Genomic DNA, 144,179 nt, shown 5'->3' on the forward strand with positions numbered 1-144,179 from the left:
AGGCTCTGGAGACATCTGCTATTGCCCTGGGGGTATTTGGCAAGCTCTTGTGTCTCTTCCTTGTGTCTCTTCCTCTTGTGAGAGAGGAAGGTGGGGAGGGAAGGAGAGGCACTCTTCAGGTGACTGCCTGAACGTAGCAAGTTTTGTGTAATACATGATAAAGGACAGTCAGGGTATGCTTTAAAGCTTATTATAGTGACTCAATTTAGGGAAGTTGCCTTAGCACCAAGAGAGGCAGTGTGCGTGGTGGCCTGGTCCCCGGGGTTCTTGGGTGCACGAGCAGCCATGCATGTTCTTTTGCCAAAGATGCATCTCCTCAAAACGGGAAAAAGCGGCATCTGTTCAGTCAGGAAGAGCTGTGCTGCCGCAGGTTTCGTCCAGAAATGATCTTCAGGAGCCTCCTGTTTTTTTCCCAAAGCACTTGGGTCAGTGGTGATTACTTATCTGGGCAGAGCAGGGCGGTGATCCAGGCTGCAGCAGTGCATGAGAACAGGTTTCCTGTCGGCAAACCCCAGCACATCTATCAGCAGGTCCGTCAGCCCGTGGGGACAGGGAGCCGGGAACTGGGCCCGTTTCATGTGGAGCGGCTATTGTGAGGCTCCATCCGGGGCACGGTGTGCCAAGTGGGCTCTGGGATACTGACCTGATTGGCAACAGCCTGCCCTTGGCCTGGATTTGTGACTCAGGATTGCGGGTGGTGCAAAACCTTAACAAGGGTTTTGCTCACCAAGATAGAGGAAGAAAGGAAACCAAGGGGACTTGCTAAACTGCCAGAAAATAAATATTAAAACCAGTCAGGAGCTGGTGCTGGAGCAGTCAGCCTGCCGGCTGCTACGGGCAACTCGTGCTGCCCTCTCCTGGCACGGTCCTGGCGGGCTGAACGGGCTGCAGCTGCTCTGCTCGCCGCAAGAGAGGCCAGCACTGGGGCTGTCACTGCAGTGCATGGCATGGCATTGCTGCGCTGTGCATTGCTGTGCATTGCTGTGCGGTGCTGTGCAGTGCAGTGCAGTGCAGTGCTGTGCTGCGCTGCTGCGCTGTGCATTGCTGTGCGGTGCTGTGCAGTGCAGTGCAGTGCAGTGCTGTGCTGCGCTGTGCTGCGCTGTGCATTGCTGTGCAGTGCTGTGCGGTGCTGTGCAGTGCTGTGCGGTGCTGTGCAGTGCTGTGCAGTGCTGCGCTGTGCATTGCTGTGCTGTGCTGTGCATTGCTGTGCAGTGCTGTGCAGTGCTGTGCTGTGCAGTGCTGTGCGGTGCTGCGCAGTGCAATGCATTGCTGTGCAGTGCAGTGTGGCGTGCAGTGCAGTGCAGTGCTGCCGAGAGCAGCGGATCTGCAGTGCTCTGTGCCCCCAGGTGCTGCCCAGGCTGCCCCACCATGACAGCGCTCCTCGCTGGTCCCAGCATGGGTCTGCTCAGCTGCATCCTAGCAATGAGTGCCCAGGCACTCACAGTCCTACGGGACATTCTCTGAGGAGCTTTATTCGGGATTCTGGTGCCCAGAACTGCTGCATGACACTGCAGTTGGACAAGAGGCTGTGCCAGCAGCAGCAGAGGACCAGCTGAGAGCTGCTGGAGCTATGTGGCTCCTGCAGAGCTGTCCTCTCACTGAAACCTGTTGCTGGCCCCTGACCAGCTTAGTGCCCAGGCTGGCCGTGTGACTCAGGAGTCATCACAAAAGGAAAGCCAGGGCAACGCCTAGTACACTACTGCACAGCACACTTCCATTTCCAGGAGAGAGCCTGGAGTCAGATTACTCATTGGGAAAGTCTGCATCTCCCAGCTGGGTCACTAGTGCTCAGCCTCCTTGGCTGATCCAGGAATTTCCTAGCTATTTTGTAGGAGTGGGAGGAATATTTTGGCTCTGCTAGTAATTTTGTGCAGATGGAGTCTGCTGGGAAGTCAGAAAGGCACTGGATCACTTGGCCATAAATAGCACAAATGACTGGAAAACACATGTAAGATGACTTTGTAGAGAGGTTGAGTGTTACTGTGATTATCAGTGGTCAGAACAAAGCAGAGATCCCCCAGCTCACTACAACCACACTGCCCAGCCCTGGGCAGGGCCCTTTGCACCTCTCAGAGGTGCTGTGCTGCAGCCCAGTGCCAATCCTGGCTGGACAGACCTAGCTACTTCAAAGACAGAACATGGTTAGCACACCTCCTGCTCCTGTGCTCCAGACTCTGCTGGCCTCTGCCACGGGGATGGAGAACTGCTTCCTTCCAGGAACTGAGCTGTTTCTGGAGCTCTGAGGGTACAGTGCCCAAGTACATGTTTTCTGTCTTGCTCTGGCAGCAGGGAGCAGCCTGTAAAGGACAAACTGCTGCCTCCTCTTCTGCACACACTTTGTCCTCCTTTTGGAGCCCAACTGCACTAATGCTCATCAGCTGTGAGCACAGAGGAGTAGGACACACAAAAATGCTATGCCTCTTGAAAAGGTGAAGGGCCTTATGTGAAACAGTGAACAACTGTGCAGTAAACCAACATTTTGGAAAAGGAATCTCTGCATCTAACACCACCCAGCATTAACTCATGCATGACATGCCTGGAATGGCTCTTTTGTGGCAATAATAATTTTTGGTGACATATAATGGACCCCCCTTTCCCCACCCCACTGCCCCCTCAGCTTTACAGGAATCTGAGTCTGTCTATTCCAATGAGGACTTCAGCCAGGAAGGGGGAGCAGTCTTTCCCCAGCTGTCCACCTTAAAACCTTTTGTGAAGGTGACCAGCCTTTGAAGACCCAACTCTGCTTTTTCAGTACTGTGATACGTTAGAACTTTTTAATACTGACATATAAATCTGTGAGGATCCTCCACCCATGAGAAACAAAAGAACTAAACCCAGATGAGACCGAGAGCAGTACCAGACATAGGCAAGTCAGGGATGCCTTTCATGGAAATGAGACTGTGTGGGTAGAGAGCATTGTTTCTGTTTCCAGGAGGAATTACAAAGGCAGGACTGAAGACCATTCACCTGCTGCTAAACGTGGCCACAGGTGCAATGAGATAGCCTTTTATCCAGTGTGTGAAGCAGTGGCCCAGACTCTTCTTGGTTACTGCTTGGTCAGCCTTACAAGACACTGACTCCAGCACAAAAGGAAAATATGGAATTTTGGTTTGTTTTTTTCTGCATATTATGTACTACAGAAACGCAACATTCAGGCTCAGTCAAGTAACAAAGAGGAAGCCATTCAAAACTGACCATCAAAATAAATTGTAGAAAGCAGATTTTATATGACAATACACATGCAGCTTGCAAAAGAATAAAGACAGTGAACAGGTATTAAAACACATTTCCATACAGAGACAGCTTATGCAGCAATTTACAAGTTTAACCTCTGGCCGGAGTATGCAAGCCCTTTAAAGCTGGCATTCAAATTACCACTAGCTTAATCGGCCATACTTAGTTTAAGTACATAGCAAAATTTAACTTAATGTTTACATTCACTAGCCATCCAATCCAGCATCAAGGCACTTTCCTTGTTGGTACATCTCTTCCTGTGTCCCACACCTCCACGCACCTAGATGCATATATTGGCACAGCAAACTGGGTGACCAGTAACTTCTTATCCCCAAATAAAAGCAATTGGTTACTAGACAATCCCTGGCTGTATCAAAGTGTCAGGCTAGATGTGACACTGTAAACAAAACTGGTGTGTGTTAAAAAAAACACGGCAAGTTGACTGGATCCATTAACAAATGTGCTTTGATGATGAAAAGTGATAGGTGTTAACAGTTTCACGCTGCAGAGAATGCCACGCCCGTGATCCCCAGAGAAGAACAGCTGACACTTCAGTCTGAGCAGGAGGATGTGGATGTGGAGCTTTCCAGCCATCAGTCAACAGTTGTGCCATAAGTGTTTTTCATCTATTGTTACAGAAGTGTGCTTCTGCAGAGTAGCAATGACATTATTGCATATATCCCCTTCAGGTTGTCTTTGCAAATAAATACAAGTACTGGCTAAGGCTGCATTCTGGGAGGTTCTTGCTGCCCACCCTCTCTCTGCACTACAGTTGAGAGGCAGGGAAGCAGACAATTGCTGAAATATGGCCCTTCATTATTATCTTTAGGGTTTTTTAAATCAAATCTTGTGGCCTTAGAAACGCATCCTTCTGCATTAACTCAGCACTGCTTTTATTTTCAAGAATGGCTCAGATTGCACAAGTCCTACAACAATGAAAACAAATTCACATAATTTTTACTTTTTTCTTTTTTTTGTTTGTTTTACTGATGCTTTCACTTTGAAGGAAGAGAAATGGAAATTCATGAATCCAATACAAGATACTTAATTTCAACCTCCTCCAGATTTTTGCACTTCTACCTCCACTTTACTGCAGTTTTCTGGGTCAAAAGCAAAGCTGAAGACTCGGGTTGGCTGCAACTCCCTAACAGCTGTTTCATGACAGAAGACTCAACATTTTTATATAAACTTCTCCTGTATAATATTACAAGCAGCTCCTGGAATTTAAAATGGCTATACGTATCCATCCTTGCAGGCAGACAAGAGGTTATGGGGATTAAGGAACTCTTACAGTCTCTGTCAAGAGAACTTTTTAACCCAGTTAAAGGAATGCACTCAAATAACATTTAATCTCAGCTACAACCACTGTCTAATGGGAAAAATAAACTAGTGTATTTAGTCCCATTTAATGCACATAAATTACAATGCAAAATGTCTATGTCCTGGAGTGGGGCAGACTATTAACAATCTGACAGCCTCTGGAGTTTCAGATCCCACTGAGAAGTCAACTCCATTGCAGCATACTCTGATGTGGACCTTGGGTATCTGAGACCTGTCTCTAATTAAACTATTACTTAATGTAAATCAGCGGTGGTGACCCCACCTACCAGGCATACTGATGTATGCTTTAACCACCTGACAAAGCTCATGATTTACAAAGCTGAAGCTCCCACCCAGGTTATGGGACTTCTCCAGAGCCCAAGAATGGGACTCAGCCCTAACATGCAAACTGCCTCATCCTCCCAGGGCCAAGGTTTTTTCCAGCTTTTTCTACCCTTCTGTACCAGACAAGCACATACTTGTCATAAACTCTCCAGAACAAAGTTTAAAAATATTTTTCCTCTGCTGTGCTTGTACTGTCATGTTCAGGCGTAACAGGCAGCTTAATTTTCTATAACAGCACGTATGAAGCAATCCCAAGATTTTCACTACAGTAGGAGAGGATATTCCTAGACTATCTGCCCTTAAAGTGAGCCAATACACTCCAGAAAACAATACCAATCATCTCCTGGTCTAACAGAACCACCATAATAGAACTACAAAGGTTATATATTCACTTCCCTTGTGAACAGAAGAGCATCAACCAGCCTGCATTTAAGAGGTTTTTCAAATATGATAATATATTTCTACTAGCCTCCCTTCCCCACCACCAAATTAACAGTCCTTACAACTCATCTTCCACCTGTACCTGAAAAATTCCAGTCCAGGAAATCAAGATGGACATGAAAGTGTCTATATGAAATGTGACTTTAATAATGCCTTTATTTTGTGATGTGCACCAGCAGCCATTGGTGAAGGGGGGAGAAAACTTTTTCTTGAGTTACTATGTTAGGGCCAAGCTCAGAAAATTTCAGTGGATTGCTATAATTACACTGCAGATACTCCTAATAACCTGTATGCAACTGTTTGATGCACTTAGATTTTTACAGTCCAAAGTACAAAATCTTGTTAAACCCTGAACACTGCACAATGTATTTGGCACATAGGTTAATGAACTAGCTGTATACCTGTTATTTATATGTATTGTGGCTTCTGCAAGCTGCTCACCCACTAGGAGCTCCTGCTTAGTCTTTAGTATTTTAGCCCTAGATAAATGCTCTTGTCTCAAAAGAGAGCATGTCACTGCCAGCCAGCCAGAACTTTCCGAGGACCCACTCAATTCTTTGTGTTTAGTACCACTGGCCCATAAACAACAATGAAAGATGTCAGAAATGACAGGCCAGAACTCTTGTTAGCACAGATTTGAAAAATCAGAATCTCTTGCTGCTGTTAAGCAGTAGTTTAGTTTTGAGTGGTCCACAATTAACACCAACTGAGAAGAAAATTCTTTCCCTTTACAGAAAGGCAAGTAGCAACTTAAGGACTACCTGACATTCTCCCTCAAATAACATATGTTATCAAAAGTTAGTGTTACTGAGTCACAAAAACTTATTTTAAAAAATCATCAACACATTTTTGAAAACATCCAGACCTTTGCAGCACTGTTTAGACTACTGTCCTAGGGTGACTCTATGATGCTTGTATCCCCAGTTGTCTGTTCTGTTTATGCTGGGTACTAGGTTCTGCACCTTTAGGACTGGCTCTGAGAGCTGAGGGGGGAGAAGAAGCAGAGTTTGTTCTCAGGGACTGCCCCTGCTCCCTGCATCCTCCTCACAGACTGCGCTGTCTGCAGCACGGGCAGTGCAGGAAGCTCTCCTTGGCTTTCAGCTCGTTGTTAGCTGGCTGAGTGAGGCAGAGAAATCCTGGACTCTGGCTTTTTTTTTTCTTGGAGCTGTTTGGCCCTGCTGTGGACTGAAAACCCAGAAAAACATCGGGAGCTCACACCTGTGGCCTGCTGGGAACCAGGACACGGCCTTGTACAGCATAGGAGGGACTGATAAGAGATGAGCAAGCCAAGGTACACACATGACAAGGACTTTCTGAATTTGCCATCTCTCAGAACACTGAGAGGTTTTAGTGTTTAATACTTTTCATTTTTTTTAATGCTTGTGAATATTTTTGCCTGTTAAATAAACAAGTTTTTTTTTCCACTTTTCTCCAAGGAACTCTTTTCCCAAATCAGTAGGGAGAGAGGCCACTTGAATTTGCTTTCTAGAGGAATCCCACTGGAAGTTTCCTCCCAAATTTGCCCTAAACCAGACAATTACTTAGCCAGGAAGTGGCCTATAATACTTCAGAGGTGGAGGATGGATTGAATGCATGTGGCTGCTGGGCAGTTCTAAGAGGCATGCACACTGCTCGACAGACTCTCCCTTTTACTTGTGGTTTCTACAGTCACTTTGAAATTTGCATAGAGAAGATAACTCATCCCCCATTAAAGGAACTGCCATTTTTTCAAAGAGTAAGGTGTTCCAAAAAAGGAATGCTCCTTCAACCTCTGAAAAATGAAAGATGATCTCCCTGCTGTCTCATGGCAGCAGTTTTCATTACACCTTTGCCCTCTGGGAGGGAGTTTAAAGGTGCTGAGGTGCAGTGGGGTGAAAAGGAAGAGGACTGGTCTGAAGAAAGGTGTAATTATAGTAAGCTGCAATGTAGCCTTTTAATTAAAGACAAAAGTGCCTAGATACAGAAAAATACTGTCAGGATATAGGAACTGTGGAATACTGAAATGTTATTAAAGACTCTGCATTCTTTATCTGTTTTAAATATTCCAAACTTCAAGAGATTATCTCACAAATTTACTCTTGCACTTAATTTCTTCATAACAAAAGCATAAGACACATGTGGACATTTACATGTATACCCATCCTTCCATGCAAGCTGACAGACTAGGGAAGATGAAATGATACTGACACAGGCCTTTCAAGGGCTTTTAGCAAGTGCTCTGCAGAACAGCAGTACCAGAGGTCACAGCACAAAAGGTTTCAGGTGGTCTTAAATACATCGTTATTTTGCTGAAGGAGAAATAAAACACTTGTTTTAGTCTCACCAAACAGCATTTAGTGTTTTGAAATACATTTTTGTTAGTGTCAGATTAGAAAGCTGACTAGCCTATATTAGATCAGAATTAATAAAAAAAAAACATCTTTAAGCGTGCCATAAAATTACTGGTTATCACTGGAGAAGGGATTTATTGTCCTGTAATTTAATTTTCGTTTAAACACTGGCAGAGGAAGTTCCCAAGAAATGTAGCTTCCTCAAAAAAATATAAACTGCGAGCAGGGAAAGAATGAGACATTAAGAAAAACTAAGGAATTTTAACAGCCACTTAAGTGTGTTTTGTGGCTCACGATTACTACCAGCAAAGTTCAAATTTAGAGTATAGGTTTTGGTTGAGCACCAATGACTTCAATGCTTTGGCTGCTTTCAGTTTCAAGGATGTCCTGCAGTATTAGCAGTGAAGTTACAGCACACTACCAGCTGCAGTCTGTCAGGAAGAAGGTCATATTTCCCTTCTCCTGAGCACTCAGCAAAATGGTAAAAGCTTACAGCTTGTTACTTGAGCTGTACACAACAAAGGTGCATCTATTAAACAAAGGCATATATGATCACAGAAGTTTTATATCATCAAACAGTGATTGGGGTACAAAGCCTTTAAATAACTGCTGATCTGTAGTGTCATCTGATTTCCAAACTTTTGAATATGAGACTGAATTGCTGTGCGTCAAGTTGCAAGGCACATTTAGGCCAAATTATTCTATAGTTCATGTGCACACATATCTAAATGTAGGTAAAGTATCAGTTACTATAGTAGCATTCGGATTCAACTGATCTTGGTGTTTTCCTATTTGTACAACATAGCAAGTTCTATTTAATTTTTATGGGTTTTAAACAGGGATGAACATGATTTGCAGGTCTGGTAAGCTGAAAATTGAGGCACTGGGCCAAGTCAAAATTCAGTAAGTCAATTAAGTTACTGAAAAGTGTATCACACAAGTATTCTGCCATGTTAGAATACTGAGCTTCAGCCTTACTTTTGCACAAAGCTGCACTGTGCAACTAGAGCTGGCTTTTTAGGCTCATACACTGCCACACACTGAAGTGTTTCTTCAGAGAGGTCTGTTGGCTGATGTGGATATTTAAAACTTGACCTTTTAAATCGTGTGAAATTCTGTTATGAAGAGATACAAAACGCCCAATGTAGCACAAAGGCTTGTTCAGCTATCCAGATGTAAGGTTTTATGTAGTGCATAAAAGTATATCTCCAGTAGGTCTGGACTGGAAATTTTCCACAAAAACAGTCCTTACTGTATTTTGTCAAATTACTCTTTGCTTAATTTCAGTTTCTCTATTTGCAGTAAGATAAAAATACCTAGCTTACTTTATCAGAAACACAGGGGAAGATGTGAACAGGCACTAATGAAGGCCTAAACAGAGCCAGTCTTTTCTCTCACTGAGGCATATAGCCCCCTTGTCTCACAGTCTGTGGGAGGTAACTTTTTGGCATTTCATCAACTGAAAGTGGATTTTCTTCCACCGTTTCAGGTCTCACAGTTTGTCCTTCAGTACATGTCTGTAAAACATTTGATACAGCAGCTTCCTGGGTATTTTTTTCCATCCCAAGGCCCAATGGCTGTGAACTCTGACCTGAGATCTGCAGTTGAACAAATCCAACAAGATCTCCCTCATTAGCGTGAGTAATCTGCTTTGTTCTTTCAAAGCATGGCCTGTCTGTGTTGGTTTCATCCTGACCACCATTCTGTCTGAAATACTGCTGCCTCTGTGCTGTACTGTCAGCTCCTCCAGCATGATCCTCTGATCTCTCTTCTGAATCTAGCAGGGGCTGGGTTGACTCAGACCTTGAGAAGACTTGCACAGGTGTCTGGTCTCTGTAGCCATTAAGCACCACAGTTGAATACTGTACAGTGCTTGAAGTGTTCTGTGTTGTTTCACCTTCATCGCTGTCAGACACGCTCTGCCTAGGAGAAGACATGCACGAGGATCCTCCAATACCACTGCTGTGTCCTTCTGAAGTACTTTTTTCTTTTTTAAGCAAGTCAAAGGGTTTTAGATCTTGTTCTGAAAAAGACTTCTTGTCATCAGCTTCTATTTCTACAACGCTTACATCTGTAAAGCTGCCTTCTGGGTACATCTGATCTTTGGAACTGAAGTTATGCTGAAAGAAAGAGATGTATGTTGCCTAAGAGGAAGTTTATGTTACAAATCAGAAGCCTCAATAAATATGTGAATTTTTGTTCATAATGTCTTTGAATTTCTTAATGTAAGTTTTCTCTTCACTAAGTCTGGCAATATCTCCAAAGCATGTGTTAAAAAATGAAGGATACAGCTTTGTTTCCAATACAGTCTTAATTATGCAGCTATTCTAAAATGATAGTGGATATGTGAGCAAGTCTTTGCTCTCATTTTAATTATTCTTAAGAACTGTAAAGATAGAAGCATTTGCTGTGCAGCACAGGAACATTCTATACTGAGAACCATACATTACTTCAAATAATGTACTCAACATTGGAATATTTCTTCAAAGAAATTAGCCACAGTTTGTTGAACAGTTTGCCTGGTCATTCATCTCACATGTGGCATAAATTTTGCTGCCATCTTCTCATTCATGAGGAACTGTTTATAGTCTTCTCTCTCATTTATGACTGATCTGTGCAAACAAGCTACTTCAGGGTTTTAAGAATGGGAACCATGAATTGTTTACTTAATGCTGATTTCCCATGAATGAGCAAAGAAATGAGTACTTGACCATTCCAGCTAGTAAACTGAAACTAACTCACAACTTTAAAGCCCATGCAAGAGTGTGAATTTTTGCTGAGAGCCATGTAAATCTAATGCTGAATCTACAGACACAATGAAGTTTTCTAACCCTATTGTATCACAATGTCAGTGAAACTTAACATTCAGGTTTTTCCTTGAAATCCATGTCTGCTAGAAGATAGAAGACTCCCACTGGTTATTTTATCTGAAATCTTGCAGACTGGAAGATGCAGGATGCAGAAAGGTAAGTATTACCTTAGCTGGAACTTGAGGAGACCACTGAGCAATGTTACTCTTGGAGGGATCAGGTACGATAGGCCAGATATGTTTTTTAATTCTGTAAAGGATTAAAAATGGAATAAAGTCACAAGATGCACTCCCCAAATTCCCTGTTCATAGCAAGTACAGCAGAACCCAGAACACCACTCCCTTACCTAGAAATTTTGTATGCCAAATAAGAATGTTGTCTGGGTTACTTTTCGTCTTTGTATGAGGCTGTACTACTTAGCAAAACACATTGAACTTAACCCCTCCACACATTAGATGAAGCTATCAATGCAACACAAAACAACAAATGGTAACAGCAAGAGATTTTCAAATTTATAGCACTCTAGAATGTACAGAGCTATTACTTAGGTAGTTTATGATGCATGCCAGTATGAAAATACAATCCTGCTTCTTTTTAATATAACTATGAATACCAAAGGTCAAAACCTAAGCTAACTTCACAAATAAAAATGAATAAAAAAATTGGAAGAAAAACTTGCTTTGTAACTTTTAAGAATTTAATGTTACTTAAAACCAGAAGCTTCTGTTGATACATCACCCCCAACCAAACCAGCTTTGAAACTGATGCACGTATCCTGCTCTTTATAAACAGATCCAACAACATTTCCTCTGAAGGAGAACTCCAAAGAACAATTCAAGACAGGCTTTCCAACTGACATCCATTAAGAACTGATTTTAGGAGCAGCAGGGAGGTCAAAAGAAAAGGGCATAAAATGCTGTCTTTAATAAGAAAGAAAGGATACTTGGCAGGGGACATAGGAGGGGTGTTACACCTTGCCAGGGGAAACACTGCAGCAATGACGTCTTGGTTAAAGCAACAGACAAGAGCTTTGGGGTGGGGGAGCAGGAGGAGGCAGGCTGCTTTCCAGAAGCCAGTAAACAGGCACAGAGTTACTGGAGATCATGTCTGCCTAATTTTTTTTGTCATAAAGCTTCACGTTTGTTAATGCTGTAATTAAATAGCCCAAATACAAGGAAGATATTTCCAACTCCTCACAAACTAGGGACCATAACTCCTAGTCACAGGATTACTAAAACAGTTTATCCTGATCAAAACCTAACAAAAGCATTAATATTCTTGCAGTATTGAATCATAGAACATTTAGTATGTGTGTAATTAACAGTAAAAGATTTGTATGAGAAGAGACCCTGATTTCTCATGGAAAACACAGAAGTTTTTAACACCAATCAATATATGCATGTTGTAACTTCTTTTTCTGCTCTAACTGAAGGATACTTAGCTGGGTTGGTATAAATTCTGCCATTTCTGTTATGCTCAGAAATGTAAGAGGAAAAGTACTTACAGGTCACGTTTGTTGAAGCAAAACAAAACTCCAAGGAGCACAATCAACAGGAACGCTAGACACACAGGTACAACTATGGCTTCAATTTCTCCTTTTCCTGAAGGAGGTGAAAAGAGGCAGTTATAGCCCACTTTAGCATTTAACGAACTCAGAAGCAGTACATATTTCCAAAAGGTTAGGGAGAGCCTGAAACTGAAATACCTCAGTCTTAAAGCTTCACACTCAGAAGAACCTTTTCACCATATGAAAAGTGTCTCCAGGTAAAAACATGAACAGCTTTGCCCTGACAATCTAGTGCCTTGCAAGGACAGAAAACATGAGCTGATCTAGAAGCTGTAATAGTGACAGAGCAAATAATTTTGTAGCTGGGTAAAAACATGAAAAGCTTTGCCCTGACAATCTAGTCCTTGCAAGGACAGAAAAAATGAGCTGATCTAGAAGCTGTAATAGTGACAGAGCAAATGATTTTGTAGCTTGGGCAGGTATGACAGTAACACCTTTGCCAATCCATCTGCTGCCCCAGTATTTCAGTGACCCAGCAGCTCTCATAACACAGTCATGGTCCAAAAAGTAAAGCAAACAACATCACTACTCATCCATCAGTTTATTCTGTACATGAAAATCGCCTCTGTCTGCAAACACCAAAGTTTGCATTATTGTTATGTATTCCTTCCAATGTTATACACTTTCTTAAGTAAAGCTTGGAGAATGCTTAGGGGAAGAGCAACACTATACAGAAAAAAACCCCTCCACTAAATTTAAGTACATGTCTTTCACAATTAAATTCAGTTAGTAACGTTGCTGTTACCCTTACTTATAAGAAGCACTCTAGAGCTGAACATACAACAAATTTAATTATTCAAAATGAGTCTCTGTAAAGAGCTGCAGAAAACTTTCTTAGTGATATGAAAGAACATGAAAGGGCTCTGAGAATGACATATGCTGACTGGTGCCTACATCAGCAGATTAAGATACAAGCACACATCTCTACAGCTTCTTCAGCACATCTTACCAGGATTAAAACAAAGACTCTGACTAGGGGTGGATGCCATTGGACACCAAAAGAGGCAAGAGCACTGGGTAAACTCTAATGACTCATTAAAGGTCAGGGCGAAACATTATAACCTGAAGTATACATAAAACACATCCAAAACAGCATGCTTAATACCATAAAAAGTGTAATTCATGAGATTTGCAGAGGATATCTTGTTCTCTATATAATCAGAAAAAACCTGACTAAACTACCTCTTAGTAGAACACTAGACACTGGAACACTAGACAAATCACCCAGGTATTATGAACATTGCAAGCTGACTGTAATTGAAACTTTAAAATAAAAACACCTTCCCCTTCTAACACATCTTTCACAGAGCCCTGCTGTACTGTTGCAACATTAATTCTGACTTCTACCAACTGTGCCACTCTGCCTTACCAAATTTTTGTGTAGTAAATGTGAAATCAGGACCGGTCCTGCTTCCATTATCTGTGGATGCCATCATCCGCACAGTATACAGTGTGTCACTCGTCAGAGAGGAAAGGGTGTACTCTGTCTTGGAAGGATCCACTGTCACAACTAAAGAGAAGAAGAAATTTATACTAGTTTTCTACAAACTACAAACAAACTGCGTCCCCACAAAACCAGCAACATTAAGACATCAAGACTTCAGATGTGAAAGATAGTTTTAACAGAACATGTAGCAGATGGAAAATACAACAGTCAAAGACAACAAACTTGTACAAGAAATACTGAGATTCATTTGTTTCTCTTTAGGTGTCTGAATTTAGTCTCCCTCTATATTTAATTTCCTGTGAATTTTGGTTTCCCCAGAATGCACCCACAAACTAAACCAGTAGTATAACTGAGGCTTAAAGTCTGTATTTGGCTTACTAGACATAGCCCTAATGAGGAACTGCTAGTACTGACTAGAAAAAAAAATCAAGGTAAGGAATAGTGAGACATAAGTATGCGTAAGTACCTGGCCCTTTCAATTTAAGCAAAACTAAAAATTACAGTTTTGATAGTGCCAGCTGCCTGTAGTATGCCTGCAGGTCATACATATTACTGAAAACTAAGATGCACTTCAAACAAGATGATTTACATCAGTAATATACTGATCTACAGCTTCAGAAGAATTAAAAAACTTCTCCCCACTTCCTTTTCTTAAGGTTTTATCATAGTAAAATGCAGTCAACTCCTTTTGTATCTTGAATGGTCTGTCATCATCTTGATATGCCATAATTTCATTCTGTATTTAGATAGCAATATGGGAGCACAATATTCAGAAATCAGCTTCCAGAAACTAAACTCAGTACCCTGCTGTACACAGACTGAATGCTCTGAATTCTTTACTAGGGACTTTCTGTTCTGTGTGGAGAATTATGGCTCACACACCTGCTTAACGTTCTCAGAACAGACTGTCAACTATAACTGATTCTGCGTATTTTTCAGGAACAAACATTAGGAAGGAGACAGATGAAACACTTCAATGCCCCAAAAACACTTCTGTTTTCTAGTACCTGTTTCATTTCCATCAATAGTTTTGTAAAGTATAGTGTAATTTCGGATAAATCCATTTTGTTCCTCAACTGTGAGATGGTTCCACGTCAAAACAGCTTCAGCTTTTCCTACTTTTTTTGTCTGAACAGTAGGTCCTTTTGAAGGACCTGTAATGGGAGATGAAGATTAGTTTCTGCTTGGCAACCTTGCATTCACAGAAACAACATACTAACAAGCACTGAACTGTAACAGCATAAAAACTTCAATAGAATATTTTGACTAACTCCTCTAGAAAACACTGTTTCAAATAACAAAAACTACAAAGCTGTTTTAAAAAAGAAACACTCAAACACATATGAAAATAAAAATCAGCATGTTGCGGGAAACCTTCAAATGAAGTTAAGTCTTGATTTTACACTTGAAACTTAAAATAGACCAGCATATAAATATCGCTACTATAAATAATAAATATATTATATATATACATAAATATATAACAAATATATCACTAGAATAACAAGTTCATGTCCAATTATCTGATCAAGGTTGGAAAAACAAAGAGCCAGCTATAGTCAACCATCTGTCTAGTTCCCAAACACTGTAAAAAAGCAGAATAGATGATAACAGATGGGAAACGATCAATGATGTCACCTGGCTCTCAAGTACTAAGCCATACTTCATTACACAGTCCACATTAAAGAAAAGGTTTCTTCATTTTTTATAAAAAAGGGTCAGTGTATGTGCTTCAAGGTGATAATTTTATACTTACGATCTTGCTTGAGATAAGCCTTCACAGACTGTCCACTTCCCTGACCATCAGCATACAGAGGGTACACAGTTATCAAGTAACACTTGAAAGGCTTTATACCTAATAAAAGGATTAAAAAATAAATATATACCTAATAAGAGGAATTTAAAAGGTGGTGTTTCACAGACAGTCAAATTCCTTACTATCCTTCTCATTTACTTCAGATACAGGCTTCTGAGTTTTTGCTGTTTAAATAGGACCACTGTCTAACTAGGACTTGTACCTAATGCAGCTGAGTATTTTCTAGAGCTCATTGATACACTTCTCCAAAACATTAACTAAAGGAATAAAATAATGGTTCACATTAAAATGTAAAATTTAAAAAGTAGACTTTAGAGAAACGGGGTTTTTTTAAAATTTATTTTACATAGAAAGCCTTTATTTATCTGTAGTATTAAGTCCCCAAATTATTAATTTCAGATGCTGATCATAATCTCAAAAGAACAAAGCTGATCAAGTTTCACTATTTGAACTGAGTAATCAAAGAATTTGATTTTAAAAGAATTCAGCCTTTTCACTATTTTAATGGTTTCCAAAAATGACAGTACTAAAGCCAAAATGGAGATAAACCCCTTCTTACATTACATAAATTTCAAAATTCAAGATCAGATACAGCTGTATATTTGACAACAACATTCAAATACTTCCATACACTCTGAATAAACTAATTGAAACCTTCAGCATTAAACCCCTGTTCCACCATAAAATTCTAATCACTGTGAGAATGTTTCTCATCTTCTGAACACTAAGCAGGTTTTTAGAGTGTCCTACAAACCATACACAGATTTATGAGCTACATACCTTTTAAGTCAATTCCTTGAACATCTCCTAGTGCAATCTGCCATTCTATGATGCAGTCTGAGCTGCTGGACACCAGACACCATTCGATCACATATTTAAGAACGTAACTGTTAGGAGCAGTCCACCCTACCCACAACTTGTCATCTTTAGGTAATGTTCTAAGATTCTTTACAGGAGCTGTAATGAAAGAAAAAGGTGATCAATACTGACAGTTTTTTCATGATAGGAGCAGTTCTGGTTGGTACTTTTGTGTAATGGTAGCAATTTGACAGAACCAAAGTAAATGTAGATGCTATTTTCTGAAATTTGGAGATTTACACATGGATCTTTTTATCTGAGATCCAAAAGCAGTATCAGACTATTTAAAAACTGGAAGTTAGACTCAACTTCTCTATTCTCACAGACACTATGTTTCTTTCTTCCAAAAAACCACTTTATTTCAAGAGAAAAATCAGACTTAGAATGGGAATTTACAAGTGTATCAAACAGTTACAATTAAGTACCTTACTAAGTACTTATACTTTATGTGTAGTGTGTATATATAGAAGGAAATAGCATATATAATGTCCAGCCCAGAGCTGGATAAATACATCCTGTGATGGGGCAGCAAGTGGCTCATGGGTCAGGCAGAAAGGGTTACAGTGAATGCATCAGACTGGGGAGCTGGGACCAGTTCCAGGGACTTCACTGGGGCATTCCTCAGGGCGCCGCCATCAGCCCTGTGGCCTAATAATGACTTAACTCAGGACTGGAAGGGACACTAATCAAGTTCCCAGATGACAGAAATCTGTGAGGAACTGCTGACTCCCTTGAAGGCAGGGAGGCCCTGCACAAAGACCTTGACAAAGCAGAAGGATAGGCAATCATCTACCACATGAAGTTCAACAAGGAGTGGTGCCAGATTCTGCACCTGGGATGGGGCAGCCCTGGACGTACAGACAGACTGGGGAATGAGAGGCTGGAGAGCAGTGCCATGGAAAGGGCCCTGGGCTTCTGGTCCATGGCAAGCTGAACATGAGCCAGCAGTGCCCTGGCAGCCAGGAGGGCCAAGCCTGTCCTGGGGGCATCAGGGACAGCATGGGCAGCCGGGCAAGGGAGGGGATTGTCCTGCTCTGCTCTGCACTGGGGCGGCCTCACCTCGAGTGCTGGGGGCACCTCTGGGTGCCACAGTATAATCAAGTTATTAAACTATTAGACAGCATCCAAAGGAGGGCAACAAAGATGGAGAAGGGCCTTGTGGGGAAGCCATCGGAAGAGCAGCTGAGGTCACTTGGTCTGTTCAGCCTGGAGGAGACTGAGAGGACACCTCACTGCAGTTACAACCTCCTCGTGAAGGAAAGAGAAGGGGCAGGCCCTGATCTCTTCTCTGAGTGCCCAGTGACAGCATCCAAGGGGAACAGAAGCTGTGTCAGGGGAGGTTTAGGCTGGATAAGGTTCTTCACCCAGAGGGTGGCTGGGCACTGGAACAGCTCCCCAAGGAAGTGGTCACAGCACCAAGACTGACAGAGTTCAGGTAGTGTTTGACACAGTAGGACAACATTCTTAGGTACACAGTGTGACTTTTGGGGTGACCTGTGCAGGGTCAGGAGTTGGACTTTGAGATACCTGTGCATCCCTCCCAACTTAGCTTATTCTGTAATACATATTATATGCTTATATACCATATATGTATACCTTACTAAGTACTTCCTCCTGCAATAATACTTTGTTTGAATTTATACCCTTAACTAATTAATCTAACAGCTTTAGAACCAGTGGCTCTCCCTTGGTATCTACCTGCACCTATCCATATACCTATTTTTTTGCTTCCTATCCTGGTAGTGTTTGGATTGTCTAAGAAAAGGCTGGAAAGAAGGATAAACCAGCCTGTCCTTACTATTAGTGCATAATGAATAGAACACAAAAAAGAACATGAACAGTATGGAAATAGTGGAAGCAGATGACAAGACAACCAGGTAAGACACTGAAAATGTAGGAGAATAAGACTGGGACAAACAAGGAATGAAGTGAGAAGAAGATCAGGAAATTAATTAAAGGAGAAACAACGGCAGAATGGTATATATGTAAGTATATATCAACATATATCTTAAAAATATTTATTTTTTTTAAGAAAGAGACAAAAATGCCTGCCATGCTAAGAAAAGAAACAAAATAGAGACTATAGTATACAGAAGCTCTAAGAATCAAAAACCAGCAGATCAACACACAGTTTCAAATGACACTGAGTACACAAATCCACACGTTCCCTGGCACATATACAGTATATACAGTGGCAGTTTTACAAAAGGCATGAGACCATAGATAATTCAGTAATACTTTAATTATGTGCCCATGTAAAAGGTATTATTTGACAACACTGAAGATTTCTTATAAAACAGGCCATGCACGTTTACTTGACAGAGCCATTACTAGGACACCCACCTTTTGAATTACTTGCTGGGATAAGTAAAACTGATGGAGGAGAAGCCCCAACACTGTTACGGGCAATCAGAGTCACTTCATAAGTTCCTTCCCGCAGCTGTAAGGTATGGTTGGTGCTGGTAACATTGCATTTCTTCACTGGACTGGAAAGAGATGATTTATCTCTGACAGTCAATTCATATTGCAAGATTACTCCATTGGCTTCAAATGGCTTCAGTGCCTGTCAGAAACACATCTTTGATTAAGTTGATAATGAACAAATGTGATGTAACCCTTACTGTCCTTATGGTACAATTAAAAAATATGAGAACAAGGCAAGTTCCATAGATCAAACACCTGTACATTTAAGAAAAACATAAATAACCTGAGCACATTTGCTATGATAAGGATTGTGATGCACATATTTCTATAGAACAGTCACTTTCAAAGCCTATTCTTCTTTAAATACTATTTCTTTGATCATACCTAGTGATTTAATAAAAGCTGTTCTGTAAGGATTGCAAAAGTTGATAAAACCTCCATTTTACATGACTTTACAACATAATGACATAAAAGGAATCTCACATTTGGTTGTGTTAATATGACACAGTTCATGGACCAAAAGAAAGGGGAGTGACCATAATTACATTCCCCTTCTCAGCTGGACTAATCATCTAGTTGGACACAAGAGCCTTACTGCACACAAATGCACAGTGCTGTTTGTAATAACCTTGGTCTCTGCAGAATCTCAAGGCTTAATGGATTTTGCAGCTGGGGTATCACTGTCTGGACAGTGTTGCCACGTTTTAGGTTACAGCAGAAGACACGACATGAAGCTATGCTTTGTTCGAGTGGCAGTTCCAAATCCACAGGACAACAAATGAGGAATATGAGTATATTCTGCGTATTTTAGGTCACAGATGAGTGTCAGTTAAATGACAGCCTTTACATCTGCATGTTTAATTTTTCATAAGTATTACCATAAGAATACTGAAGTCACTTTTCATATTAAAAAACCCTATACTATCCCAGTCATCTCTCAAGGCTGTTGGGTAGACTTTTCCACTTAAAACCTCCTGTTTCTAAAAGAATGCTCCATTTTTTCAATTTGCTTTACCTTCCATACTAAATGCACAGTCCAGAAAGCTGGTGAGCGAGATGTATCAATGATCCTCCATATGGGTGGTCCTTTAGATGGCACTGATGAAAAAAACAATGCTTGAGAGTAGAATAATTTTTATTTAATCTGTTTCAATTCATCCTTGGATTATCATTATATGCTTGCTTTCTTTAAAAAAATAAAAGCATATTAAAAAGAATTTCTTGCTTTCTCAATGAAAATAATGCTTGGCATATTAAGTGAAAAATTTCCTGAAGAGATGAGCAAGACACCAGTTCTGCTTTAAGTGTACAGTATCAAAAAAAGTATGGAGTCAATGGTGGGCATCTGCAAGATAAGACTAAAGGTGACAATGCTGAGTGAGGCATGATCACACCTACACTGTGCAGCCTGCATCCAGAGGCACAGCCCTGCACACCTGTACTGTGCAAACCTTGCTAGTCTGCATCCAACACTGTTCCTACCCCTCAATATCAAGTTACCTGAAAAAAGAAAAGTGCACAAGAGTTAACAAGGAGACAAATTTCTCCTGGCAGTAAGACTCTTTGATTTGAAAAGCATAACAGAACTGCAGTATTTTCATACAATACTACAGTATGTTTTGGCATCTGTACTATGAAAAGGTGGTACTCCCACAACAAATTCCACTTCAAAGTAAAATGAACCAACCAATACAATAATGCACAAAGCAATAAAAAGTGGCCAATCTTCTGTGAGGGTCTTAGTCCCAAGAGAAAGCTTATCTCAAAATGAATTACATCTTCAACCTTTTAAGACTATTTTTTCTCAGAATTCTTTCATAGCATTTAGTGTATTATGAGGTTTTGGCTCTTAACCTGAAACACCCCTCAGTACCAAATGTACAGCATGCATCTCATCTTTTATGATTTACACTGTGAGAGGAGAACTACAAATTGATGCAAAGGGAGCCCTTTTACTCATCTGAGTATCCAAATTTGATTCACATTAAAGAGAAGCAATTGCCTAATAGAGATAATGAATCTAACATGACCTGCCTGATGTTCATTTGCTACTCTAAAACTTTTGTTCTGAGGCTAAAGTAAGACATGAATACTTAATCAATATTAGCAGTATTTTTGCAAAGCCAGTTACCACAGCAGAACAGCAATGCACTCTAAACAGGCAGGCAGTCCTGAAATCATCATTGCTCAGCCTGAGATAGGAAACATAGAAAATGAAGTCATCCTATCATTAGAACTTGAAAAGCAGAGACTAGAATATTGACATTTTACAGTATCTCCCCCAGAGAAAGTAAATTTTGCATGGAACTGAAGCAATGCAATCATGGATATAAATTTCACTTATTTTAAACTACAATAATCCCTCTTATTTCTTATCTAAGATGACAAATGAACTCAGGATAAAAAAAGAAGAATTTAAAATCTGTTTTAATAATGGAACTTGTATTGGTTTAACTTGATGTGCACTGAAACGCTGCAGTGAACAGACTGCTCAGAAAAGACACACCTTGGAAGATGCTATGGGACATACAGGGTATTACAGAAGCAAGATTATAAAGGTGCAAGTAGGAAAAGCTAAAGTGTATTTAAAAACCAGAAAAATACCAATCAGCTTGACACCGAAGCTAAATAGCTATTACAAATTATTTATAGCAACTGGATATAAGAATAGATTCCCTACTGAGTTCTCTATGGGGTAGCATCAGCACAAGCCAGAAACAAAGCCAACCTTGCAGGCTACCGAAGTGGAAAATAAATGAAAATGTAATACTTTGTTGAAGTATTAAAAGATGTGTTATTTAGACGCTTTAGTGCATAAGAGGCTAGCTACACTTACCATGTGCACATTATTTTATATTATTGCTTTATTAAGTTTGTGAAGAAATCTATGCATCCTGTATGATCTTCTGTTTCTCAATCATCATAGGTGACGATTGTTCACCTATGACCTTTAGTAGCCTCTTAAACACCAAGTTGTTAATAAACTAAGGCAGTTGGTCTACTAAGAAAACCTTTTCTAAATAGGATACCTACTGTTACAGAGAATAACCTTCAGAATAAAAATCCAAGCATAAAGCCTAGATTTTTTCCAGAAGACTTTGAGAACACAGTTTTCTGTGGAGAAGGCTCTTCTCCCCTGCTGCTGTTCTAGCTGTTTTCAGGGAGTTCCTCTACACTAGCTTAACAGGAAGCTGGTCTTATGCTCCTTGGAATGCATGGGTCAAGTCAGTCAGTGCTGAAAGTAACTCAGGAGAGTTTTGTTGCTTATACAAGCAAGCAGCTCAAGGAAGGAAACACCATTTCAGCTAGCCATTGCCAAACTGCAGAGCAGTCACACTTGAGAAGTCAGTGACCTATTTTTATACACTACTTACAATCTTCAGTGGTAATCCCCGTCTTTTCTTCACTCCAGTCACTCCAGTAGCCTGCTCCATCTTCCTTCATGCAACGAATGGAAAAGACATACTCTGTGTAGGGTCTGAGACCTTGAACACTGAACGAAGTTCTTGGGGAAGCTGTATCTTCAGGAGGAACCTGCAAATGTGACAAAGATTTTAAAAGCAGTGATCAAAGTACTGTAGAGCTGAGTTCTGTGCTACTTCAGCTGTCATCCAAGGAGGCTCCCCACCACACACACACAAAACACAAACAAGCTTGCCTTCCCTCTCATTTCCAAAAACTTCAATTCTCAAACATTGCTTGGTAAAGGTTCAGTCAGAGTTGTGTGTCCTTACCAGGTATAAGAAAATACACTAGAACAGTTAGGCAGCTACCTCAGGACAATCTCATAACCTTTTTTGGAAAATTAGCTTACATCTCTCTTCTACCTTTCCACATAATTCTGCTGCTTACTGATCTGTAATACCCTGCCTCACAATTCAGAACTTTGCAAAATTATTGCTTACTAGAAGTTAAAAGTCCAGGATCATTACTTCCACTGATCCAGAATAGTACTTCTTGAGTGAAATTGAAAATAGTTTTACAGTAGTTTATAGTTTTGTTAATAAATTATTTTCATAAACTCTTATCTTAGGTGAGCAACCAAATGCCAGAAAAGTATTCTTAGTATATATGTAGGGAAGCAGGGTGGAGTAGATAATGGACACAAGTATGTAACTGACTCTTCACATTATTCCACTTGTAACTAAGGGCTTTTTATAGTGACCCCTGCAAGGAATGACTACAGATTAAACCCAAATGCGGGACACTTAAGATGTTAATCCTGAGGGTAAAGAATTATCAAAATAGTCCAATTTTAACACAGCTAAGCAAGTTCAGCTGACTTAAAAGCCACTATTTCATTTGTTTTGTGCATATATTAAAAGGCAAGACAAGTTAGAAGAACTTGTCCTACTGTCCTATCAGGACAACATATACATGATCCTGGAGTTGCAGACTAGATTGTGCAGGCCATGCTTTTTAAAACATAATTACAGGTGACCTTAATAAATAGTTTCTGCATCTAAAGCCACATTAGTTACAAGAAGTTGTGTTATGCTACCTGCTCCAAACAGAGTATTTTGGTAAAATCAAAAGCAGTCTTCCAAGAACTCAAAGAATTCAGAATACATTTGGGCCTCTGCTGGAGAATACATTTGGCCCACTACTGCTCTGAGAGAAGGCTTAAAGTAAGGAAAAACAGAGGAGCTATTAAAAATATGTTGACAGATTGATGTATAAAGAAAAAAAAACCCCACAGCTCTTAATGACAGGAACATATAGTACATTACAGGTAGGGCTTACTCCTTACACTTTTCCTGTTCTTGACTGCCTCACACTTGAGGCATGTATACAGGACAGGATTCAAGGTGTGGCTTCACTAGTCACAAATAAAGGTAGACAAATCACTGGTCCTGCTGGCCACACTACTGTTGATCCAGGCCAGGATGTCACTGGACTTCTAGGGCACCTGGGCATGACCTGGCTCATGTTCAGCTTCCATCACCAGCACTGCCAGATCCTTTTCCACTGGGCAGCTTTCCAGCCACTCTGACCCAGCCTGTGGCCCTGCCTGGACCTTTTGTAGCTGCAGGTAGACTAAGTTCTAAAAAGTTTTCCAGCATGATACAGTATTTATCCAAGTTTTGAATGACATTTAGATCACTCATTTTGCACACGTATGGGAAGATGAAAATTCATTAACATTCCACACGTTGTACAAAATAAAATTTAAAATAAACATACTGCACTGTGACAGGGAGGACAGCAGAAAAGTCCATGAAGATACGAAAAGTCACCATACTCAGACTATGCCAAAAAATACCTAGATCACAGCCTCCATGAACAGGCCAGATAAACTTCCTTGGGTGGCCATGTAAGACATAATGAAATGAAACGGAATGCTCTGAAGTGCAACAGGGGGAACTCCAGTTTGACAGATGGCTGGATTACAGCAGAATCATGGCAAAGGACATTAGCAGTATTACCTCCATCCAGTCTGTGTCACCAACAATTTTGTAGCGAATATTGAATTTCAGTGTCATCACAGCGTATGAAATCCAATTCTCCCAGCAAAGCTGCAGAACAGTAGGTAGTAGTCCTGAGGTGATTGATACATTCTGTGGAGACAGTGGCTTAACTAAAAGAGAAGAAATTAAAGTTACCTCCACAGCTGTACTTTACCATGCCTTTAGAAATCCGCATACTATATTGCAGTACTACTATTAAAGTCTTCCAGGACCTGAAATGGCTGCTACTTTACACTATCTTCTGAGTAAGACTACTCAACACAAACTTGCTATCTGAATTGTGAAGAAATCTCTCACCATCCCTACCTTTGCCCAGCACAGTTCAAGCTCTAGTCAACAACACTTACGTAGTGATAATTTTTATAGTGAAGAAACATTAACATACTAGTTAAGCAGCATACACAGAAGCAGCAGTTACTTTCCATTAAAACTTTAAGGCACATATAGTTACCAATGTCAATGGGATCGACAACCAGATGATCAGATTCAGCCTTCCCAAGTGCATTTGTTGCTTCCACCCAGATCTCCGTATTGACAAAGAACTGAGTATCAGTAATGGTGCAAGAATTGTTTACATCTTTTGGTATACAGTCAGGAAAGACCTCTTCTGGCCTAAATAAAAGAGAAAGAAAAACAAGAGTCAAAGCAGTGAGTTTGGTTTCTTTAGAGAATATTTTAAAGTAGATCAGAGTGAGCAATCAGTTTATCTTGTATGTTTCCCCTCTGCCTTAGCTTTGTAAGCAGAGGGAGGGGAAGAAAAAGTGGGAATGGCTTGTTCAGCGACAAATGCATGATTGCATTAGAACTGAAACTAAAACAACATCTCTTTACTTCCAGTCATGTATCTTCAAAAGCACAAGCTAGAGCACTGTAAACAATTTTCTATTATTTATATAAAAACCTGACTTGGCTTAAAAAAGAAAAGAAGAACAAGAACTGATACAAAATTAATCAAAAGCAGTAACTAGAACACATTAGAAAATGCAGTCAGTGCTATTCGAATATCTTTCAAGAGTACAGTTAGAGGTGTAATACATAATTTGTTCACCATCTTCTGCTACACTAACACTAGGTAGTTCTAGGGGCATCAGGAAATTTGCAAGGCATTAACATTTTCTATCTGTGCATACTTTCTACTACACCTGTTACCAAAACACTTCAGCAGAATGGGATAGCTGGAAAGCTGTCCACAATCATTCCTGTTTCCAGAGCAATGCAACAATCCTGTTCACTCAATTTTAAACTGAGAAGCCATCTAAAAATCTCCATTTTATGAGAGGCCATCTAAAGAGCTTGGAAAGTAACTTAATTTGCTTTCACAGGAGAAATACTTTGCTGAAGTTTTCATGTTAGGATTAACTCAGAATAGTGTTTGTCAACAGTTGCTGGGAACTTCAGATAATAACTTTACAAATCTCAGTCATTTTATGTTAACTTCTCTACCTAGAGTCATAGAATGATTTGGATTGAAATGGACCTTTAAAATTCACATAGTCTCATCCTCCTGCAATGAACAGAGACATCTTCTGCTTGTTTAGAATGGGATAGAACTGTCAACCCAGACAAGTGTAGGAGGTTGGGTACAGCCCCCTATTATGAGATGTACTGTACTCAAGCCACACTAATCATGTATTTGAAAAATAGAAAAATATGATATTACTGTTACTCCAAAACAAGTTCAGCAACAAAATTTCACATCTGACTTAGAGTTACTTGAATGCCAATTTCTTTAACTCTTCCCTTTCCCCTCATACCAGACAGACAGACAGCAACACTTCAGAAAACTGGACTTACTTACTGGACTCTTCCAAAGAATCAGGAATTTCAAGGACTGCTGGTTTAGCATAAAATATTCTTCAGAATTATTTAGATATTCTATAGAGTGCTACTTACCATCTGTATCTCAACCTGAATAGAAAAATATGAGATTACTGTTACTCCAAAAAGAAGTTCAGCAACAAAACTTCACATCTGACTTAGAATTACTTCTTTAACTCTTCCCTTTCCCCTCATACCAGACAGACAGCAACGTTTCAGAAAACTGGGCTTACTCACTGGACTCTTCCAAAGAATCAGAAATTTCAAGGACTGCTTGAAAGGACTAGCATAAAATATTCTTCAGAATTATATAGATATTTTACAGAGCACTACTTACCATTTGTATTTCAACCTGTACTGAGTATCCAGGAATGTATGCCTTCCAGGGTTCCAGGTACAAGTCATGACATATGTGAATCTTGATACCTGATGTACAATGCAACTTAAATTCTTGGGCTTCTCTGGAGCCACTGTACAGAAAGAGTTAGCAATAATTAATCTATACACATATTTCAATCCAGCAAGAATCCTTTTAAGTGTACCACTAGAATGATTTCCGTGAACATCAGAAGAATTTAATTAATTCTTCTCTAAAGGATGTGGCAAAAAGTGCTGAATACCATACTGCAGTCAAAGTAAAGAAGCTTAAATAGCTGTTTTGACACACAGTAGGGTGTATAAGGATTAAGCACCTGCTAGTAAGGAACAACAAAGACCTTTCACTCTGAGGCAGAACACCTTGTATTAACCATCTCTCATCTAAATATATTTTAGTTCACACAGAAGAAAAACAAATTAATAATCACTACTGAATTGGCACATAGTGACTTTGCCAGTAACCTAAACTCAATAAGCAATTTGATAGGTCTGTTCTCCCCCACCTGAGGTATGGAAGAAGCTTGAGCTGCAAACCCATACAAGAAAGCTTAGAGATCTTCATCCATGCACTGCAGTGTGTAAGGAACTTCTTCAGAATGCAGCAAAACTATTTTCTTTTCCTCTTAAACTCAAATTGTAACATATGAGTTTGTTTCTACCTCCTATATTATCACTATTTACAACAGTATAATGTACTTGGAGAATTTTATTTTCTGCTTTCAAGCAGAGTGCTTGAAATACAACAACCTTATGAACCTTATTGCTTTCTTCCTGAATAACTGTATTCTTCTCACACCTGTTGCTAGTCTCATGATTTAGTTTTCTTTAATTGTATCAAAATACAATAGCTTTAAATAAAAATGCATGTCAAGACTTGTGACATGAATTACAAATATGGAATGTCATCTGCACTGTCATTACATTCATAATCTTAGAATAATTTATCTATCCTTGCCTTTCCATGTATTCCACTTTTAAAAATACTTTTTATTTTATCTTTTCTGGTACAATATTTACGCCTCAGAAATTGAAATGGAAAACATTACTTTTCTGTGGTACCATTTTGTAAATCATGCTAGAAGCATATAATTTAAAGTTGTGAACTCAAGCAGACCTTTTGCATGCAGACCATTCACAACTGCAGTACCTTTTACCATCACTAGGAGACAACGTAATTCATCAGCCATATCATGACACAACACCTGTCCTGTTAGCAGGACACCAAGTAATTAAGAAGTTGTATTTATTCATGTGACTTTCTCAAGACAATCTTGTCTTAATGCACCTGGTCTGAACCATGCAAGTGCTATCATTCTAGAATAAATGAAGTTTCTAACTAGTTAAATGTATTTTCTTTGGTAAAGGCATCCAAATAATATGTTCCATCCTTAAGGCAACTCAGGTTAGCTTTAGTGACACAGATGGACTAAATGTTTCTCAGTCCATTAATGAAGAAAACATTATTTTCAAAATGTTAGTATGAAACCAGGACTTATCACCTAAAAGTATTTCCTCCAACTCTGATATAGAATCAGAAGAAGAAGAAGGAAAAGTTAATTTCCTACTTCCTATTTCAGTTAAATCCACATCTTTATTCTGTAATTCAAATCTGCCGTTTTTTGTTGTTCCATTTTTTTCCTATTTCAACACTGAAATATTCCAGAGTATTTTCTACTCTTTAGAAAATTTTCTTCAGTGCATATTGAGCAGCTGTGGTGGCATTTTGACAATATTTTTACTCAATTATCCAGGAACTGAGGGAATAAAAATTAAGTGCCTAAAGATATGTACACTTTATTTTTTGCATTTTCCCATTTCTCAGAAACAATTTTCTTAACACCAGAATAAAATGTAAAAAAGTGGTACTCACAGCCTACTGTAACTGTAATTCCATAAATGTTCTGTTCAATCTGCCCATCTGCTAAAATGTTGCATGTCAGAGGAGTAGCTAGTGAAGAAGTGTCATTGAATGTGACACTGGAAACTGTTCTGTTTATTTCACGATACTGTTCTTTAGGTACCAGTCTATTTTTAATCTTCCAGATAATCTGACTGGCATAGATATTGCCAAAGTCAAGACAACTCTCATTCAGAATGCATAATGCTGTGAAATTGGAACCAAGGGCCAGTACAGGTGACTCCGGGATGATGTGACCACATGACTGCACAAGTCCACCTGAAGCTAAAAGGAAAACAAATTTCACATTTATTGAGAACAACACAGCATTCCCTAACCAATATTGCTGATACATCACTAGTGCAATGTTAAAAACACTACATTTGTCTAAGCAGCAAGTTAAGTAGTTTCCTGACAATAATAAAACTGAAATGCATTAGTAGACCACCATGAAGATTTGAGGGCAGAAACCAGCATAGTGCTCTTTAGGCTTTGCCAAAGCATTTCACCAAGCTGGGAAAGCTCTATTAATAAATAGAGGCACATAAAACAGAGAGGAGAGTCAAAGGTCGCGTGTTTGTATCTTTTGAAGAAGGAAGTTGTTATACTTGAGGTTACTCTTTTGATGAAAAAGTCTTTTCTATTAAGAAAGTTACCATAGGAAAATGGGGGTAAGTTTGCACCAGTGTTGTGGTGAACTAGCGTTAGAAGACTAGGTGTGTCTATCCTAACACACCTTACTTTCTGTCCCCAGCCACAAATATCTAGATAAAAAGCAAGCAGGTGCTTCAAATATTCGATATAACTAGCTCTATATCCTCTTGTATTTGAGACACAGAACTCTTACCATCAGGAGAACAAATATTCAACACCAGACAGAAGCCACAGGCCACCCAGTTCCACCTAGAAAACATCCTGCACAGAATTTCTGAAACAAGAGAAAGATATTTATTTTTAAATTTAAACTATTACTCTCTACTTTCGATCAATGTCAAAATCAGATTTGTCTTTGCTCTAAGATAATTTCTCACATATGCACATTTCTTTTCCTGGAAGTGTTTGTATCCTCTCATGTTAGAATGGGCAAATTGTTTCATTTTCTTCACTGCTAAAACAAAATCAAATGTTTACTTAAAAACCCTAAGATTGTTTAAAGCTGCTTTAATTACAAGTTTAAGAAATGTATCAGCTTTAGGTTTCCACACTATATATGAAAACAAACTTCAATGGTAACTCCGTAGGAGGTTCCATTAGAACACAGGGTATAACAATGTGGTTCAGGTTTTAAAATATAACCCTATGAATTTGATTATGGTTTTCATACTTACCTAACTTTCAAGGGCACTGATACAAAATCTTCAGACAAGGTTCAGAACAACTCACCACAAAACCACGTGTCTCATTCACAAGAGTGACTTAAAATACACTCAGGAATTACAAAGCACAATGCTTCCATATTAAGAACTGCTGTCTACTGTAGAAAAGCACTAATTAAGTCTTCAAAACTTTACAAGGGAGCTTGCAATTCCCCAAAAGCTGGAGTACATTTTATAACATGGTATTTATTTCTGTACTGCAACAGAGCCCACTCGTTCTCAAGTTTTGACATTTCTAGAAAACCCTTTAGAGATCCTGAAGCATTCAGATAGTAGCTTTCACCCCCACTGTTAGGAAGCCACTAAATGTGTTCTGGTTTTCTCAAATTACAGTTTTAAAGCAGCCCTAAACTACCAAAAGCAAGTGATCACTCTGCTAAGCATATGAGCTATATTATTTTTAGCTACATTTAGGCATCTTTACAGGAACAGGTAGATTGGCTTAGTGAAATAAGGCATTTAGTTCACAAGCTGATTTCTAGAAGCAGACTTCATGCTATTCTTACACCTAGAAACTTAACATAGGCTCTTGAGGTTTACTAAGATTTGAGAAGAGAGAGCCTAAGTTTTATTTTCCACTAACCTGACAGAACTTCTTTGGAAACGAATATTCTGAGCTTTACCCCATAAAAGGAAACTTGCTAAAAATTTTAAGGGAATTCCACAGTATTCTCTAGAAAGGAAAATTAATAAACTCCACTTACTATTATCAGAAGAAACTGCAATTTATGACAGCAAACATCCCTTTGCTTTGATTGCATGTAATTCACTTCATAAAAGTGACAGACACAAGGTATTTCACATATCTATATATATGTAAAACTAGACACACTTAAGCATGGATCACCCGCAAGCCAGAACCTCATTTCTTACACATCAACACAACTAAGCCATTTTTTCTTTACAAATAAAGATAGCGTAATGTAAAGAAAATCTCTACTCACAGGAACAACTAAATGAAAGCAGATCTCAAACATTTATAGCAGAATCTTTGTAGGGTTTGCCAACCTAGATGTCTTTCAGTTAGAACTAAAATAAAAGCCATCAGAATCACCTAGCAGTATCTTTATTTGCGCCTATACTTGTGAGTTCATTATTCAAAGCCCAGCAAAATTTCCTATACAGAAACTTTATACTATAAACATCGCTGATTGAAAGACTTGCCAAATATATTAACAAGCATTTGTTTGTCACTGGAAGTTTGTTAGTTAATTTTTTGACTAAATAACAAGTTGTTTGTCATCAGACTGTAGCTATATGGCATTGAGAACCAAAAAGCTATTAATTTTTTCTGTGTTCTGCTTAAGTGCTCTCACTGGGCTGGATATAACAACCACTATACTGCTTTAAATGCAATGTATATTTGGATATTTATTACAAGGCTACAGTGAAATAACTATATCAATTGATTCTTGCTTATTTTTGAAGTGTCCAATATCTGAAAAATAAGGTTTCTACCCACACATAAATTTTTGAATTAAAAAAAAAAATCCAACTAGTTCAGCAAATATTTATAAATTTGCATGGTGAATACAACCAAATTCTAAAGAGTATTCTCTTTTAGTTTAAATCACCAAATAATATCAGCACATAGAGGTCTACTTTAATGACTAGACTTGTGCTAACACTTACCAGAATACTGCTTGTTAACTAAAGCCTATTGAGCTCTACTACAGATAGATCTTAGGATTGGTTATTTCGAGCAAGATTAATTTAAATTATTTAATTGGAACATTTTGAGTTGCAGAAGATCTGAAACTCATCAGAAGCCTGAGGGCAACTACAAGCTAGGTGGAAGGAAGCAGGAGCTCTGCTTCACTGCTAATTGCCAAAAGCTGCAAAACAACAGCAGAAGCACCTTTCAAACTGAAGGGGAAAGAATGAAACAGATGTTAAAAGGAAAGTTTTTAAACTGTTGTTTTATTTCTCTCCCATTTGCATCATGATTCATGCCACCTTAGAATAACGGCAGGGTCACCTAAGCTATTACAACATTATAAAGTTACTGGCTTTCTGTTGGGTCATTATTTATTAAAGTCAAACAATATTCCCACAAAACTATTTACTTATTTTCACACCAGCAGTTAAGTGTAGCTCAGGTTATTAAAAACATACTGCAAAGCAACTGAAAGAATAAATAAATAAAAAGCAATAACCAACTTAAGAAGTAAACAGTAATACATAATTATTACACATTTTTGTCCTAAAGTATTTTTTCACTGGAAATTAAAATTAATTACTATTTTTTAATATAAAAGCCACTTCTATATTCAACTGTCTTCCAGACTTGAAAAACAACATTTCAGTTGTTCCAAGCAGATTAATTCACATGTAAGAGACTGAAGTTCCTACAATCTCTACTACTTTGCCCCTTTGGAAGGTTTAGCAATTGTTTTGAGGGAGCCGATAAGCCCTCCACAAACCATACGACTCAATTCCACTGCAATCAGCTCTTAAAAGGCAAGAGAATGGGGCTTCATGCTCCATCACCTGCAAAGGAGAGTTAAGTGGAAAGCCACCCACCTCCAGTAGGAACCAAGCAGCTGAGACTACAGTGCCAAAGCCACGATTCAGCAAATATCTGCTTTAGGCTGTTCTGACGTATTTTACTTACCCCTACCCCCACCGATCAATGCGGTTTGAAGAAGACTGAAGCTACACACCTCTAAACCCACAAAGGAGCAATTACAACCCCTTCTAATGTGTGCTATTTTTAAAAACATTAGTGTCTCTGGCTTTTACAAGACTGATTCTTAATTGAAATTTAGTTCTAGGGGAAAGATCCAGAGTTACACTAGACACTTCCATCCATCCTGCCTACCTCAAAACCATAAAGGAAATGAAAAAAAAAAAAAAAAGTGGGACTTAAAACTAACAAAACAAGGAGCCATAATTCAAATTAGAATGAGGAAAATACTTCTATGCAAACTGGTGTTTTCATATCTGAGTGTGTAAAAATGATCCGGCGAAGACAGTGCAGAAACCCTGCATATAAGCTGCATCAAACCTTAAAAGATAGTGCCATCATTCAATAGTAATGCTAAACACTAACTTGTACACAACTCACAATTTTAAGTCAGACTAAGCTGTTACTCTAAACAAGAGAAAACTAATTTTTTTTCAGTCCTTATGCACAGCTTAACACAAGTTTTACATTTTACTGACTGGTAGAGTGCATATATATATATATACATACATATATATATATATACATACATATACACACACATATATATCTAAGGTGAAAGCTGAATCCAATGCTGAATGAACACTGAAACAGCTGGCCAGTTCAGATGCTTTCTATTAAAAACAAACAAAACCAAATAGCAAAACTAACTATGCAATCGTTATATGTAATTGTTGTGGATCACTAAGTGAAGAGGCAAGGGAGAATGAGAAAGAAACTGACTTCAGAAGTTTGCCAGGTTGTTCTCATGGTTTAGTGCCCAAAGACCAAAATCCATCAAAATACTCTGAATAAAACCAACAGGGTCTATTTAGAATGCTGCTGGTGACAGTCCTTAACTCATAGAAAATAAATTAACTCAAAGTGGAAAAAAAAAAAGTTAAAATGCTCTGATTGTTTCCATAAAGACAGACTGCCACGAGATATGCCATGAGATCATCCCATTTAATATCCAAATCAAATGGGACTTCTATTATTCTTCACATCCTGCAGCCATTTTGAAAAGAAAGCACTAGGGCTTTATGTGTGATCCACAAATTGATGCTTCATGCAGTGCCTATGAAAAGCTAATAACCCTAAAAATCACACCTTATGTGCGCAAAGTAGCAAGTGTTGAGTTTTAATATCAGCCTGTGACCAATAGTTTCTGAAGTAGTATCAGGCTTTCATGCAAAACATGTATCACTACTTATTCTGAGCAAGAGAGAAATCTTAAAAATTCATCTTAATTCATAAATCATGAGACCTGCCCCAAAAGGTACACAGGGATATGCCATTATATAAAGGGTTATCTCTCAATTTCAGAGAAGTCGCAATTCCTGTCCAGGTGACCTACAAATCACCATGTCAGTTTAAAAAACTATAGCTAAAATAACATGTACTTGCCAGCAAAGCCAGCTTGGAAGTCAGGAAGTATAGATAACACCACAACCACCACAGGAAGGTGTTCAGTCTATTAAGGCTCATTATCACATCAATCACAAGAGACCAAAGGTTGCGGGAAAATGGATTTACAGAAATTCCTCACAAAAAAAAGAAGACCTATGTTTACAGCTTCAAGAGGTAATCTGTCACTAGGAATCCACATAGCTCAAGCAGACAGAACCAGGGATGCTTCACAAAGCAGCTGCTCCTTGAGGTTTTATAACAAGCCAGACTGTTCTTAAAGCCATCTAAAAGCTGCAACTATCCTCAAGGAATTTTGATTACTCAAACCGTAACTGCTTTCTAATTAAGCGTATTTCATCTCTAAGCTTCCTTCCTTCCTCCAAGCTTACTTCCTTCTTGGAAATATTTATGAGACTCAAGAAACACCAGACACCTCTAAGACAAGCACTTGAAAATATGTAATGTTATATGAACACAACATTATGTAATGCTATATGTAACATTAATGTAATGTTATATGAACAGAATACTCTGAAATACATTTTTGTATTTAAAATCTCTATATACAAATGACATCTCTATTCCTTTCACCATCTAACAAAGTCATTTCTCTACTGTATACTTATTCCTCTGCCTCTAGAAGGAGGCTTACCCTTGTAGTTTTGATAGGGCCTTCAGAACAAAATATATACACAAAAAAAAGAAAATCAAAACAGGTACAAAGTTAAAAATTACTGAAATTCCTAACTAGAGGCACCAAATATTTGCTTGCAATAATTGAGTTCTTTCTGGTACCTTCTTAAAACTGTAAATCAATTTCTCTGGAACACTTCAGAATTTTCTGACAGCTAGCAAGTAGTTTTAGTTCAAAAATTATATTAATTTATACAGAGTAATGTCTTAGCACTCAGTGTTTGCATTTTGAAATCAAACCTTCCAGACGGATCACAAACAGTGCTGCTTCTCTAATCTAGACAGTTCTTGCTAATACAAGAATAACTGATTAAAAAATGGCCAGAAAGGTTATTTAATTTCACATAACTGTGTGAATGCTAATCCTCCAGACAAGCAGCATGGGAACAGTATCTCCATTTGGTGTATCACTTACAGATGTGCATATCTATCTATCTATCTTTCTCCTCCACTGAAAATATTTATCTATTGACTTTACGTGAAGCACCACATTTCCAGACATATAAACAACATCCAAACAATTACTTCGAATGCTCAACTGCTAGGAGGTTATCTCAAATTTTCATCATCCACACTTACATTCTTATTTTGCTACACCAACATATAGATAATTTGTTCAGAAGTTACATGCTTTGAACAGTATATTCTACATGCCTCTGAAAGTAACAGCATGTAGGAAGCATAAATGTTATATTTCTACAGAGAAGAGGGTGTAAGAAAAAATATCTTAACTCCCAATAATATCCAATTTCTTGGGAAGGTTGTGGATTCCCTTTCCCCCTCTGTGACAGATCACTAACGACAGAGCTATAACCCCACACAGTTCCACTACCTGGTAGTAGAACTACAACTATGTGTAGAACTATGCCTTCAGAATGCCTCAGCCGTAACAAGCAGCCACCAGCTGGCAAACCCCTAGTCAGCCTGAAACAAGCACGAAAACTGAGACTGGGAATTATTCCCCTCAATCCTGCCAAAACACTTGGCAGCCTGCTTTCCTTTGTGCCTCAGTTTCATCATCCGAGAGATGAAAACGATGCCGATTTTTTTTAGGGAAAGCGTCGGAGCCCCACGACAGGGATGACTGGCGCCCAGGACCACATGGGAAGCAACCAGACGGCCACTGTACCCGCTTCTCCCTAATCCCTCAGGGAATCCCCTCCACTACTTGGACCAGCAATAAGACAAAGTGTGCGTATCTCGCAGGGCAGCAGTTTTCTACCATCTACAGGCAACAAGAGCCGCCACTTGCGGAGACGGCGACAAAACGCAAATCTCTTCATCAAGGAAATCCGTGTCGGTGGCACAGCCGCGCTCATGCGACAAGCGACAAAGCCGAAAGACGCCGGTCCCGCGAGGGTCGCGACACCGCTGGCAGCCCGGACGGCCAGCACCAAGCCCCACCGCTCTGGGGAACAGCGCGGGCAGCCCCCAGCCGGGGCAGGGCTGCGGAGGGGCCCGCCAGGGGCTCGGCCCCGGGCTCGGCCATGCTGCGCTCTGAGCGTCACCGCCGGCGCCGGCCAGGGCAGGCTGGACACACCAGACACCGCCGCGGGGCACGGCTGGCGACCGGCCCGGGAACCGAGTGGCGCAACACTGCCGCGCACCCGCCCGCCCCGGCCCGGCCCGTCTCCCGGTCAGCCCTGAACGAACGCCCCGCTGCCCCCGCCCGGGGCGCACGGCCCGGAGGAAAAGGACGGCCCAGCACGGTCCCCGCCGGCGGACGGCCCTCAGGGAGAGGACACGGGGGAGGGGGGAGGTGGAGGGTAAGGAAAACCCCGCACACCCCGGCTCTTACCCGGCGCCGCCGCCTGCGCTCCGCGGCCCCTGCCCCTAAATAGCGGCACAGCCGCCTCGCGCCATCGCGCCGCCGTCCCGCACGCGCGGCCCCGCGCCCGGTCACGCTCCCGCCCCGCCCCAGCCCCCGCGCGCCCTTCCCTCCTCCTCCACCCACCCCGCCATTGGCCCGCGGCTCTCATGACGTCACCGCACGGGGGCGGGCCCGCAGGAAGGGGCGGGGCTTCCCGTAACGCGGCGGCCGGTGCCAGGATGCCGGGGGCGCGGGGGGCGGGAGCGAGCGGTGCCCCGGCCCCTGCTCCGGCCCCTGCCCGTGCCCCTGCCCGTGCCCCTGCCCGTGCCCCTGCCCGTGCCCCTGCCCGTGCCCCGCAGCGCGGTCCCGGCGCGGTGTGTGCCGCTGTGGGCGGCAGCCGCGGGACGCCCGGCTGAGCCCGGCCGGACCCTACCCGCGCCCTGGTCGGCCCGGCCTCTGGAAGCTTCTCCTGGCCCTCGCCCGGGCGGGCCTGCGCGGGCGGCGCGGCGGGGGTGTTGTGCTGAGCAGGCCTGAGGAGCCAGCGGCCTTCCCGGCGTTTCGCAAGACTCCCTTGGGAGTACGGGCGGCTGTAGAATGCTCTTGTCAACAGCTGCCGTGCGAGCAGAGCGCTGCGAGCCAGAGCGGTCTCGATGTTTCAGTCCCCGAAAATCGGTCAGGATTGCAGCCCCTGAGAAAGGTGTTTGTGGAAGGCTAGGTTGCTGAGGAATGGTCCTCAATATAGATCGTTGATGTGATCATGACCCACCTTATACTTGGACATTTCTTCATGCAGTAGCTCTGAAAAGTTATTTTTGTAAATCAAAATAATGTCCTCTAAGATGCTTTCTTCATTCCAGATTAATTTCTTCTCTAGTTCATGAGTAAGAAGGAACAGTGCCATGCCACAAACTTGGTGCTGAGAGTGTTAAAGAAGGCTAATGATACAAGACATCAACTGGAGTTTCTTCCTGCCAAATGCTTTAGGGTTTTGCCCCCTTAGTTCTTAAGTTATATTTGGGCTCAAGTAGGATATGAGGTATATTACACTTCTAGTTACATCTTTAGACAAGTGGGCAGATTGGCTAGATAAAAAAGACATCTAGTTTAATACCCTGTTTCAGGCACTGACATGAGCTGCTAATAAGACAAGATTCAGAACTTTGGAGAAAGACAGTGGAACATAGTTTGATTCTCACTGGATTTTGTACCAGTCTCTGATTATGCTTGGTGTACTGTCTCAGATGGCTTAATATCCGACAAAAATGTTGTTGCTAATTCTGAAAATGCTGTATTTTTTCTATGTAGCAGAGTAAAGCTGGATGGACACTTTTAAATAGTCATTTAGTTGCTCTGTTTTCCTAACAACAAAGTTGTCTGTACTTACATAATTTCTGATAGGTATTTATCTAGGCTGCAGATTAAATTTATTACTTTATGTTCCTGTTTGCAGCTGATGCTGTCTAGTAACCTTAGATACTGTAGATATTGCTGTTTTCTCCCATTGGTGGTGTCTGCACTCAGTGACTCAATCCTTCCCATTTCCTCCTACAGGACTTCTGGTGTTCAAACCTTTCCTAAGGTATCAGGACAAATGACATCTGCAGAACAGGTTTCACAGTTTTTGCAGAATGACAAAAGCATTACAGTTGGTCACTTTTGCTTTCTCACCAGATAATGGTTAGTATGTTTGTGTCTGCATTGATTCTGGGTTACAGTTTGAGGCTGTACAAGTACATTTTGATTGTATAATGGGTAAATTTCAGTGTGCATGGATATGCCTGTTTCAGCATCCTCAAAAAATGACTTTTTGTCAACAAAACTTTAAGTGGAACCTGGCTCTAACTAGAAGGACCAAAAAAATAATGTTTTTTTCTCGTTTTAGCATGTCTTTTGTCTCTTGTAGGATCACTTGAGTTCTGCTGCTAAATAGACATTCCAGGAGCAGACTCTTCACTCTCCTCCCTCCCCCAGCCAACAGAAAGCCTCTTATGACATTCTTATTCTGAAATCCTATAGCCTGAAGCGATTCCTGGTATATTGCCAGAACTTGTAGAACAACCTTCCATCTCCCTTCACAACCAGTCCTGTGACAGGCTTCACTTAATATATGACATGCATTGTAGCTCTTCAAATAAGCAAGAGATTGTGTATTTCACAGACTATCTGTGGACTCTGTAAAACTATGTACACATATCTGAAGTTGTGTCGAGAAACAAAATAATTTCTTTGCAACAGTACTTAATTTTTCTGTATTGACACAGAGTACCATTTTTCATTAACAATTTAGTTGCCAAAAATATTATTGTTTTTAGACACCAGCCACTTTCTGGTACAAGCAGGTAAAAAGTTAATAGCATTTCAATTGCCACTGCATAGAATCAGGACATTTGGGATTGCTAGTAAAGAAGAGAATTAAGCCATTCAAGCATGTTGTGAAGTGCCTTTTCTGCACATAGATGATTTCCTGGCAAGACTCTTTAGTTTGATTTACTGCTTCACAGTCTTCCCTACCATTATATGGCTTTATACTGTACTGTGTATGTAGTATAGTACTGGTGTATAGGTAATATAAACACCAGTTTATAAATTCATTTCCAAATACTGAGAGAAATTAAAAATTCTGACCACATTTTTAAAATGTTCGTGACAGCTAGCATTTTAATCTGCACATTGAATAAAGCATTACATTAAATGTTTATTTTATATATTTAATTAAATGTTTGGTCATATATTCCCTAAATATATGAGGCAGGAATAAAAGAAAGCTAGTTGTAGGAATTGGAAGGTCTTTGATATCAATTACCCTCTGGTTATGCACACTGCAATTTATATTCCAGCATAGTGCTCACATCAGGGCTATATGGGATATTTCCAAGCTCTCGTGATACACAGTTAGGATATCAGTCGGTGAAGCACGCCTTCACATCCTCTGCTTTCTCCTCCAGAAAGAAGGAGATGGCCTGGAAGTGTAGAGATGGGCACCAACACTTGAAAACGTAGCTGTTGGCAAAGGTTGATAGCTGTTCAACTGTGGGAGCAGAGACATTTTTGGAGAAGCTGTTAGAGAATGCTGAGGAACCAGATTGTACCACACTATGGATATTTTCAGCGGTTTTGTAACAAGTTGTGAAAAAATTTTCAGTCTACATGATCCACTGAATCTTAAAATAGGTGAGCCACAGACAGGAAGAATCTTTCTGGCATGTATTATTATCTTGGTATAAGGACATGGAGCATCAGGGGTGTGAAAAGATTCCTCACTCTCACTAAATATGGGGTTTTTTTGGTAATGTATGACTCTCAGAACAGGGATGTTGGGAAAGATTCTCACAGTAAGAGAGAAGCTGAACAACAACACCCTTTAATGGCAACATTCTGACCCATGCCAAGACATTTTCTGTGAATCACTCTGTAGAACTATTTGCCTGGGAGGTTCAGTAAAATATATGAGCCTCTTGCTGAAGTGATAATGTTGTCTCAGCTTGTATCACTTCTGAGCTTGAACTTAGAATCTCCGCTGTCTAATGTTCTTTAACATGAAGAAGAGACAATTTTTTCTCCCTTTGACCTGAATGGTCAGAACAGTAGCAGACTGTTGCATTGAAGCCACAGTCTTGTAGGTCAAAAAGTCATGGTGAAGTCCTCTGAAGAGGTAGGGAGGAGAGAGCAGCAAGGAAAAAAATGGCTGATGTAACTTTTGGAAATGATTTAATGACAGTTACAGCACTTCACAGCCTTTTAACTTACCAAACATGAGTAGCTCAGTGGCAGCAAAAAATGGACTTTGCAATTCACTACTTCTTCTTGAGGGAGATGGGAGCATACTAGTTTTCTTTGAGAGCAGGTAGGTGTTTGTAATTTGTGTGACAAACAAGTAAAGTTCACTGAGCCACAAGCAGTCATCATGGCAACCTTGTATGTGCAGCTGGATGCCTGACGGCATCTCTTTACAAGAGAGTGAGTGATGCATATTGCAACAGGACTGACCTCATTCCTTAGCATTGCTATGCCCAGTGAAAGGGCATAAAAACTGAGATTCTGGGCAGGACCTTGCAAAATTCAGCCAGCATCTGTAGAGCTTCATCAGGACTTCAGAAGTTCAGGAGAATCTTGTGATCAGTGGGAGAAGCTAGGAATGGTGATAGCTGACTCCTCCACATGTGATAGGAAAGCTTTGGATTGCTCATGAGGGCTTGACCTAGTTCTTTCATTCTGATTATCAAAAATAAGAGTGGTAACACCATGAAACTGCAGCCTGGCATACAGAATAGAAAACAGATTGGTTATAGCCCACTTTAAATTAATGGCACATCTAATGGAGCAGTGTGCCTCGCAATCTGCTTGTTTTTCTGCAGTGGAAATTACAGAGCTAATGACATTTGAGACCTAGACTGGAAGCTTTGACTGATGGAACATGTTGCTAGGGGGTGTTTTTTATGAAAAGATAATGGGTAGGATAATCAGAAAAAAAGTGGTCTGGTCTTCACTGGAGGAACAAAACCAAAGGTGAGATCAGAAAAGGAAAACAAATATTAAATTTCAGTGAAGATAAAAATACTGTAAAGGATTAAATTGATCAAACATGGAAAATGGTTCAGTTAGAATGAGCAACGCAGTTCACTGAGAAGAAATGCTTGTTCTGAGCTAAGGTGAGGTGAAGGTGTTATGCTGCAGTTTCTTACATGACATGGGAGAGCTGTCCATGAATTTAATATGCTTCTTGCAGCTGCTGGAGTTAAAATGCCTTTGGAGTAATTCTGCACACACAGATCAGAATGTGGATGTGTTCTTAAGGCAGAACTCTTGGGCAGTGAGTAAGACCCAACTAAGAGTAGCAGAAGACGATTAAAAAGAAAATGACATTTCAGATTGACTAGAATTATGTTTCCTACTTGGCCACAAAGGCTTTCATGAGCAGTTTAGTCAATAAAAAATATGCTAGAAAATGTAAGTCAGTACTTTTTTGGCAAAGTTTTTTTCACAACTATATGCACAAAGTTAATGTGTGAAGAACAGTTGAGCTGGGCCTAGTTATTTGGGCTGACAAAACGCACACTAGCAATAGAAAAAGGCATTCTGAAGCCAAAGCTGTTGTTCAGTCTGCTCTGTTACTGTCTTACATCAGTGTAATTGTGGATTCCTTTCTAATGTCAACCTCTTAAAAAACACATGGGTGGCACTTCTGTCCTTTGCAGTGAGTGAGGGAACAGTTCTAGTCAGGCAAATTAGCACTGGCCACAGATATCCAGACCTTCCCTTGAGTTTCGGGCAGGCTGTAACAAGATTCTAGTTGGTGCAGAGCAGCACCATGGACATGCCTTTTCAGGTTGTATGATGACTGGCATACAAGATGTAGAAACACAAATAGAGCTCACGTTCTTGGTCTTCAACTGCAGAGTGTAGCAGGCACAGCACAGGGGTGCCTAAATCTGTGCTACGCACTCTGGTTGCTCCATTTAGCCTTAGCCTCTGCAGTCTAAGGCTAAAACTTGTCTGTGCGAGAGCTGGTCTTAGTGGAATGACTCTAAACACAAAGAGTGTGTATGAGTTAAGCTGTGGTTGGAAATGTTGGCTTTGTGACACTACAGCTTGTGACTTCTCAATAAAGGATGGTAGAGACATATTTAAGAAACAGTGTATATGTAGGTTACAGAGGGGAAATACAGGCAAGCTACTTGACCAGTCCTTTTTGTATTTTTCCATGCTATACCTAGTGTTCTACACTATACCACTGAAATCAATACAGTGAGATACCCCTTGATTGCCAGGAAGAGAGCTATCATCAGTGATAGATAGGTAATTGTTTTGAAGTGACACGTTTTAAAAAAGAGGCCTTGACAGCATTGTGCTTCAAGTTTTCTGCTTGAGCTGTTAGAAAACACAAAAGGCTTGAGCCTGTTGCTACAAGTAAAGACTGTGGAATTCACAGGGAAGTACATTCTCATCACTAACACTGAAGCTAAGTTAGTAGTAGATAACCCCTCACTGACTGCTGCCTTATTGTTAAATTGGCTAATGCTGTTGAGAGCAATGTAGACATGGTAAAATATAGTCGCTCCTGAGATAATGTCACCAAAATGAATGCTTTGTGAGAAAGAGTAACAACTTTGTATGATGAAGGAATGAAGACCTCAGAATAAGGAAAATTGAAAAAGCAGCAACAAAATTCAACATACCAGGTATATTTGTGTGTAAATGAGCAACTAAGAGATGCAGAAATTGATGTAGGACTTTTTACATGCAATTGTATAGCACATAAAGTAAGCAACAGAACAAAAGAGAACAAAGGAGAAGGAGAATATTGGCTTTTGGTAATAATTTCTAATTGCTGAGACAGTATACTAAATACCTATATATATATTATAGCTTCTATCAGCTACTAAATAGTTAATACCTGGAGTGAAAAAGTACCTAGGAAACTTACACATTCACTAAAAAAGTCAAAGAAATAGTAATGATTTGTATTAGCCAATTCATGTGATGTCTTCTTATATGGTACAAAGAGGTAAAAATCTTTGCCCCATATGTTTCTCTGCCTTTGAGTATCTACTTTGTATTTTATACTTGTGGTCTTACTGATCTATCTTATCTTCTTACACTACCCTACCATTTATTTACTATTCTTTGCCATTTGTTAAGAGCTTTTCCTTGCTTTTATCTCTTTTTGCTCTTTTTGTCCTTTGATATTGCCAAACTCACATTCATGTATTTTCCTGTTTCCTGTTATTTCTGCTCCGTTTAGCAGAATACTTGTTGTATTTACAAGGTTTCCAGCAAAAGTCTGTCAAAATAATTCCTTTTAAGAGTTATTTTAGGGGAAGGTTAATTGCCTAGAAATACTTTTGTTCTCAATTTATACCATCACTCAGCTATATAACAAATTAAATTCTGCCAAAAATCCAAAATGACAGAGTTCCTTACCAACATGGCATAACAAGTGCTTCATAGTCAGAATTTAGCAAACAAAAATGGTGGCGGGTGTGCATAATGAAGCCCAGTCTGTCAGTATAGAAACTCTTACATAGTGCCAATAGCACTGAAAGCTTGCTTTAAGAGATAAGACAGAGACATTAGAATCCTAGCCTGGGAGCATCTCCTTCACTGATCTGTGAAACATTATTTTTAGAGCCAAGGTCCTAGTGTAGAAATTGTCATTGTTACTTGAAATTCTGTTATGAATATTTGTAATCAAAGTTTGTAATCAAACTTTAACTTTCAAGAACAGAGCTTGGTATGTTTTGTTATTTCTTTTTCGTTTCATTCCCTCACTCACATTTCCCAGACTGGAGTAGGAGTACATTGTCTTGCTGGTGTATAAAAGTATGGCAAAAATGTAGATCTTCCCCAGAATCAGAGATCCTAAAAGATAAATGAGAATGGCAGAAAAATGTTAGTGGTAAGAGATGTAACATGCACGCCAAACTGTTTGCATAGACTAGTGCTCCATCATTCTTTATCATTGTCTGCTCATTTTATTTTTTACTTTCCTGTCTCTTTAATTTTACCTTTCCTTTATTCTGTAATTGGAGCCACTTGTCTTTCATTCTGTAAGGATTTACTTAAATGTATTTTGTCTATAGTTAATTAAGCAATGGGAGAATCCTTTTGAAGAGTTCTACATACTCAAGAGCTGGGGGTGTTTATCCTGGAGAAAAGGAGGCTCAGGGATGACTTTATTACTCCCTACAACTGCCTGAAAGGAGGCTGTGGCCAGGTGGGGGTCAGCCTCTTCTTCCAAGCATCCAGTGAGAAGACATGGCCTCAAGCTGTGCCTAGGTTGGTTCAGATTGGACTGCAGGACAAACTTTTTTTTTATGGAAAGGGTTATAAAATATTGGGATGACTGCCCAGGGAGATGATGGAGTCACCATTCCTGGAGGTGTTCAAGAAATGACTGGAAATGTCACTTAGTGCTTGTGACTCTTAGTGGTGATCGGTGTCAAAGATTGGACTTGATGATCTTAGAGGTATTTTCCAACCTAAATGATTCTGTGATTATGTGAAACTATGTCACATACACATGAGCTATTGATGGTATGGTGGGGGGATCTTGTCCCCTGGGAAGCAGCAGTTCCTGGCTCCTGCTGAGTTCCTTCCAGCAAGTTAAACCACTGAGTCAGAAAAGAAAAACACAATCTGACATATAATCCTTGACAAATTGCTGACCCCTGTATCTGAGGGATGAGAGGAAATATTATCTGTGTTCACACAATTCTTTTCTCTGTAAGCAGCAATTCTTTGTCCTCAGCCTTAAGAAAAAAAGTCTGAGTTGATGACTGAAAGTTCAGTCTCATTTCTCTGTGTAAGAAGTCCCTTTTACAGATGATTGAATTCAGCCATGTCTGGAGCAAATGTAACAATTGTTTAAAAATGTGAAGTCTTAAATTATATCCAGCTGGTTCTGTAGAGGAATTTTGCAGAGAGGAAGAAGTTAATTATTCAAAGCTAGATCAAGATCAGGTTTATTGGCTCACACACTATAAACTTGATAGCTCTAAAGTGGTAATTGACATACTTTTTGTTATCATTTCTGGGCATATGCAATGCTGTAAGAAGGTGTTTTCCCAGCCAGCTTAAGAAACAACTTTTTACCTGTTCATTATTCAATTACACTTTTCTTGAGAAAAGGAATATAAGCTAACATAATAGTCCAATATTTATGGAAAAAAAATCAAAGTAGAAGCTTTTCAGGTCATAGTTTAGAATTCCTTGGTTTTGCTTTTTTCCCCTCAAAATGGTCAGGGTCAACATGACCAGTATCTTTCCAGTGTTCTCATTTGTAATAATGTGATGTTGTCTTGGTGGTGTGATTATTCTAAAGACTCACAGTTGGATTTTCCTCATATTAAGGGCTGGCAGATTTGGTTCCTGAACCATGAAGTGCAATTTACTGAGGAAAATCTAGACCAGCAAAGCTAATGAGTGTTTTATTAGTGACCCTGTAGGGTAGGGATGTTCTCTGAGGATTTAAATTTTCAACTGTTATTAGAAAGTTAAACAACAGTATGATTTTATATTAACCCTAATTCTTATTTAAATAAATAGGTGTTTGCTGTTGAGTTCAGTAACAGTTGGTGTGGACTCCCTTGTTGAATTCTTCAAATGACCTCTGCTAATCCCTTTATTTATAACGAATGGAAATAAATCTGTCACTGTGCTCTTAAGACAAGTTGGTACTCAGAAATCAACAAGAAGAAAATACCGATTTTTAGTTAAAACAGGCAAGACATTTTGAGTTACTAACAGAAAAATAGGATCATTATGAATGTACTTTGAACTATTCAGAAACTTTATAAAATATTGGTACAAAAGTAATTTCAAGACACAATGGTATTGTTTTTTCCTTTTCATATGTTGTTATATTAACTAAGAAGGAAAAGTTTTCTAGGATACATATAGCCTATATTGGGTAAAAGAATCTTTACTTCAGCAGGAATCTTCTTAAGCTGTAAAGCTGTGTAAAACTTGATATTGTTAATGCAGTATATCTATGTGGAATGAGTTTGATCTATTTGTGCCTGTTTGTAGAACTGTTTTTAAAACCTTTTTTTATTGTAGATGAGCCCAAAATGCAGACAAAAAAAGTCATCTCTGGCAGACAAAATTGATTTTCTCCAAGGGAGATTAATCTGTTTTGTGAACACAAATTGTAATGTCCAAATAATGCTTTGTGATATTGCTTATGTACAAATGGAGACTGAAAAATGGTGTTTCCTTGGAAAAGTTTAATGTATAAAAGAAGAAGTAAAGAGAAATTCTGTACTCAGTGAAGTTAATTATTTTTCCATTGTCTTCTAGAAGGTCAGTTTTCATCTTCAGTTTTCCAAAAATGGACTGTCCAGGTGAGTAAATGCAATCTAGCCAAGCTGTAAAGAAATGTCACAGTAGTAGAGGTCCTCTACATTTTCAGCCTTTAATGGTACATTTTAAACAATGTGTGTCTTTTCAAATTACAGTTGATTTTTGAAACAGGGATGACAATACTAGTGTCAATTTCTTTATGAAATGAAGCTACAGTGTAATGGCGAAAGACAGGATGCCAACTGCTTGACTGACTGACACACATCTTGAAAGGAAGGGAAGCACAGTGAATCCACTTCTGATTTGAGTCAAACCCTAGTTCTAAAAAAAGACTCACTGATAATAACAACAAAGTAGGTTATGTGAAAATGGTGAAAAACTGTCAAGGTAAAAGGAGGAAAACACAAGTAACAAGATTATTGAAGAGATACAGAGGGCATTGTGCCTCTGTCAACAATATTGGGGTACTGTATAAATTTTAGTACTGTAAGAAAAAGAAAATTTATATTTTATTGCTTACCTTGCACAAATAATGCTTCAAATAAATTTCTTTAAGCAATAGATTTCTTTGAAACCCCACCAAGTTTCAACCTTCAACCTTCTCTATTTCTTACGCCAGGACCTCTGGGGTTTCTGTTGTTTTTTGATTACACTGGTACAATGGGCATATAACCGAATCTTCTATGAAACCAAATGTATTTCTCTAATTATCATTAATGTGTTATATTACCTAGCACACTTCTTTGGATTCTTACTGATGACAGTGTTTGCTGACTTTTCAAAGGTATATTAGGTGACCATTTTAGATATAGCAAGCATTTTTTTGTCTAATGTAGGTATAGGACATGCTTCTTAGCCCATCTAATGACACCAAGAGGAGATTGGATCATTTTATCATCTTAGTCTAATTGGCTGTAGTATACTAGTAGCAGAGTCAAACCCTGCACCCTTCTCCTTAGGGACAAGTTTGTTAAAGCTTTTCCTAGCAGCCTGTATTTCCTAGACAACAGTTAACATCTAAGCAAGGCCTAGCATTCAAAAAAATGTTTGAATTTGTGAGCCAGACTGTATAAATTTACAGACTCCAGACTTTTCAGAATCTGTAAAATTTTCATTTTTTTGGCACATCTGTTATTTTGCTAAACCTGATCATCAAGCAAAGCCCTTTGTGCTCTCTACTAACCAAGATTAGCCATCTGGCATCTATCTGTAGATTTAGTTTCCCAAACTGTAATTTCTTTCCAGTGCTAAGCCTAGGCGAATGACCAGGGGCCTCCATTGGCGTCTGCCTTTCTGTTATTTTTAAAAATTACTTCCAGTATTTCTGCCCAGTACTTAGCACCCTTGTTTACTTTAGAGTATTTCCAGCAGATGGGGAAGAATGTTCCATTTTCCTCACATTCAGCACATTTCCAAAGAATGCCGATTTCTTTTTATTTTATTTTTTTTTTCTTTCTTTTTTTTTTTTAGAGCTGTAATGAAACAAGATACCACTGGAATAATATGTTTCAAAAGGGGTTTCTTTCATGGCTGCGCTTCTTGATGATCATAGAGATCTCTTAGATGCCATGGTTGACCTTGCTTTGTGTTGCTTTGACTATGGCATAAAAGCAGAAGCATAGTCTGTAGAATGAATCTGCTCTGAAGGAGTGCTCCAGGCCTTCTCCCCTGCTTCATGCAGCTCTGTGTTCATGTTAACCGTGGCTGACAGTTACAACTGAGAAAACAAACAGCTGCTTCAGATTACAGGAAGAGCAAAATAATGCTCAATTCCAAGATAAGAATTCTTTTAAAAGTGGAAAAACCCCACTGCAACATTTTCTGTAGTTTTTCTCCTGGTTTGGAAGAGTGCCATATTTGCATGCTGTGGAGGTTTATGGAAGCTTTGAGTTATAAAGACAAACACAATGGGTTTGGTAGTGCTTTATGCCAGTAACATGACTTCTCCAGCCTCTGTTGAATATACAGGGTTTATACTCTAAATATATTGATTAATACCTCTACAAGACTGGAAAGCACACACTCTTCATGCACTTAGCAGTGTTGGGAAACCAGTGAAGCTAAGGGGGAGTTATGCTGATGTGGTTTACTTTTAAGGGTAATGAGGCAGGGTAACCTGTGTAATCTATTGTCAGAAAGAAGAAAAGCTGTAGCTTTCTACTTGTATATTCTGTGGCTCACTCTCAAGTTTTACCTAGGTAGTATTCTCAGCAGACAGACTACTACATTTCCACTGAAACACTTCAATGCCAAGCCCACGAAATACAGATAAGAAATTAAATAGAAACATTGATCTAAACTTTGTGGTTAAATAATTATTGGTAGCAAGAAGTCTGCCTTCCCATTTTATTCATCCACTGGTTCATCTAAATCAGGCCTTAAATCAGTTTTGAATGGACTGAAGTCAGTGGAGTTTAGAAAGCTGTCATAGAGGTTTCTGAAACTTTTCAATCTTATGTTAAGAAAGTCTGTGGGCAGTGTAATGTGATAGGAGTCTCTGTATGAATAAAAAAATTATTGTACAGGATGCGGAACACACTCAAATAATATTGGTGGGAAAAGTCCAGGGAAGGATCATAGGAGTATGTTATGGTTTCTAATCTTTCCAGGCTGCAACACAGACAGAAGCCTGTGTTTCAGAGACACAAAAGTTGTTTCAGAGTGTATTCTGGAAAAGTGGGTGTAGAAAGTCATGCAGTGCTCAACGAGCTCATGATTTGGCAGGTGAATTCCCTCTTCAAAACATGCTCATAGCGTGTAGCTCCTGGCATCTTGCCTGCTTTTCTGGTTTGAAATGGGAGGAGTAAATTTCCATGTATAAAAGTACTTTTGTCTACAATTCACCTCAAATAGTTGTTGAGCAGCTGCCACACTTTCTAGCTGGCCTTAAGCCTCAAACTCTATGGCAGAGAAACCTTTTTTTTTTTCCTAAAGCACTGGGGAACATAAAGATTTTTTTTTTTGTTATATTTAAAAAATATAAACATTTGAAGTACATCAGAAATACTGTTCAGACACAAATTGGACTTTCTTTTAAAGAAGCCAAGAAGTATTTGGGGAGAAAGATATTTGTATTTGTATTTTCACTTTCCATATTAAGTCATTCAAAGCTTGTGCATGCTGATTACAGCATTTCCTCTTTACTTCTTGTAATGTTCTTCTCTAAGAGAAACACCCATATAAGCATTGCAGCAAATGAGTCTAGCATGTATTTAATTTTTCTCTTCAACTCAGAAGTGTAGATGAGCCTAAAAAAAAGATTGTAAAATTCTAAAAAATGTTTTGAATTACTAACAAACATGAAGAATTTATACACAATATATCTTGAAGCTCTTGTGACACAAGACATAAAGGATTCTGACAGTCCTGCTGCACTTATCTACTAGTACATTTTGCAGTGCAATTGCGTCCCAGAGCTCTATAAATGTTGTTTTAGAATTGACTGGAACATCAGAAGCTAGGTTGGTGCTTGATTCTGACTGGCCCCATTCCTCTACAATTATTTTTCATGAGCATATGCAAGAATTCCAACAGCTTTACTTTTCAACTGGCCTTGCAAGCTTCCATTTTAGACAATATGTTTACATCTCTGGCTTCTAAAAATAGTAACAGGAATGAGGTGAAGGGTGAGAGATGCTTTGCAGGAAGAGTAAAGAGCACTCTGTGAAAGATTCTTCAAAAGACTTTAGCTGAAAGAGCATATGTTTCTTAGTTTACATCCATTGCTGACATGTTTCAAGGAGCATGGGCTATTACCATTAATTTAAAATTGTTAACAGTTAGATAACGTCTAAGGAATCATGCATATGTGATAATTATGCTTTATCCACTGCTAAAATGCAGTCCCCTCCTAGGGTGAAATAGTGACTGTTCAAAAGGGCTTGTCAGCACTACAAGGATTCTATGTGTCAGATAACCAGTGACCGATATTAATGGATTACTTGAAAACAGCACCATTTTCAGTAATTAACTGCAAATGGGCATCATGCGTGGCTGAATCAAGAAACCAACTAAGATATCTTTGCTCTATCACCTTGACCAAAATAGTTTCATTTTCTCCCTCTGTGTAGCCTGCTTATTTCAGTTATATATTTGGGGATTACAGGGTCTATTTATTGTAACATATTTGCAAAGTAAGAATCACAATGAGGTTTAAATCTTCACTGGAATGCCTAGGTACTACTTTGATATGAGGGAATAAATTGCAACCAGTTAAATAAGTAGTCACATCTTATGTATAAAAGATGCACTTTAGTGCAATTGGAGCCTAATGGAACAAGAATGAATAGCAAAAAGATTTGCCTGCAGCCTGGGAGAGGATGGATGCAGTCTGAGACAATGCTGGCTCCTGCCACAAGCTATATTTCCAGTTATGCTGACTGCAATGTGAAAGAATATTTTGCATAATGGAATTTGCCTTTTTTTTTTTTTTCTGTATAAGCCAACTACATGAACCACACCCTAAATGGTTGCTCTTTTATAAATCACAGTACAGATTACTGTCATGTGCCCTGCTGCTCTGTGACATTGAGCTCTTTCATAAACATATTTATTACTTACTTTCCTAAACTCCTGCTAGACACTATTTAAAGTACTCACTGGTGAGATCTTAATTGAAACTGGGTAAGTATTCCCAGAAAGTCAAAACTGTTAGCATTGTCCTGGCATTTTATGGCATAGCTGTATGATGCTAAACAGCTTGGGTGTAAATAGAAAACATTCCTGGGTGGTGTGTGAGCCAGCTATGTTCCTGCTGGTCAGTATGAACAGGTGATATGAAAATCTGATCACTGCAGAAGGGATGGCCAAGAATCCACTGGGAGAGACTCTATTAGGATGACAGTGGGAAGAGAAACAATAGGCTTCTCTGCGTCTGCCTGGAAAGAAGGTTCCCATTTTTGAATACAGAAGCAGAAAGTTGATTCTAGTGCTTGTTTCTTTGTATGTAGGAAGCATAACCCTGCTGCTATTGAAAAATAATCAGACCAAGTCAGAGACCATGCTACTTATCTCTCATGGATCTTACTCAGATTTATTTGCTGGTCACTTAGGGTCCATGCAATAGTTGTTCTTACAACTACTCTGTGAATACTTTCCTACTTTCAGGAATACCCCCCTGAAAATTCTGAATTTAACTCATATCACATTGTGAGGTTCACCTTGGAAACAGAGCATCATGTGGTTGTTCCTCAGTTCCTTCCTTCCCCCTTGCAAGAGATTTCCAGTATGCTTCTGTGTGGACACATGGGACTTAGAGCATCACACAGAGTTACATTTTGCTGCTCTGCTGCTCTATTCTCTTGAACTGGGCCCTACAATTTCCTCTTTTCAGAGGTTGGGGTGAAAAATGTAAGCTTCAGAAAGCAAGTTCTGGTTTTAAATTAATGTATCTTACTAATCTATCAAGAACACCACTAAAATCAGTAAATGGGATATACCATTTTTATAAAGCAGGTGACTTTTTTTCAGAGTACACAGCAGAAATTAACTGATGATCTGAGACAGACATTTGTGTTTTCCAAGATGCATGTTCAACATTTAGCTGACACTCCTTTACCGTTAAAAACAAAACAAAACCACACCCAACGACCTCACATCACCAGGTATTCACATTCAATGTTTTCTTAGTCACTGCACAGACAAAACTATGCTCTCTGGGAGACCTGGTCAGGAAGATTGGGTAATCAGTTTAAAAATGACAAACTGAAAGTTTTAATCCAAAAATATAATGCCTGAACAAATGCATGTCAATACAGTGAGGTGGTACACTGCAACTAATTGCAGGTGCTTAATGTTGTGACATGGTTGTTTTACTGAGTTCACATGTTATAATTTCCAATAGTACATCACTATTACTCTCTGTTGTTGGCATTGAGGGTTTACTACTCTTCATCCTACCATGTAGATAACAGCTGGAGGATCAGTGTGCCAGATTTCAGAAAACCTGTAAACAGAAGAAAGGAATACTCTCCTGCAAAATTCAGACTCTTGGAAGAAATCCAAAAGGTTGTCTAATGAAGAATGTTATAGAATCACAGAATATTTCAGGTTGGAAAAGACCTCTAAGATCACTGAGTCCAACTACTAACCCAGAACTACCAAGTCTACCACTAAACCATGTAATCAAGGTTTGTTTTTAAACATTCTCAGGCATGGTGACCCGCCACTTCCCTGGGCAGTCTGTGCTTGACAGCTCTTTCCATGAAGAAATTTTTTTCGTGTGCAATGTAAACATCTCCTGGTGCATCTTGAAGTTGTTTCCTCTTGTTCAATTTCTTGTTACTTCAAAGACGGGGGCTGGCCACAGCCTCCTTTCAGGCAGCCGTAGAGAGTGACAAGGTCACCCCTGAGCCTCCTTTTCTCCAGGCTAAACACCCCCAGCTCCCTCAGCTGCTCCTCACAGCACTTGTGCTCCAGACCCTGCCCCAGCTCCACTGCCCTTCTCTGCACTCTCTCCAGCTCCTCAGTGTCTTTCTTGCACTGAGGGCCCAGCACTGGACACAGCACTGGAGCTGTGGCCTCAGCAGTGCCCAGTACAGGGGACAATCCCTGCCCTGGCCCTGCTGCCCACACCATGGCTGATCCAGGCCAGGATGCCATTGGCCTTCTTGGCCACCTGGGCACAGCCTGGCTCATGTTCAGCTGCTGTCAGCAGCACCCCCAGGTCCTTTTCCACAGGTCAGCATTCCAGCCACTCTGCCCCCAGCCTGGGACTGTTATGATCCAAGGACAGGACCTGGCACTTGGCCTTGTTAAACCTCACACCCTTGGCCTTGGCCTCTTGATCTATCCTGTCCAGATCCCTCTTGCAGAGCCTTTCTGTCCTCCAGCAACATTCACACTCATCTTGGTGTCATCTGTGAAGGGCCTGAGGGTGCACTCAATCCCCTAGTCCAGATCATTGATAAAGATATTAGACAGAAATGCTCCCAGCACTGAGCCCTGGGGAACCCCACTCATGACGGGCCACCAGCTGTATCACCATCACACCACTCTCTGGGCCCAGCCATCCAGGCAGATTTTACCCAGTGAACAGAGCACTTGTCTAAGCTTTTCCAGGAGAATATTGGGAAATGGTGTCAAAGGCTTTACAGAAGTCAGTCTCCATAGCTTCTTCCTCAGGAGATTGGGTAGTCAAGCAGGACTTCCCTTTCATAAATCCATGCAGGCTAGGCCTGATCTCCTGGTTGTCCTGCAAGTGCAGTGTGATGACACTTAGATCACCTATTCCATGACCTTCTCAGCATCAAGGACAGGTTGACTGTAGTTCCCCACTTCCTCCTGCCAGCCTGTCTTGTATTTGGGCATCATATTTGCTAACCTCCTGTTAACTGGGACCAGTCTTGTTAGCCAGGATTGCTGATAAGTGACAGAAAGTGTCTTGGTGAGCTGTTTTGCCAGATCCCTCAGTACCCTTGGGTGGGTTTATTCTAATCCCATAAACGTGTGGGGCATCAGGTAATTGACTATGTCCCCTTGGATTAAGGGGGCTTCATTCTTCTTCCCATCGCTATCCTCCAGCTCAGCTGGCTAGGTATCTAGAGAAAAACTGGTATTGCTGTTAAAGACAAAGACAAACAAGGCATTAAGTACCTCTTCTCTGTTTTCCTTTGTCACAATGTTTCTCCCCATATGCAGTAAAGGATGAAGATTATCCTTACCTTTCATTTTGTTGTTGATATCTTCATAGAAACATTTTTACTGTCTTTTATGGCGGTAGGCATCTGACACACTCTTTGAGCTTGGCCATTCTCTAGCACGTTTTTCTCTGTAAAAATTCTCTTTTGACCTGAGACTTGATTTCTGTTATGAAAATGTATTTAAAAATAGCTTGAGAGACAATTTTTCTGACTAACAATAGGTTTGAAATTCTTGGTAGACATGCTTGAAAGGAAATAGTTCACACCTGTGGTGGCATTTCTTTGAAGGTCTCTTAATTTAGAGAACATTTTGACACAAATCTCAGACATCTCTCAGCCTCAGTCAGCTGAGGGATTTAATTTTTTCTTGAAAAATGTTTGGCATAAAAGAAAATCAACTTGGCTGCCACTGTAATATTGCTGTTTAGTTAAATAACACAATGTGGTTATCCATAGCAACCAACAGAAAACCCCCACCCAAACTAATGTGTGGAATGCAGAATTTATCATGCTCGTGCAGATTGTAATATGAACTAATGTTCTGACAGAGTTCAGAAGATGGGCTAAGAGGCAACTAAAGCTTCTACTGGTGTAAGAGTGTACTGAAAGAAAACCATAAAAAAGTGACATCTAGTGCAGAGAAAAATTCATGTTTTAAATTACGATAGTTTAAATCATCACTTGAAGCAATTCATACTTGTTAGTTTGAACTGTCCCAATTATTGAGTTTAGCTCAACATTTGCATTAGCAAACTTGTACTATGGAGTTAGAATGTTAAACATGGGAGTTAGCTAATGTGGATTTTATTTTCATATCATTTGGTTGGCACATTAACACAAAAAAAAAAAAAAATCAGACCAGCCTGTTGCCGAAAGTAGAGTGTGTCAGTAAGAACTGAACTCATCTTATGAGATGAGCCTCATCTCATATTTTACTATGAGAGTTTTCCATTTGGTACAAATGGAGAACATGATAATCTCATCATGCCTTTATCACTTTGCTATAGTGAAGCTGTAAATACAGCTGTGCATTCTCAAGTGCTGTTCACAGAGCATCTTTTCTGGGGTGAAAATGATATGCTAAGGTGCTTCCCAAAGGGTGCTGCCCAAGAGAGGTTGTGCTGACCACAAGTACCCTGTCTGGTGTCCCTTCATGGGACTCCTACAAGGCAGCAGTTTAATTTGGATCAGCTAGGGAATGTGATCCATTCATTGTGATGAAGAGTGTTATGTGATGGGTTCAGTTAGAGTTTACAAAACATGTCAGGAGAGGAGCTGGAATGTACTCTTTATGGATTAGTTTGTTTGAATCTCTTTTCTGTAGTTTGGGAGGGCAGAGTGGTACTGTGACTCCAAAAACCCTGCCTATTCTCTTCCATCGTCTAAGGAAATTATGGAGATGAGAGGATAAGGAGTATTAAGGACACAAAGAGCTAGTCTCAGCTGGCAGCTCTGTACCTTTCCTAGCCCAGGGAGTAATCACACAAAATAATTGCCAAGAGAAGGTTCCACTTAATTTTTCTGAAGATACAGGCTGTTTCCAGTCCTTTTCTACTGCTCTTAAGTTGTGGTTCCAGGCTGAGATTCCCATAGCCATGGGTAATGTTGCTTTGCAGTCTGCCAGTGACAGCACTGTGACTACTACGTATTCCCCAGCAGAAGCCTTGCAGCTGAGCTGGCCAAGGTGGCTTTTGGTCAAGAATAAGCATAGCCAGTGGTCAGGCTCTGCTGTCAAACTCTGACTCTCTGCACAGTACCCTGAGAAAAACAATTTATCATCTTTATGTTTCAGCCCTTAAATTGCTTCCTGCATTCCTCCACCTGATTGTCATAAATACAGAACACTCAAAGCAAGTTCCCGTAAGAAGGGAATACATAAGCCACATTTTGGAGGTTTAACACTGAGCACTAAAGTTAGCTCCCACCAGCCACAGTTCTAAGAAGCCACTATTGGAAATTTATTGTCTAATCTTTCTGCCTTAGTTTCTTCGTGTGACATTGGGCTAATACTATTTACTAACCTATGAGGAAGTGTGCAGTTATGGAATGACTAATTTTTTGTAAAATGCTTAATTTCATTAGAACATATATCCTCTAGTTGCCTATGAGATCTCTATGGATTTTAGTAACCATTTGCTATCATCACATAAAAGCTGAGAGGAAAATAAAACCTCTGTGAAAGCAGACTATCTTCCTGTCTGCCACCTTACCAGAAAACACCAGAAGCATGCAAAAACTGGTACTTGCTTTTTTTTATTTGCATAAAGAACTTACTCTGATTCCTGCGAGTTTTACAATGTTCTTTTTACCTTTGTTTGACATGTGCTGATCTTATATCTACAAAAACAATATTGAAAATTCATGTTGATAAATCTGACAGTAAAATGAATTTTTTTTGTGAAAAAGAATTTGGAAAAGTATTTCTTTCTACTGTGTGTAACAATTGCCTCAGTTAAGAAGATGGTGTCTGAATTAAGAAGAACTACTCCAGTAAAGGAGTAATTTTGCTGTAATTACACATTGATTTTTTGCATTTCTGAAAGTAAGTAGTATGAGGTCTCATCAGGAACAGTATAGGAGAGGCTTTAGCTGTGCTTTTAAAGTGCCTATAAATGTAGCATTTGATTAACTGTACAGTAGGTACTTATGCAGTAGTGAATACAATAAAATTCTGATGTAAATTTATCTGGCATAAAACCCCCCAACAGAACAGAAGGCAATAGAAGGACAGTAAGATAAAGTATAGCTGAAGTTTGTGGCACTGTGTGTGAGACGGGGATCTGCTTCTCCTGCCCCTTCTCCTCAGTTCTACTCTTACTGACAAATCTTCCTGATGTAGTCTTGAAAAGAAAGGCTGTGACTGTGGGATCTTTTGTAGTGGTGATGATGGCTACAGAGATACGCTGGGAGAGCTGGACTAAGTCTTTTCTTAGTGCATTAGTGCGTTCAGACAGCTTCAGTCTGCTCCTGTGTGATACAAGGAACTCTGGCACATTCTTCTTCCAGAGGATGGAATTCCACCCGCTGAGCATAGAAACCTGTGCAAAGGTGCAGGAAGGCACATGTGTGTAGAGTCAAATAATACTCTTAGACAGGTGTGAAGATACCCTTGACTCTGCAGGTTCTTCTAGTGTTTACAGAGCCACAGAAAGTCACATCATGATGCCAAGTACCGTAAAGCATCACAAACAGTGATATGGAAATGGAAACTTAACTACAGAAGGCTGTACAAGTGAGTGAGCAGAGATGCTGGATCAGATGACCCAGTGTGGTGCCTCCCAACCTGACCATTCAGCAATTCTGTGATTGTGTGACCTCACCACGTTCAGTAGCAGCTGCATCAGGCAGACCCATGTCAGTGTTGGCTACCTGTGAGGAAAAGTTGGACTTTAGGAGCCTGACAGGCATGGGGTTAATTTTTGTCTCTGTGTCAACTTCTTTACATCAAGTACTCATCCGTGTTCTTGGTCTGAGGTGGCTCTGTGGCTGGACACTGGACAAACTGGTCTAAACTGCCTCTGTTATGATGGTGAGCTTTTGCACAAATAGGGCCAGCACAGAAAAATCTCAGAATCTAAGGAATTTCCTATGATTCTCTGCATCCTCAGAAAACCCTATAAAAATAATGAGAAAAAAATTTCGATCTTTGAAATGCAAAGGTAAATAATGTATGCTTGCAATATTTCTCCTAAATTGTTATGAAGATGTCAATGCAGAGGAAGAGGTGTGATGAGCCATGAAGACAGTATGACCACATGAGCTCTTTAAGCCCTCTTACAATTGTTTGAAGAGTTGATATGCTTTTAATGTCCCTAGCTAAAGTGATAGCTATGGTGATGGTAGCAGAATGCAGTCTGTTAAGTGGTGAGGGAACAGAGACCTCCACCTTTGCCAGTGGTAGAGTACTTAAAATGCTTTATTAGGACTGAATTTTAGAGGATGTAGCTTCCACAGCCTGCTGTTTTGTAGTGGTGATGTAGTGCTCATCAGATATTTTGCTCAGCAATAGAACAGCCTTTGAAAAATAATCATAATAGTGGTGATCCTTTGTTATACATGTGAATGTTTTTCTCTGTTTTAAATAATGGACTAAAGCTAATCACCTGCACAGTTTACTCATAGAGTGGACCAGTCCATTCAGTAGGAATGTATAAGAAAATGGTCCACTGGAATAAAGGCTACTTTTAAAAGCATTTTGAAATTATGTTCATAGGAATGGTATAAGGAATGTCAAGCCTATGCCAGTGAGGAGATATGTTGAGCCTATGCCAGTGAGGTGTGTTTTGTTCAGAAAATATATCCTTTGTGCACATGTATTTTCTTAGCTTGCTGTGCCAAGCTGAACTCTGCAGACACCTGAATACTTCACACTCTGTGAATAAACACTCAGCTAGTGTCAGAGAAGAATGTGCCAGGATTATTTAATCATTAGACAGAGGGGAAAAAAAATCTGTCATGACCTACCGACCAGACATTTCTTGGCAACTGCTAATCAACAATGTTAGCCTTTTATTGTCTCCCCTGCCATTATCTTCCAGGAAAGGTCTGAGCAAGAGGTCAGAGTAGCTTAAGTAGGTATTGGTTCATTTGTTATCTTTCATGCAGTATGCTGCAGTCAACAGTCTGCTCTCCAATGAAGGTGAAATACTTCACCTTAATTTGTCATGTTCCTTTACTGTAGAATTTGCAACCAAATACAAAAGATAAGAATACTTTCTGGTGGGAACATTTCTGAGAATAACTTTTAATGCTTTCTATGAGCATTAATTTTTGAAAGATCTATATCTGGTAAATCACAAACTCCTTTCTTATTGGCAGTCTACAGAAAAAACACATTAGAAAAGTGGCCTGGATCTTAACTCAGATTACCAGCTCCTAAGATTGTCTCTATTCAGGTAAGAACTGTATTCTATGCTTACCTTTGAACAGGCAGTTGGATTTGCATTCCTGTTCTGAAAAAGCCTTTCTTAGGTGGCAGACCCCTGGAAAAAAAACATTAATTCCAAGTAGAAGATGAGGAAAAAAACGATAAATGATAGGAAAAATTCACCTAGCCTTCTGTCATGCAACTGTATTGTGTAGACAGTGGTAACATGCATAGTAACAAGTGACTGCACCTGAAATTCTACATTTTTAAAAGGAATTTAATTTTAAAGACAGTGTTATCTTTGATCAGAAATTGTTCATTATTCAGCTTTGTTCACCCGTGCTGCCTTAACAAAACACTGCTGAACAGGAAAACCAGAAATCTGATTGCTTCTTTTCTGGGAATGGAAGTGTCTAACCTGGGGGAATTTCTCTCCCTTTCTTTCTTGCTGTAATACTGGAAACATTTTAAATTTGTTCAAGCCTCTATGGGAAGCTAACACAGACTGCTCTATCTTCCTCTCCAGCATAGAACAGCAGCTGGCAAACAAATGAGAACAGCTTTCACGATTGCCATTAGGCAGCCCAGGGCTCCTAGACCCTGCACCTGCAGGGTAATGCAAGAAATGAGAGAGAAATCCACCTCCTCTGTAAAATCCAGCAGTAGCAGTGAGGATCCCCTTCTATTCAGGAAAATCTGGAGTTGCATCATGTGACCAGCCTCTTTTGAGGCATCCCAGTAGACAGCTAAAGGCATGGCTTCCATACCCACTGAAAAGGGCTAATGTGGCAGAGGAGTTACAGATGTTTGACCTCACTAGGATTTCCTTGTTGTGCCATTTGGTCTTTCCTCTGTTCCACCTGCTATACCCATTCCCAAGCAGTTTGTTGAAGTAAAGATAATTAATCTCTGCCAGAATGGTTACTTTAGGCTATCATTTTGTGAAGACAAACCTCATTCTTGTTACAGCCAGAGCTGTAGGAATTAGATTTCCCTTCTCTTCTGTGCAATATGTGCAAACCAAAATAATTTTCTTTTTACCAAATGGTAGAGGCATAAAGTCTGCACTGAAGCTTTAATGTTTCTAGGAAATAACTTATGAACCATTTGTCTATTGTATGAGGCCACACAGGTACAGAATGGCATAAGTCAGGACAGAGATTTTGGGACTTGCAAAGATAAAGTTTCAAGCAAAGAAGCTCAGGGGCTCTGTAGAGCAGAGAGAGCAGCTCAGCAAATGACCTTGTGGAGCAAATACCAGTCTGCTATACTGCAGGAGAAATTCTGGACTTTTCAGCGAGGTTGGCCTGAACAGGACTGCTCAGGTACAAAGACAGAGCATGCCAGAATTGATTTTTCCTTTAAAAGTGCACTGCATCTGTCATGCAGTGTTTTTTGCATTTAGCCTCAGGGAGTAGGTTGTCTGGAAGGTCCAAGCACATGAACTTTTTAGTCTTATGTTTTTCCTCAAGAAGCTAGATGTTTATATTACTTGTTGAATTTGAGGTTATACCCTGACATTTGGGTGACATGATTAAAAATAAAGCATTATTTTATTTGCGTGCAAAAGTTCCCTCTCCCTGTGTTGCATCAGAGCAGCTGTTGTTGTGCTCTGCTTCTTTCTTTCTGGGACTGTCTGTGACAGCCACCAGCCATCCTATTTACAGTCATTAGCGCAAGGAAATTGGAAACTGCAGCTGCTGGAACATGATTATCTTCTTCTTCATGTCAGGTTTGTCTTTTACTGTGACACAGCAAAATAAATGTTTGTACAGCTAATAAGACATTTATCTAGAGATAAGCAGAAGTGCCATGTCCTTGCTGAATGAGCTGCTGATGTAGAGCTAATTTTGGACCGGCTTACTAGAAGTGGTGATACAGAAGTGTGACAAAAGGGGACAACCTCCCCCAGCCCACAGCCCCTCTATGATCAGAAGTGGAGAAGCCTCTAAAGCAATTGCAGCAAGACTTAGATAAGAGCACTGAAGCAAGCAAACGCTGGTGTCTTTGTCAGCCTCTAGGAAAGGACAGTCTTGTGCGATGTTTAGTTAAAGGCTTATACCTTGGCTCATAAAGGTTCTTGACTGAACAGTAGTCTAGTTAAATTTCACCCAGTTCAGTGATCAAAGTGAAACAATGCCTAAAATCTCAGGACTGTGCAATTCTTGTTTTATGAAGATAACAGTACCCAATTGCATTTTTGTCATTGAGGAGTATGAAGAATTAATAAGACATAAATCTGTCTGTGAAATGAACAGTTTTGAACAGTGCATACTAAAGGTCTGTCTGTTCCACAGGAATTATTTCATTGTACTTTTCAAACTTGTTGAATTCACAAAACCCACAAGCTTACAATTTAGAAAATGTGTGAAAAACAAAGAGAAAAAAGCCTTCAATTGCTGAAGCTGCCTTTTATTTTGAGTTTATTTTCTTAATCTTAAAAAGATTCTTTTTACAGCACACAGCATCAGAACCAGCACCTCTGCATTTACAAATTACAGAGAAGCCCTGTCAATTTTTTTCCCTAGTTCCAACTTTTAAATCATGCAGAAAACCTTACTCTTTGTTCCTTTTTTCTGTGAAAGTCTTAACAGCACAGTGCTGTAACAAAATCATGTTATGAGGGTTCCATTCAAAAAAAATAAATTTACTGCACATTAAATGTTGATTAAGTAATTTCATCATACATGAAAATGATAATGCAAATACATATATATACACACACAGTGCAGCTTTTGTTATATGCTATTTTATCTTGGTTTTTGTTATGCTCCAGATCACAACAGTATCATTAGTGCACATGAATGAGATTTAGCTGTAAAGTTATCTTTTAACAGCCACTTGGACATATTTCAACTAATTTAAGCCACTGTAATGAATTAATTTTCAGCATCTGATTTGGTGAGTGGTTTTTCAAGCTCCTCCTCAGGATTAGATTTCTTCTGGTTTGGGATAGCAGGTAGGACACAGCTTGGTTTTAGACGCTCTCCTGATAAACCAGGCAAAAGAGAATAGAGGATCTGACTCTGAGAATGTCCTGTTTTCAGAGATCTGGAGAGTGGAGCTGGTGGGAGAGTAACTGCACCAGTCCGTAGAGACTTAAACTTTTTAGCATCCTGAGATGGCAGATGAACTAGAGGAAATAGAAAAAAACAGAAAGTGCACAGAAAGTGAAAAACATGACATTTTTACAAATGTTTTTGCAACTTCTTTTGAACTGTAGTATCTTACTGTGTGTACTCAAGCCTGCACTTGAAAAATGTAATCAAGTTACTAATAAAATATTGTGTTTTTGTATTCAGATGAAGATAAGCCTGGTAAGGGTTATCTTCATTTGAAGGAAACAACTCCAGTGTTAAGTGATTTATTTTTGATTTAGTGACCAGTAAATCTTGAAAAGTTCAAAGATTTACTTTTGATAAGGAGAGAACCCATAATTTGTGTGGAGAAGACTTGGTCCGTTTGAGAAATTTTCACAATATATTTTTTCATCAGAAATCACAGGCTGACTGTAACAGAAGTGTTAGATGGGAATATATTATTTCTAACAAAAATGCTCTGTTGCTGAAGGTAAATGATGATCAAAATCTAAGGAAGATGAAATGGAAGAATGTGGGATGTTGTGTCTGGATTTTTCTAGGCACAGTCAATCACGGTCCACACATGTGTGATATTCACAGACCACAAAAGTAGCCCATTACCCTGTAGCACACCAAGACACACCAAAACTCTTGAGAAGCACACCCATTATGTATATCTGTTGTTGTCTTGTAAGAAACTGTAGATTTAGATCATCCTTTATTTCCAACTCACAGTCATCAGTGTAACATTGTTTGCGCTTCAAGGCTATATAGTTCTGTATTTTCTTTAAATTGAAATAATCAGGCTCCTTCATTCAGACAACTCACTAATTTCCTGATTTTTTAAAAGGAGAATTCAAAACCATAATCCTAGACCTATTTTTCTGTGCTGTCAACTTATTGTGAATTGCACTAGCTTCTTTCCATTTTATCTCTATTTTATTCACAAGCTCTTGGTGTACAAACAGTTTTGTTTCTTATAGTTTAAGCATATGAAGAGTTATTTCTGGACTTACATCATCTCTATTTTGGCTACAGAATCTTCTTTAAATTTTTTACATTAATTTTTCGTTGGTTGTGATTTCCTTCCATCTGCATATTTGTGAGGAATTATCTGAGGGGCTATTAACACTTTCCTCTGAACTGTTCTAGATGGAAATTTTGTGCCTCATTTAATTTGCCCCATCGAAAACAAATGTTACCTCTCTAGCATCTGCAGTGGGCCCTCACTGCATATATTTGTATATCTATATCTATATCTGTATCTATATTTATCTATATCTGTACCTATAGATATCTATATCTATATTTATATCTATATCATCTATCTATCTATCTATCTATCTATCTATCTATCTATCTATCTATCATTTTAACTATACAAATGGTTCAAAAGAGGCTAAAGTTCTTGCCATAATCCCTTGTAACATGCACCTTATACTGATTTAATAATTGATTATTTATTTTTCAGGAGCAGTACTTTTCGAAAGCTTACCAGGTATGGATTAAGGCAAAGTAGGATCTTTATAGAGAGGATTTAGAAACTTGACAGATTCTTTTCTTTTTAAGCTAATTTCAATTACTATTCAAGTTGTGATTACCTGAGCAGACAGTGTTTACTACAACTGCCTGGCCTCTGGCAGTGTACTGTAATTCATGGGTCATATTTAAGATTCATTCATGTTCAGAAATTCAGTAAACCACTTCTCCTTTCCACGAAAAAACCCCAAACCATTAATACTTTGCTTTAGTTGGTGCTGAATTTGTGTGAATCTGAGAGGGCTAGATACAGTAAATGAACCCATTTGTTTTCTAGCACATGGTAGTATGCTTTGAGTTCACTGAAATTTTGGTGTGCATTCAGCAAATGTTGAGAGGCTCACTTGTGTCCCTCTCTGGAACACAGTCATATGTTAATATATTCAAAGTTCACATCTGTGTGAAAAATATCCCTAAAGCTTTATGTGCTTTATGTACATCATTAAAAGCTTTAAATGATGGACTTAAGTATGCCAAAACTACTGCAGCTTAACTTCACGCCCATGACAGAGCAGCCATCACAAACTCATGCTCATTCAAAGAATCAAACATCAGTGCTTTCCACACTGTCCCACATACTGTGCTCAGTTTAGGATATTCCATTTAGGATTTCAGGCCTGGTACATGGATGGCTCTGAAACAATGCATGTAATGACTAGTATTAGTACATATATTGAAACACATGAGCCTGGACCCAGAGCTGGGATATGTGGGAGGCAGAGCCCTTAAGGCCCCAGGAGCTACCTACAGCAAAACCACAATTATTGATTCACACACAGAGGGCAGAATCGGCCACCAAAGACCTGAACAGCAGGAGCTACTGGTTCAGGAAGCCTTTTCCACTCAGTAGAGACTCTGGAGTGGCTGCTATTACAAACTGCAGAGGCAAAAATAAGGCTGTCAGAAAGGCATTGCCCAAGGAGTATGGAGTCCAGCAAAAGAATGGACTCTCCTTTGCAAGCAGCAGACCATAGTGGCCCTCTGCAGTGATGTGGGTGCTTTGTGGAATGATTTGCTGTTGACTTGGGAAAGAAGAAATGTCAAATCATGATGAACAATAGCAAAAAACAACCACAGATCTCCAGAAAATATTGTTAAATAACCTGTAGAAATAGATTTTAAGTTTGTATTTTAAATTTGTTGATGTTGTGGCTTTTTTCCCAACAATGTCACCTTTTTGTGCATCAGACACATGTTGTCTCCTTTGATGTTTCCAGAAACATCAGACCTTCTTAACTACATGAAGAAGTGAGAGCAGCAGAGAGTTCTCTAGAAGTTCCATATTTGTTTGAAAAATTATTCTGGCATTTTGTGAGGAGTGTGTGACCCCTGTTTTCCAGGGGTTGTCGGAAGTGTTGCATGATGAGATAGGAAGAGTGTGTGGCGGATGAAGCAGCAGCATGCAGAATAGGAGATGCAGTCTGTGCTGAGGCTACTCAAAAAGCCTTGTGAGGGATCTCTGGACCTGGGAATATCTGAAGAGTGAGAATTTATTGTTTAAAAATCACTCAAGTACTCTTCCCAGGCTAATGTTTCATTCCTATTTTCCTCTTTCTAATGTGTATTTAAAAATGTTTTTACTGAGAGATTTAATAATTTCTTCCTCCTTTTTTCATTGCCCTTCCTTTTTTGGGGGAGATACTTCTTCTTTCTCTATCTCTGAGTAGTTTCAGTTCTCATTCCAGTTTTTGCTTATTTTATTGTTCCTGCTTCTTGGTAGTGTTTTTTGTTTTTTCTTTTTCCCTTAGTGTATTTTTAACACACATCTTGTGTATTAAAAATACTAGAGAAAACACAAATATTTATACTCAGTCTTTGTTGCTGGAGCACTTTAACTGGATAAAGGCTATGTCCAAAAGGGCAATATTTTTAGGGCTGGATGGAGGATGAGTGAAATCTCTCATACTGAGGTGAGACTTTGAAACAGTTATTTAGAAAGCTTCAGGAGCAAATATGTCATTTGTGTTAACAAGAAATACAGTCTATTTTGCAAATAATTTTGCTTTTCTGTTACTGGCTTGAACTAATGTTCAAGCAGTAATGGCACCTGGATAAATGTGCTGTGTAAGTTAATAAAACTGCGATTCTTAATTGTAATAATTGTATCTTATTTGTAAAACAATTTTTTTGGCATGAGACTATAACTAAATTCTTGACCACTTGTATGAATTAATGCAAGAACAAAAATTATTATGAAATATTTTTTTAAGGATTTTGCTTACAACTATGATTTAACTAGAAGACACAGAGAACATGAGTACAAAGCTTAAAAACCAGAAAGCTTGGACCTAGGGTTTTAAAAGCAATCAAAAGCAATTAAATAATTTTCTTCCTTCTGAGCAGACAGAGAATACCACCTCAGTAATTCAAACACCTTTTCTTCTTCCTGTCTCATGTAGAAAATAGCAGCAGCGCAGGATTCTGTATATCCCCACCCAATCTGATGGTCCCTGTAAGGCTGCCTCTGCCTCATTTCTAGCAATATTGCAGAATTGTCACTGCAGGATTGCTTCTGATATTCAAATTCTAAGTGGCAGGGAATCTTAAATTTAGGCCTTAATGCTTTTGGACCTGGCTGATCTGCAGGATGACAGTCAGCAAACTGTAAATCCTCATCCAGTATACAAGGGAGATTTGTGCTTTGTGGAGCACAAGAATGTGAGGTCAGGACACTGCTGGGAGTAGGGCTGATGTCTGTGTATGAAGAAAACTCCAGTTGCTGGTTTGATTCAGCCTGGAACAATCATGGTCTTGACACTCTGCTGGACTCTGGGAGTGGGGTGAAGCTCTCCTGCTCTTTGGAACCACTGCTTCCCAAGCTGAATGCGAGCCAGCAATGTGCCCATGCAGAAATACAGCAAACAGTGTCTGGGGCTGCACCAGGAAGAGCATTGCCAGCAGACTGTGACAGGTGATTCTTCCCCTCTACTCAGCTTGGGTGAGACACATCTGGAGTTCGGAGTCCCATTCTGAGGCTCCCAGTACAGAGAGGGAGGGGGACATACTGAAACAAATCCAGTGGAGGGCAATGGAGATGTCTAAAGGGTTGGTGTGTCTGCCTTAAAGGGGAGACAGTGCTGGGACTGTTCAGCCTCAAGCAGAGAAGGCAGCTCAAAGGATCTTGTCAATATGTATAAATGTTTGATTGTGGGGAGTAATGGAGAAGGAGACAGACTCTTCTCACTGGAGTCCTAAGGAGGGAAAAGAATCAATGGCCACAAATAAGTACTAAGAAACTCCCTTGGAGGGTAGTCAAACACTGGAAGAGATGGCCCAGAGAAAGTGTGTAGTCTCAATCTCCATTCTCAGAGATATTTAAAACAAAACTGGTGTGATCCTAGGCAGTATTTAAAACAAAACTGGTGTGATCCTAGGCAATGTGCTGTAGGTGACTTCTCTGTGGACATGAGGGTGGGCAGACAGTCTCCAAAGGTGTCTTCCTACCTCAGCCATTCTACGACGCTGTGAAAAACAAACATGAAACCTCTCTCAAGCCCTCAGATGCTAGTGATGGAGGTACGCAATGTGATACAGTAACCGACACTTGTCTGTACTTACTTTTGTGAGCACTATGGTTGGGTATTGGAGCTAGGCTGCTCTGTACAGGAATAACATTTTTCATTTTGTGTTGGTCTACAGACATCTGTTGAAAACTTCTACCTGTGAAAGAAAAAGAAAATTTTTATGGAAATAATTGTAACTAGTGTGGTGCACTGTGCATTTCTGGCTTCCAGAAAAGAAAAGAAAACTTACTCAGTATTTCTCAGAAATATGTAATAACAAGAAACCACTGACTGAAAAAAAAAGAAGCTGTTGCTTAGTTCACTTTACACTCATAAAAAGGACTGATTGATTTAGTACAACCCTTATAGTTTCCTCTTGTATAATATTGCTTTAGGTCTTAAAATGGGCACAGTTTATTAGCTCGGTCTCTGTAAGAATCGTTGGACTCTAAATCTGTAAAATTATTAAAATAGATGATTTGATTTCAAAATTGAAGCTTTAGTTTGCAAAATGTCCTGATAGGGTCTCAGCCTTTTTAAATATTAAAGTGAAAACAGAGTTCAACTGCTGGTTGGAAAAAGACATTGAAAGCTATTAGCAGTAAAGATGAGCTTTGACAGGGTTTTGTTGCAGATGAAAGCATATCACAACCAACAGAAGGCTATACTGATCCTCATTAAACTACGTTTATGGCAGTATCATTTTCACCAAGAAGAGTATATACTGGAAAAGGAAAGGTTAATTGGTTAATTCTGGCATGTCACTTGTTAGGGTCAAAGTTAACTTAGGTCTAATACTGTTAAAAAAGACAGTACGTTAGATGATGTAATGCATTTCATCACATAAAGGACATGTCTAATACTGAAAAAAGAAGAAACTCAAGCACCAAGTCAACATTTTTACCAGATCTTTTTCCTGAGCTGATCTTATTCTGTGATGCTTGAGTCCTGCAAATAATTTTTCTTGTTATCACCAAATCTGTGATGAGCCATGTAACGAGATGTCTTGGCAAGCAGCTGCTCAACCAGCATGGCTTTGCAACATAGCTCATTGAAGAGCAGGCATATGCTCTGTCAGCACACAGAGACAAGGGGAGACACGGGGTGGATGTAGCAGGACATCCTAAGCAGGAGGAAGAGATGGAATTACATTAATTGCCTTTGTGGCTTTGCAGCTGGTACTTGAAAATACCTATGTATTGTTGGGCTGTGCAAGATAAAGCTGTAGAAAAACAGTTTTCTACAAGTTTTCCAAAGGTGCACAGAAGTGGCTGTCACGGCTCCTGTTAACTATGTTGATGACTAAACAGATTCTGTGTGAAAGGAGTTACTGTGGTGTCTGTCAGGCAAACCACCATGTTACAGTGCAGCCTTCGGCTCAGCACGCAGCAAGGCTCTGGTCTAAAAGCCACAACAGTTGAGAGACATCGGGTCAGTCTGCTGGATCCTGTGGTTAAGCTGATGTGTTTGAGCTAAAGCTTGAAGGATCTTGTATGGGTGAGCTCTGCTTAACAAAAACAGACTTCAGTTTGGTTTTCCTGTTTTACTCTTTCACATCTCTAGTGTCTAGCTGGTAAATCTCTTCTGTAGACCTTGTATCCACTTTGCACAAAGGACTAAATATATAAATTCCAATATAGCAGAGAATTGTTTGTTGCTCTCATTAGAGCAGTTCAAGTTACATTGGTTTCTGTGATGCTTATGCTGAGAACTAATGGCTTATTGTGAATGTATCATTATGGCTTTGATGATGGGAGGTTGTTATTGCTATCAAGAGATATGTTCATTTCATAAATGGGATATCTGTCAGCAAAACAATGGTACAGAACATAATCATGTTTGCAAGGATGATTTGAATGCTTGGGAAAGAATCCTTGTTAGAAGTTTTGGCATCAAGTGGAAGTTTTCTCTACTTTTCTTTTTTATCTGTTTCACAACATCTGGAAAAATAGTTTTTCTCTCTCTAAGATGTCATCTTTGCTCCCCAAGAGCATATTTATGTTTGCAGTTATTTTTGAATAAATGGAAAGAAAGCAATTTCATTCTTATAAAATGCAGAATTGCATTTGGGTCTTCTTAGAGGTTGTATTTTTTATAAATTTTTCCTTGCATTTAGGAAGGTGAACCACATAGTAGCGTATTTTGTGTAAAAGTTGTTAATGTTATGATGAATGTCTCAGAATAAATTGGTTCTTAAATTTGAGAAAGTGATAGCCACACTGATCAGCTTTGCTCTGCTTTCCTAGCCAAAAAATGTTTCCTGTTGAACTCTACCATACTGCTTATACCATCATAAAGTTAATAATAGCCTATTTTTCACATTACCTATTCAAGCAAACAGAAGGTAGTGTAATAAAACCTGTAATAAAGTATTATCTTACATTTGGAAATTCAGTATAAACAGTGTAATAAAACCTGTAATAAAGTATTATCTTACATTTGGAAATTCAGTAACCCAAAAGACAAGTGGGTGATAGGCATCTCAGAGCTGTGTTATTACTTGAGACAGGCTTCCTGTTACCCATATCACTTGGAATTCTCTACTTCCACTATTTTCCCCATAGAATGTAGATGGCAGTACATTTTGCAAAAAGAGATGACTGCAAAGCTCATAAGTAAATCCTTCCGATTTTTGATGCTAGCTCAGTCTGTGGCAAGCTCTCATGGAATTTTGACAGTTTTTAGTATAGACTGTCTTTGCTCTTCTCAGTGGAGAGCAGTAATTCTGGGAGAAACCAATGGCACAGTAGTAAGGTAATTTTCACTGTGACACACAGCAACCTCTCCCCTTTGTTTGAGTGTTAATGCTCAGGTAGTAAATTGACTCATCTTTCATTCCCAGGAGCACAGATAATAGAAAAAAAACCTCCAAAGGCTTTTACACATATATATGCGAGCTGCCTTTGTCGCAAGTGACCACAAAAATTAGCTTTGACTTTGACAATAGACATGGTCATGCAAGACAATCAACACTCTGTGTCAACAAAGAAAATAATTTTAAAATTGAGTTTTCTTAGATTATTGATACCCACAATCCTGGCCTAGATATTCAGTGATTAGGAAATTACATGTAGTCCCCCCCAGTCATTAATTGAGAAACGAAGTATTAACATTTCAGTATCTTCAAAAACTGGATGTTGTTTTTTCCCCCCTCAGCTAAGTCTCCTGCAGAAAGAAAGAAAAATCAATTAAAAAAACTCCAAGCAAACAAATAACAAAATATCCCACAAAAGAAACAAAAAACAAACCAACCAAAAAAAACCAAACCCAAACACACCCAAGCCAAACAAAAACCAAAACCAACAAACAAACAAAACCCCCCCCCCCAAAAAAAAAAAAAATCCCAAAAAGAAACCAAAAACCAAGAAAAACAAAAGACATTTTTCCTCAGAGAGAGGGCTGACTGCATAGCCTTGCTGGCTGGGCTGGAACCCCTGTAAGTCCTGCAGGCACAGCACACTGGAGACCTGGAAGGCCTGGAGCTCATACAGTAAATGCAGTTCTAATTCACAGAAAGTCAGGTGGCTTTAATTACAGGGGCAGACAGATTTAAACCACACACATAGGCATGAAGAGGGATAAGCAGATCTTTTTATCACGAAGAAATGTGAGACAATATCTGTGTTGTGCAATGCATTCCTGTCAGACACTCTCTACCTCCTTAGAGGATTTTAATTCATATGTTTCAGAGGAAGTCCTTTTTGCCAGCTACAGGAATAGTTTCATTCTTGGAAAATGATAAATGTTAAAATGGAGTTGGTACAAAGAAAACTGGACTTAAATAAGAATCAGGCTTTTTATTTTCTGAGGGAGATAACAAACTGTCAGAAATAAGATTATTTACCTTCCCTTTGGGCATGCAAAGATGGCTCCCATTATAACAACTAGATTTTTGTCAGAGGGTTTCCACAGAAACATTTTTTCTAGGGAAAACACATTATCCTTCTGTCCAGAGCAGACATGGGTTTAGCCATTTTCTTAGCACTGTAGTATACTACAATATTAAGAAAAATCTATAATCACATTTTAAATGTCATGGTAGTTACTTCCATATCAAATGTATTAATAGTCTAGCAAATTCCATCAGGAAGTTTTCCCAGAAATAGCTGTCCTCCAGTTTGGTTTATCCAGCTTGAACTCATTCCTGCTACTGCTGTCAAGTTCAATGATCTCAAATATCTTAGCCTCACTGTGCCCTATTACAGTGAGGTTATAAAGTAGCCCTGCAGGTATTCTTGTGTTCCACATGTGAGCTGAACCTTGCAGAATTTAGTGTAGAAGGAGTCATGCAGAAGCAATCATTGCTGGGCATGTGGAGTCTGGGGCTCGTATGGTTGAGTGAGCAGCTGAAGAGTGCATAGTAAGAAAGCAGTGACACCTTTGGAGCAGTTTTATTAAGCTTTCAGGAATGTGGCCTGGCATTCAGGAAGTGGCACTTTTAAAGTAGTTCCTTTTTACACCAAAAAGCTATTTCCAGCCTTTATTTTCATAATGTATGTATAATGGCCCATCATTCTGAAATTTTGTCTCTGCTCTAGTTGTCAGACATGTGTGCAAAGATTTGCTTTTTTGAATTCTCATCACTTAGATTTCAGAAGAGTTTGCACTATCATGCAGCTAACTGAGGGTCTTCTTAGGTTTTCTGTTCACTCCTCTTTCCATTGAAGGGTCATGGCTCATGTCTCTTGGGGTAAGTATAGATTAACCTACTGTAAATTTTTTACTCCTTTTAATGGTATACTGGAAAGTTTGGGGTTTGCTTTTGCTTGCTTCATTTTCAGTTAGATATTGCAGTGGTTGGAAGGTATGCTAGATGTGTTTAATTTTGGCATTGGACTAACCCCAAAGGAGATGAATTTGGAGACACTGATATGTTAAAGTAAACTCCAGAATACAGCCCAGCCAGGCAGATTCATTTAAACATGGACGTGAGTCAAATAAAATACTAGATCCCAAATCCAGCCAAACTCTAGTATCAAGTTCACCTTAGAATTCTAATGCTCTGCTTCACTACTGTTGCATTCCAATTTCCAGACCACAGCATAAAAGCATTTGTCCCATCTTTGTAAATTTAGTGACCTGAATTCAGCTTTGGAGAAACCATAAGAACAGCACATCAGACCAAAGAGCTGGCACTCAGGGTGGTATTCAGGGTGGGAAGGGGTGCCTCTGCAGCCTGCAGTCAGAATATAATTCTACAGGTAAAGTGGCATGGCATAAAGCTGTCCAGCATGGCACTGGATCTGGCTGGATCCAGAAGCAGCTCTCAGCACAGTTACAGATTTGAGGGCAAAATTGTTCCTTGGCACATTTACATCCAGGACTAGATGTGGACACAAGGCAGCATGTGTGGTAGTGAGTGTCAATGTGCAATTCACCATGCACATACATATTACCTGGAGGCACTTATTGCTCAGGTGCCTTATATACTTCCTAGATAGCTGCATTTTTGCTTGTTCATCAGACCTACTTTAATCTCCTATTCCTCCTATTTCTCTTCAGCTTTTAACTGATGTCCCACCTACATACTATCTGTGATGGCCATAGAAGAAAAAGAGAAACTGAAAAAAAATTTAAAAATAGAAATGTTATTGGTCCCTACTTTTTTTCTGACTCAGCCACATCAGTAGATATAGGATTTAGGATATAGAGAAGGAAAAAATTACCTGATGGAGAACTGGGAAGTGAGGGAAGGCAGGGAGGGCACAAAAGCACATGGTGAGATCTATCAGAGTTCAAGCCATTCATCAGTTTGTCTGAAGAAGTCCTAGTACAGACTTTGTAAGAGAGCCTTTGGTTAGAATCTGTGTTCCAGGGATCATCCAGCAAAGCCTGGCAGCTGTCTGTGTTGTCCAGCAAGTTGTGCTCACTCCTACTCTTTTGAGATTTGTCTGGAAAATGGTGGGTACTGGAGCTGGAGGAGAACCTTGACATTTTGCTCTGGGAAGCAGTGAGGAAGGAATTGCCTGCAGTGATTGGGGGGAAGCTCTGGGTGGTGATGGGTGGGAGTCCCTGACATACTGATTTCTTCTTTTCTGCTATGAGGTACTTAGTGTCTGTGTTCTTTCTTTTAAAGTCAGGGGTGGTCTTACACTCATCTGGAATGTCTTTGCAATTTTTATTCATAATGCAATCAAAACGGGTGATGATATCATCTACTTCTGAGGTCTCTTCTCCAGGATATTGATCCCTGCTTCTCTCCTTCTGACTGGTTTTCTGATCATCTTTCTTCTTTTTGCAAGAGAAGATCTGGTTCAGCATACTGAATCGTCCTTCTTTCTTTGTAAGTCTGTTGTTCTGGGAGTGAAACTGATGAACTGACTCAGATCTACTGGAAATACAAAACAAAATGTGATGTCAATATTACCAAACAGAAAATACCAACTGTGTTACTCCATTAATGAAGCAATATTCTGTCCAGATACATTGCATGGGTGGTTCAAGATAATTAGGATTCCAAATTTGTAATTAACAGACTGAAAATGCTACTGTGTTAATTCACTCTTTCTTATAGGTGAGTCGCCTTACAATCATCTTAATGTAACTTAGCATAGTTACCTGGGAAAAAAACCACATTTTTGTGGCTTCAGTATCTACCAGATGTGAAGATCTAATAATAATGAGAAGAATGTGCTGTGATCTTTTAAATCAGGTATTTGTATTATGTCATACTTGGAAAAAGGTATTTCTGGTCATTGCAAACACTGTTAAAAAAAGCACTAGTTCACTATTCCTTCTGTCCCTTTCCCTTCTCCTTTTTTCCTCTTTCCCATTTGCCCTTTCCCTTCCAGACCTTTCCCTTGCCTTGCTTATACTAAAGAGGTCCAGCACAGTTTCAGATTGGTCCAGATAATTTCCTACACTTGTGTTGTTGCCTTTTCCAAACTAGAAATGAAACTCACGAGTATTTTAGTATGGGAGGTAATATAAAAGTGGATCTTTATTGGAGGCCTTCAGGGGCAGTTATGGAAAGACCAAAGCCCACCGCCACAAGGGCAAGTACATTTTTATAGGCTTTAGGAAATTAGCATAATTGATAAAAAGCACCAATTAGGAACACAGGAGGTGATGGAATTCCCCCACAGGTCAAGCCCCTTCTCTGGAGTCCCTGCCTTGGTACTAGGTGTACTTTGTCCATGAGAATGTATCTGAAAGAGTTCTCAACCTTGGTAGCCAGGAAGAACCAAGACAGCATGGGGCCTTGTCCCTCCTGGGATTTGGAGCTCTGGAATTTGTTTTGTCTTTCTGCCTAGGGAAAGGCCATGGAAAATTACTGGGAAAACTAGCCACTAGTACAATAGGCTACAGAGCTACAAATATATCTGCAAAGAATACAGAGAACATGTAAAAGACAAAAAGGCAAAAATGAAAATGGTATCAGTATTGCTTTAGAGGATTTGAGATGAAATTTTGGCTAATCTCTGACCTTCTCTAGTAGACAGAGTGCAGGTTAAAGGGGAGAGGTAGTATTACCTGTGGCTCACACAATACTAACTTCTGACTGGAAATGAGAGGAAAGCACAAAGAAATGGGAGATAAATGTAACTGCATACTTGAAGTAGAAGAAGGGAAACTAATTAGATAACAGCTGCCGAAAAAGGAAGAACACAAAGAAAGGAAGGTTGTAACCAGTAAGTCTTTTGTTACATTTTTTAACAGACAAGAACTCAGAATAAAAAAACATATCAAGGTAGAGAACTAAAGAAGGCTAGGACAATACTACCAAACCCTTACTATGAGGATGATAACTTGAGATTTATTTTATTTTCTGTCAAAGCTGCTTTTGTGCTCAGTCTGTCTGTCTGTCTGATTATATGAGCACACAGATAGTGCATAGAGATGTCAAAGAAGTGGAAGTTACATATATCTGAGTGCTGAAATTATTCTGTTATACAAGTTTTCTACATGAAGGTGACTGAGCAAGAGCTATACACACATCTTCTTCATAGCCCTCTGCTGCTTGGTAGAGTAGTATTCAACCTCAGTGAAGAGTCTTTGTAAAGAGAACTGATTGTAATGTTGCAACATTGGTGGAAAATGAAATGAGTATTGCCTATGGATCAAGGACACACCACTGAGGGCCCAAACTCTTCAGGAGCATTCAAAAATGAATAAATTTGTTTTCTAGTCAGTAGCAATACGTGAGCAAGATATGAGCTTTACTTTTACCTGCTCTCCTGAGTCAGCAGCTTGATGCATGCCGTGTGCCCACAGTATATTGCGTATGTCAGAGGAGTGTTTTCATTGATGTCTCGAGGGCTGCTGTCTATCCCCAATTCTAGCAGTGTCTGCACACAGTCAGCTTTCCCTGCTGCTGCAGCCCAGTGCAAAGGAGTCCTACAGGACAGGAGGGTATCATTAAAATGGGTGAATAGATTTACAATCAAAGCTATTAATGACATAGTGAGGTATGCACAGGATCCTACTTGTCCAGATTAATAATACACACTTTAAGAAATTCTCCAGTCAACTTATTCCACACTGTTGCAAATGCATTTATTTAGCTGCAGACAAAGTAGATATGGGGCTGCAGAATGCCTATACACAATGTAATAGCATCTCTTCCACAGCTGAAATTGTAGAGTAGAAAAAGTGACTGAAGTTTTCAGAGTAGAATTTGAAAAAAACTTTCACAGTGTCCACTGCATAGAGACAAATTCTTCTCATCTTTATACCAACCCCAATTAGCCATGGTTGGCAGAGGACTCTCCATGAAGGTAATAAGAGAAGCCTCTCCCAGATGAATTACAGGGACTGAACACATCTACCAGACTGCCACTTTGCCAGTTTCTGAGTTCTCTGATTGTCACAGACCAGAGCACATATAACTGTTTTGAATCTCTGCAGGAGAATCAAACTGATTTTTTTCTTGCTGTAAAATTTTTGTTTTGTATTTAGAAACTTTTGTCCAGTTTACAAATTGCTCTTGTGAAAAACCTAAAAGCACAGACAGCACCGCAAAAGAAGTACTTAAGAATAAAAAAAATAAAATTGACCTTTTTTCATTCTATTCCTTTTCAGTCCCAGTGATTTCAGAATGGGTGTAATCAGAAACACAATAGAATGAAAATCTTATAGATGTGTTTGGAGAGAAAAGCTTACCTTTTCCCTCTCAAAGTATAATATATTCTGTGGAAATATCTGAGCATGTAGAATAGGTGGCCATGTCTTAATGAACTTTGAAGTGCAGGCAATCTCCTCCCTTTGCTCTTCTTCCCACAGAAACACAACCTGCTCAACTACATTTTAATGATGTTTAGAAACTGCTCCAGAACCCTGCTCATTTTATTTCTGTTCCATTTTATTGCACTTTTCCATGAAGAATGATATTATTTTAAGTACCTAAAGGCCTAAGCCAAGAAAACCTTGGCTTTTGCACTGAGCAGAATAATAATCAATGTGAACAGCCAGCTGGTTCTCTTTGCATTAAATAAATTTATGAGCAAAGTTCCAAGGAAGGTAGGTGTGGGGTGAAAAAGAAAAAAGATGACTTTTCTGTACTTATGAAATAGAGATTTAATCACAGAAGAAATCACAGGTCTTTTCAGAATGGAAGGTGAGGGTCTTCTGGTCCCATTTTCATCTTAAATACAACAAGAGAATACTGCCATTTCTTAAATACAAATAACAGCAAGATCCTGGCTTCAAGTTGCAGGATCCTGTTATATTGTTTTAAAAAGAATGTTCACTTTTGATTGAAAGAAACTTAGGTGAGTCGTGGCAAAGTCCTTACACAAATATTCTCTTTTTTTAGCACAAACAGAAAGCTAAATATCATTCTTTCTAGTAGATATCATACTAAGTACAATACATGTGAACTGGACTGGTTTGCAGTGTTTCTGAGCAGTGTTACTAGGCCATGGCCTGTGAAACAGGAAACATGATTGCATAGTAGGCAGAGTTGGTCTCAGGTTATCAGAAAGGGAGCAGCAACTTCAGTTTCCATGGTTACCTGTCATCCACATCAAGGGCCTGCAGGTTGCACTTTGGGACTTTAGCCAGCTCACTGATGATATCACTGTAGCCTGCAGCAGCAGCAATGTGCATGCATGTTTTGCCATTCTCATCATCATAATTTATTATTGATGGTCCCTGCCAGTGGTCCAGAATGATGGAACACAGAATCCTGTTGCCACTCTGGAAGGAAGTTCAGAGAAGGAAAGTGTTTTACAATGGAGCTCACACCAGGCTGCACCTTCTCTGCTAGAGAATGCTAAACACAGTAATAGTATTCTTCTGTGTGTATACCAGAATCTCCAGATATGAAAGCCAAAATCTTCCATCTCCAGCTGGGAATTGTGCTTACTTTATGAATTTTCTAAAACACTCCGAACACAAGATAAATAATAAATAATGAACCACTGCAAATATCTCCAGAAGTGGTAGAGTGCAAATTACTTAATAGAAATTACTTGTGGTTTTTGCTGTTTTGCTAAGCCAGAGTCCAGAAGCACAAGCTTATATTTTCCAATAAAAATGTAGGGCTGAAAAGAATCTCAGAAAAGCAACCCATATCTCTAAGTCTGTCTCAGTACACTTAGAAGAGCCATGTCAAATATTTGTTCAAGTGCTTCTTGAAAACTTTCTTAGCTAGTTTGCTCCAGTGTCTGGTGTCTTAATAGAAAGTTGACATTGTTCTCTAACCTGCAAATGAAATGGAACATTTTATATCCTACCTTAGTGGAAACAGAGCAAAAGAATTCATTACTTTTTTATAACAGCAGAAACACAAGGTTGCAAAGGTCTTTCTGTACCATTAAATTCTATCCCTGCAATCACTTGAAGCTATGTTACATCATTCCTCTCATAAGCTTACTTTGTCCATTAAAGGCAATTAGATTCCTTTTGCCCCCATTACTCTCAAAGGAACAGAGTTCAAGAACTTCTTTGTTTTTATGATTTGTATCTCTAAATTCTATTCACACACATATTCAGGGCTGATTATATTCTTTTGTTTCTGTTCCAGTATTATTATTTGGATTAAATACTCCTTTCCTCTTACTGGTACTTGTTCTTCAGATGTATTTATAGGCAATCATCACCTCTCTTTTGAATTGTTCTCCTGCTGCTCTAACCAATCTTGGTCTTTTAAGTTTGGGGTTTTTTTTAATATGCTTTCTGTTTCTCTCATTAACCTAGTAACCCATTTCCTATTGTGTTTTAGTTGTGTTTCCTTGAAGGGGAATGATTGAAATTGTACTAGTCATACAAAGATGTTTTTGCCAGATCTTATACAGTGACACTGCTTTTCCTTATTTGTGTTAGAAATACCTCTTTTGGTATGTCATAGAACAGCATTTGCTTCATTCACAGCTGTGTCCCATTAGAAGCTCCTAGTGATTTTGGAATGACCCTTTACACCTCAGTACTTCCTTAGTTTTTTTTCCAAGCATAGAGTCTCTAGTTTTGGGGAGGACCTTCTGTTACTAGCACCAAAGTGCATGACTTATACATTTTATCCTATTCAATTTTGTCCCATTTTTATTGCTCAAGATTTAAAGGTGATCCATATCCCTGTACAATATCCCCATTCTTTTGTGCTGTCTTTCAGTTTTTTATTATTGGCAGATTTTGTCAGAAAGCTCCTGTATTATGTGTCAAGCTATTATGAAAATATTAAACAAGAGTATTATCAAGTCTTATCCCTGAAAGTAATTTCCTTCCAGCCTCTAGTCAACATTTAACTACCTTCTTGTTTTCTGGATTTTAAGACACAATTTCTTTTGCTTCTCTGTACTTTTGTCTCTTATTTTGTAAGACAGCTATTTATTCTAAATATATCTTTTAAAGATGGGTAGACATCCATTATCTCAAGCCTCCACTGTACACTTTTCATCTCTGCTCCTCGGATTCAGCTTCCTGCCATATTTTGCACCATTGAGAAAATACATTCCAGGTCCCTGGAACATTCTGATCTCACAACTACTCAGTCCAGCTGAGAATTTCCTTAATTTATCAAAACATGTCCCCCTGCAATCAGGATATTTGTTTTACATGTCCTTTGTTTGATTTAGAGTCTAATCTTGATCATGTAATCCAAGCTTATTTTCTATGGCCAGCATTTTGTAACATCCTGATTAAACATGTTTGAATTGTTATTAAGTTATAGTTGTCTGAATATCTGAGGAAAAGAGGAGCGTTGATCCTCATGTTCAAGAATACTGAGGTCCTATGAATAATTGTTGTTTTCATTGTCCAGTCCTTATGCTGATACCAATATCCTCCATACTGGTATAATTCCAAGTTACACATTTTCATCATTAGCATCAATGAAATCTCTAGTCACATTCAGGGCTAACTAAATCTAGAAGTCTATTATGTACTTCTAGTACTACCACAACAAATATCTATCTGTTATCATCCTGCTCTAAGTCAGTTTTGATACAAAATATAAGTTACATTAGTACCTTACTTCTGTATTCATGTTCTAGTGACTCTACTATTACTCCAGTTTTACACTGTCTTGCTAAGTCCAAATTTCACACCCTGCAGCTGCAGTTTCAGTCCCTCCATGTTCTTGCACAACTCTTAGCATCCACATAAGAAATTTCCCACTGTTCTGACTGGCATTTTATACTTTTACAGACTGTTCTGTCTCCCACCAATCTTCTGCTTTCTAGACTAAACAAATAATTTCAACCTCCCTGTGCAGGTCATGTTTTCCAACGCACTTATTACACTTGGTGCTTGCTTTTGGCCTGTTTCCAGTTTGTCTACAGTTTTTTTCAACCATGGCACTCCAAACAACACAATTATCCAGCAGAGTCTTCTCTCCCGACATTGAAAATGACTTCCTGTAGCCCACATGTACCATACTTCTGTTAGTATGTACCAGAATGATGTTTGTTTGATTTATATCAACACCATAACATAAACTGCTTCTCACTTTTGTAATCTGCTAGTTTATTACTCTTGATTTTGCACAAAAACCTTTAATTTTTTCACAATTCTGTATACAGTGTTATTTTATTAACTTCAGTTAATTCCTACAATTTCTCAAAATAATTTTGAATTTCATCCTCACCCATGAGGTACTTGATGTCCCTGTAATTTGATTTTTATTGTGGGTTATATGTGTTTTCTGTGGGTTTGATTTGATTATACTGTGGGTTATATATGTCCCTGGTTGGACAATCTATGAGAGATTCACCTCCAAAGATTATTTGAACTGTCTTAAATGTGGCTGATAGAGAATATATGATGTGTGATACAAGTCTCTGGTTGATTTTGATGGCATCACCTTCTTCTTCCCCTGTGGGACATCTTGGACAGAATTATGTGTCTATTATAGCAGGTTGTGCTTATAAAAACTGTGCTATTGATGTTATTCAATGTGATTAAACTTGCATGTACTGCTCTAATGAGAAAGGAACAAAGAATTAGCATTTTAACGACCACTGTATTTGCCACATGCTTAGCAAGGCTTCTGTGCCATGTGATGAGCTGTATCTTGTCACTTTTCTAGAGTTTTTGTGTTTTATTACATGGGATTAAACTGATTAAATGACATTCAAACATACTAGACCTTATTTGGTATAGAAGCTTCTTATCTGAGGAAACAGTAATTGCTTTGAAGATGGCTATGAAAATTCTGCCTCATTTCAACAATTCAATCAAATTGTTACTTCCATTTTCTAAGTAATAAAAGAATATTTCCTAATATTTGAACCTTCTGCTGTATGAGATTTCTGGGTGACTGCTCAGTGGCTTTCCAGTTCTATCTTCATAGGAATGCCTTCTTATCTTTAAATTCCTCTTGTCTCTTTGAAATTGCACTCAAAATTCTCCTAAAATGCTTACAGTGCCCTAATTCTGAGATTGATAGCTTTGAGCTGTGGTCACCAAAAATATAGTGTTCCTGTGGTAAATTTACCACAGTACTATTGTTAGACCAGGATGTTCTCTGGTAAATTTACCATACGAAAATTATGTGTTTTTGTAACCTTACTGTACGCATCACTAAATTTCATCTTCCCTTTTTGTATTCAAATTCTTTGCAGCAGAGATTCAAATGTTCTCAAAGATTATCAGTCATTTTTGCTATGTGTTTCTAATTAGTTTTGCAGGACTTCTCCCCACCCCTTCCCTGCCCCTCCCCCAGGTTTTGTTACACTTTTGTCCCATCTCACACTTTTATCTGCTTCCACCCCTTATTGATTCTCCTCAGTGAAATTTTCTTCCTTAGATCCCTTATCTCAATTAAACGTACTTTATTGTTCTAGAGTGACTTTACTTGTCCCAAACCAGGCCATTTATGAAGAAGTAACGTCCTAAAGCCTGGATCCATGAGCCCCTGTAAGAAAAACCCTGTGCTTTATGCAAATTTTTGTCTGAGATTTGTATCATCTCCAGACAGTGGCAGACAGCCAAATCACTAACAGATATTTAGCTCTGACACTTGATTACAACTCTGGTTTCTATATGTTGGTTGATGAAAGTCAGACTTCTGAGACTTGCATCTCTCAGTGCTTTCCAAATAAGAAAATAATTATTCACGAAGCATCTATCTAATCAAATACCATGAGGAGAATCCTGAACCTCTGGGACACTTTTGTAGTTTAGACACTTCTTTCAGCTATGTCTACTCAATTTATCCTCATTGTTACTACAGCCATGGTTCTTACACTTCTATGTCCGACTGATAAGAAGAACAATAATTTTACTTATAAAGTTTCTTGTCCCTTACATAATATTTGTGCTTTAACATTACATTTCATTCTGCCAGGTCTTCTGTCACAAACACTGAGATGTTTGTTTTTTGTTCATACTGCACTGTGTAGATGGCTATTTTATTCCTCTCTTCAAAGTATTCTAGTAAACTAGATAATGGGGGGTCAAAGAGTCATATGAAAGGAGTCTGCTAATATTTCTACCAGCAACAGAGAGGTGGGATGGGTAGAGAAACAAGCTATGGACCATTTAATTGGTCTCATGGAACCCAGATAAAATACTTTTCTTCCAAGTAAATGCCTCTGGAGATTATATGGTTAGGTTGTATTAGTTCTCCTATATTTTCTGTCTGTTTGTATTAGCATGCAGCTTAAAGCTTTCTCATATCTATAGCCATCTTTGCCAGGTGGAAAGTCCCCACTAGAAGCTCTTGATGCTGCTTCTTATCATTAGCACTGAACTTTAGGTCAGCCTGTGTTTTCCCCTTTTTCATTCTGTCACTTTTTGATTTCTCAGTTATGAACCCAAAGCCACCCCTGAGTGGCTGGAGATTTTAAGCATTATTTCACTCCTTTCTGCAGCAACAAACATATACTATCACCACTGCACTATTTGGGGAGGTAACTCACTGTTATAAAAAAAGCAAAATGAATTACATTTATATAAGTAATTCCAGCTTCCTCCTGGAAACCATCTATGTGTATCACTGGGTGCTGTTTGAGATTTATGTTAGAGAATCCAAGCCCTTTTGTCTTTCCTCTTATCCTTCACAAACAGACACGCATAGAATACTTTAATCTGAAATCAACTGTAACACCAGCAGGACCATTAGAAAATAAACCAGCCAAACAAAACAAAAATATTTTTCTTCTTTGCTGAAATAAAGAAACATGAGCTATTTTTGAGCAACTCATAGCAAAATTTGAACAAGTGACTTGTCTGTGGACTTTTTACTTTATAACCCCAGATGAAATTACTGTGTTGGTAAATACATCTTTCCCTTCAAAAAACTTTTTAACCTGTTTTTACCATTCTGAAATGCAGTATTTACCAAAAGCAGAAGACATTCCACATTTTAAAAAATATAATAAAATTTCCATTATTATGGATCTCTTGACTGGATCTTGAAAATACTTGATTTTTTAACTCAAGGCTATTCTGGAAGAAACTGTATGCTTTGTTACAGCTATACTGGCAAAAGTCAGTTGTTCTTCCAGTATGTTCTTTTCCCTCATGTGATTAATGTCACTGAAGTGACATTTTCCTCATATTCACAGGCAGAGCACTGGAGCAGTGCATCACATCATTGCTCTTACTGTAATATGATTTAGAACTTCATCCTAGAATCAGAGCAAGACAAATGTTGCATCAGCTGTGAGGATAAGTCAGGCTGGAATCAGATATTAAGGCAGTATCAGAAATCTATCTTGTGGTAGGTGCAGTGTCTGCTGTTTTAAGGATAGAGAATGCCAGACTCAAAACCAGAGGTATAATGTTGCTTTTGGTCTGCAGCAAATAGTGCAATGGGAAATGTTCTTATATTGGCAGTTTGGCTTGCTGAAGAGTTTTGCACACGTTGCTGCTTTCCCCCATGTATCAAGGACTTCCAGCACCTCCCCCTTCTGCACCCAAGACTAGACAAAGCTAAGGAATGGAAACACCTTCACTCTACCCTGACTGCTGTCATTTCCTGGCTGCTAGATGCCTGAACTTGGCAGTGGAGAAGTGAGCAAAAATTCAGGTGGTTTCTCTACCCTGAGAGGACACGGAAAACTGGTCTCTGTGATGAGGAAAGAAGCAAGTCATAATACCATCATCTTTCCTCCTGCCAGGGAAACTGTGCCAGAGATTCTCTGAATGCAGCCCAGGCACTTCACAGGGTATGTTTCTGATGGCAAACCAACACAAATTAACAACAACCCCTCTGATGTCACTGTAGATATATTGGTGAGACTCAGTCGGCTCAGAGAGAAGCTCATTGGTCTTCTCCTAACTTAAGTGCTGCAGCTTTACACACCCACTGAGACAGCATCTCTGCAGAGTCAGAGCGACCCAGCTTGGCTTGACTTTGTGGTACTGTGGGAAAGAGAATATGTTGTTGTACAGGAAAGTTTGTCCTGTGGTCCTCAGAGCATTACTGCCTCTGGTACAGCGAGGACACATGACATTTTAAAAATATTTTTCCTTTTAGCAGCCTTAATGTGTTTTGGAAAAAGGTACCAAATTACAAAGGCAGTCATGGAGGCATGATTCTGGCTATCGTATGTCCCTGCTTCTCTTACCCTCTCTTTGCTCAAACAAAACACTGCATGAAACACTGGCCAAGTCTCTTTGAGAATTTATTTTCCCTTGGAGTTTAAGTGCGTATGATTTATTGTGTAAATGACTATGACTAAAATCACTTGGCAACTTTCTCCTGCTATTGCATTGTTGTAAGGACTGATTTCTCCAAATGAGCTGTTTACATGCTTTGGAAAAGAGGTAATTTTTAAAATCTGCAGAAGAATGAGGATTTATTCTATCAGAGAAATGGAAGCATTTGTCTTCAAGTGCCTTTTGTCAGGCACAGGAGATCAGGACAAGTATAGATATGCAAGAAGTGTGTTGCACATACATTACTCATATTCTGGCATCCACTGTGCAGTTACACATAGACTGCGCTGGGAAGAGGTCTGGCAATTATTCTGTACTTACCTACAGGATTTGCCCAAGACAAATTCCTGCTAAGCTCAGTGGGAATTCTGCAATTGATTACCTCAGACATTTGATTGGCATGAACAATTAAATTGTCTATGGCATGTTCACACTTGAAGGGCTTATTTTCTAACAGTTTATTATTTCAGTAAGAGTTTTTCTGATCATCTGGCTGTACTGGTGAGTTTTTATATCAATACTGCAAGTTTGCAGATGATACAAAACTGGGAGGAGCTGCTGACAACCTCCAGGGCAGGGATGCCCTGCAGAAAGACCTTGATTAAAATTAGAGAGATAGGCAATCATCAACCATACAGAGTTCAACAAAGGAAAGTGCTGAATTATGTGTGTGGGATGGGGCAGCCCTGGATGTACAGACAGACTGGGGAATGAGAGGTTGGACAGCAGTGCCACAGAAAGGGCCCTGGGCTTCTGGTCCATGGCAAGCTGAACATGAGCCAGCAGTGCCCTGGCAGCCAGGAGGGCCAAGCCTGTCCTGGGGGCATCAGGGACAGCATGGGCAGCCAGGCAAGGGAGGGGATTGTCCTGCTCTGCTCTGCACTGGGGCAGCCTCACCTCGAGTGCTGGGGGCACTTCTGGGTGCCACAGTTTAATCAAGTTATTAAACTACTAGAGTATCCAAAGGAGGGCAACAAAGATGGTGAATGGACTTCAAAGAAGCCATATGAGGAACAGCTGAGGTCACTTGGTCTGTTCAGCCAGGAGGAGACTGAGGGGAGACCTCACTGCAGTTATTACATCCTTATAAGGTGAAGAGGAGGGGCAGACAGACCTCTTTTCTCTGTGGTGACCAGTGACATGACCCCAGGAAATGGCCTGAAGCTGTGTTGGGAGGTGTAGGTTGGATATCAGGAAAAGTTTCTTCACAGTGGGTTTCTGGGCACTGGAACAGGCTCCCCAGGGAAGTGGTCACAGCACGAAGCCTGCCAGAGTTCAATAAGAGTTTGGACAATGCTCTCAGGCACATGATGTGACTCTTGGGGTGACCTGTGCAGGGCCAGGAGCTGGACTCAATGATCCTTGTGAGTCTCTTCCAGTTGTCACAGAACTCAGCTTATTCTGTAACAACTTAAATGAAGAAATAGTTGCAGCTACATAGAAAAATAAAGTAGCACTCAGGAACATCCTTCAGCACTGGAATTTAGTTGTTTGTACCAAATAATTCTTAAAATCCTCCCTGGCATGGTTTAGGCCTGGGTCAAATTAATACTTTCCCTACCAGTTCCTGGAGCTAATATGGGTGCCAGATCATTCCCAGCAGGTGGGCTGTGTATGATCATCCTGTTTGGATAAGAGAGTATAGCAGCAGGGACACAGCTTGTCCCTTGGTAGTTTGCCTCAGTGCCAGAGCCAAGACTTAAGCACAACTAATTCACTGTTGCAGACAGTGTCACAAACATTTAGGGCACTTTATGGAAAAAGCTTCTGCTGGTATTAGAGCAAGTTTATTTCTTACTCAAAACTATTTGCAAATTTTCTTCTATCTTGTTTTGCAACTTGACAGCTCACTCTGAAGATCCCCGCTGCTATTTAATGTTCCAGGCTCCACAAGCAAGAGTTGTACCATTGCTGGAATGACAATATTTACAAAAGAAAGTAATTTTAAAAGCGTATATTTAAAAAATGAAAATTTAATATCTTTTTGACTTGTTTGTTAACAATCAAAATTGTCTTTAAAGCTTAGTGACATAAAAAAGGAAATCACTATTCTTCCTTTCAAGCCATCTTTAGAAAACTGCATGAAGCAAGGAGAAATGAAGTTCAACTTTGCAGGGAAAGAAATCTGCCTGAAACCAACTAGACAGTGAACCTGCCCAGCAAATGCACTTTTTTCTGGTCAGTCCAACAACAGATATATCTGCAGTAGAGAAACACTAACTGAGTTTTAAGATGACTTTGGAAGTCTGTCTGAATTCTTCCACTGTATGTAGCCCACATGAAAAAATGGGGTGCTGGGCAGAGAGACGTGATCCCTTGGGAGAGATTCTGAGCCAACACTGATTTCTCTGGCCCCTTCCTCTGCTATGGCTGGATAGCCAGCTGTGTCCTCAAGATGTCCTGCAGCAACAGAGACATTCTTTCCTAGAGATCCTGGCATTTAAATGTGCTTTCACCTTCCAACCAATTACAGAGAAACTGCAATGCTTGGTCAGCCAAACACAAATTAATACTCACTCATGCATTTCTTTTACAGTGTGTTTTAGATATACAGGTATTTCATTCTCTTCTCTGGAAACAGAGGAATGAAATAACTGCATTGTTGCTATGGAAAAATATGCTGGCTTCTAATTTTTTAAAACTTTGCACTCCAAATCAGCCTATTAAAAAATCATAAGCACATCTCCCCATGGCTGATTGTTATTTTTAACAGCTTCTTTCTAGTTAAATTCTTTTTATTCCTACAGGTTTGTATTTCTTAACTTAGAAAAAAAAAATCTGTTTTTTTGTTTATCCTTTAGTGGAAAGCTGATATTTTCACATAATCATATGACTGTGGGAGCCAGAGACTTTGAGAATGAGACAAATAAAATTCTGGTAAAAATCATGACAAATGGCAAGGCAATGTAGCAAGATTCCAAATCTTCCCAGGCTGTTTACAAGGTACTACTAATACCATTACAGTATAGAACTGTGTAGCATCAGAGTGCATGCTGTATGGTATATGTTATATCTTACCAGGATTTCAATAATACTGTTATGTAGAATTGTTAGAATGGCTTTACCCTTTGTCCCTGTATCAGTTAACAGTTTTGTATTTCAAAGGTGTGTTTCCTTTTCGCTACAGTAATTAATGCTGGCTGAAGTGAAAGGAGAGAAATACCTCCTGAGACACTTTTAATAGGCCTGTTTGCACCAGCACATAGAAATTCTGCATGCATAAAAAATGTGGCATGAGACTCTCACAGCAAACAGTAATAATCAGTGTTTTTGACACTGATACATTTGCACTTAAGATGTGAACTTGAATGGCAGGAGATCTGAGCTTCACGAAAAAGCAGACCTTGGTGTGGACAAGGTCTGTCTGGTCATATCGATGGGACTCATCATCCCATGATGCCTGAAGGAAGACAAAGCCACAAACAAGCAGTCTTTGAAAGAGCCAGCACGGAACAATGATTTCATATGAAATATGTCTCATGCCCATGAATTTGGGTTTGAATGGTGGGCAATGATTTTCACATGGTCCGACTGTGTGTTTCAGCCCAGCGTGAACAAACTGCCTCTTTCCTGCAACTTCTGAAACAAGTTTCTGTACAGTGTCTGGTCTTCCCCTCACTGCATTAAAAAAAAAAAAAGAAATTAAACACAGGGCCCTATTCAGCCAAAAATAATCCCTGCAGCTGTACTGCCGGAGCTCTGTGAGCCTCTTGTTCTCTGAAGATATTTATACAATTCTTAAAGGAAAAATATCTCTTTTCCAGCAGTCACAGAGGAGGCTATTAGACATAATGCTGATCCCCTTCAGCAGAGCTGTTGTTCTGTTCTCTGTCACAGCAGAGAAAGTTGTGCCTGTCCACGGTATACAAATCCTGGGCCTAAGTGGGCAGCAGAGAGCACTGGCTGCAAGTTGTTGTTTTCTTGGCCAAGAGTGCTCTTATTTGAGTAAGAGCAATCTGAACAGATCTATTTCATGCTCTGGTATTTCAACTGCCACTTCTGGACCCAGAATGTGGAGAAGCATGTGGATGGAAGAAGCAGTTTAAAGGGTTTCATGGCAGAAATGTCACAATAAGGGAAAAAGGAGTGTGTGTGTGTTATTCTGCACACTTCCTCTTGATTTCTGGGAGCAGCTTAAAGGAAAAGAGGGCATTTGTGAGTTCCTTCCACCTGAGGCCAAGTGGGTTTTGTGTAGTTTCCGTTTCCCCATTTCTCAAGACTTTTTCTGCACATTTGTGAGAAAAGGGTGGAGGTGAGAGGTAACAGTGGAATCAAATAATGAAATATACAAAATACAGAATCTGGAAAAGCTTAAAGAAGGAGGGGAACTCTGAAGGTTATAAAGTGGATTCACTTTTGTCTTTCTGTTTGTCAGACAGTTTGTTCCCAGAGTTATGATATAGACCACTGGCTATCATGCAGGAGTTTGCATGAGATTCAGATGTTTCCCACTGGAAGCAGACAGAACTGGAATAAGCCTGGTGAAAATGCACAACAGGTAGTAGAGTAGATACCTTTAATCTTCTAAGGCAAATAACAAGTACAAGTTAATACTGATTAGTTTTGAAGAAGAACAAAACTTTTGAAATAATACCAGTTGCAGAGGTCAAAATATACCTCTACTTCAGAAAAAAAAAAGTTAGGCCTATTATATGTTAATCATCTTTGTGAGGCTGTGGTTAAAGAAAACAGGTTATTTGTTCAGATGTACTTACCCCGTAATAAATATGACAGTATATGGCAGTTAAGAATTTCAAATTTCCTTGTTGACACTTCTTTTAAGAAGAGCAAACTTAGACCAAAAGATGAGAATGCAAATATTTGGTAATTGTACGAAAAGGTTGCTGGATTTTGTGTGAGTTCTATTTTGGCTTACCTGTTGTCCAGTATCAATGTGTTTTGAACATTGATACTGGAACTTGCTATGATATGAGAGCATGTGAAAACATACAATTTCATCTGGGCAGTTTTCTGTAGTAAGCTAAGAAAACCATTAAATTATGCTGTATTTTATATCATTCACACAATTACATAATACTGTTTGTAATATCGTATTAAACCTGTATGGTTTATTTCTCTAATGATGGCCTGAGTATTTGACAATGCTCTTTTGCACATGAGACAGAAACATACAGCTCAACAAGAAATGTGTTTAGCTCCACGTCTTCTCCAGTCTCCAGAGAAGTAGGGTCTCAACCCTTCAGATAATTCTTTCATAGCTGTAGCTCTTTAAATGTGTTTTAACTTGTGTTTATGCTATTTTATTCCCAAAGGTCTTTGGCAAGTAAGCTTCTACTTTCTGCAACCCTGATTTAGTGAAAAAAAAACCAGGCACAAGTTCAGCATGAAGCATACACGTAATCCCACTGAGATAAACAAAAACTCGGGGGCAACAGGGCTAAGCCTCTATTAGGTATGCCTTGGTCTCCAAAGAAAAGGCTAGGTCCTTGATCTATACCCACTGGCAAAATGCTGGGGCTTAGTGGGCATTTTTAGCATCCAATTTCTGTGTTGCACAGCCCAAACTACTTCCTTAGGAGTATTTAGGACACCACGATAGCCAGCTCAGTTCAATAAACATCCCTCTGGGGCTGTGTTGTGGCTCACCTGTACTGCCCAGTGCAGAGCTGTTTTGAAGTCCTTGTCCACCAGAGTCGGGTCTGCTCCCTTGTGCAGCAGAGTCTGGGTGTGCTGGGGTCTGTTGTGAAATGCAGCCCAGTGGAGTGAAGTCATTCCCTGCAAGCCACAAACCCAGAGGGCAAATTATTGTCACTCACAGGAGCACCCTTCATGGATCTGTAGATAAGCTAGGCAGCCCTGAAACCATCCAGGGTGGACAAATTCTTCCCTCTTCACCTTGATTTGAAATAGTAGCAGCTTCTGAATTAGTGGAGTTACAAAGGGGAACAAAACAATTAGCTTTTTGGAATTATTACAGAAAATGGATACAAATACAAATGCTTCCTCCATATGTGCCTATAGCCTGTTATAAATAACATGTGGTCAGGGCCATGATGGCTGGGGAGACAGTTCCTCACTGCTCAGCTTGAATCCTGCAAGAAAAGCCTGGTTTAGACTGGTGCTTCAGCATTACACAGCATGATGTTTGTTCTTGGTCTTATCTTTGATCCAAAATAAATATTATAAGCTATTACTGCAGCTGGTACTAGTCAGCAAGCTAAAGAACTTGTGATGCCCACAAAAAAGTCACAATATAAACACTTTATATTTACTCTTCAGGGAGAAAACAAAGCAAATGGTAAGGTATTCAGCTGCATTTTCATTCCATCTTAGCTACATTCAGTCAATCTTAATAGATCAGAGAATTCATGACCTATATTTATACCTTCAGCATTGTTACACTCACCTGTATTTTACTCTATATCCATACTAACTAAGATTTTCTGTATAAATTGATTAGTTTATTATGTGTTTTAACAAATTTCTAGTGTGGTAACATTTTTTTCAGGTGTGGTAACATTTTCCTTTGGGTGGGTTTTTGTTTTCCCCTTCCAGAAAAAAATGTATTTCAAGGGTCTTGCCTGTTTTCCTAAAGGATAAAAAGCATTAAAAAAAAAAAAAGGTTGAGTGGAAAAACAATTAAAACATGAAATAGAACCCCAATAAAGCCAGTTGGTAACAACCCAGGACCCAGGTAAAGTATGAGCTATACTGATGCAGACAGCTTATCAGTGCGTTAAAGTGGAAGCTGTTTGCAGTGATTTTCTGACTAAAAACCTGAACGCCTTAGCATTAATTTCTCTCAGTCATCCCATATCTTATACGACTTTTAAGTTCCCATGTGGCTTAAGAATGGGTGATAACAAAACAGAGCAGTTGAATGAGAGTTTTGGTTTTAGTTAGTGTTTGCAAAGCTTAATCATGGGAGTTTCGGTTTTGTAAAACCAAAACTGAGGGTAAACTCCTGCACCAACTGAAATTGATGGGAGCTCTGCCATTTATGTCAGTACACATGAGGGACCTAGTACTGTTGATGGACACGCATTATCTGTGAGGCATCACTGAAGTGATTTCCACCTGGGAAATGGGTACTAGCCACTGGTCCTGGAGAGCACAAAAATCTCTGAAGAAGGAAACACTACAGTGTACCAGGCCGTCTTTCTGTCACCCTCTCTCAGTGCGCTGATATGGCCAAAAAAAAAAATCCTTGAAAAATCAACTTTCTCTCTGTTTCTACTGTAGTAGCCAGCAGAATCAGCTGTAACATAAGAGTGTAAAACTGGGGATAGTTTTCAAAAATCTCTATGATAAAATGACAAAACTCAGAGAGGTCAATAGCAGATGCTTAGTGCAAAAATATAAGAAACAAGGCTTGACAATATGCATGTCATTAGGCCACCTAATATTTTGGTAATCAGATTAAAGACTTCATATCATATCCAGCCCTCTAAAGGGTAATGATGCATTTTCTGAAAAGGTATTTATTTTCATTTTCTTTGAAACTATTGCCTGATAATTTTTGTAGAAGCCCCCACATTTTTATATGCAAAACTCCCAGAACAATTAATAATAATTTTCATTTCCACGCCATTTATGATACCATAGGTTTATATCATCCCTTTGATGAGGTTGCCAAGCTAGAAGTCTTGTACTTAGTGTGCTCTAGTTAGCCTGCCCATGTAAGGAAGCTGCTCTATAACTATTACCATCTTTGTAGTCCTTTTTCTGTTCCTTTTCTTGTATATATTTTTTCAGTTTACTCTTGTAGCCATGCGGCTGTACAAAGGATTCAAACAGAGCTTCCTGTTTTCTTCTCCATTTCCTTTCTACTACTTTGTGCATTCCACGTGTCCTTTCGGAGCACCCAGCTGAGCAAAGAACATTGAGTTGTTTGTTACAGCAGCTCACTCGTGTGGGCTTTCTGGAGCAGGCAACTGCTTTGTGCTTTGTGCTACCACCCTGGAGTAGCATCAGTAGGTAAACAGACTGCTGCTCTTAAGTGGAAATATAAATGGTATCAGAACTGCCAAAGCTGAAGGTCCAGCAGAAAACAGTCTGAGAGGTCAGACAGACAAACAACTGCACATTCGTAAAAACTGAGAAGCAATATGGGACACAAAAGGACAAACCCCAAGAAATGGCTCTGAGAAATACAGTGTGACACTTGTTTTGCTCAGATTCAAGGCTTTTATAGGGATTGTTTCTTCGCATTGTCATCTGACAGGCTTCACTAATAAACCCACAGGAACACACGGTTGTGGAAGCTATGAAACCTCCAGATGTATTTCTTACTGTTTATGTGTTCATGCATTCATCAGGGTGATTTTTCTCAAGCGTCAAATGGGAAAACTGAAGTGTTTTACTTATGCCAAGAGAACAGCTCTGTTAGCTGTAATAATTTATTAGGATCCATACTTTTCAGAAAACATGAGTATTTAGCTTAGTACTGACACTTGAACAAATATATTGTCAGTGCCAAATGACAATGAGATGGACTAAAGGTTCCAAATTGCATATAGCAGTGCATTATAGCAAAATATCATGGCTTGAAATTATGATCCACGATTCCATGCAATTCATTAGTAACATAGTTCTACATGAAGACAATACATGTGTCTGGTTTAGAGTGTTGTGAGCAGGGTCTGCAAACCTTTCAGTGGGTAAGAAAGAGGAAAAATATACAGCCCTCTGGCCATTCTGACACTGTGGAAAAGACACATCCTTTAGCAACTGTTAAAATTAACAGAACCATATGAAATGACACTCAGAATCTCTTATGTGTCTTGGCTTCTCTATTTGTAGAAAAATGTGGGAAGTTAACTCTTTCCTATGTACAACATATATACATGCAGGACACAATTCCACATGGAAGACAACAGCACAAATTTTTGTGCTTCCATGACTGTTCTGTGTAATGCCAGCTCTCCAGTAATTTTCCTGAGAACTGGAGTTGAATGGTGGAATCAAGGAATCAGTGAATCATAGAATGGCTTGGGTTGGAAGGGATCTTAAATATTATCTGGTTCCAACCTGCCTGCCATGGGCAGAGACACCTTCCACTAGACCAGGTTGCTCAGAGCTCCATCCAGCCTGGTCCTGAACACTTATGATTGGTAAAGGTGAAGACTTGGTCCAGTGTCCAACTTCAGAGGAATCAAGGGCAATTCTTGTCTTGGCAAATAATTCAAGAACGGGATTCAAGGTACCTCATAGCTGGCTCAAAAAAGAGAAGCCTTATTAGCCTACAGGTGCACACTACATAGAAGGAAGAATGAGATAATACTTTGCAGAGTTTAGCAAAAGCATTATATAAATTTTTGACTTAGTCTTATTGTAAAATTGAATGGCTTCTATGCCTCCAGTGCACGGACTGTGACTTGTAGCACAAGCTCACTCACCTCATTGTCCTGGTGATTAATTTCACTAAGATTTGACTGCTGCAGAAGCAAGCTCAGAAGCCTGTGGAAGCAATGATATAATCAGTGTCCAGTATGCCTGACTAAACTTGAAAAACTGACATTTTTTTAAAAACAAAACGTGCAATTTCATGAAAAATCAGTATTAGTGATGGGCACAGGTCAGATTCATAGGTCTGAGCTTTGTCATATGAGCAAAACAAATTGGACTTTATGGCTTATGGTAACAACAAAAGTTCAGAACTTGGAATTAAAAGAAGATCCACTCAGAAAACTCTTATGCTGACTGCTGGGCTACAATCAGAATGTATAATACTATACATGTGTGCAGCTTTTGGTATCTTAGAAATTTACATTTTTATAATATTTTATTATTATTAAAACATAGCAATGCATAGGTTCACATTTTATAGAATATTGGACTACAAGCACTCCTGTCTGGTGGAGGGAACAATAAAGTAGTTAAATGAAATATTATTCAAGTACAATAGTATTTTTAACACCTTCTTATTCTTTTGCTATCTTGTGAAGATGTTCTAAAATCACTATAGGTTCAGCAAAGCTGGTTGTGTTTTACAGCAGGATATTAATTCTTTGGATCATGTACATAGCTGGAACATGAAAATTAAAAACTCCATCCATTCACATGCTGTAGCAAAGCCAATCCCAATATGAATGTACACTTCTTTGGATTATAGCAAAATGAAGGATGTATTCTCAGTGGATCATTGTGCAAACCTGTGGCTCATCTGAAGGTATGAATTTGGTAGAGACCTTCAGAACATGGAGATGAAGAAGACATACTGTTTAGCAAGGAAAGTAAAAAATAATGAAGTATAAAGTAAGGAAATTTGATAAATGTAAAGATAACACAGAAACAAATGTATAAAATCCTGCATTTATTCCCATGCAGAGGAGATTGAATAAATATTTTGCTGCTTTTTATCTTCAACCACTTCTAGTGTATCTTCTGGGTTGAACTGTGCTCAGGCGTGTGTATCAAATTAACGTTTCATGTCAAATTTGTTCTTCCCTACTGGTAATAAAGAACTAGCTATGTAAATTATTCAAAAGAAGATATTTACAGTTGCTTAGGGATGATTTTGACAATTCTGCAGGTGAAAATCTTATCTACAGGTAACGTCTTCCTCAGGTGTTGAAAGTCCAAATTTAGGATTTTTTTAAAGTAGAGTCCCTAAAGGGTGATGATTGGGCAGATTCCAGCACAGGAATTTTGCTTTGACTTCAAACCAATTTGTATATGGAAACAAATTCTTGTAGAAAAGAGGTGTCACACCTCTTTTTCTAAATGGAGTCATACTGTAGGAAATCTGAAAAGGATGACACTCTTATTGTTGTGATTGGCTTGGTAGAAGTTTGTAAAAGTGAGGAAAGATTCTGTTGTCATTAACAAAATTACTCAGAATCTCAGAAATTATGTGTCTGACAATAGGTCTTGGTAAATACCAACTAGAGAGGAAAGACAAAGTGAGATAACCATAGTATGCTTGTAAAACCCATTTATCACATAGTTTTATAATCTGATACAGGGCTCTGTGGTTCAACTCCTGATATGATCAATGACACCACTGTATATGAAAGAAATCTAATAATTTGACTAGAATGCTTATCATGAACAAACTTTGACTCAGTTACACCATTAGACCATTATGGCAATGTAAGTGCTACATTTAAATATGTAGATACCCAACCAAGCAGCTGAGGTTTCTCTGCTATCTACTCCTAAAGGCATAAATCAAGAATGAATTATCTTTCCACGTTGCCTGTCAGGCTCTGTGGAGTGCACTAGAGCACATAAATAAATTATCATATCAATACATGAACTGTGTCTTTCCATGCTGCCTCTAGCATGTGCGGTTGTAGCAGTGGACTGCTAGCTTTCAAATTTAGCTACAAATGCGTTTCGAAAGTGGCTATTGCATATTCTCTTTTGGCAATGACATAGGATGACAAGGGACTGACAATGACCGTGACAGGAAAACCTCTGCTTAGTGCTCCAGGCCTGTGTCTGGGCATGGGGCGGCAAACCCATGGGGAAGACAGAGGAAAAGGAGAACTGTGCAGAGCAAAGAAGGGTCTGTATCCTTGGAGAACGTGAAAAACATTCAGGGCAAGCAGTGTGCTCCTGGTAGAGGAGATTAGTGTTCACTTTCAAGTAGCAACATGTGTGGTGTTGTACAAACATTGTCTTTTTTCTTATGTTGGCTTTGTTTAAGGATAGGGACCTTTTTTCTGCAGGAATCTCAAATTATTCTCTCCAAGTGATGCATGAAAAGCAAAGATAATGTGGAAAATTAATACAGCTGTTAAAAAAGACTGGAGAACAATATCAGCAAAAATGGCCAGATGTCTGGCCTGATCTGATATAGTTACAGCAACAAAATAATAGGCTCAGTGATTATGTCACATTAATTGCATGTACTGAATGTTTAACCTGTTTCTAATGCCGTTCTGTACCTTCAGGCATGATTTACTTAGGGGAGTTTTTTGAGTGAATTTATTCAGCTTTACAAATCAAAATTTATTAAACTGTACTACTGTCACAGGCTGGAATAAGAAAAAGAGAATCTTTCTTCAGAGTTCTTGTGAAGACACTCTGTAGCTGTTACTCTACCTTCAGTAAAAGTAGTTAAAAATGAGCCAGACCACCAGTCCTTAACTTCCCCTTTATGGTTGGGGATTTTCAGAGAGGTTGTCTTGTGGAAAACTTTTCTCACATTTGCCATGCTACTCAGAGGAGAAGTCCTTGTAATATTTCATGTGGTAGGACAGAAAGGTAGCTGGGCAGGGGAAACATAGGGTTTCAATCTCTCTTCTAATTATTTTCCCTCCTCCAGCTATTGCAATATTAAAACAGGCTCCTCTCTTTACCCAGCCATCGATCTCTGGTACACAAGTATTGCACAATGTTTTTCCTCCTCTCAAGCCCCTTCATGGTAACCACTAAACAAAGACACAGGTCACAAGTGTAGCTGTCACAACTGCTATTCCTGCTGTGGGCTCTCCTTGGGGAGCCAGGCACATACCTCACGTCAGGCTCTGCAGTGGCAGCGTGTAGTGGCAACCTCCCATTCTTGTCAGGTATGTTCTGCTTAGCACCATTCCTGAGCAGGCTGACACAGCCTTCCAGCCAGCCCTAAAAAATAAATTGGAGCATATCAACGAGTAAAGTCAAAAGTATAAGGCCAGATCTTTTCTTGCTGGTGGTCCTGGCATTCTCATGTGACTGTAGCCATTTCTGTCAGCAGAGAAACTGGAATTTTTTTCCTCAGAGGTTTCTCAGCACTGAAAGTAGTGCCCCTTTGGGTCTCAAACTACCTCAGTTATTCATTTCTCAGATGAGGTGTTTAATTTACACTGTATATTTTGTTTGTTTGTTTTTTGTTTTGTTTGTTTGTTTCTCTTCCCCCTGTATCTGCGGCAAGCACTAACAGTGATTAAAACCCGGCTAATTCCTGTATCATTAGCAGATGCTACACACATTTTTGAACGTGAATTCAATCATGCTAGATTAAACAAAGGACATGAGCACTCAATCTGATTTTGTTTGTGAGATTTTAGCAAAGATGGCAAATCAATGGTAAAAAGCCTTAGAGTGTGGTCTTATAAATGTTGTTGCAGAAGTTTGTACTAGTGGCAGTGTTAGACTGAAAATAGCACCAAAACATGGGATGAATCAGTTCTTGGACTAAAACCTTCTGTTGATCACCTCAACATAAAAACAAGTAAACAGTCTGGTTGTGACTGCATAAATCTTTCAGCATATACTTAAGTCAGATGAAAATCAAGCATGAGTTTAAGTGTTTTGTTAAAACTACAGCAGACAATTGACAAAGACCATTCCCTCTCATATGAGCTATTTTGGATTGGCATTACAGGCACTGCTGGGGGAAATGTGTGGAATGGTGGAATCAGAACACCCCTGTTGGAGCTCTTGGTGACCACCAAATGCCACACACAGTATTGACTGTGCAACTCTCCTGAATTCATTTGTCTGGACAGACATCACAGCAGAATTCTCTCTGGACCTCTCGTTATATCCCTCACAGAAAGAGAAATGGAAACTTAGAAGCCTGGGTGGTTCAAATCTTTTCCAGTCATTTCTTTTTTTCCAAAGAATATTTTTTCCCCTCCGGGAAAAGAGGAAGGAAAAAAGAAGCGTGACACTTATTATGGGATTTTTTTTTAAATATCTTGCAGAGGAAATGTTTGTTGTCAACTAAGTGGGGCATGCTCCTTGCACTGGATGAGACTGCCTGTTTTGTTATTTTCTACACTTATTTTCTGCCTGAATATTGCATAGCTAAGCAGGAACATTGTTTTTGTTCTGAATTTTCAGGAAGAAACTACGTGCAAGGGATGTCATTTAATTAGGCTGCCACAGTGTCTGTTTAAATGAGCTGGCAGTCATCCAGCTTAACTCATACTGTGCAGCCATGGCTGCACACCCCTTCTTCCTTTTCGTCCAATTAATAATGGAAGCCCAGTCTGGGCTAACTTGCTCCCCAATTTCTCTCTGAAACCTGAATTACCTGCTGCAAGGAGTAGAAGACTAAGGAGAAAAGGACTATCCTTGTTGCTTCAGACAGATTCTGAAGTACAATTCCTCTCCCAAATGTCTCAGTGGGATGTATGCCCCTCCTATCACGTGGATGTAGGTTGATCAGGGGACTGGATTGTTTGTGATCTGAGCAAGTGCACCAGCACCTGCAGCACCTAGAACTTCAGTCCTCAACCTGGCCACCCAGAGTCCAGCACCACAGCGAAAAGAAGCAATGCCCTTGCTCATCAAGTGTGCAGTAACAGCTGCCTGCTGATCACCAGAGTTTGAGACAGGAAAGCCCTCCCTAGAGCATAAATATCTAATGCCAGCTATGCAAGGAGGAGAAGTCAATCTGCCTAATAAGAACAAGAGGGAACTTTCAGGGTACAAAAAAAAGCTATTTTCTTGTGAGATCCTCATATCATGCATTTATTTTATAAGCCAAAAGAGAAAGGACATTCTGACAGGAGTGTCTGATAGGAGTCCTGATCCTCTTGTAATAATCATTGCTCAGCTTTGCACTGTGGTAAAGTTTCAAAACCAGTTCCACTGTCGTCTAGAACCAAATGGTTTGTGCTTTTTTTTTTCGTTCCTGTAGTATAAGCAGAAATCTTATTTGGTCTGCACATTTACTCCCTTCACTCCATCCTTGTCCCCCAAGTCTTGGTACCAAGTAAGTTGCCAGAGATAAACTGGTACGTCCACAAGCATCTTGAGTATTAATATTAGCTCCCATCTTCAACAGAAGCTTCACTGTGTCAACCTGGCGTCCTGACACAGCATGCATCAAAGGTGTGCAACCTGGGGAAGAAAGCCAAATTTATTTTACCATTTGTTGTGTCATGTCTATAAGATATAGTTTCTTATTTTCTAATCTTAACACTGGCAAGCTAACAAATCCTTTCTCTGATAACTGTCCAATAGTGGTACTCAGCTTATTTTTTAGCCAGGAAGTAACTTCTATGACAGTCACTGACCACTGATTTTAAAAAGAGCATGACTATATTAGCAAAAGCTTTGCCTCATTAACTCTGCTTCTGGAGAGAAAAGTGCTTTTCTGTTGAGAAGTTCCCAAAATGAACTTTTGCCTTTGTACAACATTTTGGAGGCTAATATCCTTCAGAATGACTAGTAACCAGATGGTGCTTGTCTAATTTTCTCAAACCCCAGCTTCATTATGTCTGTACATTCAAAAGACTTACGAAATCAGGCCGTGTCCCTTGCAAAGGTATAAAAGTGTGAGTTGGCCCTTTATGCAGAGAACAACTTAATTTGAAGTCTGGATTTGCTCTAGGATATTTTATTTCCTGTGTTTTTATAAGAGGTTTTTTAATATTCTGCAAAACTTTTCTGTTTTGAAAAAACCCTGAAATCTCCACTTAAACCTAATACTCAAATTTCTTCATGAAGTATTGTACCATTTAATTGCTTCCTCTTCCTTCCATTTTGTTAACTGTTGAAAAACAGCGAGAGATTTTCCTGCACAATCTAACAAAGCATTTTAAAATTGCTAGGCTGGGATTAAACAAAAGTATTAGAAACTATAAGACTACTAGAAACTTCATCTATAGTTGAAGAATAATTATTCTTACTGGACTCAATGAGATTGCTGAGGAAATGTGCTACCTAACCTGAGGTCATGCAGACCCTAAAAAATGTGCAGGGTATGAGCTGTATGTTTTGTGCTGGAATACTGCTCTTTAGCTACATTTGCATGGACAGCCTAGGAGACAAGATAGTTCCAGAGCTGAAGTACTCCTGGCCAGTCCATCTCCTCCTACTCCACCCACCACTCATACCTAGTCTTTCTCCCATTAATGAGTTGACAGGGACCGTTTTGTCTTACATAAATTTTCTCCACTAACCTGTAGGTTTTCTAAAGATATCAGTAATAATGCCTGGTTTAGAGTATATGAAAAATTGGTAGCTTGGTAAAAGCTGTTCAAGATTAGAAAAGACAATGTTCATATGCACCCCTTATAAGAAACTGCAATTAAAAAAATACTTCTGACAAAAGAAAGTTGTCCTTGAGAACAGCTTCCAGAGGTCTGTGGTTCTTACTCACTTCGGAAACAGATGCACATAAAACCCAGCCAATGTACAATAATTTGTAATAACATTAAATAGTAACTTGAACACAAAATGAGCACAGCCTGACAGATAAAACGGATCATTTAGATAATTGCACATTGTATCCTTTGGCAAAAAAATTACTTGACAAAACCATTCAAACTGTGACTGTACACATACTATAACCTCTGCTTTAGAGATGTCCAGAATGTATGTCATTTGGCATTGGTAAAAGTATTTTCTTTCCTCCCCTGAAATGTCAGCAGTTTCTCAGCGTACCCCTAAATAAGATAAACTAAATAAATGGTAAAGTACTGTCTAATTATAGCAAAACAGCTTATTTGTAATCATAAGAAAATATCTTACAATTACAGGGGGAAGGAATTATCCAAACTGTGCATTTCCAGTGGATGTTCCAAAGAATAACTCAAATTTCCCATATTCTGCTACTAAATATAATTTGCTGAACTAAAAAGTCAGAATAAAAAAATGGAAAGTTTAATTTGCAAGCTGAAGCAACGGTTCTCCTGAGAACAAGCTCGGCCTTCATTTACCCTCTCTGTCACAAGACTCCAGGATGGAAGGATCCTCTCGGATCACTGCAGTCAGGGTGTTCACATCGCCATTAGCTGCCGCTTGGTAAACCACAGCCAAGTCCATCTCTTCTGCTGCATCAGCTGCAGACACGGAGCACATCCATGAGCAAACAGAGAGCAAGTACAAATGATAAACAGGAAAAATAATGACACTTGTCTCACTGAGTTTATATGACTGTGTAACTTGGGGTGGAACAAAGTGTATCTAAACAGCACTGTGGTTTTTGTTAGTCATCTGAAAATTGCTTTTCATCATAACTTCTTCCAAAAACTTTCAAACTTAGACACTGAAAGGACTTAAGAAAAATTCTGGAAAGTTTCCACTTCTTGTAAGAAATCATACTAACGTAACATGACTTGAGAAAAAAATGTAATAACTGAACTAGCTCGTAATATTTCTGGCTGCACTTTTATGAGATAGGAGGAAATCAGGACTCAGGTGTTTTCAATTTCAGTGTTATCCTTGTACCAGTCAGAAGACTGAGGCTTTTCACTTCCCTGCAATGTCCAAGGGAATTCTCCTCTCGGGAGAGTAAACTTCTGGCAGCAATGGTTTGTGTTGATAATTCCTGCAAAAAGGAAAAGTGGACTATTGCTTGGAACCCAGGAGAGGTTTATTTTGTTTGGCAGCTACAGTGTGAGTTATTATTTAAAGCAGATGCCTTGCAGGACCTGTTCTGGAACATTCCTCAGGCTTTTCTTTCTAAAGAAATAAGATTCTCTTTGCTTCTTTCCTTTTAACTTCTTTTCAGACTTGTCATGTCATGCTCCACATGCGTGCACCTCCTTTGCCTTCAAGTGGACTATTAACCTTTTAACTCTAGGAGTCAAAAGAGTAGATTTTTGGGTGCAGGATCAAATGTGATGTAATGATAAAATGCTCTAGATATGTATTGCTGGTCAAAAACAGTTTCTTATTCCTATTAACTCAAAAGTAAGTACAGCTGCAGTGAGCTGTACTGTTCACCATGGTGGAGGGTCTGTTGGGGTTTAACCCCAGATGCCCCCAATGTTCAGCCACTGCCCTGACCCCAGTGGGGTGGGAAGGAGAATCAGAAAATGGTAAAGCTGTTAGGTTAAGGTAAGAACAGTTTAATAATTGAAATAACACATCATCATCATCACCACCACCACCACCACCAGAACAACATCATCATTAATAATTGTAATAGAAGGAGAGAAACAGATGAATAAAAGCCAAGAAAGGAAGTGATGCACAATACAGTTGCTCGTCACCTGCTGACCGATGCCCAGCCTGTCATGCTACAGCTCCCTCCAGTTCACACCCTGGCCACGTCAGTCTGTGCATGGAACATCCCTTTGGCCAGGTGCGGGTCAGCCCTCCTGGCCCTGCTCCCCCAGCCTCTGGGGCACCGACTGCTGCAGAGCACAGGACATTAAATGTCCTGGATTTAGGGCAAGCAGTAACTAAAAACAACTAAAATACCACTCTGTTTTCAACATACTAAATGCAAAATACAGCACTGTATTGGCTGCTAAGAAGAAAATCAACTCTGTTCCAGGCTAAACTAGGACAGGGTCAGAGCTATAAAACGTATCACTTGTCCAGCCACTCCACTACCTTGTTAGCTGGAGAATGTGCCTAAATCACACTACAGAGTTGACCAAAGGAAAGACAGATTAAGTGACTGGTGACTTATCTGTACTGTCTAACTTCTGGAGATAGCATAACTATTTATATTTTTTGTGTGATAAAAGATCTATAAATATTGCTGTAAAGTATTAGCCACACTATTCATGTTGTGATCAGATGATGTCTCAGATGAACTTACAGGAGCTCTACGCTAGACCTCACAGCCTAGCCTAATTCCGCACATGATTTTCTCTCACTGGGTGCAATCAGTACTCTGGACTTCAAAATTTGGCTGCCATGGAAACACAATCTGCTCTTACCCTGGAATGGGTTAGTCTGTCAAAGCTGGAACTCTGTTTGTGGGCTTGGGAAAATTAAAAAGCTGATGTTAATCTGCCTTTGTCACAGAGTCCTTCTCCATTTCTCCACAGCTAAAGAGAATCTAATTAATTTTCTTTCTTCTAACTGGTACTTTAAATTACACACTTCATAAAGTTTGTGAATAAAAATGTTAACTTGATTTTTATTCTGTTGAGGGGTCTGTTGCTGAGGCAACTGTTCATTTGGCTCAGGAGGTTTGTCCTGTGGGCCTGGGAAATCTAGAGAGATGAGAAGTCATTGCTGCTGGAGAGTCATCATTAGTGACTAGTACATGAAGAAAAAGAAGTCACTTCACCACTGGTTCAGTTAGGAGTATTTCCTTATTACATTGGACCTGAAGATGCCTCTGACAATCGGTACATTCAGCAAAAACAGGTTAATGACAAGCTCAGGTCTGACTGGTTGATAGCTTGTGCTACTCCTCTTGTCCTCCAGTCTCTGGAGGTACACACAGGGTGCCAGCCCTGAGCAGTGATTTGGCTCCTCGGACGGCTGCTGTCGTGTACAGCTGTGCAGCTGTGGTACTGAGAAGATGCTGCTAGCACTGGGAAAGAAACTGCTAGATGTGGTGAAGCAGACAGTGAATCAAAGGGGCCCTCACCTCCTTTGATGCACTGCATATGTAAATTTTGTACTCCTTTTTTGCCTTGTAGGTCTTGTTAAGTATTCCTGTTGTGAGTCAGAAGCAGAGAAATCTAGCCACAAAAGGGAAATCTCCATCTCCTGAGCAGAGCAGTTGCTTACCTGGAGGGCGCTATGGCAGGAAGATGAGGACAAGGGTGCACTCCTTCATGCTGGTCTCTGAACATCTCTGCCCTTTTTCCTCTAGGTAAAGCCAAGACACTCCCCCTCTGCTTCTGCTGGGCTCAGTCTGCTTTCCCTAGAGCTACTACCCTTGAGTGTACGGAGGGGAAGTAAAACTGTGGATGGCGGATGTGACGGACGGACGGACGGACGGACGGATGGATGGATTTGCTTCTGCTGGGCTCAGTCTCCTTTCCCTAGAGCTACTACCCTTGTGTGTACGGAGGGGAAGTAAAACTGTGGACGGCCGGACAGACGGATGGATGGATGGATGGATAGATGGATGGATGGATGGATGGATGGATGGAAAAATGAATGAAGTTTTGCCCCTGCCTCTTCTTGCAGAACACAAGCTCCATTCCAGTTAAAGGATGGTGGCATGAAGCCACAAAGACTTACACTTCCCGACCCACAAGTCCAATCTGCCAGCGCACGGAGAAGCAGGAGGAGCAGGCTATCACCCTGCCTGGCAGCCTGGGCCACGAGCTTCTGTTGGGATCTGAATAAAGATGACTGACATGAATTCCATTTCTGTAGGGGTGACCCAACTTCAAGTGGTGTATCTTGACTTGTGTGATTGTGGATGGAGAGTGAGAAGGAAGACAGATAAATTGTGCTCTGACGTTTCACATGACAGAGAGCAGAAAATGATGGAAGAGCTTGGGTGTCATTTGTGCTGGATGCACTTGGCTCCAGGGGAACAACACAACCACTTCATCTTCCTCCAGCTTACCCTGTCAAGGAATGGAGAAGTAAGGGGGCAAAGCTAGTAGAACATTTATTTTTGAAGACATCTTCCTGGGCAGAAAAGGAATGGTTCAGAGAGTGGGCATTTTGCAGAAGGCAACAGTGAAGTACTGAGTGCCTGTGTCCCACCCTCTGTGAGCTTACCCTGCTGGGGGCTTTGCTGTGGCTGGGTCACAAGCACCATGAGGCAGAAAGAGATTGTAAACAACCAAATGCCTGACTCTTCGCCCTCTAATGTGTTAGAGTTACTTCATTACTAAGTTGCACTTCAAGAAATGCCACTAAGTACGGTCCCATTTCAAATACATTTTACATTTTACAGAATTGCTGTGATACTGGTGAAAGGAAGCTGTCAGTCAGATTCAGAAAGGGAAAAGATCCATTTAAGTGCTTGTGTATAGAGAAAGGCAAGGGAGAGACTGCAGGCTACAGTAGTGGTGTAGAAAGATCTGGAAGAAAAGATTAAATGACATACAGAGTGTTAAAATCTTCAGAAACAATCAAAGTCAAACACCAATCTATCTGAAATAGCCTGCAGTGTTTTAAGAATGTATAATTTCTTCAAGGCAAAGTAGTTTTCTTTTGATCAAAACAGGGGTATATAAAAAGAGAATTATTACAGTATTCAGAGCAGTGAAATTGTGCTTCTCATTACCTTAATTCTCCTTCTTAATTCTCCTCTGATGTACTATGAAGAATGCATGTTTTACATGATTTGTGATGTTGGCTGATTTGTTGTTTTACAAAGTGCACATTAGATGTACATAAGTGCATGCTTTCTAGCGCACTGGACTTTTAAGTTCTGTGTAAATTTGCTGGAGCTTAGTGTACATGCTTACGTACATGTACATGACAATTATTGATTTTGGACTTGGTAAACCAAAGATATTAAAAACTGAAGACAGAATAATAGGATAATTCACATTCATTGTGAAAAAGAACTATTTATGCATGTAATTTACTACTCTCTCTCTCTCATAATTCCTCTTGTCTCCACCACTAGCCAAAGGCCATATATGATTTCCTACACCTTGTTCTCAGGACACAATACAAATGTCAGGACAAAAAAATGTGTAGTTTATTGGTTTTCAGCACATCAGTGTCCAGGGTCAGCAGAAGGGACAGTTTTTGAAAAGTGTAACTTATTCTCTACTAGTGCATTTTTATTGAACATTTAACAAAATTGAACAAATTTATTTTAATTAACAAATCCCTGTGTGTGCCTGGCAGTGCATGCACCAGTACAGGCCTTTGTCTGGCTTCTCTGTTTATTTAGTAAACATTTGAAATCAGGCACAGCCACATTTATTTAAATGGCACCGAGCAATATTAGGAGAGAAGGGTTTCTGGTGCTGTTTGTCTTCTGTAAGTCCCACATTTCTGTTACTGTTGTAAGTATTATGAGCCATTACTGAGTAAAAGAGTTGCAAAGAGATAGTATGATTTTCAAACTTGGAATGCTGGGGATTTCTTTTTATTTATAGGTGGGAGAGTCTTCTGATGTGTGGGATGGAGAAAAAAGGGTTTGTGTGGAGAGATGAATTATTTTTTTGGACCAACAGAGAGAAATTTTTAGTGTGTTTGAAAAATAGTTTGTATTCTTCCATTGTTATAAATTGCTGCAATGAAAGACATTTCCCTCCTCCTTTCTAAAAAAATGATGCCTGCTTAAATCAATAATGTGCCAACACAAGATACTATTCAGACAAAATCCACTATACACTGTAAGTTTTGAATAGAGTATTCTTTGCAGAGCAGCCAGTGAGCTCAGTATCCCATTACTGTGTGTTTTGTGCTCCTGCTTCCCATCCACCTCCCACGCAGCTACCAGGGAAGGCAGGCAGTAAATCACACAGCACCTAATGAGCAAGCGTTCCTGCAGCGCTGGGGAAGCAGAGGTGGTGAATGCACAGCGAAGGGACCTTCTGGCAGGGGAGCTGATGCAGGTGGGGAGTGACACAGGCTGCAGGTGATTCTGGACAGAAATTAGGATGGGCCAGTGTGAAGGGTGGCCTGGCAGCAGGGGCGGGGGTGGGCAGATTAGGAGCAAGGGGAGGTAAAGGTAGATGTTGCCTCCCAACTCTATCCCTTCTATCTGGATAAACCGGTTTGGGTCCAAGATCTCCTGCACTGCTTTCTGACCCCTAAACCATCTGGGACTTGGCTTTGAGCGATATTCCATCCTCATTCCTGGCACCACTTCCATTGGTCCCTGGCAGCCATCCCGATGGCACTGAGCATGCAGGATTTCACCTCTGCCTCCCCACCCCGAGCCCTGCTGGGCTGGCATGTGGCACAGAAGACTCATACTGCTGCAGAAGCAGAGGTTGGAATGGCTGTTTGGGGCTGCAGAAGCTCAGTCATCCCCACACCTCTGTCCTGTTGAGAAAAATGCTCCTTAGATCATCCACATGTGATTTAGGAATACCCGTCTCTATTCCTGCAGTAAAACTCCCCATTTTACCACTGCACTTCCCTTTCTCCTTTATACTTGTTGGTAATAGATTTTTCTTTCTTGTCACTCAGTTTTACTTCCCACTCATCTCCCACTACTCCCAAGACTGCTCAGGTTTTGAGTGCTACTGTGGCTGAAGGGCAGTGATAAACCCACCGCTTTATATGGGCTGTATTCACTTTGGATTCACCAAGGAAGGTATAGGAAAGCATAGAAGAACAACCTGTAGCACTCGGCTTCCCAAAAGTCAGCGCCTTGTCTTCCTCCTGCTTTTATTTTTGTTCCACTATCAGCCCCTTTGTTGTGGAGCCTCTGTGGCCACATCAGCTCAGATATTTTGCAGGTCTGAACTGGAAACTGTGGCCACTGCACACATATTTTGCACTAAAGTAAAGCACTGTTTGGTAAGCCAACTTAGAAGGGAAATTTGTTGCAACAGGCATAATCAGGCAATGACAGTGTCCTGCTTTGGGAACATAAAAGGAATGTTGCTATACTTGTAGTGGATTAAGCCGTAAGACATAAAAGCTTGTATTGGCAAATAAAGACATGAAATTTAACATTTAACTTCAAAATAGACATGAAAGAGACATTTGTATTTCCATAGCAACCTTACAATGAAGAAAATCTTTATGTTGAGGATGTAATGATATCTTAAATTTGCAATTATGGCAATACTGGCCTATACAGATAAATTTCCTACAGCAAAGTATTTCACTTGTCAGCTTCTAGTCCTTTCAGTGTAGACTCCGTAAAACCAGCTGTTCTTAAATTTTTTACTCCATTTAAAACTGCTCTGTTTGCTAGTACTGTAACTGTTCTTAATATCTATAAACACAAAAAGACCAATATACAATATAAAGACAAATATATATATATATCAGTGCTAACCATAAGAGTAGCCAGATACTGCAGATACTGTTGCTGTTCTGCTGAAAATTAATTTTTTGAAATCACTGTAGCAAGACTGAAATATCCATCCAGTCTAAAACTGATGGAAGATATTCCTTTACATGAAACCAAAATAAACCTAATCTTTCCCAAAAATGAATGCTATTGATTCTGTCAAGTAACCTTAGTACATTTGCTTGGGACGTCGGAGGACCAGAGGATTTTGAAATTAGCAGCACGTGACTTACCTTTGTGCTGGTCAAACACGGATGAGGAACTGAAATCCATTGCGATCTATCTCATTACGTACAACCAGACCAGACAAATGCCACCTCCAGGGTTCTCAGGGTAGAATCTCACACATTACAGCACATAGTGAAACGATAGCTGTCACCACTCTTCCTCTGAGATTTAAACTCGCTTTGCGGCTGCAGGTGGTTGCCAAGGCAAGAGCCTGATGGAAACATTATACTCTGTTACGGACTCTCTTAAAAAGATGCCCCTGGAAGCCCGCCTGAGATGCTGGAAAATGCCATGTCCCCAGCGAGCGCCAGAGCGGGCGCGCAGCCCGGCGGCGCGGCGGGCGGGCGGCCCCGCTCGGCCGGGCCCGCTCAGGTACTGGTGGTTAAGGGACAATGAAGGGACGGTAGCTGGCAGCAAACTGCCGCGGCTGAAGCGGACAGTGCTGGCTGCAACAGCACGGTGCGGCACGTACGCGGTGCTCGGCTGCGCTGGTCTGGGCTGGGTAGAATTCATTTTCTGCAAAGCAGTGCTGTGGGGCTGAGGTGTGGATTGGCTGGGAGGTCGGCTGTGTTGGTAACACTGGCATGTTTAAGCTGTTCTCGAGCAGTGCTCACTCAGTGTCAAGGCCTTTCCTGCTCCTCAGTGTGTCCCACCAGCGAGGAGCTGGGAGGGGTCACAGGGAGCTGGGGGGGACCACAGCCAGGACAGCTGCCCAGGAATGGCTGCAGGGTATCCCGCTCCATGTGCTGGCATGCTCAGCCTGTAAAGCTGGAGGACGAAGCGGGAAGGAGGGGATGTTCAGAGTGATGCCATTTGTCTTCCCAAGTCACAGTTGTGTGTGTTGGAGCCCTGCTGTCCTGGGGGTGGCTGAACGCACCTGTCTGCCCATGGAAAGTGGTGAATAAATCCCCTTGATTTGCTTTGCTTGTGCATGTAGCTTTTGCTTTCCCTATTAAACTGTCTAACTCAGCTCCTGAGTTAATTCAGTTTTACTCCTTCAATTCTCTCCCATTTCCCACAATGGGCTGCATGGGGCTGGCTTAGATTAAACCGTGGTAACAGGGGATGTCAGACCCCATAACTTCAAACCCAATATCTGCCAAACTGTCTTCACACTTCATTTTTGATCAGGGCTCTGCCTTCCTAAGTTGAGAACTCAGACTTTGAACTTTAAGGGGAGGGGACCCTGGTGAGCTTTGCTTTTTGCTACATTATTTCTGTGAAAGAAATAATAATAAGTGTACTGAGTTGGAATTTACCTTCAGCACTAGATTACCAGCACTGACTGCGGTTTTGACCAATTCCTATGAATACATCACATCCTAGAGACATATCCTACATGTGGATATGACATGTATCTGGAGCTCATTCACATCCCGAGCACCTCCTTCTGAACATAAATTCAAACTACGTGTTTGGGAAAGCATCGCATGGTCCAGGAAGCAACACAGACTCAACAGCTTGAAATGAGACACCAGAGCTGAAACTCTCCAGAATGTGACAGCATGATCTGCTGATCTGATTAACTGTGAAGAGGCATGATGTGGTAGGACAGAGAATCCAGAGACAGGCTGTTTCTCTTTTCTCTACTACTGATTGGTTTGTGGTTTGCCTTGTCTCAGGCCAACCTTGTTAATACTGAGAAAGGACCCACCGTATGACAAGTGCTGTCTATGCAATCTGGGAGCAGAATATTACTCATGCAGACGGTCAGCTCCTAACTGGCATCTCCTTGGTGGGAGGCTGGCTCCAGGGGTGGCACCAGCAGGTGAAGTCCAGTCTAGTCTAGTCTAATGCATTGACTCTGTTCAAACAGCTGCCACAGCTCCTGACTTCATGGAGGAGGCACTGGGATATGTCTCTGGTTGGGAATTTTGACTGCAAATTGTCACCCCTAGTGATCTTGAAAGACCACAAAAGTGACCTTCCTGCATGTGACAAGAGGCCCTTTGTCCTCTGTGTACACAGGATTTCTGACCCTGGGCACTACTGCTGGATCGCCCACCCTCCTCTACCCAATTCAGTCAATGACATACCATAGTTTTACCTGCCCTTTTGCTGTTACTGATTCTCTGTCCTTTCATTCTGCTCCTGAGATGAAGGCAGTGGCTTTGAGGATTACTGGTTCAGTCTCACTCTTGCAGTACATTAGCCTGGGAATGAGGCACACTCAGGTATGCAGCCAGGGAATTTGGGGGAGAAACTTGGTAGCTGATTCCTTCTGTGTCCCATGTGTGGCACAACATTCCCTATAGCACTGTGCACATTTGCCTGGGGCTTAACTTGCCTTCAGCTACTTGAAAGCCAGGCACCTCCTCTGAGACTGCTGTCCACAGCTGCCATGGTGTCATGCACTGAAAATCATGGTGTCTTGTGTGTTTGAGAGATGTTCTTCTCCCCTCTACATCCATCAGAAGGGAAGTGAGGCCAGCGCTTTAGCAAAACACCTTGTAGGTCTGAGCACCAAGTGAAGACAGTTCTGTTCCTCAACTATGGTAGGTATATCACAGCTCAGATGCTCCCAAAACTGAGGTTTGGGAGGCACGAGTCACTGACTTTCTGTATTGCTTCTTTAGAAGAAATAAATGTCTCAAAATTCCTCATGGGTTCCTGAGTGCAGTGCCTATGAAAGCAGCTCTGGTTAGGGATAACAAAGTCACAAAATACTTAGATGCTAGTATAGGCAGCACATAGGGATTCCATCTTTGATATTGTTAATTTACACTATTCTTTAATTTAAGTAAAGTATTTATTTTTATTCTGGGAGAAGTAGTTTGTTTTTTTTTGGAAAGTTTGTTAGTGGTCCAGAAAAATGATGAAGAGAGAGTATCAGAAACACAGGCATTCTTTTTGCATGTTTGTTTGCCCACATTTGCATCAGGACTTTGCTGTATGTAGGGTAGAATTAACTAATTCTCCTCCTTCTAATTGTTGTTCATTAGGTGAATACAAAAGCTGTGGTGAAACCACAGACAGTGTGTGAAACATATATTCAAGTCCTATGTAAGTGTTATTTACTGCTCTGGGTGCAGAGCAGGGCGACAGTGCAGAGGCTGAGAGCTCATGGGTGCTTACAGCTGCCAGCTCCTGCTCTGTCCCACACCGCCATCACGAGCAGAGACTCAGCTTGGAGGTCTTCTCTTCTCTTGCCCCTGCGGGGGACACTGGCAAGTGAGCAAGGGTTTTGCTTCCATTTGACGAAATAACACAGCCAATGCTTTGGAGGAAGGGTGAGCCTCTTCCCTTGCAAAGCTCCTGGAGCAGCAGTGCCCCCGTCTGTAAGGCGCTCTGCCAGCAACCAGCGCTGCAGAGCAGCGGCTCCAGCCGTAAACTGTGCTTCCCTGCTTTCTTCACGGGTGTGTCACAAGCCTGAATGTTCACACCCTCAGTATTGCTTGGTAAGCATCCAATCCAAGGAACAGAAGCCAAAATTGACAGAGGATACCATCAATCTTCATTTACAGTTTCTAGTTAAAATCCACTAGTAATAGTTTGGTTGTTAAGCTTTTAAAATACAAATCTGTGTACTATTTAAAGTACAATACTAACTTTTCATACGATTTTGAGCTCCATCACTTCTGCCTGGAAGGTTAGCACCAAGCTCAGACGTGGGGAGAAGTCAGACTACTAAACAGGCAAGAGTCAGTTGTGCTTGCTGGTAGGAACTGATCTAAGATGGCACAGCCGTATCTTAGAGGTACCCCCATGTAATGTAAGACAGAGTGAGGACCTACTCTACTTTGCTCCCTGTTTTTTAAGGCCAAGTACATCCTCTGCTCAGTCAACATGACTTTTTGCCCTTGACTTTGATGAGATCATGGCATCTCTTGTAGTGTGATTTATTGGGATATCAGTAGCACCCTGTGAAACAAATTTGTTAATGAGCCAATACACTTGAAAGTCCTCTCTGTGCACTGTAAAATAGTTACTTGTTTATATTTAACCAAAGGATAATCTGATTACAATTAAGTAAACCAAATTAAATATTTTTTCTAAGACTGATTGTTGTGCCCACTTCAGAAGGAGTGGAGAGTCTCTCACTGAGCTTATCACCCTAACCATCTTCTAGCTTTCTGTTGTTACCCTCCAAGAAGTTCCTCATGATATTCCAGGTGTAAAGCTGCGTTCAGTGCTTCTGGCATGGTGTAAGGCTGGTTTGATGAGCCTGTCAGATTGCTTGAGTAAGATACGCCTGTGGAGGAGCAGATGGGGTGGGTGTGGAGACCTGCTGAGTCAGGGGAGTCATGGTGTGTCTGGTGTGTCTGTCCTGGGTGCACAGGTCTGTGTCTGTCCTGTCTATGACACCAGGGAGCTGGAGAATGACGCTTTCATGGTTTTACACTGGTAAGGAGGAATTTCTGTGCAGATCCTCACTTTTGTATTTATGTTTAAGAAATTCTGTTATTGTTTATTCTATAAGATAATATAAGAGGGAAAAAAAGTGTCTGTTCCAGGTTAGATCAAAGGTTCTCCTAGCCAGGTAATGAGTGTTTGAATGGCACTTACCAGCAGTTGTCTGGCAATCTGCAGGACAAGTGTGCAGTGAATGACGTTTCCCCTGACCACTCCCCTGGTCTCCAGTCCTTTTCAGACTCCTGCAGAGAGGAGTCTCCAAGGCAGTCCTGTGATTCTGCAGTGTTCCAGAAGGTGGTGGTCTGGGATCAGCACTTGGCTCCATGAACCAGCAGGAGCAGTTCTTAAGTAGAAACATTTATATTACTTTCCATTAAATCCTTCTAAATGGAGGAATAAAAGTTCATTTGTGGGAAACCAGTAATCTCTGACCTTATGCAATGCATTAAGAGTGCCTGAAAATTAATGAAGTCCCATTCCAGATATCAAAGAACAGTATGGAGCATGACTAATCATCTATGAATGGTAAGCTTTGAGAGCCTTTCTGAAAACCTTTGTGATAGTAGATTTGCACTAGTAAAATACATGAAAAGCTTAACGTGTTTTTACTTCCTTGTGTTTGGGATAATTAATGTACGTGTCCATTAGTCTTTGATTCACTATATTTTACATTTCACTGCCAAAGTATTCCAGAGCCCCAGATATGAGAAACAAATAGAAAAAAGGTGTCTGTAACATGCAAACTGTAAATTATGACACAAAGGATTTAGTCCTGCATTCCCCACATACCTGGGACTCCTATTGGTATCTTACCCAGGATTATGAGCTTTACTTCAGGTTTGCAAGGTGACAAGTGCATTAGCAGTAACGGAGCATGCAAGTCTGTGGTTTGGCATTATTGTACTTACACAGAAGTGGCAATTTAAACATGTGCCGATGAAACTCAAACAAAAACGCAAACATTTAACTGGTATCTTGCTATATGTAACACACTCACTGTCAGAAGTTGAAGTTAAGCAGCTCAATAGGCAAAGGCAGGTTCAGGAGAAGTCCAAACACACTGGACTAAACTTGATCCTTTAGATGACATACTATGACCACATCCCAAGGGGCATCAGGACTCTAGATTGCAGCAGTATTGATTATTGCTTTGATGCAGCTGTGATAGTTCTCAGACTTAAAAGACCTCTCTATGGACACCCCATTCACCTGCACAATTGCTTCTGTAGTTACGGTGAAATTATAGTGGTACTGGGAGGGCCAAGCAGGCCTTGTGCTCCTGTGGTGTTATGCAGGACTGAAACTCTTGAGCTCCCAAGATTTTCCAGTCTACCTAGAGAAGAACATACAAAGGTTAGGAGAAGTGTCCAAGGTCAAGTATAATATAGAGGTCACTTGGAAGACTGTAGCACGGTCACACACCTGGCTAGCAGTTCTGGGACTAGCCGAGGGCTTCCAAATGGCCATGATGGGTCAGTGCTCAGTCACTTGATATCCTGGCTGGGGGAGCAAGGTGGCCTTACTAGTTAAATATTAAATTGAGAGACTGCTTTGTTTTGCTGCGGTCTGCTTGCACAGGCTTTGCTATTCCAGTTTACTGGAAATAATGATACTGTAATGTACTGTCCATTGGTTATTAATAGAAAAAGGTTTGTATACAAAACTGATGTAGTTTTAAATCCTTCACTGGGTGTTTGAAGGAGGGCTATTGTAAAGTGTGCTCATTTCTCACTCTGCTATCTAGAATGAGTGTGTAACAGAAATTTAGAAAATATATTTTGGTGCTGACAAGTGGCTTTTATATAAAATAATTTTGAACTGTAGGGGATCTTTTCAGAGATTACACAGCCATCTATGTGGGCCAAAGCATGGCCTGGCAAAAGAAACTGAAACCTTTTTGGGACCACTTGAATACTTTGTGCATGTTTATTCTGCATATGATGGACAGGCACAAACTCCCTTGATTTGTGCTCTGGCACAAAGATAAGCCAGATTTTTTAGCTCAAGCCTAGAATTGTACTCATGCAGTCTCACATTTCTCAGCTTGGTGTGTCTGTCCACTATATACAACATTTATGCATGGAAAAGATAATTGCAAAGGGGAACTTTTTTGCTACAAATGTAACAAAAACTTCAATATACATTGGTTAGAAGTAATGAATGGATGACACACATAGATGTGATGCAAGAACAGGAGCATGAGAGTGGGCAAGAGGAGGTGCTGCAGCTGAAAGAGATGCAGCACCCATGCAGCATGCTGTGCCACGAGGCTGGGGTGCAGCACAGTGCTGTGATGCATGCTAGGTTTTCTGTGGCACAATTGGTTAGACAAGTACAGACCTTCCTGGCAAAATTGCTCCACTTCAGTTGTTTTTGAGAAAGAGGGAGATGTTTTCAGTCTGGTTAGGCAGGCTAAGGAAACATGCACAGCTTCTTTGGAGACACAGCTTGTGGGAAAATGATCTTGCTTTGTCTCAGCTGGTTGAAAAGACAGCTTTCATGGCAGAAGCTGTCAGCAATGGCAGGGGCATTGCATGTCCAGCCTGGCTGGGGGTACATCGGTGGCCACAGGTGATCCAGCAGATGTCTGGTGTCAGGGAGGGTCTGTGCCTGCAGTGGCTGCATTTCTGTACAGCACCCTGAGGCCAGCACAGCTCCTCAGCTGGCCAGGGCTCCCAGCAAGCTCCCACCAGCTCCCTGCAAATTTCCGTGCCTCTGGGCCTACCCTCATCATGAGTGCCAGCCTGGGGTTGTGCTGAAATGTGATTTTTGTATGAAGGAGCTGTGGAATCACCTGTGTTTGTATGCCTGCCCAAGCTCTTTATCTAGACCAGGTGTCTACAGCAAGCTCAGGACAGTGAGAGAATATAAAGGGAAGCAAGCACTGCCCATGCCATTATTAGCTCTGTTTTTGCTATCAGACTGTGTGCCTTTTGATTTGGGCTCTCTCTCACTTCTGTGACTGCTGTCTGTGCTTCCTGCTAGCTGGTGGGTGGGATACAGGGATGAGAGGCTGTCCCCATCCTGTCCAGGGTTTCTGCACCGTGCTCTGCTCTCACTGCTGGGAGCAGCTGCCAGGTGCAGCGAGGTCTCACCCTGCCAGCCTCCCAGCAGCAGAAAGGCAATTGTAGTGGGAAGTGCTCGGTAGTAGTGATGGCTGACTTTTCACTAACCTCAGCCTTTAAAACTAACAACCTGCAGATCCATCCCTTCATCCTTTCCGGGCGCTTTGCGAAGTCACTTGAACAACCTTGAGAAAAACACGCAAAATTCTAAAAGTGGTTTTGTGATTTGCTGTGTGGCAGATTGAAGATAGAAGCATTTGGAAGTTCCTTGAGCATGTTTCTGTTCTTGAATTATTTTATGTTATAGTATTTTTACCTGTTATATAGATTCTTTCTTTTCTAAAGTAACTGGAATCATTTTGGTAGTCTCTAAGTCCTAAACTATTCATTGTAACATTACCAGGAGTTGATAGGGCTTCATAGTAGTACATATAACAAGCACTTTCATTTTTAGAAAAAGCTAGTGTTATGGAATCGGCCAAGATATTTTTAAGTATGTGAAAAAGTATGCTTGATTTGTTTGTGCTGACATTCAAGTTGGCTTAACACTAAAGAAATACTTTGCAAATATTTTTTTCTATTTCACAGCTGGTTTACTATGAGTTGTGGTGCTGGTTATAATCCGCAATTGTCTTGGCAGCCTCATGATTATGAAATTGTTGTGTCTGCAAACCATGAAAATGTCATAAGTCTCTATGGATGAGTGAGAAATTTTAGCTGTTTTTTATTATCATGTTGTTATAAAATTATATCCATTATTATCTCCTTTTTTGGGATTTTTTTCTGCTTTCTTTTCCACCCAGAAGTGATAAGTATGCATAAATCTTTTCAGGCAATTCTGACTGTGCAGGGATTTAAGTTTACACAAGCAAGCCTGGAGCTTTGCAATCTCCAGAAAACATTTTAGTATGTAAATTTTATTACACATAATGCCTGTAGATGATCATTCAAACATGATGAACAATAAATTGTTTACAGTCATTTGCCTACTGAGATTTGCAAACTGACACACACACAGACACAGACAAACACATTGTATTTTCACACAAACACACTGTAGGGCCTTTACCAGTCTTTAATGGGAAGTCAAGACAGATTATAAAAGTTCGCCAAAAAGACATTGCAGAGGGCTCAGACACAGGAAAAAAAAGGGAAAATCTGTATGAAATAAAGCCAGATAACAGACAACCTTTAAGTGAACTTGCTTAATCCAGGAGAGGATTTGCTGGTGGATGGTGGGGAGGGGGCAGGAGACTGTCCCTCTTTTTCTAAGTGGCACATGCTTCATGTCACATGCAAGGAGAGCAGCTGTGCAGCCTCCCCTGTCCACTTCATGGCTGTACTGATCTCTGCATAATTCATGGCAAATTTATAACTCAGCCCAGGTGGGGCCACATGAAATCACTTTATCAAAACTCTGCAACAAGGCTGAGTGATGACAGGGGCACTGGGGACATTTATCTTCAAAGATACTACAGAGTCTCCAATATGTATGGGACAGCCAGGAATCTACCATAGTGACTTCTCCAGCAGCTATGAGCAGCAGGTGCTTTCAAGTGTATCAGTGGTGCCCAGGGACCTACATTCCTCTGAGGTTCTGTCTCTGGCTCCTTCTATGTAAATGTTACTGAAGTCAGTAGCTAGTGCAGATGTTTTGAGTTTGGTAAATATCCGTCCCAGTGAAGAAAGAAAAGTGGTTTCTTCCAGTAGAAACAAATGCATTTTCTCTGTCAGATCTTTGCAACTGAGCACCGTGAAATCAACTGAATGAAATAATGAAAAACTTTCCTGGAATAAATATCTACATAGCAGAGCTAATGGGATGGAGCTATTTCTATGAGCATTTTCCAAGGACCTCATTGTCAATGTAAAGCTGATCCTGACTATGTACAGCAGCCACTTAAAACTGGGGAGGATGTTGCTATAGGAGGTCTTCTGCTGAATCCATGGATTTTTGGCAATGATGAATTTAGACCTGTAATTACTAAAGCAAATTAAATATAGCAGGCAGAGGTTATTGTACAAAATACCTGCCAGTAGTATTTTTCATGATGCCAGAAAGGCTATGAAGTACCTTAGGTTTGCTTTTCTTCTGGTAGAAGGGTGCTCAAGGGAGGAGAGACAATGAAGTTCTTAGACTCTAAAGAGGCTAGAAAGCTCAGAATGCTTTAAATTGCTTAGCAAATACTGTCAAACTGTACCTTAGAGTAAGGCCATTTCTATTGCAATCTGCTGCAACATTTTACTTTGAGCAGCAAAGACTGTATTTCAAAGAGTGTCATCAGAGCTGGAGCAAATACCACTCCAGGAGTGACTGGGCCACACACTTTGTAGTAGAATGTGTGCACAATGTGAAATCAAGTAAAGGCAGACTGACAAGAGGAGTAATAGGTATAGGTAGGGATAGGTATAGTTGTTGCTTTATGAGGCATGGCACTCCTCAAGTGTTGGTTCTTCTCTTTGTACAAATGATGCAACTAATTTGGTGTTCCTGTCTGCACTTCCCTCTTTTGGGTGCTAAGAATCCCACAAACACAGCAGCACAGCAGCACAGCAGCCAGTCCACACATCTGTACATACGAATATCTGTAAACAGCATTCCTGTACACATTTATACACACACATATATAGTGGCCAGCCTAATGTATATATTTGTTGTGATACGTAATATGCCTATTTGAAAAGGGGCTGGTGGTGCAGTTGACTGGAACCGATTGTGAACTCTTTTTAGTTCATGTTATTTGTAAACAGCCTTCAGAAGGAACCTGGTATTTTATTGAAACCAATTAAAACCACAGATTTTCTTTAGATCCATGTTTTTACTTATCCCATTAAATACTGGTCACCTGGACATTTTAATCAGGATTACGGTCTCTAAGGAGATTAGTTAGATAACGCTTCTTGTTAATTAGGGTAGGTGCCTACTAGATTTTTTCTGAAGGGCATGTGGGTACATGAAGCAGAATGCTGTGCAGGACAAGTGACTGTGTGAGACCAAGATCAGAGGTAGGATGCTGCAGAGTATATGACAGTGAAAACTGAGTTTTAGCACAGACGTGCCTTTAAAACAGTCAATTAAAAAGACATTATTAGAAAAACTCCACCATAGACACACTTCTGTGGACGTAACTGTGTATATTCAAATGTACCTATTGTATTTCAGTGGAAGATGTATGCAGACTGTAGTTCAAACCAAACCAAACCAAACCAAACCAAAATTGCAATGAGAAAGTGCATTAAAAAAAAACAAACACAAAAAACCCTATTAGAAAGTAGCTAACTTATTTTTTGCTCTGAATAGTTCTGAGGTGGAGATGTTTGTATTATGGTGAGCACATTTACTGTTTGAGAGAGTTTCAGTTGTATGCACTTGACACCCACTTACATTTTCTACTTAAGTCCAGATTCTTTGCACTTTCTAAGAAAACAGAACACAAAGAAATCTTGATTGTTTGCTTAGAATGAGGGACAACAATTCAAAACTGTTGGATGAAACACAGCATAGTAAAATGTAGGCTGAACATCTGGATAGATGTCATGATAGTAAGATAAATTAGACTGTGAAAGAGTCTGATGAAAGCTTGAGATTCATTTAAACTATAAGGAACAAAGCTGCCTGACATATATTGTAAAGAACAACCCCATGCTCAGAGGGAGAGACAAGATGATAACAGAGGTCTTTTCCATATTTTTTTTAATGCCTATAATCTGTGATAGAGCATACTTTTCTGAAGAGAGACCAGTAATTTTAAGCCTAGCACTGACATTTGGATCTAGTTTAAAGAAGTATATGTCAAGAGCAACCTTTTCAAAACTCTGAGACATAATGCAAAACGAGCTGAGATGTTACTGTGTTGAATCAACAGACTGCTTACAAAAGCAGGGGCTGCCTAGGAGGGCACATCTGTGCAGAAGATTTCCTTGCAGTGCTCCATCTGCAGTTGACTTCTATGTATTACAGTAAGAAAAATCATAATGGTTAGAAATAATAGCATATTGGCTTTGTGATACCAGTAACTGAATCCAAAACCTCTGAACAAACCTACATGTAGATTTTACAAAGCATGGTGTGGTTTTGAAATATATACGAAAAAAAAAATTATAGCACTTGGGTTTTATCCCTTCCACATTATGAGACAGCACATCCACTTTTTTCGTAGCATCATAAGAATCAACACCAAGAGCTTACAGTGAAAGATATGGCCTTTGACTCCTGTGTGATGGTTGTGATCATACTGGTAGCTGTTGGCCTTGAATATGCAGCACACATGAAAATGTGTAAAAGCCTTATAGCTTTTATGCTTATAATATTACAGCATTGTTTTCCTCTCAGCATTACAAACATGGCAATAACAAATACAAAAGTTATATGTGGATATACAGGTTGCATGTAATTGCATCAATTTCCTTGCATGCTTTACACTGATCCTTTTTTAAAATAAAATTCAGCATGTAAGAGGAGAACATAATTGAAGAAAAGAATATTTGTCTTACCTAAAACTAAAACTTCAAATGATTCTGTCATTTGAAGAATAACAAAGAAGAAATAATGATTAAACATAACCTCAGCAGGTAAAATAAATTATAAAGTCCATGTATTTACAGTAGAACAAGATGACACAGTGATAAGGTGGAGACTTACAAAGCATTCAGCCTGTGTTCAGCCAGCTGGGTAAGCTCAAAGTCCACCCAAGTCCTTGCCAATGCTTCTTGTACTGCAGCAGGTTGCCAAGGGAAGTGGTGGACTCACCAACCCTGGAAGTGTTCAAAAGGTCTGTGGATGTGACACCTGGGGATATGGTGGTTCTGGATTAATGGTTGGACTCTGAAATCTTAGGGGACATTTCCAACTGTAATCATTCCATGATTCAGTTTGTTGGCTTCAGCTCTTCAGAATCATCTACCTGATATGAAATAGAAATCTGGGAAACTTAAATGCAATTCTGGCCAATTGAATTTCAAGATCTCTCTTCTCCTACTGATAACATTATGAGCTGTACTTATATTTAAAAGGCAGTAGTAGCATATACTTTTTAAAATCTCATAATGGCACTCTTTGTTTGTTTGTTTGTTTGTTTTGTTTTGTTTTGTTTGTTTTGTTTTGTTTTATTTATTTATTTTTTTTTTTAAACTCTGAAATATGAGGTCTGGACCTTTGAAGAGACAGTATGAATGACTAGCAGTGTTGCCAGGCATGGCACCCCCAGTGGGTCATGGCATCAACCATCAGTTCTGGATAAATCCTGTGCAATGCAATGGCATAAATCACAGGCTGCTTTCTGAATCAGGCTAGCCATTTAGCCATTCTCATCTTCATCTGGATAGTTCATTTGGAATCGTAACAATTTTTTTTTTCAACTTTGTGAACTACAAATGTAAAATAGCTGGCTAGCACTTCTCTAGAGCACCTAATGAATTCTTACCTCATAAGAACTACACAAATAAGATACTAAGAAAACCCTAAAAGAACTAGAGCAGAAAAGGGAGATCTTTGTCATGTTCCAGTTATCTAAAGTCTGATTTTCTAGATCTTCAGCATATTTTAGTTTGAGCATGTGAGATACCTTAAATGTTATGAACTATAATTTAAAAATTGCATGTTAATTTCCCAATGAAAGAGTAGATCCAGAGTCAAATGCATTCTTATATTAAAGGAATTTACAAGTGTTTTCCTAGATCTGTCACAGCATAGCCAGACACAAAGTGTATGCATTCCAGCTGATCATTACTGCAGAAACCTTTAGCAGTAACCATATTTTGGAGCAGAGAATCCCTAAATTCCCGCAGGAGTCGTAGCTTATAGACAACACAGATAAGTAAATAATACCAGGCTTGGGGGACATTTGACAAATGAAAGAGCAGATGAGAAGCCTGGACTGAGTTATATTGGTTCACCTTTCAAGTGTTGATAATTACCTGCTGAGGCTCATGTGCCAGGCTTTGAGAGGTGCTTGAGTTTCTGTATGTGCTGGTGGCCTCAGGTCTGTTCAGCTGAGGAGGGTGAGAAATATTTCAGCCTAATTTAATCTTCATAGGGAGGCTTTATACCTTTCCTGTATTTGCTAATGTGGTTTACACTACATTTCTGGAATCTGGCTCACACAGTCTGAGTCAAGGGCGATTTCAAGATGTCACGATACATCAGTGAAAGTAATTAGAGAAAGAATGTGAGCTGGCCCTTGTATTAATACTGCCTAGTAATTAATAGCATAGGTCAATCTTGCTGGCTCCTGTAAACATCTTCAGGCTTGAGCCAGAGTTTCTGCTTTCCTTTCTTTCTGCCTGCTTGACCTTGGGTAACTGGGGCTCCTACCCTTCTGAGCGGTTGTGGAGGAGACTGCTTTAGCTGGTATTAGACAGCCCCAGATGGTACTCTAATGCTCAACACCTGCTATGACTCCTTCACTTCTTGTTATTTCTGCCACAGCTTTTATATATACCTTTTTGCAGTTCTCTCAGTGGAACATGGAGAGGGAAGTGAAGGAATGAGGGACGGAGAGAAGGGAGGATGGAGAAGGTCCAGACGATGGAGGAATATCCAGTACAATGTGATGCAAGGAGGTGGTATTTGCTTGGTGCTTCACTCACACATCAATTTCAGCACAGTGAGGCACAGGGAATAGTAGTTCTGTCTCCTGGGTCATCTCTCTTGTGTACTCATCTAGGAGAACTGAACACTCACATCTCAAAAATATACATTATCTGGCTACTGTGGCTCTTCCCAAATAGAAAAACTTTTCATGGAGGTTTTCCCTTCTCCCTCCATGACTTCAGATATAGAGGACATTGCAAGCCACCATTCCTGAAAGACTGCCAAAACTGTGTTATGAAACAACCCCTTATTTATGTTAATAAAAAATACCTTATCTGTAAAGCCCTCTCTTAAAACATATGAAACCTACTTGAAGACTCTTCATGGATGAGTGAGTGTTTTCCAATAGCTGCTGAGGGCATGCCTAATACTACTGTGTCTCACAGAGGGAGACTGGAGTCATAGATCAGCTTCTCTCTGAGGCAGTCACAGAAGGGAAGATCAGCTTAGTGGACTGGACTTACGTTGTAATTAAAGTGTTCTATTGAATCATGCTCTCACAATACTAGCTCCCATAGGGCAAATATAGATCCATGTCTGGAACTAGTAAATGGCAAAATGTCAGTCTGATTCTCCTGACAGACCTGGTTATTCACCAGATTGATTTTATTTCAAGGGGATATACGTTTATCATTCCTCCTGATCAAACAGCAGCAGCAGAGCAGGGCAGATCCTGAGATACTGAGAGCCAGCACTGCATCACTGACACCATTTTATCCAAAAAGAAAAGTTGGGCTAACTCTAGGCACCCTGTGTTTGGCACACAGGAATTTGTGAGTGAAATAAATCTTTAATCTCTGGACCTAAAGCAGTCTGAAAAGAAGCATGCTCTCTGCAGGCAGTTCTGATTGTTTCCTGTGCCTGCCAGCAAAAAGGGAGAATCCTGGAAACAAATCCACATTACTAAGTAGAATGAGAAAAAAAATAGTGGGCGAGGGGTCAGGAGAGTGTGACATGCTTGGAGGGCATCTGCTAAATTTTTAATATATGTTGTCTGATTCCTTGCTAGCTGATCCAAGTGTCTGTTTGCTGGAGACAGTTCAAACAAGTTTTAATCAATAAATTTAGATATGTGTTTAGAAGAAATTTGGCATGAAACCCTCAGTTTCATCAGAAAGCATTCATTCTCTGGTTGTAAGATTCCCAGTATATGAGATGGTATGTGAAATGGTAGCATATTTTACATAGCCAGGGTAAAACTTCAGTATCAAGAAACATTAAAATAACAAGTTTCAAGGTCTGCTGAGGGCAAGCCTCTTTAGTCCATGGAGCTTGTTATTTTTGATAATTTTTACAAATCCATTCTCGGGAAAAATATTTTCTCTCCGTACATTATAGCTCTAGATAAAATATTCTAAACAGACCAGACTGTTAAACAATATCCAGTATATCCATATATGGAACATAAAAGTCATGAAAAATTTGTCAGGTTGCATTCTTTCAAATTTCCTATCATATTTACCTAAAAATGACTGTAATATGCTGTTTTAAATTAGAGATGTTTGATTTACTAGAGGTTACTCCTTGGTGAGTGCTGGTGGTGTGTGTCACTGTGCAGACAAACAAACATAGAGCTCAGCTAATATACTGTGTCTCTGAAATTTTTGTCAGAGAAAATAACTGACTCCTAAAATTTATTGTGATGCAAGAAAGCATCCAGCTACTGCTGCAATAGAAGATGTTTACTTTCCTATAAAAGATAGCTGGACAAGTTTGGTAGTTTTTTGTTATCTTTGCTGACCAGGATAAATTCCAAAGGCAGAATTTCCCTCCTGTAAATGGGCATTGGTTTTGGACTGAGATCCTAGAAGGAAGAGATTGCATTACATAGTTGGTAATCCTTTTCTTTCAGAATAAGTGTGTATTTGTAAATAAAGCATATTGTACTTAGAATTACATAGATATCATCTATCTCACTAAACTATTCTGTGGATATTTCTTTGCACTGAAGATACCATGTTCTGAGCTAGTCAGTCAGGAGTCCCTTAGTGCTAAGAGAAAAACAGATGCTGCTAGCACGTAACAAATCTCATCCTGGAGCAAATGTGAAAAGCATGTCAGATGAATGGCATTCTTAATACGTAGGACACATGAGAAATACAAGAAATATAATTACACTTGGAGAAACAGGAAGGAGTTAGTGTGTTTCTTTTGCAGGATTTCAAAGTGAAACGAAATCAGGCTGTTCTGGATAGCCAACAGAACACTAAAAAAGTACTCAGCAGTCCTCCAGGGCCCCTGGGTCATGGAACTGGTGTCTTCACAAACTCTTGCACTATGAGAAGGTTCCTGAGAACTTCTATGGAAATTCCCTTTGTTAAGAAATGATAGTGGTATGATGTCAGTAGATATATGGGAAATTCTTTTAAATTTTGTTCAGTTGCTTAATTTTGTCATATTTTTGGCACATGTGTTAGCATTTATAAGAAGTATTGTGTTTTTAATTACAGTGTTATGCTTTTCACCCAACAATGCCTTCAGATATCTCAATTTTCCTTTAATACACTTTTTTCCTAGCTGAGGTCATGCCAAAACCAAATTGCTTACTTCTGCATTACTGATAGGTCTGCTAGTAAGCTTATGTGATGTACCCTTATCAAGGTGCAGACAATATTTCTTAATTCTTCTGTGCATTATGCTAGCAGCCTATTTTATCAGAACTTTTATTGAGCTGGATTTTGCTAGATACCACTGACAGCTTCAGCGTATCCATATAATGTTTGTATTGCTGTTTTCCCTCCAAGTTCTGTGCATCTTTATTTGTGCTTTCTGTCCTTCCCTGATTTTAGGGGGAGGGTGATGGAACAAGTAGTATCTATAAGTTCACCCAATAAATTTTCAGTGCTCACTGGATTGATAAATTAATTGTCTTTCAGTATGTTTGGAGTACTTACAAAATAAAGCATACTAGCTTAATCTAAAGCAATTTCATCCATGGTTTTGCTTTTCAGAAAGTAAAGATGTAGAAACTTGCAAAGACAAAGCTGCTGTCATCAGCTCTGAAAGGTCAATGAGACTAACTTGAAATTATGCCCTTAGTTCATGAGATATCTTGGATCTGAAGGTGACTTCAGTTCTTTGTGTGCTTTTTTTTCTTTTTGCCAATGCTTTAATAAATTGGAATGTCTCACAATTATGTCCCTTGAAATCTGCTTTTATTTTGTTTTAAAGTGTCTACTGTGTCTTCTTGTTGCAAATGAGATATGAAGCATACTGCTTGCAGAATGTCAAAAAGCACTCTGATCTAGATGTCATGCTTAATTTCACCATTGGCCTTGGTGATTGACACACCATCTGGTGTGACCATGCCTTGGTCTAACACAGCACCAAAACACCAGACATTTTCATTCTCCTTTGGTATAAGACTTCCTGCTTGTTTGGTTTTTAAAAATTTCTTTATGAGTGGCTCTATTGCAATGTTTTTTCATCTTACTGTAATGTTGGTAACAAAGCATTGCAATGACATACATTGAGTGTGTAGTTGAGTTGAGTAATTCCTCAACTTTTAAACAATATGTTTATTGCATTTTGCTGACATATCTTTCTTTAATCCTCTTTTGATTATCATGAGTTGCTGTTCATTTACTGTCTTCAAAGAATTCCATGCCTGTCACCATGAAAGAGAATATTTAGTTTATCTAGTCATGGTTGGGCAAATCCTGAAATGTCCCCAAGTCTGTAAAACTGCTGTTTTTCAGTCTTCATCTTAAGATATTCTCCTCAACCACCGTAAGTTCTGAATTCACTGATTAAGGCATTACAACTTGCACATTTTCATTCATAAATACAGGCTGGTGGTATGTGTCCTCCAGTTAGTAACCTGACTCTAGTGATTTGCTCATTTGCTGAAGTTTCTGGAAGGATAATGAAATAACTGAGTAGATAAATAAAAAAACCTTATAGACAGAGGAAAAAGAGCCAGTCTTTCAAAAGGCAAGAGCACATAGCAAATACACCAATTGATCACAAATAGTGGTCTCTCTCAAGAACTACCAACACAATGAATGCCTTCTTGTAGATCACAAAATAACAACGTCACAATAAATTATGACATGCATTCTATTCACTTCTCACTGAACTTGGCTGGCACTTAGGTGCTTCATTCCATCTCAGGATCTATCGCCTTCAGATTAAAGAGCTGTTATAACTCACTGTTTGTTTAGAAACAAATCAATCATATCCTGCCTGTTTTTTCAGACACAGACTTTATTCTGCTTAGTGAGTGTTATTAGAAATACTGGCCTTGATGTCCTAGCTGAGAGATCAAAAACATTAAATCAGCCAACTTTGACATAAAACAGAGGACATATTTTAGCTAAGGTTCCATTTGATACAGGTTCACTATCTAAATAGTTCTGCTGATAAAGACACAGCATGCCAGAGATAAGAAAAATAAAATGGCTGTGACTTTTGTGCTGACTGAGCGATATTCTCTATTTGACATAGCTGGAAAGCAGCATAGTAAACAGACAAATGAACACAAAAATCATAGCTCCCAATCAGCCACTTGCCTAAGTTTCAATTTTTGTAAACAACAATAGATTAAAGGTAGAGAAAATACTGGAGTACTGGAATATAGTTTCTTTTTCTGTCACTGTCACATTGTATCACCATTGTCATTGAGACCATCACTGTAACCCTTAGCAGTTTGTGCCTGATATCCTTTGTCATCCATGAATAATTTCCCCAACACTTGCCTGGAGTTGGTGTCAGTGACCTGGCTGGTCTGCTTTGTTGTGCTACACCACTTTTCTCCCCAGTGTCCTCTGTGCCCTTTGTGTCCTCTGTGCAGTTCTTGCCCACAGGACTATTATTTTGTGCTTTTTTCCCTTTAATTTCTTGGCATCTGAAATAAAGTGACCGCTGTTTTGCAAAGTACCAGCAGCATCACTGGTATGAAACTGAGGTGCAGCTGTGAAGGTAAGTGGTATATAGGATTGGGGGATGTAGGGTGGAGAAAGCCAGAGTTATACAGCGCCGATCATGCTGCCTAACGCTACAGGACAGTGCTGTGGGTGTTGGCCTATTCTATGCTCTTTTTCTTCTGGAGGCTTTGTGAGTACAAGCATTGTGCTGGCCCTAAAATAACCATAATAGTAACAGTAGTAACAGTAGTAACAGTAGTAGTAGTAGTAGTAGTAGTAATAATAGTAATAATAACAATAATAATTTAGCTCTTTATTGCCTCAATAAATATTGATTTAATTGAGAAAAAGAACCTCAATGTATTACTTTTCCTTCTGTCTGAGCAGGTTTAGCCGCAGAACAGAGTTTTAATGTGTAAGAAATGCACTATTATAAGTTGGTTCTTTTTCATGGAATTACAGAATAAGCTAAGTTGGAAGGGACCTACAGCAATCACTGAGTCCAGCTTCTGGCCCAGCACAGCACCAACTCCAAGTGTCACACCTTGTGCCTGAGAGCATTTTCTAAACACTTCTTGAACTCTGTCAGGCTTGGTACTGTCTCCACTACCCTGGAGATCCTGTTCCTGTGCCCAGGTGGAACCCTTTGGGTGGAGAACATTTTCCAAATATCCAGCCTAAACCTCCTCTGACGACTTGAGGGCATTCCTTCAGGTCCTGTCTCTGGGTACTCACATAAGAGATCAGGGCCTGCCCCTCCTATTCCCCTCATGAGGAAGTTGTAACTGCTATGAAGTCTCCCTTCAGTCTCCTCAGTGCTGTACAGACAATATTTCTGGTCTGTGCAACCAATACTGAGAGTTGCAAATTCTGACTGCCATGAGCTGGTTTCATTTGCTGCCTGAGAACACCTCTGCTGCAGGTCTATGGAACTTCAGTGACATCTGTGACAGATCACCCCGTGGCTGCCTCTCTGACCTGGTAGCACATGTCAACAAATAAATGTTTAAGAAAACTATGTGTAACACATTCCTCAATCTATTGTACAGCTAACATCAGTGCCAGTAAATTATCTGCATGCCGAGTGAAGACAGTCAGACTTTAAGGATTGCATCTCCAAGGTTCTTTCAACTGACCTCTAAATGAAAAATGCTGAAGTATTTAGTGCCAGTACTTGTATCTTTCCCTTCTTACACACTGTGCATACGAGACAGGATATCACTGCTATCATATGCCATCACAAATATATGCATTTATAATCAGAGGAGAATCTTTTTTCCTGTCTGAAACAAAAATAATAGAGCTTAATCTAAAAGTTTAATTTTTAAATTAATTTTAATTATTTTACTGTCAGTTTTGGGCTAAGTCTATGTAGGTCAAGAAATATATCCTGGTATCACATGTGTGAACTTCACATTCAATATGTTTCACTGTACTAAGGGGGCTGCACAGCTGTTTTGTTTGAATTGTTCATACAGTCAAGTCAGATAAAAATAATCAAACTCATTTGTGAGATATCAAAAATTTAAAGTATCTCTAAATTTGCCATGCAAGAAAAAATATATAAAATTTTATGTATGAGAAAATTTTTAAAAATTTCTGAAATAGATCATCATCCAAGCTGAAGTGGTGTCAATGAAAGAGATTTGGCAGATGATTAGAGATGACAGGTGAAGAGGAGCCAAGGGAAAAGAAATGGATTGGTTTTAAGTGAAATGTAACTGACAAGTGTCTATGACATCTCTGTCGAATACCCTTCAGCTGAGGTTTGTCGTGCTTAAGAGATAAAGCCTCACACGCACACATCTGCTTGTTTTGTAGAAATGGGCCTGCCAGGGGGAAGTACACAAGAAATAAATGCATCTTTCTCTGTCTCTCTTCGTACAACCTACATTTACATACATGTGCGCTCTCATATATGGAATTAAATACCATTTTATCCTGGAAAGCCAGGATTTACAAGAAACTTAATGGCAATCTACTTGTTCTCTTATTCAAGTTTTTCTCATTTTTTCCCACTTCCCACATAGTCCTAAAATTGATGTCTAACTTCTCTAGGATTTGTGTGAACGTGGAAAATTGTTAAGGATGTATGAAGGATGTATGTTGGCCTAAAGTGGTAAGAATTCCATTACAAACAAATATGCAAAATATAAACATTGATTTTTTTTAAATGAAGACACTAATGGTCTCTAAAATAAACTAAATAAACACTTAGTAAACACTTGTTGTAGCAAAATTGGGATGGAATGCCCTTTTTCTCAGGGAAAGTGCACAAATGTGCAGAATAATTTGCATCATGCTTTCATGTATTCATTTTCATCTGTACTGTTTCTCCAGCTTCACTTATCCTGTTTATAATGAAACATAGCTGCTAGCAAATGTGATGAAAGATAAAGAGTAATTTTGTTCTGCAAATTCAGGTTATTAATTACTGTCAGGTTGTTTTTCAAAAGAAAACAAAGCTAAACCCCAAAAACCCAATAAACCCACCTTGCAATAAACTATAAAATGTGGTCCTTTCACTGATATATGAACACTGTGTGCTTTTTAAAATCTTAATTCCTGAATTCAGAGTTTTTCTGATCATGATACCTGGGATACTTTATACTCACTCAACTGTGCTGTGCTGTATCAAGAATTGCCAACCCTAGAGAAATGAGGCTGAAAATCATTGTTATGTGAGTGCTTTCTGGATCTAAAACAATTCCGTCTTAGTTTGTCATGTGCAGCTAATAAAAAAGCAATATCAAGAACAAAATGAGTTTTATGCTTTCTCCTGAAAATCTACAATTCTAATCCCATCTAAGCAGCACCACGCAGAAAATGGCTGTAGATTCACCTCAGCCCCAAGGGATTGAACCCTCATCTTTTTCTCTTTCCCAGGAATTGCTTTAACGATTAGCAGGACAGTAACTGGGGAAAGGGAGGGAAAATATTAACTTCCATCATTCCCACAGAGGTTAATGACCCTTGTGAAAGCCATGGTCAGGCTTTGATGATAGAATGTTGTTTGGCTCCTGTACCAGCCCTGCTTGGCATGGGGTGTGCTCTGGGATCAGGGATGCAGCCCCATCGCCTCTCTGGGTGGCCCTGCACTCAGGAGAGGTGTAGGGAGAGGGGGCTAGGAGAGATTAGAAGGCTTTGCCTGCAGCTGAAACACTCTCTTCTCAGTTGTGTTAAGCTTATAGTATTTTCCTCAGCAAAAACGTGTTGTCCATGGTGGAAACACCATACAGTGACTCGGATATTTGGACTGATAGTTTACACTGTCCACAGTACTGTTAGGGCAGATTTGCATAGATAATAAAATGGATTGTTTTGGAAAGCATTTAAGTTCAGGTCAGGACTCCTGTGGCTTTCCCAGAAATTTGACCTCAATTAATATGTGAAGAATGTTAGCAGACAGTTAATGGTTTGAAACTAGGCCCTGGCCAGTCTTGCACCTGCACCTGCTTTTAATTCTAAAGTTTGATGCTGTGCTCTAAGAAAAAAAATGGAATGTATAATAAATAATGGGTAAAAATTAGCATCAGAAAAGAACTAGTAAGATGAAATCAGAACTATATTTTAAATATAAGAAGCAAATCCAGTCTTTACAATGAAGAATTTAATGTGTCTAATTTCAGTCTGGGCTAAGCTTTTGTATTAATGTTTGAGTTGATTGTGAACACAAAAATACGTGTATCTGTATCTGCGTACAGAGCTATGATGGATGAGGATCAACCTACCCAGAAAGCTGCAACTGGTACGACTATAACATTTGTTGGATGTTTGTCAGAAAAAGTCAAGTTGTTTTTGACTTTATCCTAGATTAACCATGAATATGAGAAATGACCTGGTATGGTATAAATCCTCAGGAAAGATCTGTGGAATGCAGACATCCAGTTAATATAACATCCAGTTAATGTAATCAGTCATCAGGGGTTACTTTTGCTCTGTGCAAACAGGATAGAGAGAACATTTGTCTGGAAATGAATCCCATAGTTTACAGAGCCACTCTCAAGTGCCAGTTATCAGGTTCTCTTTTATCTCCCCCTCCCCACTCAAGTGATCTTTCCATGAAAACCTCTCTGAACATATGTTGTTTGTTCGTATTATTTTTCATTGACTGTTGCTCACAAAGGCTACCAAAGTTTCTCAGAAACAAGGGCTGTTTATCAAATCCAGCAACTGTCTGAACACATGCATTGTGTTTACTATGCAGTTGTTCTGTAAAAGAGAGTTTCAACAATATCACGTGAGAAGGGAATCCTTAGTTATTTCAGTGACTCATAATTAGTTTAATAATCTGAGCTTACTTGATTGATTAGGCTATGGTAAATGGGTCTAACATGTTCTGGCTTCTTCATTGATTTTTGAAGTATTCTATGTAATGTTAACATTTGACAGACCCTTCAAAATGTGGTGAGAGATACATCCCTTGGCTACCCTTCTCTGTATGGATATTTTAGATAACACATCCCATAGCAGCATCACAGATTGTAAATGTTCTGTTGCAAGTCTCCTATTTGTCATTTTTATTATGTGGGAAGTTAAACAGTTAGTTGCCCTGGAAAAAAATCCTTCTTATTATTTAGTTCTCAGTACTTATTATGTAGTTCTTCTGTATATGATATATTTAAGGCTTTGGTAATGTTAACTGTATTACATTCTTAGTCATGCATTCAGTAATGTGCTACAAACTAAATTGGCGGATACTTTAACTTCCTTTTTCAACATCTGAACAAATGTTAGTTAAGAAACATTCCTTTGACTCAGTTGGGAATGAGAAGGGCATTATGCACAATGTCACACGAGCCAGTTCTTGTGGTCATGAAGGAGGAGTGTGGCAGGTCTGTGCCTCTGGCCCTGTGTCCACGAGTGCACAAACAACAGAGATTCTGCTGCCTGATCTGAACTCCGCTGGTCCTACCCACTAGATTTCTTGTACACTTTTGTGGGGAAGTGGGGAAGAAATCAGTCTGCTGTATACTGTAGATCCACTTCCATTTGATCAATCGACATACCTGCCCATTGACTGAGATCTTTAGGTAGGTTTAAGACCTACATATTTTCCCACTTGGTTGGTTATGGAGCTCTAGATTTCTCCCAGTCTACTTGCAAATCCTCTGCATTCATTCTTCTATGTAGTGTTTTAAGAAATAATCTTTTAGACTGAATAGACTCAGTTCCAGATGCTTCCTGTAGTGGAGAAGCTTCCTGTTCAAAAGCAATCTTCCACATGCAATTTATACACAAGCATGCTGTGTGTACTATTTTTGTACAACATCTGAGTACTGCATAACAGCGGGTTCACTTCTAAGGACACAGGTTCTTCTCCATTAAGCCACCCTTCATTGCTTTCTGCAGCCCCTGGCTTCGGGTGCTTCATGACAGGCTTTTACAAGAGTTTCATTATTTTCTGATGCTAAATACATCAGTGGCAGCAGTCTTCTTTATGCCACAATGATTTCACTTAGAAAACAGAAACAAGAAGACAAGTGGATTTGTTTTGATTTCAAAACTTCTGCTTTCTCTTTTAACATACTTTCACATGAAGATTTTTTCACCTCCTTTTTTATGCTGACCCTTTGCCAAGTCCTACCATTTGCACATTTATGTTACAGACTTTATAAGCTTCAGGGGTGTGAGGCAAGCAGCTGGCAAGGCCATAGGCACAAAACTGTATCTACCACCGGACATCATGTGTCTGAGATTTGTTAACTTCAGAAGCCTTGCCTCAGTACCTGCCTAAATTTATGGGGCCTTACATTTAAGATGAAGAATCGTGCTCCTCAAATTCCCCTTCTGCATCAGTGTCAAAATGCCTCAGCCTTGGGAAGTCTAAATAGCTTAATCCCAATATCCCACTAATATGCCATTGGGTCATACAAACATAAGTTAATCTGCTGTTACTGGAAAGAAGTATCAGAGCACACGTGATGCATTTCCACAAGATTAGGTCTATGTAAAACACAGTGGCTTTTAAAAATTGTTTTATTTAAAATAAAATCACAGAGAAAGATACAGTGCACTCACCAATCTAGTAGTTACACTTTTGAAATTAAGTCAGATGCAGTAGAGACTGATTTGTGTCCTGTAAATGTTTAGTGTATAAAATTTAGATTTATATGCCTTTATAAACAATATATTTCAATGTTAATAATACTGGAGGAGTCTAGAGCACTCATTGTGTAAGATAGCTAGCTTCTTGTAAGTTTTCCTTCTACTGCTAAATAAGACCATTTACATTGGGACAGTTCTCTGTTTATGTAGTCTTCCAAAACATACACACTCATTTGGACAAGCAGTACACTTGCATGAAGCTGCATGTCTGAACCTGTCAGTTTTCTGACTGGCATCCAGAAGTTTTTGGGGCCAAAGGAAGTCTAAATTTATTTTAAATGCCAGTAAGCCCTGGTGGTTATGATTACTTATCAAGGGGGATGGCTCTTTCTCTGAAAGATGTGTTCAATCAGTTTTAACCTGTGGAAAACATACAAAACCCACTACACTGAATGAGCAGACCCCTTATGTTTTCTGTTTAGCAGCTTCCCTCAGCTGCTGGAGTTATTTCAAAATGTTTGTGTGATTTTTTTCTTGTGCCATTGCATCTATGGCTCTTGTTAAACCCCTATAACAGGGGCAGCTTGCTACAATGACTAGCTGCTTTAATTGAAGAAGACTGAATGCCTCAGAAACAAAAATAGGGGACAATGGGGTGAAACACCTCCCTCAGGCCTAGGTTTGTTTTTTTCTGGATGGAGCAGCTCTTGCCTGGCTGCTGAGGACGTTCTTTCCTTCTGCCACCACTGAAATTTGGCATTTTGCCTCTTGGCTGCAGCCTGTGTCCTGCTGCCCATGCTGAGCTCTGCCCATCACATGCTGTCTGCCAGGCTGCCTGCCCTGGCCTGGGGATGCTGGCTGGGAGCTGTGCCCCTGTGCCCCACCCAGGCAGCCTGCCCTCTGCCTCTGCTGCTGTTCCAGAAAAGGATCCTAACAAATGCAACCAGGAAGGAAAGGGCAGACCACAAGGCAAGGCAACAGTACTGTGGTGGGGAGCAAGTCTTTAGGTCTTTGGCCAATAAAAACATTAGTAACAGTAGACTGAGGATGGTTAAGCAAGCAGGCAGGCCTGGAATGTGACCAAAAGTCAGCTGGGACCAGGAATGAGAGAGACAGAACAGTCTCGGGAGACAGTGGTAGGACAGAGGAGGCACCTGCTTCTTGTCCAAACCTCCATCCCCCAGGTACAGCAGACTTTTTGCTTTCTTTCTCTTCTTTGGCCACATTCTCATCTTGTCCATGTGCTGCCTCTGTTCCTGGGGCTGATCAGCAGCTTCCTCAGACCGTCCTGCTCCCTGGCATCCTGACCATCCTGCCAAAACATTCATATTCTGGACAAGATTTCCTGGTAAGCCAAATGTCCTGAAGCAACTAGTGGGTTACACTTGTGACATGTGCCATGTGTGTGACCTATTGTGAGCTTAATATCCTCTGGTACATGCAGAAGGGCTGCACTAGCCAGAGGTGTTCCATGGTTCAGTCTCTGGACTGAACTTTACTGGGGCTGGTGGATGTCCCAATGGGTAGGCTTTTGTTGATTAAGGACTAGAGAAGGTTTTGTAGCTCTGAGCACATTGAAGAGCATCAAGGTTGACCTTTTTCTCTGGGTCTAGCTATAGGAATCACAGAAAAGTCCACAGAAGGATTGTCCAGACCTTCAGGGCCCTGAGCACAGGACTGACTGTCATGGTGCTATGTAATGACATTGTCAAAAAAAACCAAGACTAACCAAACCAGGTCAGTCCAGAACTCCTACTAGCCAAGTGCCCTGTCTCCAAAAGTGGGCCACATTCACAAAGAGAACAAGAATAAAACCAGACTTGTGGTAATAATTCTTCAGAATATTCCTCTGGCTTTCAGAATGTGTGTGGCAGATGGGGGAGTGTTTTCAGGCAGAGGGAGAAGTTTGGATTTCCCTCATGTGGATACACAAGACATAGTTTTGTCCCACATTGCAAAAATATCACAAAAGGGATGGGAAAGTGCCAGCTATTTTAATCATGACCTCTGACATTCTTGAAACTAGGGATTGATGGTGACAGTGATGAATAAAGGTCAGAGAATGTCCCAAGACTTTTTAAAGGGAGAAATGAGGAGTGGAAGTCAGGAGGTATTGTCCCATGTTAGTGACTTCTGCTGCTGCTTTTGACAGATGAGCTCCCCTCTTAAATTTCCTCAGAGTTAAGGTTCAGGTGTTATAGAAGTTTATAGGTGCTGATATCCAATGCATGTTAACAGTGATTATCCATTGATGAGATGGTGTTATGTTCCAAATTAGCATGTCCCAGTTACTGCAGTTCCTCCCTGCATTTAGAATCCAAAATAACTGTGATGACTGTCAAACACTGACTTTTGGAGTACTGCCTCTTGTACATTGGCTTCTGCAGTCAATGTATTTGTACATGCTTCCTATAACAAATAAGCAGAGAAACAACATAAAAAACATTCCAGTTAGAACTTCAAGGGCACTGAAAATTCAAAACCATTAATTTTCCTCATCAAACACTTATTGTATTAAAAATTGAATGAAATGATGAGCGAAGGGCTTGTGAAAAGCTTATCAGGAATAAATATTTAGAAAACTTTGCTATCATAGCATCATTCCTGACAAATTTATCTTAAAAAACTCTTGCTTTATACTATCATCCAGTGCAGAACTTGCACAAAAATGGACATTAAAGTGGTTTCATCTGAAACATATTCAGGCTTTCCATATCTATGTTTCTAATGTTTCCCTAGACACCACTTTGAACTATTTAGGAAATCTCAAGGGCGGTGTTTGTTTAAGATTGGTGAACAGAATGGCACTGCAGCCTGGGAACTACACAAGCAAAAGAGAAATACTGTCCTCATGAAATACGCTGTGGATGCCTTGAATTTCTTTGTGTTTAACTGATGCTAAAATTAGCATTGGAGTGTTATTTTTGCAGAAGCACAGGGAGTGTGCTGCAGCACAAGCAGAGCTCCAATGGCAGCACCCAGGCCTGGACAGGATGGGGGCTCCCGCTGTTCTCCTGCTTGCAAATGCCATGTTTCTCTTATATTTCATAGTTCTGAAAAAGTACTACTTTCACTCTGTGCTGAAAATACACAGTGTGTCAACTTTCTTTCTCTGAGCACACAAAAAATCGCCATTATTTTGTGAGCTTAATGCTTCAGTCCTTCCAAACCCAGTTGTGAGTAAACACATTCACATGAGCAGAGGCTGAAGGGATTGGTCTTTTCACGACCAGGGATGTTTCATATTCATCATATTCATATGATGAAAAGAGACTTTGCATTTTATTTTTACCTTCCAGCAATGGCTTTTTATTAGCCATTCATACTATTGTCTGAGTAAAATAGTGACAAACAATGAAAGAGAGTTTTCTCCAAGGTTGTCATGACTGCTTATTTGTTATGTTTTTTTCTTTCTAAAAACATGACTAGAACTTTCAGCCCAAAAGCATGTTCCTACTTCTAGCTGTCATCCAGCCCTTCTATGCTTATATGTCCTCAGACTCCTGATGAAGTGGAAACAGAGATTTTTTTTTTTTTATTAAGGAAACAGGGAAATGATCAGAAGCTTGGCCATACTCCCTATGTTTTTATACAAGAAAAAGAACAGAAAAAAAACTTGCAACCACAGTTTTGCTCATTGTCTGGAAACAAATAAAAGATGCCTAGCTTTGTATTTCAGGCATCCCAGTCATATTTCAAGTTCCTTTATCCAGCTTTGCTCACAGACTCAGAAGGGAGCAGGGCTGAGCTCACTCTGTCATACCTGTTTACCTGCTTGGACACTCTCTGCACCAGCTCTTCAGCCAGGTCCTCCTGTTCAGTTCTGTAACCTCCTCTGTGTGGGCAGACAAATTTTCACTGTTACTGGTTGGGACTGATACTACAAAGCTCACTTCAGATCAGCTCTGCTCTTGAGTCTCAGGCTCTTTCTGGGGTAAGGAGGCTGATCAGAGCAGGGCAGACTCCTCCTGGGCAGCAGCCAGCCATCACTGTGCCACATTATCTCAAAGCATGCTGGGGAAACCAAAGTGTTTGCTAAGCAGAATGTTTGTGAACCAGTTCAAGACATCACATGTAGAGTAAAGCAAATCTTGTTCAGGCCATTAGCCTCTTTTACCAACAGCCTGTCCTTACCCTGTAGGTAGCTACAAAAGTAGCTTGTAAATTGGCCTGCAAGTGAGTGAAAAATCTGCTGACAAAAACCTGGGTGTTTTTCAGTATAGATTAAACATATAACTATCTCCAAAAATGCAGCAGAATTCAAGCAGCCAAGCAGAAGATCCCTTCTTTCAGGAACCTCCCATTAGCCCTATACCCCTGCAGAAAAACAACTTTCACTTAAAAACCACTCTGAATCAGAGGTATGTTGAATTGCAATGCATTCAAAGAATCTCTGATGAATTTTCAACTACACTTTAAAATGCTGTCCTTCCCCTTGCCCCCCCCCAAGCTGTCTGTTCCACTTGTCTGACAGAGACTGCACAGGAGAGGATCATAGCAGGTCCAACCTGCTTACTCCCACAACAAACACAGAGATGCAGGCTGGGGGCAGCAGCACACAATAGGTCTGCTTTAAAGTGCATGCTGCTTGGTCTCTATGGGTTGTGCAAATATTTGCTTTGCTCCACAGTATCATGCCACTCCCTAAGTTTCTGCTCTGAATGGGGCCAAAATGCTTAAACTGAGACCAAGTGAAACTGACATTATTCAGGTGGTTTTGCACTGAAACCACATCAAGATACATGATTACTATTTCACTGAGTGTTGTAGAAAGGTATATGTAGAAAAGATAAAAAGAGCAGTGACACTTCAGCAAACTATGGTATTAAGAGTTACTTTATACTGAATGGTGCATCCAGAGCTCTCACATATTGAGCTAAACTTCATGCTGTCCATATTCATTCAGCAGTGTTTCCAGTTCATGATCTTTCACCCCACACCATTTAAGATGTGAAAGCATCAGATGAGGTCCTGACTCACCTTCATTCCCTGTCAGTCCAAACACCTGACTGTGGCATCAGCTCCCCTCTCTTCCTAGGGGAGGACTAGGGCCACAGCTGAAACTCAGGCTTGACATTGATATAAGAGACTATTTCATGGGAGGAATTGTTGCAGATAACAAGCCACAATTATGTTAGCTGAAGAATAGCTGGAAAGAATAATTACAGTAAAGAATAAGATTAGCAGCACATAATGACCAGATTAGCACTGGCTGGGCTGCTGTAGGTTAGAGATGCTATATCTCTCCCCTACCCACAATACAAACTTCACAGCTGGTGACTTGAATTAAAGCTATCCACTCCTGTCACCTCAGGTGAGCTCAGAGACTCTGTGCTTTTCTTGTACTGGGGCAAACTTACATTTCGATTACAATGCTTATATTTTTCCTAAACCCTTACATTTTTGCTAACAAACCTCAATACCTCTTTTCAGCAGTGACCTTCTGAGCAGAGTTCATTAAGAATTTAAAATCCTTTTGAAAACAGAACATATATGTGAAAAACACTTGTAGAGCACTGGCTATCTGGAGTACTGTCTCTCCCAGAAGGAAATAGGTGACTGTGCATGTCTAGACTGAAGCTGCTTTGCTGCAGAATGCAATCTGAGCTATTGGGCAGATGTCCATTTCCAAATATGCCTTCATGTAGCTACAACATATGAAACTTAGTATTGCAGGGAGCAGTGGTTAAATGCCTTTAATGTGTAAATTACCTTAAAAAAAGTATCATAAGTGCTCAAGTCACTTCAGCCTATCTGACCACATTATTCTAGTTGCTGAGTGGTAAATCTTCAGAAGTGTAATGTGACACATCTGTAAAATAATTTGATTCTTCTTTAGAGAGGGCTGTCATGAATAAAAAAACAAATAGTCTCTTGAGTAAATAGAAACTTAGCATGAGGGCAGTGAACACTTTTGGAAAACAAAAACACAGGTAAGTCCAGGACAGTATACCATCTTTTTAGCAAAAGAACAGACAAAAATGAGAGAAAACAAGCCTACAAATATTTCATCTTGAAAGATGTCGTGAAGTGCTAATACCTCGAGACAATACTGGTGATTAAGGCTTGTGTTGACATGTCAGCCAGGCCACATCTCAATGATGTCTTTATCCATTCAGGACCATTGAAGACTGATGCTATGGTTCAGCATCAACAGGTTGTGCTTTCAAAGGGGCAGTGCTGGTAGAGATGAGATGCACACAATGGCTCAAACTGGGCAGGGAAGGGGAGGCACTACAGCCAGGAGACAACAGTTAGGCAGTGCTTGCCAGTATACACTGCATTTTCAAGTAATTGTAAGTGTTTTTTCCCTCCAGATGAATTAGAAACTCTCATTTGTATTTATTCAGTAGGGTCTGCAACCTGCTGTTGAAGAGAGAATCAGAAGATATTAGCAGCTGGACTCTTCCCCCCTCCCATGCTGCTCCAAGATATGCTCAGTCATATACTCTGGACAGACCTAGTTTTGCTGTGATTTTTGGTTTCTGACACCACAGACCATGGGGAGTGGCTGGTATTTTTAATCCATCTGCTGCAAATATCAGTGAGGAATTCTTGTTTGGAACCACGTCCTTGTTTGTATTTCACAGAAAGATCTACAACAGACTATAAGAAATAAAGGAGTAGAAAAATGTGTGTGTGTGAGTGTGAGAGAGAGTGTGTGTGTGTGTGTAGAGGAAAGGCAGAAAAAAGAGTGAAAAATGATTCAGAAATGTGTCTGTTCTTTCGTAAAGGAGGAGAAAAATGTGTGTGTGAGAGAGTGTGTGTGTGTGTAGAGGAAAGGCAGAAAAAAGAGTGAAAAATGATTCAGAAATGTGTCTGTTCTTTCCGTTCAAGCCACTGTACAGAAACTATGCTTCTATTGTGGGACAAAGACCTTTGAGCACAGTGAGATGTGTTTATGCTGCTCCTATCAAAGAGCCTTTCATCTCCACAAAGCAAATTATTAACACATTCCACTGAAGATGTGGGGGTGGAGGCCTGGCCTTGGAAAAAAAAAGCTGGCCAAAAATGAACAATTTTTTTATAAACACTTTTAATGATAGTGAATGGCGCCTTGCCAAGACCCTCATGCCCAGTGAAGCACTGCAGGCTGATTGTTTGTCTGGAGAAGTCCCGTGGGCTGAGTCTTTTGTGCCGAGGAATTTCTCATTTGAAAAGCAGTGGTGTGGGAGGTGTGGGCCTTTCCAGGTTCATCGAGTTAAGGCCTGCACTGCCAGTTGCCTTAAACCTGCACCGGAGACTAATTTATTTTGGATGAATGAACAACCCCTCTGTTCCAGGCGGTAAATCTTGATCTTTCAGAAGAAGCTCAAAACAAGAGGAGTAACCTACACAAAATATGCAGAACAGCTCTGTTAATAAGCTACTCCCCATGCATTCCCAGCATCCTGCACAGATGTCTGGCTATCTAGCAAAATTTTTGCTTACTGTTATTTTATGAGTGAGTAAATATTTTATGTTTTCTCCCTTGCCCTATGGATCAATATTGGCTTGCTTATGGAAAAAACCTTGTTGTTAGTAAATGAAGACCTGAACTCAGTGTAAAAATACATCTGTAAAAAATCTGGTTTATTCTTTTTCCCTATTTTTTTTTTCCTGTTCAATTTGAATATAATGCCATTATTTGCATAAGCTTCATATTTCTTCTCACTACTATTACTGCCATGGAACAACAATACATTGCAAGTCATTTAAATATATATATATATATATATACATACATGTATATGTGTGTGTGTTTGTATTTAAATGAATTGTAGTAATTGCAATGCGCTTGACAAGTTTGTATGATTCAAAGTACAGCTGCTGTCCTTGGAAGACAATGTACTCTTCTATGACAACACTGAAATTTGGTTCAACTCGCTATAAGGGGAATACCTTCATGTTTCTGCCCATGCCCAAATACCTCCTTCACAGTGAAGATTTGACCTTTGGGCAATCATGGATCCCAGAGTGGAATGGGAATTTCTGTGTGCTTCAGTTTCTATGTGCTTGTGCATCTCTGATGTTTATGTTCTTGTATTAGCTGATTCCCAGGTAACTTAAGACACTTAAGGAGATGCTTCTTTGAAGGTTCTTCCCAAGATACAAATGTTCATATCCAACAGAGAGAAGTATCTCTGGAGCATGAAGTGACCCACTTGCCAGTTCCAGTGGAACTGGCAGTTTATAGCCTGTGGTTAGTGTTGTGGAAAAGCACCAGCTGAGATGATAAAAACTTTCAGCTTCCTGCTGAAATAAAAATAGGCATTTCATGCTTTAAAATGGAATCAGAACTGGGTGGAAAAAACTGCTTCCAATTTGTGGAAGATACCAATACAAAATATAAACTCTTGTTCTATATCTAGAGTTTAAAAGAGTTTAAAAGAGTTTAAAAGCACCCCCTGAAAAGAGGGAAGAAACTGGTTTACAGTGCCTATAGTTTCTAAGCTGTAGGTCATAGGACTCCCATAGTCTTAACTTGAAGACATCTGGTCTGAGAACTGAGGACTTAAAAAATCCTGAGAAGGGCCAAGGGCTTAATTTCTGGGAAGCAAGGACACCTGGGTCCTTGCTCACCCTTTGGTCTAGGTAGACAGTTGAGGAAAAACCAGGAAAAAATTTTACAGAAAACCCACCATGTAGCTAGAACTTTTACATTTTTATACAAATTGGCAATTTCAAATGAAAAAAAAGTCTTGTCAAAAGTTTTCCAGCTGTCTTGATTTAAGTAGAGCTGAGTTAGGTGTAGCCTAGCAATAAAATACTCGTTATTCAAGGGTTGTCAACCAATATAATGTTTCATATACCCAGGAATATGAATGTTTCATATTCCGATCCCTAGACAAAAATAGTCTCACACAATGAGTTTTTCTCTGTTTGTATATATGCCCATAGATGTATAACATATATACAGACTCCATAAGTTGCTATGATATTGATAAATACAAGATTCATTATTTTTGAAGCCCACTTGGGCAGGTTGATAAATACAAGATTCATTATTTTTGAAGCCCACTTGGGCAGGTGTTTTTGGTTTTGTTTTTGTTTTGAAAGGAGAAAGGTACCTTAGGAACAACTTGGCAACTGTAGCTGATCTTGAGCATGAACAATCTAAATGTATCTCTCAGAAGTGCCCATTATAGTTCACTTGAATGGAAGTAAACTTTCTCTTTTTTTGTAATACTGTCTTTATATTTATACATTTTGATAATTCTTTCAAATAATGAATTTTCAAAGTGTTTCCATAATAAGTTTTTAAATTTCCAGAGTGAATGCCGTTTATATGGTGTGTGTCCTGTCTGAACTCAGTGGTCAAAGCCTGGCTCCCCTGCAGCCAAAAGCAAAGCTCCTGATTGATTGTGGCAATACTAGGATCTCACCCAGCCAGTTTCACTGACAAGCACATTTCTCCATTCACTCCTAGCCTTCTTTTGGTTTTTCTTCTCCAGAAATCCAGTTATTTGGCATTATTTTTTCCTCAGTCAGCTGTTCTCTGTTCTGCTGGAGGACAGCTGAGTCCAAAAGATCAAAAGATTCCCAGACTCTTAATCTACCCTTACTTAGAGGGGTTTGTTTTGTTTTGTTTTGTTGTTTGCTTGCTTTTCCACTGAAAGCTGTTTTCCTGCTCTACTTACCCTGCGTGAGAAAGTCTGAGTAGAAATAGTCCTGAAAAGACTGTCTCTGCAGTATCTGTGATCAGAGGCATCCTTTCACCAGGCTAATGGAAAGCCATTGTTCAGTGAGAGCCGGTTCTGGGATTCACACCGTCGAACCCATCAGGATGTTGTTTTCTTCCCCGGGGTGCAGTGCAAACAGGCACATGGCAACAGCCTCTACTGCAGAAACCTTACTTACCTACTCTACCAGCTTAGGCTGTAATGTCAGTTTATTGTGTATCTCATACACAATGTTTCAAGAAGATTTGAAGGGTTAATACAAGTAAGACTCTCTACTCTACCAGCTTAGGCATTGGGCAGTAATGCCAGTTTATTGTGTATCTCATACACAATGTTTCAAGAAGATTTGAAGGGTTAATACAAGTAAGACTCAGTTCTCCTCAGATGCATGAATCTGTGTAACTACTCTGCAGCCAATATGTTATTGAGGCTACAAGCACAAGTAAAGACTTAACAGTTTAACTGTGAAGTGTGCTTAAGATTAAAGTTAGAATTCATCCACCTGTTCCTAAATAAATTTAGAATAAATTTCAGAGCCTCCAGGATTCTGTACTGCTTCAAGAGGCCTATCTTCTGATTTTAATCCATATGTTCCTATGTGTTAAAATGGGTTTTGTCTCAGCTCTGCTTGCTGAGGCTCCAGTGGTCCCACATTTGGCTTGAATGTAATGCTAAATGTTAGTAATCCCTACTTATTTTAGACTCTCGATTTTCTTTCAGCCAGCACTACAATGTCACTTGAAATATGAAGGTTTGCATAAATCAACTGTCTTTGGCAGCATAGTTTAAAAATATAAAATGTCTGTTTTCCGATATACTAAAGCACATAATCACAAATGTCTTACTTGCTATATTTTCAGTTGCATAACAGGTCAATGCTCTGATGAGTCATAGGGACCTGGCACTTTGTTGTCCTGCAGATCATGACTATACTCTTAGGGTTCTGTATGAAAGTTTTCAAGCCCTTCTAAGAATTTTGGTGTCCTGCATAATTTTTCTTGTTCAGGGTGCATTTGCCATTTCTGAGGGACTAGATTAAGATTGCATAAGATTTAATATTCTTTATTATAAACACCAGTGTTTTGACTTTGTTCAGTTTCCTAAGGGGACTATTTGAACTTGGACTTTTGTTTCTAGCTCTTTGCTTTTCTGCACAATATAGTCTTCAACTATGAGGGCTACAGTGCCATGCAACTAATCCCAGACACCTAATCATACCTAATCTGACTGGCCTTTTAAGGACGTATATATTTTCCCTTGGCAAAAATATTTAGTTTACAGTGTGACACACTCTGATATTGTCTAGGCAATTATAAATTCCAATAGAAACAGGGCTGAGGGAAGTAAATCTAGGTTTGAATAAATTAAATTATGAATTGAGACAAGCATTATCCTCTGAGCAGGACTGGTGTGTCAGTCTGCCTTTGCTCCTGGTTGTGCAACACTGCAAGAGGGAAGCCCAGTGGCTGGAAACAGTGCTTGTTATTCGACTGCACAGACTGAAGTCCAGGGCTAAGAACTGTGGGGCTGGCTCTTGCAGTAGGTTATCTGAGACATGATGGTTAAGGATGCAATCACAATACTGAGTAATTTCTATGCAAGTTTAAGTTCTTTCTCCCTTAGAAGGGTCCAAGGACAGATAGATTTCACATAAATACAATGACAAACACCAGCTCTTTATAATGTTTTTTCAGTCTGTGGCTCAGTAGTTTCCAATTCCTCCTTGATTCTTTTCTGTTACAGATTTGTCACTGCTGCAGGCAGCTGACTTCCCTGATGGGAGACAGGAAGCTGCTAATGGGGAAACACCTTTCTCTCTGTTGGTTCATTTTTCATCAAGAGGATATTTCCTAGGATAGGAAACTCTCAAAGGAAGTGAGTATGTTAGGAGGATGGAAGGAAATGGAGAAAAAGGGAGTCCTAAATGGTTTGACAAGAGCACTGCAGCTGCTGCAGCTCTTGTACAAAAAATAGCCAACATTAAAGGACTTATATAAATAAGTGTGCTTTTAAAATATATTTTGATTTCTAGGTAGCTGTGTAGCTGAGTTAATTTTAGGTCATTTGTCAGGATGTGAAGTACATAGTATTATTTTTAGCCCAGAGTAAACCAACAAATGAATAAGAACCTGGACTTCCCACTCTGGCATGCAGCAGCTCCAGATTCATAGAGGGCTGGGGAGAGAAACAGATGAAAACTGTCACAATTTTCTCCAGCCATTATCTCCCTCTCTGGCCTTTGCTAGTAGAGCAGCAAGATATGTGGCAGTGGCCTATTCCTGATGATAAACA

The 144,179-nt window shown here is 39.8% G+C and overlaps 2 protein-coding genes across 8 annotated transcripts; both read right to left on the minus strand.

The window, feature by feature from the left end:
* Window positions 1-3,096: 3,096 nt before the first annotated feature.
* IL6ST (interleukin 6 cytokine family signal transducer) lies at window positions 3,097-36,430 on the minus strand. 3 transcript variants are annotated; one of them, XM_039709971.1, is made up of 17 exons: window positions 36,096-36,430; window positions 29,001-29,081; window positions 28,127-28,438; window positions 26,216-26,348; window positions 25,954-25,968; window positions 24,512-24,672; window positions 24,019-24,170; window positions 21,967-22,126; window positions 19,608-19,690; window positions 18,512-18,731; window positions 16,091-16,267; window positions 15,251-15,349; window positions 14,502-14,648; window positions 13,417-13,557; window positions 11,985-12,081; window positions 10,648-10,729; window positions 3,097-9,790 (listed from the first exon to the last, which is right to left on the minus strand). In XM_039709971.1, exons 1-17 carry the CDS (start codon window positions 36,274-36,276, stop codon window positions 9,065-9,067), a joined length of 2,967 nt encoding a protein of 988 aa, XP_039565905.1. In that variant the 5' UTR covers window positions 36,277-36,430; the 3' UTR covers window positions 3,097-9,064. The 3 variants fall into 3 exon arrangements, with proteins under 3 accessions (XP_039565905.1, XP_039565907.1, XP_039565906.1); XM_039709973.1 differs by having other exon boundaries at window positions 30,113-36,236; XM_039709972.1 differs by lacking the exon at window positions 25,954-25,968.
* A 24,416-nt stretch (window positions 36,431-60,846) lies between these two features.
* On the minus strand, window positions 60,847-107,651 carry ANKRD55 (ankyrin repeat domain 55). Of its 5 annotated transcripts, XR_005627528.1 has the most exons (13): window positions 107,308-107,651; window positions 100,146-100,268; window positions 98,192-98,322; window positions 96,005-96,114; window positions 92,940-93,000; window positions 89,188-89,316; window positions 76,490-76,674; window positions 74,707-74,874; window positions 72,204-72,868; window positions 70,382-70,531; window positions 69,570-69,702; window positions 66,593-66,694; window positions 61,509-61,548 (listed from the first exon to the last, which is right to left on the minus strand). XR_005627528.1 is itself a non-coding variant. In XM_039709924.1 (11 exons), exons 1-11 carry the CDS (start codon window positions 107,345-107,347, stop codon window positions 61,295-61,297), a joined length of 1,968 nt encoding a protein of 655 aa, XP_039565858.1. In that variant the 5' UTR covers window positions 107,348-107,651; the 3' UTR covers window positions 60,847-61,294. The 5 variants fall into 5 exon arrangements, 3 of the variants coding, with proteins under 3 accessions (XP_039565858.1, XP_039565860.1, XP_039565859.1); XR_005627529.1 differs by lacking the exon at window positions 70,382-70,531; XM_039709924.1 differs by lacking the exons at window positions 69,570-69,702; window positions 70,382-70,531 and having other exon boundaries at window positions 60,847-61,548.
* Window positions 107,652-144,179: the final 36,528 nt, after the last annotated feature.

This window comes from Passer montanus, unplaced genomic scaffold (assembly GCF_014805655.1).
Source record: "Passer montanus isolate IOZ18808 unplaced genomic scaffold, ASM1480565v1 scaffold22, whole genome shotgun sequence".
Taxonomy (NCBI): Eukaryota; Metazoa; Chordata; class Aves; order Passeriformes; family Passeridae; genus Passer; species Passer montanus.

What these genes read in the sequence shown, in the direction of transcription:
- IL6ST (XM_039709971.1), bottom strand. Translation starts at nt 36,276, where the DNA reads ATGAGAGCCGCGGGCCAATGGCGGGGTGGGTGGAGGAGGAGGGAAGGG. An exon ending in AGCGCAGGCGGCGGCGCCGG is followed by an intron (nt 29,082 to 36,095) that starts GTAAGAGCCGGG and finishes CTCTTGTTTCAG; the next exon opens with AAATTCTGTGCAGGATGTTT. An exon ending in CCCAGCAAGTAATTCAAAAG is followed by an intron (nt 16,268 to 18,511) that starts GTGGGTGTCCTA and finishes CTTTCATTACAG; the next exon opens with CTCCTGTAAAGAATCTTAGA.
- ANKRD55 (XM_039709924.1), bottom strand. Translation starts at nt 107,347, where the DNA reads ATGGATTTCAGTTCCTCATCCGTGTTTGACCAGCACAAAG. An exon ending in ACTGCAGAGCCTGACGTGAG is followed by an intron (nt 93,001 to 96,004) that starts GTATGTGCCTGG and finishes TTGCTTCCACAG; the next exon opens with GCTTCTGAGCTTGCTTCTGC. An exon ending in CTGCTGACTCAGGAGAGCAG is followed by an intron (nt 72,869 to 74,706) that starts GTAAAAGTAAAG and finishes TTGTATTTCCAG; the next exon opens with TAGATCTGAGTCAGTTCATC.